Here is a 111803-nt window from a genome sequence, read left to right on the forward strand (position 1 = left end):
GGTTAGAAGTGCTCAGCAAAAAGCTCAAGAAGTTTGCCAGTTGTTTGGACACTCCCTGGGGAAACCTTTGCTAATCAAGGAGGAAGAGGTAAAGGAGTCAGAAGGTCATATTGAGGATCATACAGACAATTCTTCAGATTTATTCAGTTTTCAGCAGAAACTCCAAAGTGCCACCATCCACGTTTCTTCAAGAGTATTTGCTATTTTTGAAATAAAGGGAGAGAAGAAGAGGAAAAAGACTGCTCTTATAAAAGGCAACTAATTAACCCCTGAAGCCATTAATTAGACTTTCTTTATGAAGAAGAATGTACTCAGGAAGCTCTACTTGATTTTCCATAGTCTTACATTTAAAATTACAGTTGAAGTAGAAACTCCTTCTATTGAATGGGGTGAAAAATGTGGAACCCTGCCAGTGTTTTTAAAAAGTCATTGCTATTCGGATGTGTCTAAAATTAAGGGAAAGCTTTATTTCGCGATCATATAGTGCAAGAAAATGCTCATGAGCATGATTTAAATAATTACTGACCCATTCTGTTGCTCGACAAGGCAAACATAGGTAGATGTACCTTACAGTCCCTTTGTCAGGTGGTTCGCCTTTTTAGATTACAACTTCTGGGAAATTGTAATCTAAACTGCACAGAATGTACCTTTATATAGCAGCAAGTTTGTCCTATTATGTACACTTTAAGACTTAAAAATTTATTCTATTATTATGGCGCAGTACATATGTCTGGTTTGGTCCAAAGCAATATGCTTTTTAAATAAAGTATTTGTACAACAGCTCATTGTGGCTTCTTACTGTTAAGTTGGAAATTGTTTATAATTAGGCTTTGTTCAATACAGTATTAGGAGGTTGCTTTTCTTGATGTCTTTATAATACAACCAATTGGTGTAGTACTTTGGACTGGGTCAACCACATTGTGCTTACCACTGAAATAGGGAGAAGAAAAAGGAACACACATTAATAATAATAGATGTTGGCATTATGCTAACACAGTTGGCTCCCCAAGACAATTTATGGATTAATTTGCATACTTTATGGTATTTCCTTAGTCACTTCTTACCCTAATCCAGAAATTAGGTTCTATTTGCAAAATGGGGGAGCGGGGGATTGATGGAATATTGTTGGCTTTCAGAAAGGATTATTTACTATTAGATATGATAGATGATTTGGTTCCATATAAAATATAGGGTCTAAAGTGGATAAAGAAAATACAGTAAATAAAATACACGTGGTAAAAGACTCAACCCTCGATAATACAATATCTTAACAGGATACCCCCGTCTGCTCAAAACTAACAGGTTCTTAGCTCAACTTCCTTAACCAAATTTAGCAATTCTGCTCACAAATGTACACATTTGCCCAGAAGTAGGACTATGCAGTTTAGATCCCAGTGGGATCTTAGGCTTAGATCAAAGCCTAAGAGTAGATATAACGTCAGGATTGTTTTTAATACTTGGATCAGTGTTTCTCAACCTTGGCAACTTGAAGATGTCCGGACTTCAACTCCCAGAATTCCCTAGCCAGCGAATGCTGGCTGGGGAATTCTGGGAGTTGAAGTCCGGACATCTTCAAGTTGCCAAGGTTGAGAAACACTGACTTGGATGAAAATCTTTTGCAGCCATTGACCGAAGTCTGGAACCATAGACAGGACAAATGCTAAGTCTCCTTTGAGATGCTTTGCCATGTCTTTACTGTAGTTGCCTTCAGCTATTGCTTGTTTGTGGGTCTTTTTGCCTTCAGTCTTGTCTTCAGTAATGGACAGCGCCACTATTGAGTTATGATCAGATTACTGACTTGGCCAATGTGGAACATCCCAATTCTTTGCCTTGAGAAACTCTGATTTCTTTTGCTATATGTTTTTTATTATAGCACTTCCTATCAGTTTTGCAGCATTTGGCTGAATCTGAGCACAATATAGCCGGGAATTTATCCTACTACTTTTATCAGCAGTCAGGTCATCAATAACACCAGGATCCAGTTCCATTGGTGGCCATCCATACCTATGCCATAACACTGCCTCCACAGTATATGATTTATGCTTCAGATGAGCTGTTGCTTTCTTTCTCCATAATTTTTTCTTTCTATCATTCTGGTACAAGTTAATCTTGCTATGGTTTCATAAGTCCAAAGAATCTTATTCCAGAACTGGGTAGCCCCTTTTTTGGGTAACCAGATTGGACCCACATTTGTGCCTCCAGAGAATGCTCAGTAGAATTGAGATAAAGCAGAGGAACAGTAATTGACTGTTGGCTTACCTGAACAGTCGTTCTCTGGGCACTGCGGGAGAGTCCAAGCATGGGTTAAATTCAGTCTTCACCCAAGGACTGAGTTGATTTTCTTAGCCACACCTCTCATTGAGGACCAGTTCAAAAATGAAGGCGTTGCTCTGTGATGGACGTGTGCACAGTGTCTCTTCCAGTCTTGTTAAAAGTGTCTTGCGCCACAGTCTGATGCGATCTAGTAAGAGAGGGCATAAACCCAGGGCGGGGTTGGACTCTCCCGCAGCACCCAGAGAACGACCGTTCAGGTAAGCCAACAGTCATTCTCCTGTGTGCTGCTTGGAGAGTCCAAGCATGGGACATACCCAAGCTATGAAGTCTCAGGGAGGGAAACAGAAACGTCCAGGGTCCGCGGAGTCGCTACAACCCATTATAACACCCTCCTCCCAAGGTCTTGTGGAAGGCTTTCTCTGCCTTTTTGTCCTCGGCTTTGAGACCCTCAAGGTGGTCAGCCGGAAGAAACAGAATTAGAAGTAAGGGATATGATTGGGGTATCTACCTGTGAAAGTTGCAACAAATCGTCTAGTTTGCTTTCCACAGAGTAAAGATTTTTATCTACCCCACTGGATTTTGTCAGGAAACCCGGCTGCGCCCACTGCGTTGAATCACATTGACAAACATGTCCGGCGCTGGAACTAGTTCCTGTGCTGGAGTGTTCTAATCAAAAAGTTCCTTCGGATCCTGAGATCCAGAGTGGGGTAGGGGTCCCTTGGGTAGTAATACTCCATTGGGTGGAAGCTTTAACCTTATGCAATATCCACTTAAATATAGAAGGCCGGAATAAGCCAGCGAAGGCAGGTTTATCAAGAGGATTTTCTCATCCTCTTAAAATTCCTGGTCCTCTGCATTGTCCTCTAGGATGGCTTCCTCTGTGCAATAGAGGTGCCTGGAGAAGGAGGACCCTGTACCTCCTTCTGGGCAGTCTTGGCAGAAGTACTTCTGGAGGCCTGGAGCTTCTTTCGAATACCAGCCTCGATGCCTCTCTCAATGACCTGTTCAATGGCCTTTTGCATCTTAGATGACAGGTTGGGACCCTGATCCTCAAGGGGGCTTGATGTCCCTGACCCTTACCTACCAGCCTGTTGAGAGGAAACCAGATCTTCCTCAACAATTGAGCAGGCAAAAGGACATATTCCAGATGGAAGATGACTCTGGGTACCCCAGGGAACCTGCAGGTGAAGAAGCCTAAAATCCCTCTTCAACTACTGGGGAGAATCATCCCCCCTTTGAGAGTCCTGGGGAAAAAACCTCCTGAGGCTGGATTAAGGGACTAGGATCCCTAGATGGCTGTCCAGATGAAAGGGACAGTCTTCATGTCCTTTCACAGGTCTTTCTAAAGCTCTATGCCTGCGGGCGTCAGCCTTGGATAAGTCCTTGCCAACCGTCTGGGTTAGGGGTCCCCTTTGGTGCCCTTCTCCACCTCAGGTGGGTCTGGCCTACTCATTTCGACGAGGGGTCTGGATGGTCCTCTGGTGCCCTCTTGCCTCTCTAGCCATGATGTCTTTAGCTGGAGTCTTCAACGCTGCAAACAGTAGGCCTGGCACCGGCGTGAGTTGACAGGAGCTGCGCACCTCGCAGATGTGTCCTCCAGACATGAGTATGACCCGAGGGCCAAAGCTCTCCTAAGCCATCCGATTTAGGTCTTCTTGGAGGAGGAAGCCTTGCTGGAGCCCCAAACAAAGGCTAAGAACTCCCCGTGGCGATCTGCTGGCTAGGAGGGGAAAGCGCAGCAAGCTGTAACGGCCAGAATTTAAAAGTGCGGCAAAATGGCTTCAAAAATGGCTGCTGCGCTTCTTCGGGCAATAAGGGAGTTTTCAGATGCAATCCGAAGCCCTCCGGTGAGGTCTCTGGGCGAAGAAGAATCAAACTGACAGCCAGGGAGAAGCCTTCCTGCGCTCGCCAGCAGCCGCTGGACAAGCGCCCCAACGAACCTAGGCTCCCTCAGTTATGAAGAGCCGAGAAGCCCCGAAGTTCCTCCCAGCAGTACAACAGCAACAGCAATTAAAAAGGAAACTTTGCTCCTGACTACAACAAATACAAAATAAGAAAATCTCTAACTAGGGAGAGTCCAGTCTATTCACCCAAAAACTGAGGAACTCCCCAAAAACGCATCCAACTGGGCTGGACTGAGTTTTTGAACTGGTCTTCAATGAGGAGGAGGCGTGGCTAAGAAAATCAACTCAGTCCTTGGGCAAATAGACTGAATTTAACCCATGCTTGGACTCTCCAAGCAGCGCACAGGAGAATCATTGTTTTTCTATTCAAACCGAATACTCATATTTCCACTCACATTGTTCTGTGGGAATCTCCCATTCAGGGACTCCATGGGGAGAGGGTAACAAAATCAGATGGTGAATGATCAAACCCCACTTTTAAAAGTGCACTACCGACATGACAGATATTGAAACGTAGTTCAAACGTATTTTCAGAGTTACCATCTTTATAGTTTTAAATCCTCTCTGTGGATGTTGCTCCATTCCATTAAAGTAGATGAGATCTGCAGCTTGAAGGGAATTTTTTTTTAATTGATTCATTATCTGTGCAATTGTATTTGCAAAATTTTGATTGTATTCCTCCTGCAAGGACTTCATTAATGACAGAAATCAACATAACTTAGAAAAAACGAGTTTTCTATTTATTTAAAAATAGGTTTGTTACTACATTGCAGTGACAGTAATTCTTACACTTACATTCTAGTTTGTATAAAAGGATTCCAAGTAGTATTCATCAAAACCAACATAAGTGTTCACATAACAATAAAAGTTTCAATCAATATATACAAAAAGAAAGGGCACTGTTCATCCAGGTGAGAGACTGCACTTATAGTATAATTAAGATTTCTAGGGAAATTAACCTTGAAAAAAAACCTAAAGATATTATAAAACATATTTGGGATTTACATATTGTACAAACAAGTACAGCTTTAAACATGTCAGTTTTAAAAACTAAATGTTCCAAGACAATTTCCATATATTGTCCTATTGTATATATTTCACATTTTAAGTGACAAACTTTTTACTTAAAAATAAAGTCATGTTAACTGATTTATTCAAATTTATTTTTCAGATTTTTTGCAGTGATGGTCCAAAAATGTAACAAATGTGTGACAACTTGTTTTTTTAGATGTATGTCTGATACAAATGTTAAATGCCATCTGTGCAAGTGTACAAACTCTGTGCAATATTTCATAAGTAATTTCTACAGCAAGCACTTTGTCAACAATTTATTTTCTATCACAGCAGTTTCTTGATGTGTTTAACTGATTTAAAAATTGTATTTTCTAAAAACTCAGTATTCCATTATCTATGCAAAATAAGTCATTGCTTAATTTTATTTTGTTAACAGAAGTATTTCCTAAACTTATACATTTAGAACAGACTTGGGCTTGGTTTTTGTAATTCCACAAATAATGCCATTAGTGCAGTGTCTCTCAACCTTGACACTTGAAGTCTGGCTGAGGAATTCTGGAAGTCCACAGGACTTCAAGCTGTCAAGGTTGGAAACCTGCATTAGTGTCTTCACTCCACCCTATTCCTTTTAGATTCTTAAAAATCTATATTGAGTTGAATCCTATCATATCCCTCCAGAAATGTAGACTCTTCTGCTAGTGGGAACTGTTCTGAAACATACATAACAGGCAAATTCAATATCTTAGTTGCCTTTGCACAACATAAACCACTAATAAACCAACATCAGCACTTTCAAAAGTTTACAATAACATTAGATTTTATCTTTCAACCTTTCTGAAATTAAAGTTCTCTCTTCAAGAGCTCTGAGCTGAAAAAAATATTTAAAAAATGTTTTTCTATAGCCAATTGTAACTTAAATACAAATTGTGTAAAGATAACACCTTAAAAATGCAATACCAGTGATTTATATTAGAAATGATATTCAGACTTGGCCATCATATACGAAATGTACATCTTTTTTCAAAATATAAACATATGTACATTATTTACAGTAGAAACTGAGCAGCCCTTTTATCAGATGAATCCTTAGGTCCAATTATATGAAGTGCAAGATTAACAGACATATGAAATGTAGAATAAAAGCCCGATCCAGTCGGTTTCCTGTTACATCTATGCAGGATTCCCACAACTGAACTGTTCACCTGAGGGGGTTTTGCAGATGCCGGGGAGGGGGTCAAAGCATAGTCATCTGTATGCCTCTCGACGCAGAGTGGAAATACAAAGTGGACTTGATTGTGCCCTAAACCTTCATTATATATAGTATATCAAGGGGAAAAGAGTTTATGTCAGAGCAGAGGTGACAATCTTTAGCTCCCTGGACCAACTCTCTTTACAGACAGCAAAATTCAAGACCCTTGGTAAGGGGACTTTGTAAATTTAGTTAAGACTATTAAAGCTTGTGTAACTGAAATCCTAAATTGGTACTTCAAGAACATTTGTATTATAGCATGTGACAGATTTTTGTGTGTACACAAAAGCTGATATGTAATACATATAGAATGTTTGATAAAGATACTTTAAAGTAATATACACTGATAAAATTGACAAAATGGTACAAATCATACTATCAATTGCTCTTAGGCGCAAATGTACCTTAGAGCAATCAATTCAATATAGGAAGACAATTCATTCCACACTTCATTATTTCTCACCAACAAAAATGAACATTGTTTGATATCTACTATTAGGCTGGTGATTATTATAACTGCTGGGAAACAAAACTCAAAGCCTGCTAGATTTTTTTATTAAATTTGGATTTTTTTTCAATTTTTAAAGTGAAAAACTGTTATTTTGATATGAATATGGAATGCTTTTCTATCAGACCACAGCATATTAATCATAGTTAACAATGAAATAATGGAGTAACTAGCATTTTGAAACTAATGGTCCATGCTGTATCAGAATCCTTTTTAAGCTATATTAAACATTTGCTTTTATTACTGTCAAGTTTGTAACATTATAATAATTTGTATGAATATCCATAAGCACCAAGAGATGATATGTACATAAATATTTATGCAAATGTGCCAAGAAATATATTTTCTAAAGATAGCATAATATAATCCATAATACATTTTATTATAGATCATCACAAATTACCGAACCATGAATTATTGCTTATCTAGGTTCTAAATGAAACTTGTTTTTGTTGATACAGCAAGAATCTTGTAAATCGGTATAACCAAATCAGTTAAAAAAACTGAAGTCAAGTCAAGCTTAATCTTATTTAGGGAAAGTAGCATAGCTACAGTGTTATAGACATTATTTTTTGAAGAAAATTCCCAAATAATATTAGAAAAAAGATAAAGTCAGTAGGGCCTCTTAGTACTACAATAAATTCTTCAGGAATAGGAAAGCATTACAAATAAGATTTTTGTCATTTGTAAAAAATTTACTTTTCAGGTCCTGTAATAATAATGTATATTATTCTTTGTCCCAAAATTATACCAACGTAAACATGCCAAGTGAGACATGATAAATGCAGTAGGGTTTCCTATAATTTCCTATTTGGTTTGACCTTTCTATTATACGCCAGTGTGGATAATATCAGAAAATCAGGTAATTTAAACTTCCTATCTTCTGTGACAAAATCTTAAATGTATAAATTATACATCTAAAATGTATAATTTAATGTTTTTCACTGTAAGTTGTAAAATGAGTTTTCTTTGTACATAACTTGTCATGCCTTCATGGGTAATGCCTCCAATGTTACCAAGAATACACATTTTTTTAAAACAGGTAGAAAAGTCCATTCCCCTTAAAAATCAGTATTAAAATATGCTTGTGCGATTCTTTAAAATATTAAAGAAAATAAACATACAGAGACCTCTGCCAGTATAATATGAAGATTGCCCCAAACCTCACAATGTGGAACTATGAAGTGCTATGGAACCTTTTAACAATTCCATATGATGATGACAGTACTTTTTAGGAAAACAAGTTCTTACATGATGCACATTTCTAAATAATTCTTATAAAGATGGTTACGGTAGTTTAAAAGAAAGTGAAAAAAAAATACATTTTAAGTTCTATGGTTAAACTACAAATATACTTCAAAATTGAGTTGCCACATAATTGGCTGAGCTTCAAGATGAATATTAAATATATTTGCATTCCAAGCAAGCAACTTTCCTGCATCTGTGCCGAACTTTATTCTATTGAAATTTCCTTCGCACAGGTGACTGTGCGCTGTGGTGACTAAAACTACCTACAATTCTCCAACTGTGTGTAAGATCAAGTAGCTGATCAATACCACAATCTTTGGTAGTGCCAATAATCTATTTGGAATGAAACACTGAATTCGGTGAAAACATAGAAGCTTAAATTCAGATCCTTACTCTTCAAACTGTACTGTCAAAATTAAGCATACCAAGCATCTTTGGAACAGGCAACACACTGCTGTACATCTGCATTTTTAGATAATGTATTTCTAAATAAAATCAAACAAAATTAAATTGCCATCTTTGCACATGTCCCATTTCCTGCAAGAATGTCAAAGTAAAAGTGTGGTTACATTTTTGTACCATACAACTGTTTTACTCTGTATTTTAAATGGACTATGATTTTAAACAATAAGAATTGTATTAAGGTTTTAAAAGGGATAAAATAAGTAAATGTACCATAAACAAATAAATAACTGTTTTTTTCCATAGCAGTACATACAGCAATACATTCCCCTAAGTCATACAGTCATCATTTACAATAGACAACTTAAGGTTACTAAAGATGCACAAAATAATAGAATACAAGGCACAATCATAAAGTGGGATTTTCCTTTAGGATGGATATATTGACTGATGTCAGCTTGGTTAAGTATACTGTAAAAAGTGCAGAAAAACAATGTGCAATGAGAACACTGTATAAAATATGATTGCATAAAAATTGATTTGGCCTTTTTTATCTTTAATAATGGAAAACAACCAATCTTCCCCTTAAAGTTTGATATTTAAAAATTTTTAATATTCTAAAGTAATCTAAAATTATACCGGGGTAATTTTATGTTTATGTGCTCATGTATATAGTCAATACATACATACACGTCAACTTCCATTGAAAATAATTTTTGTCAGTTTAACACAATTCATAGAAGCAATCGATCTGATTATAACATAAACATCAGAGTCTCACACTTTTCCAGCAGCTTAACTGAACCCTTTAATCAAATTATATTTTATTTCAATATCTGTCAAAAGAGCCTACCAGTGCATTAATTGCTCTTATTACAATGTACCAGTAGAGGTAATATTCCAGAATAATGTATACTTTGAACAGGGAGTGATAAATATAATTGAAAATATCATGTTGCACTCATACTAAAAGTTTTTCTCTATTCTGGTTCTGTCTTTGGCACAATAAACAGATATATATGATTGGTACAAGAATGAAGGTCTGAAAAATTAGACGTATTAGTCAAACTTTTTCCAATGTGGATATATATATATATTTATATATTTATCTCTATATCTATATATGTGATCTCTCTCTCTCTCTCTGGCAGAACTTAGATAAAATGATCTGCCCTGTGTTTGTATAAAACTGTGCCCAATCACTATTGAATTAGTGGTACCTAATTAGCAAATTTGGTAATTTTGTTTTGTTCTCAATGGCATTTAGTGCCATACTCTATCATCTTGCAAATACAATTTCTACAATCTATACAAATGCACTGTACTTTGCTCATTCAAAAATAGGAGTTCTGTTCTCAATCTTTACATTAAAAATTCTACTATTCAAATAGAGGTTTATGTACTGCTCAAAATTACAGTAACATTTCTGGAAATCAAGAATTTCATTTATACCAACTGAACATACTGAATTGAAATGCATAACCTATTTAGAGAACAATAAATAGCAATTGTTTAAAATACATACTTCTTTCAAGAAATTTTCAGTTTGTTTTTGCTATATTTTATCATACTAGAACATATTCTCATCCGTAAATAGCAGCAGAAAGCAGATACCCCTAGGTCTATGAATTCCTCAACTGTACCTATTTATTAGCATTTTTTAAATGCCAAAATTACCAACCAATCAGATTAGCTTTTGCTTTTTCAGTCAACTTTCGGACTCTGCCTCTACTAGATGTTCCAAAAGTCAAAGAAGTGTCCTCAAACAACAGCTGTCTTTGTTCTTCTTCTGAATCATCTTCATTGTAAAAGGCTGTCCTCCTACCTTGGTTTCTAGTTCTCATATGTGGTTCAGAATCTTTAAATTCCTCAGTCTCTTCTTCAACAGGCTCATCTATCTTTTTCCTCCTGCTTCTTGTCTGAATCTTAGGATCGGGAGTAAAAGTAAGTTCAAATTCCGGCTGATCTTCCTGTAGTTTTCTTTTAGGCTTTCTCCCACCACGCCCTTTTCTTTGTAACAAGTCTTCCTTCACATTATTTTCAGAGACAGAATTGCATGCAGTAGAAACAGAGGCTTCTTCTATTGTCAAACCTTTCGTAGTCTGGTTTCTGTGCTCCTCTGAAAGTTTCTGTTCAGCAAGTAACAGGGTTTTTGGTTTTCTCCCTCTTTTCTTGTGCACTACCACTTCACATGTATTATTGGTCTCAATCTTGGGTTTCCGCCCAGGGCCCCTCTTAAATACAGGTTTTGAAGATTGCTCGCCATGTCCATTTACTTGGATGCTTCCAAAGGTCAAAGCCATTGCATTATTCTTGCAATCTGCTATAACAACAAAATAATGTTACTCACAGCAGCCATTTTTAACAGCACAGACAACTTTCAAAGCCTTAATTAAATTTACAGGTTAAAATGTAGAATTGGCGTGATCAACCTACTGAATCTATTGATCTATTTTTCACCATCATATGCCATCACCTAATTACAGCAAATGCAGCCCCTTGAGAGATTTGAGGATTGTGAAAGACCTGTATCTAACAGAAAGGAAAAGAGGGAGGATATTCATAGAGGTAGATAACTGGTTCCTTGAAGTGGAATTGCACCAGGATACAAAAGGCAGTATGACCCCGGGTGGCCTTTAATATTAATGATCATATATGTCCTTCTAGATCATCTGTAAATGTCTAGGAGAAGAAAGCACCATTTTGTAATGTTTCTCCTTTCTGGTTGTTTCTGTTGTTACTATATTTTTAATAGATATTACAAATAAACAATGATCAAACCAATGAAATTCAAACAAACTTACCTTGTGGATTGACCATAGCTGATTTTGGTTTACGTTTAATTTGTTTATCTTTTTCTAAATTTTCTCTTGCAGTATTATTCCTAGTGTTATGGATATAATTGGTTTGATTAGGGACTGGCAAAACATTCTGGTTCTTGGAATGTTTGGTAGAATTTTCTAGTACTATTAGACAAAAAAAGAGGGTAAGTTTTCATTAGAATCTAATACATATCTGCTCACTAATAAAGTAATATTTTAATATGGAATACATATAAAGTACATACAAAGTAAGATGCTGTTCTTTCTCATCCTCTTTTCATAAGTTTTATTAAAACTTTACTATTTACACAATTACATTTTTATATTACTGTATTGTTGTAGAATGCAGTATTTGGATCCAAAATAAGCAAAGGTGCTTCAAATCCAGCATTCTTGCTGAACCTGTCCTGAGCTCATACAGTATATGCAGGTTCAGGAAATTATTTGAGTTCAGGAGATATTAGAGGCAGGATCAGGTTGTTAGTGCTTCCTTAAAGCTCAGGAAAATACCCCCTTTAAGAAACTACAATGGGTTCATGGTAAGGGTGCCCATTAGGAAATAATTAGTAATAACAGCAACAATAGAAGGTCTAGTGTAGGCAAACAAATGTCCCAACCAAAACCATTTTAAAGGTTCCTGATAAACTTCTCTAAGAAAGTTACCATCTCCAAAAACAATCATCCCTTGTAAGTGAACATCATGAATACAACCATACGCTACACATTCTGATTCTATAATAGAAATCTTGATAAAATTATTTTATCAATTAGTTCACCTGTTTTTCCTGGTGTAGCAGCACTGTTAGGTTTCAAAGTTACAGGCTTTGCACCTGAAGAAGTAGAAGGTTGTTCATTGGTAGTTGTTTCAGTTACCGCTCTAGTACTTCTTGTTCGGACCAAACTTGCAGAGTCAACTACTTTCCCATTCATCTGAGCTGCTATGTTTCTCAATAAAGTAGGACGTGCAGGCACAGAAGACGAAGAAGAAGGTGTAGGAGTGAGCTCAGCTTTCAGCTGCGGCTTTATTAATCTTCGTTTCCTATCCGGACTAAAAATAGATGACAAGTCCAATAACTGATGCTATTTTACAGAGCAAAATAAAAACAATATTTATCTATTTATTTATTTATATTAATAATATGCTTTGATCATAAACCAATTTAATCCATGGGAAATTCCAGTGGAGATTTAATTCAGATGTGGTCCACTTTAGAACTTAGAATAATTTTCTCCTTATGTTCTCCCTAGAGTTCAAAATGCTCTCAACTACACAATATCTGGCTTAGAATTATGTTTGTCCCTCACCCTCACCCTAAAAAAACCTATCCTAATTGATTAGTTGGAAGATATTGAAAGACAGCTAACAGCAATTAGAAAGAATCATCTCCACTATCGTTCCCTGTCTCTAGACTGCTCCATCTGAGAAGGGTTCCCAGGAATGTAATTCACAAACTTAAGATGTTAAACTTTCCATTATAAGGCTTTTTATCCTTCCAATGCTGCCGAGATTGAACGTATTTTTTATCACTTGGGACAATTTCAGAACAATTCCATCTTCTCACTGAACTCTGCCACTCAAATATCTTAAAATATATTTACATCGGTGTCTGTATTTTGAGCTTTGGCGAGTCAATGGTCAGAAATGCTAGTTATGATATGAAAGTCTAGTAATTAAGGCATCAGGCTAGAAGTTCTAGTCCCACCTTAGGCATGAAAGCCAGCTGGGTGACTTTGGTCCAGTCACACTCTCTCGGCCCAACTCACCTCACAGGGTTGTTGTGGGGAAAACAGGAGGAAGGAGGTGTATTAGGTGTGTTCATAATATCTTTATATTAGTTTTATAAGTTATTCATAAAAGGATAAAAAAAATCATAGCTAAGGGTGAGGATTCCCTTCTACCCTTCAAAATCTCTACTATTATAGTGGTACCTAAATAAATAGAAAGGGGACTTGACCTGAATCAAGGAAATAAATTGGCATCACACTTTTGAAACATTATATAGGGCTTATAGAAAGTAGCATTAAAATACTGATACAACTCAGATACAATTGAAGGAACTGTATCCTACCTTGATGCAGCACTACTTGAAAGAGAACTGCTTCTACTTCTTTTACTCCTTTTCTTTTGAATTGTACTTCTTTTATGAAAGCGTAAGGCAGATTTGTAGTCAGATAAAATTGAACTAATGTGCTCCTCAAAGAAAGCAGACAGGCGTAGGCTCATACTATAAATCTATTTAAAAAATTAAACAAGAAATGATGACATAAATCTTGAATGGATGCATACAATTTTAATTACTGCCTATAAAATTCACAGTGTGTTTGTGTGTGTATACACACACACATACATATTCTCCAGAGTTCAAGAGATCCCTGTTATCTCTCTCCTGCTCCAAACTTCCATGAACATAGCAAAACAGGCTGATGTTGTTAATATCATGTGACATCCTCAATAGACCATTACAAACATATTTACTATACAATTCAATTCAATACATGGTGTCAGAATGTTTTCAGTGATGAAAATGTGGGAGAGAAATTTCATAAATAAAAAACATACTGAGTGTTGACCTATTTTCTAATTTAACTGGTTATATTTGTCAATGCCACGTTAAACTCTAACACAGTAATATAAATTTAAAATTTACAGTATTCCAGTAAATAGAATAATTCTGTGTAAATGAATTAATATAAAATGATTCATGTAGCTATAATAATTATTTATGTGCAATATGTTTCAAGGTTAAAACATTCTCACCCTTATCAGTCCTACTAAAACCACAAGAAAGTGTTCAAACTTCATTCTGACAGTGCCAGAAGCAGCCAAGAATGACCACTCTACCCTATTTTACAGTTGCAGTAACTCATTTGAGTTTGGATAATTTTTAATAGTTAACTTTTGTTAGGTCCTTAACATTTGTCAGGCCGTTAACATTTCAGTGTGAAACATTTCAGGAAATATTTCAGACTGATCTTGGGTCAACCCAACCACAGTATCTTGGGCAATAAAAATGCTTTTGGCTCTAGAGTTCTTTAATATTTTTTATCATTTGGCCCATATGATGTTTCATGTGATATCATTTTGAGCAGTCACATAACTGTTTTTACTGTATTATGCATTAAGCAGCTGACCCAAACTAATCCGATTTTAATTTTTTATGATGTCTAATTCAGAAGTAACTTCATACTTATTAATTACTCCAATTTAAATGAATTCAACATTGAAGATAAAGATAATGAAGTAATGTAGTTTCAGAAAATAAGTGTATATAAACAGAAAGCTTCTATCTCTGAAAAGAATGTACAAACTCACAAAACAGGCTCAGAAACTTTCACTATCAAATTTAGGACTACCTGAGTAGAACCTTTTCCAGATTCTGGGAAGTTAAAAACTAAATCTTTACAAGAAGGAAAACATTTCCATTTTAATTATTAGAGATGCTTCTTGGATGAAAAGTTGCTTTTCTCTGATTCTATTAATATTATCTCTTGGTTTTTCACAATATTAATACATTTTAGATATAAACTGTGAAGCTATACCCTTGATCTTTTGCATGGTGTATAAACTTTGGAATTACTGAAGATCAGTCTGACATCTTTACATAGCTCCGTTGGCGATTCATAGTTTCCTGCTTCTAAGGTTTCTCGCACTGTTGCAAAATCCATTGGTGTATCAATAATGTCTCGGTAATCCTTTTAAAAAGCACAAATGTCAATAATTAATATCAAAAAATAAGATAGTAAGAATAGTGCAAAACACTGTTATTTAAAATCTTTGTAAAGATCACAAAATCTTTAATCAAACCTTGGAAGTCCAAGAGCAAAATCCACATGTAATATACTTGACAATTCTTAAAATTTAAATATTTGTTGATTGTTTTAAAAATAGGATATTCTTCTACTTCAATTTTTAAGAGGAATGTTTCAGTATAATGCTTTTTTCAATACTCACTGGATACTCAATAAGATCCACTGGTTGGCGAAAAGGTTCAGAATCTTCACACTGAAAAATCAGATTTAACAATTCCTGACACTGCCTCTTCCATGCCTGAATATCATATGACTGAGCTCTGTTACGCAGCCTTCTCTTTGGCTGATGATCCTGTAATGGCAATTTCAAACAGCTTTGTATTACTATTTTTTATTACACATTCCCTTGCTGAGATTCTAATTTATAATTATCCAAGTTATCATATAACAATTAGTTTTATAATTACTAAACACATAAATATGAGATATGAAAAGGCACAGATGTGGAGTAGGAAGGCATGTCATACAGACTCAAGCTATTAGCTGACTCAACCAATTAAATCAAGAGATTTGATTTAGGCTAAAATTAACTCAGCTTTATTTGTAGTTTTACTAAGCCGCTCCATATGATGTGACAGTTAATGGCTCCTTCTGAATTATATAGATTCTTTGGGGATACCATAAAAATATGCCTTTGAGTTCCAGATATTTAGTGTGTGAAAAATCTTTAATACATATTTTTTCTTTAAAGAGAAGGCCTCACCACCTCCTTTGTAGCAGTTCGAAGGATTAAAATCTTGGTTGGTGGAACACTTGATTGAGACATCTTGGTCATTACTACAAAGTACTTTTAAGTAGCTCCATATCAGATGTGGGCAGAGAGCAGAAAGTATTTATTAAATTTATATGACCTGTCTCATTCTGAAAAGTAACTCTGGCCAGCTGTTCTAAGTAATATGCTTTTAAACATGTTATTAAAGGATTAAATGAAAGCATTCAGGGGATAATTATTAAATCCACAGGAGACACAACACTGCAGGGACCAAATTAACACCCTACAATAGAGAGATAACTTTTTTTTTTAAAAAAAACAGCTTGCATATTGGGCTAAAATAGGAAGAAAAGTCTTGCATTTGGGGAGAAAGGAAACCAAAGGCAAAATATAGAAACAGACAAGTAGTACATGTGAAAAAGATCTACATGCTCTGGTAGTTGAACATGAACCAAAAATATGAACCAAACGATTTGCTATGGAAAATGCTATTTTGGATTGTATTAAAGAAGCATGGGGTCCAGATTACAAACTGTCCTAAAGTTCTGCATAAAAGAGACATCAATACACCTGAGCAAGTTTATGGGGAAACTAGAAACCAAATCCTAGGAAGGATGATTAAATGAATAAAGTTCAGTTTAAAGAAGACAGAGAGATGCATGTTATTTTCTGTTGCCCCAGAGAGTAGAATCAGAACTAATGGATTGAAACTAGGAAAATATATTGACTGAAAAACCCAAAGGTATTTTTTTTCAAGAGGCAAATTGACTTTTCGGTGTTTTTTTTTTAAGTTGCCTCTTGAAAAAGCACCTTTGGGACAACCATGACCTGGATGACTGAGAATCTCCATAGACACTTGACTGTAAGAGTTACAAACCAGTGGAATAATTTGTGTTCCTGGGCATCTTTGAAGAAAAATATCAAAAGCAAGGCTGCAACCGCAGAAAACAAGAATCATTTGGATTTCTAAAAATATCTTAAATGCTAGGATAATATAATTTGAAAGCCTATTAAAATAATTCTTCTACACAACCTATAGCAAGTGTAATTAAGACAGAGTTACGTTTGGTCTCTGTTTATTGGGCACCTGACACTGGTTCACACTTCTATTCTTCCCTTGATTCATGAATCTTGTTCTGTAATAACTGTTTACAGCCGTCCCTTAACAGTTATACTGCCTGTTCTATGTTCCCAAACTCTGTTTCACCAGGCAGAAGCTGGATAGCCATCTATTACAATGCCTTTGTGGAAGTCACACTGAGAAAGGATTAACTTCTGAGGTTACTTCTAATACTATTATCTTCTGTGTTCTTGGTACATAAAACTAGTCAAACGCTTGAGATATGAAACGGGTGGGTTATTCATGGTATGCGAGCCCTACCATGTCAAATTTTATTTTATTTATTAAGTTTTTAATGCCAATCTCCCCTACAAGGTGACTTGGGGCAGCTTACAAGACATAAATGGACATCATCAAATCGGAAATACAGATTTAGAACAAAGGTTACCTTCCTCTTTCTAGTGGAAGTTCCTGGCATGTCAGCATCTTTCTCTTCTTCCTTTGGGCAACAAAATATCCATTATATGATGTAGAAAACATCAGCATTTGAAAAATATTTCACTTTGACACATATAAGGTATAGGGTTTCCTGCCTGAGAAGGGGGTTGGACTAGAATGCCTGCAAGATCCCTTCTAACTCTGTTATTCTAAAACAAGGGAATGCCTTCCGAAAGTTTCTCCATGTGGATTCCGGAAACTAGTTTATGGCTAAAAATAACATGAATCTTTGGTACTAATCTAATTTTCTTTACACCACCATAAAGAATAATAAAGCAATAATTCATCTGCAATGATTGACTATGTGAAAATAACATTGTGAATATGCAGGATCATAATAAACATTCAGGTTTCTTAACTCTGGGATTCTATAGAGCCAATTTTTTAAAAATACATGGCAAATTAAAGCCATTTCTGAGTTTACAGTTTCTATGTTTTTTAAAAACTATTTTAAAAATATGTATAAATATGTATTATTTTAAAATTTGAAATTCTTATAAATGCCTGTACTGACTCGTGTGTGTGTGTGTGTGTGTGTGTGTGCACGCGCGTGTGTGTGTCTCTGTGCATGTAATTTGTTTCAAAGTGATGTGGCCTTTGTGAACATTTATACTCTGCAGGTGGAAATGGTGGAATTACAGATCATCTATTTTTTTATTTTACTCTATTCTTATCTCAAAGATAAGATTCTAAGAAATAAAATCAGTTTGCTGATAGAACCCCTAAGGCTCACATACTTGGGGATGTAATACAGATTTTCCCGACTTACCACTTTTTTACTACCTTGTGCAGCAACACTAGTTGCAATAGCTCTGAAAACCATAACTTTGCAACCAAGACACACATTTATAACCTTTGGAACTTTTGTCATATGTTCACCACTGCAGTCAACTAATGCACAATACCCTGTGCCTGACCCATTTTTTTCTTTTCTTCCTATCTTGCATAAATTGTTTAGACAAGTGATCTCCTCCTGAGCTGCTTTTCTCCCCAGCACTTCTCTCAGAGGTGCTAAGTGCAAGTTAACAAGCTCAGCTCTGTAACCTTAATTAGCCACCTCACAGCTACTGCTTGTAAGATTTTAATCATATCACAGCTTTAGCTTTTGTTTGTCTAGTAAAGGTGTGTGTGTGTGTGTGTGTGTGTGTGTGTGTGTGAGAGAGAGAGAGAGAGAGAGAGAGAGAGAGAGAGAGAGAGAGAGGGAGAGAGAGAGAGAGCGCTAGGCAGACAATTTCCTTTCTATATGTATCTTTCATTGTGGCCTATAATCCCTTCCTCTTCGATTAATGTAAATACAAACATTAATTTCCTCCTTATTAATTTTCCAACCCTGGGGTGAGCTTTCCACTCAGCAAGGTAACAGAAGGAAAACTGAAATAAAATCCTTAGCACAGTTGTGGTCATGGGATCTTCTGTCCCAGTTGTAGTCCCTAAACTACCTGTAATCAGATTTGGCACAGCCATACATGTGAATAAGGACTGGACTTAAACTATTAACAGGTATTTATAAATGACAAATAACTGGCATTCTTATCTAAAGTTGTCTTCCCAATACAGATTTTATATTGCATTAAATGTTTGTAGTATAGATTGTTGTATGAGGTATTGTATTTTATTTCTATTGCCAATATTAATTTTAGGTTGCAGTATTGGCTGAAAAGCAGAATAGATTATACAATATTTAAACAAAAACCCCACTTTCTTTAAGAATGTATTGCATGTTGAATTAACTTACCTCTTCTGAATCAGACAAGACTTTTTTCTTCATGGTATTGTAAAGTGGGATTATATCATAACAGGCCTGATCCCTGTTTAAAACAAATACTAGGCATTAATGAACTTATCTGCATCCACTACTTTATATTTTTGTATTCCAGTATACTACAGTTTTTAAAAAATCTATATGTTTCAATAACTGATACATAACTGCTCCAAGTTAATATACTTGCCACAGGGCAGTGTTTGAGTTTTGAACACGATCACCAAAAGACTCAGCCAAAGGAAAGAAATCAAGTCTTCTTGTTTTTTAAAATGTAACCAAGATGTAAGTATTAAGAATTATTACAAATAAGGCACAAAACAGTCATTCCAAGAGATATGATGCAATAATGAATGAAAAAAGACAGTAACAACCAAGTTCTGGCCAAACATGGAAAGTTCCAGTAGCAAGAAACTCTTAATATTGCCAAAGATTCTAGAGTAATCAGGAATAATCTTCAAAAGTATTTGCTTAGCAAATGTGAATAGTAGCAATATTTGTCTCTGACAAACACTAAAAAAAACTAGTCTTTTTTAACAAAAACAAAAACCTGCATGCATTTTAAGAGTAGAGGTCCTATGGAAATATAAACGTTTATCCCTGGATTTAAGAATGAATGGTGGGAAAAAAGCATTTGATTCACATGAAAAATTTTCAAGGAAAAAAACAACATTAGTATATCCTTATGTCCCAAAGTACACTGATCATAATATGCATTACTCAGAGTTGAAGGCTTTGAGGCCTTCAGAAGAAGAGATAAGGGACACAGTTACTCCATCTGAAATTGACCTGCTATTAGCAACTTTTATTTAACCATAAATATTGAAAGCAACTGCAATGCTGAAAGTAAAAGATGAACCAATTCCATTCAGTTGTGGAAAATGTGTGATATTCACTAATTCAAGATGCTCAATAAATGCTTCATTAGGCAGCATCTTCATCCTTTACCAGAGGTGATATATTAAACAAAAGTGCAAAGAGCAATAATCGTATCTGGGAGGAATACAGAGATAGTTTCAGAAAGTTGTACTTTAAGAGAATTAACAGTAATGTAGATACTGTGTGTCTTGATGAGTTAAAGCCCTGTGCTACACCAAAATCTGAATCTGCTGAGCCCAAGAAATTCAATGAACCTATAACATCAAGAAGGCAAAACATACTATTATAGCAATTCACACTAGATTTCTTAGTCTAAAGATGTAATGTAGTCTGTATCCATTCACTGGTGGTAATGGGAGTGGAATAATCTGTATAATAGTCTTTATTGATTCTGTACAAGATCAAATAATTATTTGATTCTACTACTATTAAAGAATTGGGGAGTTTCTGAATAAATAACATCTTATTTTTTTCTCTTTCCTCTAATATTGAAGGAAAGGGGACATTTCTTGAAGCTCTAACTGACTGTGAGAGACAAATCTGGAATAAAGAAGACTTTGATTAAGGCCTGTGTGAATTATCTCAGTTTACCTGTCTGCATGTTGAAAGTGCTAGTATACCCAAGGTATTCATCAGCACAGTTAGTGCATTCTCTCCTTTGTAAACATAAATATTATAAACTAGAAATATGTAAAATATACACCTCCCACAAAAATTAAAAATGTTAAATTAAATTAAAATTTGTTCTTTAAACTTTATTAACTTACTTCATGAAGTGCAACAAAAGATCTGTGACAAATTTGGCAGACTTGACAATAGGACTTCCTGGTTCATTGAATGTCCGTGTATTATATTCTATATACCTAACTTCCCACATAAGGGAAGAAAGCCGCCTTTGAAATTAAACAAAAAACAGTATTACTATACACTTAAAATTCTACATTGTTGGAACTTTAAAAAAAAAACAATTTTAGCGACTCATGATACAAATGTTTAATATGTTATTTTGTGTCCCTTTAATTACTAAAAACTTAGAATATAGCTACAGATTTATTTATATATTTCAAAAACTAGGAAATCTAAGTAAAATGTAGCTATATGTTTTGACTTAAGTGTTTTATATATTGTTCTTATTCCCTGAGATATACATCATCATTCATAGTTCCCAAAACATAAAAAGAATAAAATTTGAAAATAAAGTTTGCAAGAAAAATGTGTACTGGAAATACTATAAAGCTAATATCTGGCAAACTGAGAAAATTTCTCAGCACTCCTTACTAGCACTGGTAATGTTACCTAGTTAAGGTAATGAAATGTCTGCAAGAAAACAACCAAGCTCAGAGAGCATCAAGGACCCCTCATTTCAATCCGGAGCTACAAATGTTCTCCTTTATTGGTGAGAGCACTGCCTATCTGATGTGACAGAACTAAAAGTGTTCTCCTAATAGCCAGAAGAATAAAATATATGTGCAAATATGAACAGCTTCAAGTGTTCTTGAATACTATTTGTTAAAATTCACAAAGTGATTTAAAGGTAGCACTTCAAAAGGGACTTTTGAGATTGTGCAAAGCTGATATAAGAGTTTTCTGAAAATACTGTTAATGAAGTCTCTTAGGTAAATGACATTAGGTTGCTAAATAAAGTTAGAGAACAGAGCTTTTTCACTTAATCATTTTTGTATCAACAGACTTTACAATTTAAAAGCATTGTTTACCATTTAGTAAAACATTATTTACTAAACCTTAACACAAAAACCAGTTTCAGGATAATAAACTGGCAATATAAGTTGGTCTACTTATGACATTTGGGAGGGAAACCAAATTAAAAGCAGATATAAAAATTAAGGTCTTTACCAATTTTGGAAATTCATTAATGAGGAAATGCAACAGGCTTCCATAAGAATGAAATTCTAAAGCTTTAACACAGGGGTGAAAATCTTGCATCGTCATGGCTTGTGACTTTTTCCCCCTTTGAGGAGCTGTGGTGGGTGTGGCCAGCACGTGACACATCCGTCCCGCAGGCCGTGAGTTTGACAATCCTGCTTTAACAGTGTCATTGAAAAAGCCTTCTTCCTATCACCTTTTAAGCAGTTTCAAAACATTGCTTTTAGGATCAATGGATCCTAGCAAAATCACATGGGAAAAAAATTAAACACAAGGTCAAGAATACCCCTACGTGATATTGTGGCAAATATTATAGTTATAAATCTATGCTGTGAACCAGGGGTGTCAAACACATGGCTGGTGGGCCAGATACGGCCTGCACAGGCCATGTCCACCCCAGCTCCACAAGGGCAAAAATAATCCTGAAGCATCACTATACGGCCTGCGATGAGATGGGTTTGACACCTCTGCTGTAGACCAATAATAAATGTTTTAATGCATAAAAAACAAGTGGCATAAATAAAGCTTGAATAAAATGAACTTTAGAACAAACCTGTAAAATCTATTTTCCAATCTCTGCTTAATTGTACTGAGATCAGTGGGGTATGCAACAACAGTGCAGTACATTGGATACGCCTGGAAATCCACTGGTGCCACAAAAGCAGAAGCAATATCTACAATAAAATGTTCTTAGATTTCAGAAAAACAACACTTTGACAAATAAATAAACAAATGATTGTATGTGAAAGCAACAGGAGAATTAAACACAGCCAGATTTGGATTTTATAACTATCTGATATAAGAAAAACAGTCACTTGCCCAGAGGTGGCAGTATTTAGCCAACCTTGGTAATCCACAAAGTTTAGCAGAGTTGGTTGTGTTAGCATTGGATGGGACAAACTTCCAGGGATGAAGGTTAAATTGGGAGATAGTACAGATTTTGGAAAAAGGAATTGCAAACCATTTCTTTCTAATGCCAAAAAAACCTTTATGGATATCTTCATCTAAGTTAGCAGGAGTTAAATTTGATTTGAAAGTGTCTGTACTGAAATATTCATTTAGAGATATGGGGGGGGGGGATGTTTGTTTGTTTGGTGTGTTTGTGTGTGTATTGCTTCTGCCATACTAAAATTATTACCTAAAGTCATCAGTTGATTTATTCCTGAAATTATTCTTTCACATTCATCATCACGAGTTCTGGAACCCCATTCTCCATCCAGAGGTTTGTATATTAAAGATCTGCTTTCAGTATTAGTTAAAGGAACACTATTTCCAAGTTCCTCTGGAAACACAGCTGTAATAAAGCATGAGATGTAATAGTAACTATTAATGCAAAAGTAAACAATAAAAAAATGCAATGTTGTTAATACTGAGCACAGTATTATCTCAATAATAGCAATGTGATAGAAATACTACAAATGCATTCAGCATATAAGTCTGTATTATCCAACCTCTGCCAGTAACATACAATTTAATCAAAACTTTTCATGTTAAAATAAAGGTGGGAGATGACTCTTTAAGAAGGAACTGTTAACACAGTCCATGTATTAAATTGCATTTATTTATTAAATTTACATGACTGCCATCTCGCTGTCCAAGGCAAATTTGAGCAGCTTACAATATAGTAAAAATGGAGATATGAAAACAATTAAAATTGCATGCTTTTCCAGTCAAAATTACAATAAACTGTATTGTTGATATTCCACATCTATGCCATGAAAAATGGTGTTCCTATTAAAAGGAACCTCATACACTGGAAAAGGTTTTTTTTAGGATATATGTAGCCTTGAAGTTAGAAACTGTCCCAACCTGCATTAAAACTAAACTATGCTTTTTTAACTTAAGCAACAACAAAGTTAAAATGATGTAAATCATGATAATCAAATACACTTTTATGTGTATGTGCGCGCGCGCAAGGTATTGCAAGATGAAACATATCCGAACAAATTATCTCAATATGAAACACATATACTGTTAAACATTATTGCCAAAAACTTTCTGATGATAAATACTGAGGACTTTGGATAAAGAGGTTAAAAACCTAGATCCTCCTAGCATAAGAAAGAGGATCTCTACCCTGTCAAGTCAATGGTCTTCCAGATTTTGTCTGTTCTCTGCAGGATCTGATCTGCTTTACCCAAATTCAAAACTTACTTTCCCATGGCTGAAGTAGAGATTGCCCAGTGTGTGGTTCCTGACAATGAACCACACCTGACTGCTTCTGGCTGAGCAGGTTTTGTATGTTTCTCTCTACTTGAAAATGTACTTACTATGAGAAATCTACAGAAGCTTCCTTCTTATTTCTCAATCAAGAATCCTGATGGGCGGGCCTCTAGTTGAAACACTACAGAAAAGGTATACTCTAGGCAAAGCCTGAAGGAACTAACAAGTTAACTAGTGGGGAAAATTTTGGCAGCAACCCTTCCCCACTTGTGTAGAAAGTACACGCAAATCCAATTACTGCCCAGAGAAAATGGGAAGCAATGGCTCCCTGTGTCCTCCCCAGAGAAATGAATATCAAAGTTTGAAATTTAAATAACATGTGAAGTTGTTATCCTACTCCTATGGCCCCACGGGAGTTGGATTTGATCCTTAGGCCAAATTCAGTTTATCATTTCTGACTAAAAGAAATCCCTTAATAGCCTGAAGGATAACAATAGCAGACAAAAAAAGACATAGTTTGGAAAGGTAATAGCAAAATTTCCCAACTTTAAATAATGTAAAGTATTGTTTAGAACTTATAATGAATCACTGTTTCTTTCTAACAGTTCCCACACTTCTACACATGAGATACTGAATTATGGATTATTTCTGTAAAAATGTAGGAATTGTTTTAATTAGAAATCTATCATTGAACAAGTTTCTATGTTTCATTTGCAATTTTTACCAAGGTAGATAGCTAATTTCCCTCATGATTTTGTAACTGAATAGGCTACACCGATAGCAGTATAATAATTCTTTATCATTTTCCAGCAACTAAATTGGGGACGCTAATCAGATGATGTTATAAAGATAAAAACAATACAGGACCAGAATTTTTGGCTTAACCAATAAGCCCAGCATATCTATGTGTAGGTTTTCACACCTTTTAGGTAATTTACGAATCATACTAATCTAAACATACAAAACAGGAGTTTAAACCTACTGCTTCTAAAGAGTTCACAATACTTTGGCCCAATGAACCTCAACAGTCCTGAAAACCAGACATATTAAACAAAATACAATTACTGAACTTTCCTACAATCATTTCACTAACCAAAACTAGTTCTCTTCTTTTAAAGAAAAATCACCTTTCCAAATTATCACATTTGCACACATTAAGTTCTATATCCTCTTTCTGTACATCTAGGAGAAAGTAGGCACATACCATTGTTTGGTATAGGCTCCATATCCCATGGGCTCATTTTCTCAGTATCTCCATTGTCCCAACTTCAAGGGAAAAAAGATAAAAAAGCATTTTGGACAATATCTAAATATTTATCTAGATATTTATTGAGAATACATTTTCCCAATTTAAAAGTAGATATCAAGTATTGCAATTACATTCATTATTTTACAATTAAATGCACTTGAATTTAAAAAATCTGAGAAATTAAATATTACTATATTGGCAACATACTAACCAGACATTGTAGCACTGAAACAAGCTGTCAGGATAATCAGGCTGAAGAGGTTCTTGACTTTCTATTGTTCCAAACCACCATGCATCATCAATTACTGATCTAAATCGATCACCTGGACAGGCATACCAAACTATACAATTAACCATCTTTATATGCATTACTATTTTTAATATAGGTTTGACAACAATTGCATGAATAGGAAGATACAGAATGCCGGCAATCTTTCAAGCAAAGATTCATACAATTAAAAACTCAAATGCACTATAAAGGTAAATCGAGTTGGCCCAGAAACATTATTTCAAAAAACAAGGACAATTTTCTAAGCACAGGAATCTCTGGGACTGAGAGTGATTATGCCTATGCCATGACACCAATCTGCAACATGAATTATACACTAAAGGCTAATTATAGACTAAATACATTTTCTATGTATGTGGCTTTTACCAGGTGCCTATAAATAGAAGATAAGATACTATAAGGTCTCTTTTCATTTGAGAGGAAAAAAATCCATACTTCTTTTTCATACTTTAAAATGAAAAGGAATAGAATAGCTTTACCTCTAAGTAAAAGAGGTAAAACAGATTTTAAAAAACTGACAATAATTTGGGGTATAATTTTAGCAGCAACAAGACAGATGAGCAGCACCACTGGACAAGTCATACTTAATTATTTTGCCATTATACAGCTTTATTTTACAACCATTCAAGCATCTGATACAAATTTTCCCACTGATATTTTGTGCTTATACAGAAAGATAATAATATAGGTCTACTAGTCTGAATTCTGTACACAATTTAAAAAACTATTTTAATTCTGTGTAATATTTTCAAGCCTGGGTACTTCTACTTTTGATTTATTAACTTGGGTTTTCAAAAAGAATTTAAATATCCAAAGTCCTTTATTTTTCTTTGATCCAACAAGGTTAGCATTTTATTTGTTAAAATGTTGTTTATGAAATATAAAGAAAGATAAAACCAATTCAAATTTTAAAAAGTTGTAAAACTAAATTGAACACTGAGAACTATTCATGAAGAAACCACATCAGATTTTTTCCCCAGAAGAACAACAGAAATGGGGCCAACCTCATAGGGTTGATGTTCCAAAGGGTGGGGGCCACAGCAAAAAAGATCCTTCCAGATGGAACTCCTTAGTAGATAGGATATCATCCTGCTCAACCTGATGGAATGGGTAGATGTAATAGGGAAGGGGCAGTTCCTCAAATAACCTATTCTTGTGTTGTGACCGGGTTTAAAGATCAAAACCTTATGGGATTAATTTTTAAAAAGCAGGTTTTTTAACTGGCTGGCTGATATTTCAGTATGAAAGAAATAAGGAAAAAGAAGAAAGCTAAGAGGAGTCTCCAATGACAGTGAAATCTGAATTCTATAAATTTTGTGTCTGAAAATATTACACATTCATACTACTTATTCCAGATACATATGGCAACAGCCTGCTATTTCTAATCTAGGATCTACAACTGGAATCAAAAATATTATTCACTTGGGAATATAATGAAAATTCTTATGGCAAGCATTTCTTAAAATAGCAAAGATTTTTAATCTTATTTTCTAAACTCATAACACATGGAAGTCTGTGAGGTTCCAAAGGGTGTTTATCATACGTTCTATTGAAGTCACGGGGAATTTTGATCATGAAATCATTGAAAAGTATTCTAGAGAACCTACCTATATTCCATCTTCTGTGCTTTGCATCATCAAACTGCTGTCGTAAGACGAGGAAATCTATCACATCTGGCATATCATGATACCTAGATATAATCAAAATGAAATAGTATGAAAAATGTATTACCTATCATAACAAATACTTTGGAGAACTCATCCATTCAAAGACATATAAAGAAATAGTGGAGCAATCTCAACTAATTTTTATTAGAGACTAAAGCATATATTTGATAGTAACGTTCAATGAAAAAGCAGCTAAATTTGTTGTTTTCTTGGGGGTGGGGGATAAAAGGAAATACCATAGCTAACTTTTTACCATCTAATTTCCTATCCAAAATTTGGCTAGCAGCCAGTTTTTTTTCCAACAATAATTCCTTATTTATAGATATAAATTTTAGAATAAGAATAATGGCTTTTTCGTCCTATTATCCTTTCCCTGATCAGTCACAAACCTGAGTTCTCAAGCCAGCTATTATTCTAATTCTATCCTCAGTTATACATTTTCAGCATAAACATGGTCCAATATTAGGGAAAAATTCTGTAGGTAAAATCTTATGTTGTACAAGTAGATATGTCTAGTCATGCAAGAATGGAAAATTCTGTCATTTCAAAGATTTTTCATCCCCCAAAGCAGGACTATTGAGTGCTGCAGGAAGAACAGAAATCTATCCTGCTGAGAGTTCCCTCTGTATTGGGAAAAAGGCATAATAATTACAATCAAATAAAGCTACTTAAAGCACATTTTAGACATTTGCTTTAATAAACAATGCTCTCAAATACATTTCTATTATCAAACAGTAATTGCCTGTATCCAATTCTGTCTATGCTAAACTGAGGGCTGGGCAATATTTTTAGGTGCTGTCTGCTGCTCGCCAAAATGATCCAATCCTGATCCCTTAAAGATTTCAGTAATCTCACCTGAGATTATACAGACTTCAGCATTTTAAATAAAAAATAAAAATATTGTTTATTAAATGTGGGGGTATCTGGAACCATTTAGGACAGGGGTGTCAAACTCAAGGGCCGCGGGCCGAATCCTACTCGCAATGAGGTCAGATCCGGCCAAAGCGGCCATCCTGGAAATTGTAAGGGGCCAGCCCACATTGCTTCCGCCTAGCTCATCCCATACCAGCAGGCGCTTCTTACTCAGCCACTTTCCCTCTTTCTTCTCAATGCTCTTCCTCCTCCTTAAGACAAAAGCTGCACTTTTCATCTGTCCATTGCAGCGCAGCGCCCAGTATTGACTTTGACAGTGGCAGGGCTTGGGAGGATGGTCTTTTATGCAGGGCTTGGGGGGATGGCCCTTTAATGGCACAGTGAAAGTGGAAGGCAATCCCCCCCCCACTAGACACATCAGACAGGTGGGGATGGGGTGGGAAACCAAGCGATGCCAAAAGCAGCTAAAGGCACACTAGCTGTAGCTGTCCTGCCCCCCTGCCTTGCCTCATCTCATCCCATGGGGCAAGCCTCCCACCCTCTGCCCCATCCACTGCAGACCCCTGGATTCCCTTCCCAACCCCACCCAGCTCTCACAGGATGTGGCCAGCTTGACGAGCGACGTCAAGCTGGCCACATCCCCAGGCCACGCCCAGTCATCCCCACCCATCCCTGCCACCACCCCACCGGAGGACAACCACAATGCTGATCCGTCCTCCATGAAATCGAGTTTGACATCCCTGATTTAGGAGTATTTTGGACACCATGCTATTAACTTAAATAGGTAATAAAATGTTTACCCCATTTAACTATCATAGCAAGATCAGATTCTCTTCCCAATCTGTTTCCCAAATCTATCTTGGGGACTTGAAATGCATTGGAGGATGGGGGGGACGAAGCATAGGAATGGAAACTGTGTAATTAGATATTCTTAAATCTCCAAATCTACACCCCAAAATTACTATTTAAGCTCATTAAGTGAGATTAATTTTAGATACACATTTTATTCTGAATATGCATAAAATATGTTTCAAAGGTGATATGTGGGAGAGGGGGTGAAAGAGAAAGACAAAGGTGTTTCAAAGGTGATATGTGGGAGAGGGGGTGAAAGAGAAAGACAGAGAGACACATAAGCAAAATTGTATATATGATCATAGATTTTTCTTACTTCATTGTAAATGATCCTCCGGTCAATTTACCCGTATCAGGGTCAAGAAAAGCAAGTTTAAGGCAGCAAAGTGTAGGCAACCCAACTTCGTATTTTATTCCAACTATTTTCATCAACTCTTGTTCCTTAAACAAAAATAAAAATATTGATAGTAATTTACCATGATTTTCAGGTGGAAAAAAAAAGAAGGGGAGAGAAAAAGAAGAAATTCATCTAACTTACACTTCTGAATCAAACAGAAAAAACTAAACAATTAATAGAGCAAGAGCACCTGGTGAACACTATGTTCTATCCTCCCTTACAAGGAGGCTGCTGATCATTGTGTATGATATCATCACTATAACTTTGCTTGAAACCTAATCAGACATAAAAAGGTACTTAAATATAATAAATATAAATTGAAGCATCCTTTTCATATTATAGCTATTTTTTTTAAAAAAAAATCCTTCACTATGCAACGGTCACTCCATGACCCAAAATCAGCTCTTTTTTACAAAGTTAAAAGTTTTATTACACATAAATCCAGGTAAATAGGAAAGGGTTCTCTTCTAGATAACAGCACGAATTGTCTCTCTTCCCCGCTAATATTCTCATCCACCAAGCAGAAATTGTAGCCTTTGGGGATTTTAGAAACCAGCCAGTTAATATGTTGCCACCCCCCACAAAACAACCCCAACTGTAAATACATCTGTAACAGATGTTGCTGACTGTTTGCAATGCTTCGGTAATATATAGCATGCCAAATTATATTAGCAGTGTGACTGAAATTCATTTTCGATCTGTCTATCTGGCAGCCCTGAAGAGTATAATCAAATAGAACACTAATCTTTTTCTAACATTCTTATTAATTAGTACTTGCATAAGACAAAATATATAAGAAACAAATAGTCTCTATACAGTTTCTAAAGTAACAGTTTTCAAAAATGTTCCTAAAATAATCTGTATTCTCTATTTCTGCAATTTGGCAGACTGCTTGTTGCCATCATTTAATGAGGATCATGCGGGACATTAAGTGAGGACCTCCTTTGACCATAATGCCTAACTTCCTGCTGGCTTCCCCATTGACTTTGTGTGTGGGAAGCCAGCAGGGAAGGTTGCAAATTGTAATCACAATGATCACAGAAAAGTTAAGTACAAAGTTGTTGTAACTGCCACTTGTTCAGTGCTATTGCAAGAGTGGCCATTTAAAGTGGTCAGTAAATGAGGACGACTTGTAATTTTTCTACATCTGTAATAGGTCTATTATCTTACTGTTTTGACTTTTTAAACATGATAAAATAATTACCATTACATGCAGCGGAATGTATGTGAAAGTATACGTATAGCTAGATTTAAATGCTGAAACTATATAGGTCAGGGGTGTCAAACTCAAGGCCCGGGGGCCAGATCCGGCCCACAGGGTGCTTAGATGTGGCCCGCATGGCTGCCCTGGAACAGCGAAGGACTGGCCTGTAGCGCCTCTGCCAGCGAAAATGGAGCTTGGGAGGGCCACAGGCAGCCCTCCAGAGTTCCTTTTTTGCTGGCAGATGGTTGCAGGAGGCCGCCTAGGCCAAAAACGGAGTGGGAGCCCATTTTCACTGGCAGAGTGCTAGGGTCACCACAGGCGCCAACATGAGGTGGGGGGGGGGGGGCTTGGCTACACCCCTCAGCCCCCACCTAAGGTCAAACACAACCCTGATGCAGCCTTCAATGAAATTGAGCTTGACACCCCTGATGTGGGGTATCCATCTGTTAAATATTAGTTCAGTAGAATTTATTCCCAACTAAGAACCTATAAGATCTGAACTTTATATATACAAAGAATGTAAAAAGGAAAGAGCAAGGACACATACCCGTAACTCCATCTTATGCCATGGCTGTTTTTTAGGATTAATGCTGTATATTTTGTTTTTCTTTGCCATTAGAACATAAGCTTCATGACCTTGCCGAAAATAGTAAACCTTCAGAAGTTAAATATCACAATTAATGCATGAAATACCTATAAATCTAAAAGAACTCTAACTGGAAGTATTCACCAAAACCAGTTATTTTTCAATCTTTCAATTAAAAGTAGTAACCTGTTGCCAAGTAACTTTTAGAATGTTATAATCCTCCATAGCATTTTATGAGAATATATTTTAAGATTTGAAGCTTTGTTTAGTTTATAGTAGCATATTTATGGCACATTTTCATTAATAATATAACATAAAGCAGTTACTATAAATTAACCAAGATTCAATTGTCTGAAAATTTTATACTTACATGGTTTTTACAATGCATTCTGTTTATTAGCATACAAAACATCAGAAATAAAATTATCCTAATGTGTGTGACCACTGATTGATCAGAAGGATTGATTGAGAAGAGCACGTAAAGTGAACTGGCACCAACATTGGTAGGGACCCACCCCTGGGGCATATGGATTTACAAATATATCTAATGAAAATGTTTCCAAATTGTAGTATGCACAGGAGTATATATTAGCCATTTCTATAACAGCAAACCTATCTAATCAGAAAAGCCAAAGTGTCATTTTTTTTCCATCACAAACACAAAATCCAGAAGCAATTTCCAAATAAAAACAAAATTAGATATATTCTCTTATTTGGATGAGGCAATCAATTTAACCACCTCTACTTTTGTTTTCTTTGTTGTGGAAAGTAACATTTCTCTTTACACTTATTAATCTTTATAGACTGCCATCATTTATATTAGCAAAATTCACTCTATTTTTTAAAATTCTTTTAACCTTAAAAGAAAAACCACTTTTTAAACATCCATTTTAAAACACTAAACTTTTCTTTAAAAACACTTTTAAACCTCTTGGCTCCCTCTTGTGGTCAAAGAATAGATTTTTTTACAAATCAGTTAATTCTGGCCATAAAAATCGGAAAACTTAAACCACTCAAAACAAAACAATCGAATTTCAATTTCTGTGCTTATATTTCACTATCAAAGATACTTTGAAAGTCATAAAAACAAAGGGAACTCAGTTTCTTCTTAGTAGTTGAAGAACCTTTGGTCTGGAAGAAACTTCAACTGGTCAGTTGGCCATATTCATTGGAAGTCTCGATAGCTGATATAATTGTGTTTAAAACTTGGAACATTGCCATTTCTCAATATTGTTAATGTTATGGCAAGTTTTTAAAAAGGCACTCATTTTTCAAAGGTGCAGAGCAGTAGTGGGTTCCGGATAGTCGTAAACGGTACTCTGCGATGGGGCCGGGCGTCCTCGGTGGACACACATGCTATGCGCACAGCACAAATGGCCTGTTTGCCTCAAAAAGCAGTAAGGAAAGCGGGCAGGCAGGTAGGCCAAACAGCCCACCATTCTGGTACAGTAGCCGCTACTCCCAGCTACCACCGGTACACCCATACCGGGTCGTACCGCCTGGAACCCCATACTGGTGCAGTCTTGCCTAATCAACGTGGAAAGTGAGTTGAGTCTCCCTCAGGTCACCACCTCAACTGAAATTACCAGACTTAGCAATGAATGCCTATGGTTCCCTACTATTTCTTACATTCAATAGAAAGCCAACTCAGATTCTCTTTGGAGGAGTACAAAAAACTGCCACCTCCTTCTTGACAATTCTTCTTATTCATAATTCTTTCTTTAATTTCTAGGCAACTTTTTCACTCAAGAAACTTAAGGTAGTTCATTCTGAGATTTCACTTCATTTTCCCCACAAAAGCAATGCTGTCAGATAGTTCAAGCTTAGAGACTGGAACTGGCCCAAGTCACCCAGCCGAGGGTAGACTTGAACCTAGGTTTCCTTGCTCACAGGTCATGATGCCAACCAAATTATAGTTCTATCATTCTCACTCTCTGTCCAGTATTTGCGGGAAAGATACTCCATGGGATCATCCAACAGACAAAGTTTAAAAAATGATGCAGAATGAAATAAACGAGAGTAAATAAGTAACAGAGGAAGGAAAATGGGGTGGATATAAAAGAAATAGAAAAACCTAAATTAAGTTAAAGAGCAAATACCTAGTTTCCTCTCCAAATGAGAGTACAAAATGAATTAGTGAACAGCTATGTTAACAGTGGCATTAATTCATGACACTTGTGTTTCAAAAATAGGGGGAGATATAACTATAGCACAAACGTTTGCACATTTTATTTTAAAATGACCATCAAATTCTGCCTTATTTCAGGATTTTTTTAAAAAAATATTCTAAAGTATTTGACAAAGAGAGGGGAAGAGATTCTTACTTGGCCATTTAATAAACTGAAGATGAATGTGCAACTAAAGGTGATGCATAAAAATGAAAGAAAAAGTAAATACCTCATCTCCCATTTGTGGTACAAAAGGGCATCGTCGAGGAACAGGATCTGTAATCCACACTGAAGGAAGCCACTCTTCTAATGTTAAGCCATTTTCGGTTAGTACTCCCATAGCCAACCTCTAAAAGAAATATGCACATATATCTACATTAAACTCTATGACTTGTTATGCAATTTTAAGGTTTACTTGAGCTTAGCTGTTCTCAAAAGCATTTGAATTCACAGTTTTAGCAATACAGGAATGAACCTCAGATCTGCTTATTTCTCTTTCCTATTCCAATGAGTAGTTTATCAGCTACTCATGTAATGAGAATGAAATGTTTAATTTTTCATTGCAGCCATACTGGAATAGGAAGATATGCATGAGGCTCATGCATATTAAAGCATCACAATCAATTTTCTATTAGCAAAATAAATAAATATGCCCATCACTTGTGAACAGTATTTGATAGAAAATGTCAGCGTCCTTCATGTTATTTGACTAATACCGTGTTTCCCCGAAAATATGACAAGATCTTTTTTTTTTTGCCCCACGAAATATGGCCTTGGGCTTATTATCAGGGAGGGCTTATTGTTTTGGGGTTGCTGGGCAGCTGCCCCCTTGCGAGCGGGACTCCCAAAGAGCTGGGCACAGCCTCAGGGGCGAAGCAGCCCTGAGGTAACCATGCTCAGGAGCAGCCGCCCAGCAAATCCCCTCTCCAGCCAGGCAGAGTACCATTCACTGACCTAGGGGGTATCACTAAGTCTTGCGAGCGCCCCAAGCCCTTGTGCAGCTCTCCCAGGGCACCGCCACCGCCCCCCCCCCACCACACTCCGAGCATAACTTCCAAACTCCAAAACTCCACTGCTGAGTCTTCCAGCATTGGCCGCTCTAGGAATGCTCTCTATGGTGAGCTGGCTGCCAGACAGAGTGTCTTCCGGACAGAGTCTTCCAGCAGCTGGCCCACCATAGAGAGCACTCCTTGAGTGGCCAATGCTGGAAAACTCGGCAGCAGAGTTTTGGAGTTTGGAAGTTATGCTCGGAGCATGGCAGCAGTGCGGGTGCCCTGGGAGAGCTGCGCAAGGCCTTGGTGAGGCTGGGGGCAGAACAGGCGCTCGTGCAACCCCCATCTCCAGCCGGGCAGAGCTCCATGCACTGATCTAGGGGGTATCCCGAATGTGCCAAGCCGTGGGAGCTGGGGGGCAGGCAGAGCGCCACGTGGCTTGGCGCCTTAGTGATACCTCATAGGTCAGTGAATGGCGCTCTGCCGGGCTGGAGAGGGGATTTGCTGGGTGGCTGCTCGTGAGCGTGGTCACCTCATGGCTGCTTCGCCCCTGAGGCTCTTCGGAAGCCCACTCGCAAGGGAGCAGCCACCCGGCAACTCCCTCCTCCGGCCAAGCAGAACGCCACTCCCCAACCTAGCAGTATCCCGAAGGCACCAAGCAACATGAGCACCTTTCCCTCCCCCTGGCTCCCGCGCCTTGGCGCCTTCAGGATACCGCTAGGTCGGTGCGCGGTGCTCTGCCTGGCCGGAGGGGGGGGGATTGTCCAGGGGGTTTATTTTCGGGGGTGGGCTTATATCTTTGCCTACTCGAAAAATGTGGCAAGGCGTTAAGTTTTGTATTTTCGGGAAAACACGGTAACTAAGCATTTACTATATTCCTTCTTCTATAAAAAGGACAAGAGTTCACCTTGAGAGAACGACATCAGGGTAAGAGATATATGGAGGAATTTTGCTAGTTCATGAACAGAATAAAAGAGCATATTAACAAACTCTACACACTTTTCCTCATAGGCAAACTTTGAATCAAAGATCTTGCAAAATGCATATTCCTTAACTTGTAATTTTAATATATTAGCTATCTGGATAATTAAAAGTATAATCACATGCATTTACAGTAGTGAAGAATAAGCATTACTGAAAAGAAGCATTTTAAATTAGTATTTTATAATTATAGTACAACCTTTTGTTTCCTTTCTTTCGGTTTCCTTTTCTTTGGAGATGATGGACCATCTTTATCTTCAATACCTTTTTTCCTTTCTTTTCTGATTTGTTTTTGTCTCTGTTTTTCAGGACCCTCTTCATCTTCTGAGCTGCTCTCTACTTTCTTGGTCTTAATTTTAGGAACTTTCTTTGGTGGTTGCAAATTAATTCCAGCATCTGCTGTCCAGTCTGAATAATCACTGGAATAATCACTAGAAGTGAAATAATTAATCAGTACATAGATATGCACTAATGTGCAAATTTAATATCTATCAGAAAAAGTATGTTTCAGTGTGTTACTAAAAAACTAGCTAACCAAACTATGATGAAACAAATAATTTTTGCCTTAATTCTTCTGGAATTAGAATGCATTTAGATGAAAAGCACTAAACAAATGTTACTTGCAACTTCATATAGAACCATAAAGTATAAATGTAAGCATAAAACCAGGTGGGCCAGAACTAAAATAATCAAAACAAGAATTACCTAATAATGTTAATTTGATGCTCATAAACTCCTCATATGTTCTAATTATTTATTATCATTATACTCCCAAGAAGGGATTTTTGAAGTCAGTTTTGTCAAAAAGAAAACATTTTTTTCATTCAATCTTTATTATGGTCAAAGACCAGCACAAGAAAGGATTAAATTATATGACATGCTGCTTTTTTTGAAGCAAAGATGAACGTGAAAAAACAGGCTGTAATATAGCAGAGAAGACATTTTTCCCTAAAAAATGTGTTCAAGCCCGCTGTCTGACAAAACAAATGTAAAAAAATTAAAGTAAAAAGAGACACCAGCAAAATTCCACAAACCTTTGTGCAAAGTCCAAATGTTGCTATTTAATAAGTAGTTGCTAGTGTTTCCACCAAAATTAGTTACAGAAGAAACAGGGTGTATATTAAAAAGGGCACCACTTCAATGGTTCTTGAAAACGTTGTGTGGTTTCAGTGCTTCATTTATTCACGAAAGAACGCTGTACACCATTTTTAGTAATGGGCAGTCTGTTTGTATCTCAGGATTGTTTGAAACATTCTTAAGACATTCTTAACCTGGGAACTGCCTGTATTTTTCAATGTGATGAATGAAAATGTAATTACATATCAACACTAAGTCCTAGAGAGAGAGATTTTCAGGAGAGAGTTTAATGGTGGCCCTTTCCTATGTGACAGAAGGTCATTCCAAAGGAGCCTCCGATCTTCAAGGTGGACAGAAACGTGGCTGAAAGATCTCTGTACATGTATGGTTTTTTTATTTTTTACTGGATTCTTTCTTCCATAAAGGTTTCTTAAACGCCTTGTTTTACATTTTTTACTCAAAGTATATTTTATGAATCGGAATAATTAACATATATCTTACCACTTAAATCTCCCATTTAAGTTCAAACAGCATAGTTTCTGATATTCAATCACTTACCTAGAACTACCATCACTATGCCATGCTTTTCTTTCATCTTCTGATGTTCCACCACTGGCGACAACAATTTCTCCTTCCTAAGAACAATATAATATTTAGGTATTTCTTCTGACATGCTAAGATTTTCTTTAAAAGTAATGAAGTACTTCGCATTTCTTTAATAAATAAACTAAGTACTTTTGATTAAGAATGCAGTTATTCAGTGACTTCATTTCACTCAATTTTAATGCTACTTTGGGTGGCTCACCAAAAAAAAAAGAAAGAAAACCAGTAAAATTGACCATTGAAAGTTTATTTTTTTAAAAAGTAACCACTAAACAACTTTCTTGAAAACGAAGATTTAACCAAACACTGTTTCTTTAATTATTACCCACAGACTCACAACAGATAATTAGCTTATATAATTGATTTCCAAATGTAATTAATATAGAAAAGTTGAAGCAGTTTGGAACTAGAGCATCGGAAAGGCTGTCTTCTTTGGTATAAATCAGGGTATAACATACTGTAAACAGCAAGGGTTTGGTTACAACACAAAACACATAAAATGCCCATTTCAGGAGAAATACTTCTACACCAGTGGTTCTCAACCTGTGGGTCGGGACCCCTTTGGGGGTCGAACGACCCTTTCACAGGGGTCGTCTAAGACCATTGGAAAACACATATTTTCAAAAAAATACGGAAAACATAAAATAATTTTATGGTTGGGGGTCACAACATGAGGCAGTGTATTAAAGGGTCGCGGCATTAGGAAGGTTGAGACGCACTGTTCTACACCGTCTTTGAACCTGCAGTAGAAGGTTCCACAGCACTTGAATTTTCATATTATCTATGATTGCTGAGTTCTTTTTTATGTTATTTGATTTTTGCTTCTTTAGTTACAATATTTTTAGTTTAAATCACCATAACTGCCTTGCCACTTACATGATCAATAAATAACTCTCTGCTAAAAGAAGTCAGATTTTCCATGAATGGCATTAGGAAAACAAAGCGTCTCTGAACATTTCCTAAAAAGCTCTTCCTGAAAAAGGCAAGTTGCGTTTAACATGTGTAATATATGAATAGATCTAGGAAAAATACTCATTTTTGTATTTAAGAAAGGAATGTCAAGTAACCTGAGAAATTATGAATGATTTCGCATGCAAACAACCTAGGTGCCTAAACTTTCTGTTAATACACCTCCCTATGACGTAATTTCAATGTGCACACCTTCCCTAAAAGTCCAGACACCAAAATGGGCAATGAAAACAATACAACAAAGCTTAATTTTAATAGAAACATAAAAAATAAAAATCTTCACACTTCCCTGGATTCTTTGCAGCTCTCAAAGAGAGGAACATCTCAGCTTGGAAAAGCCCGATCTACCATATCAGAATTCAATGAATAGTCATGTTCATTTCATTTAAAATGAAACACAATATAACTCTTACCTCTGAGGAACTGCTTCCATTTTCATTGTCTTCATTTGGCCTGACAGTTTCCTCTAAGGCATATCTGGTTCGATAGTTATGTTGGTTGGCCTGTTGCTTTTTCGAATCACCAACATCCAACAAATGATCATGTGAATGGTTCTAGAAACACACAAAATGACCATTAATCAGGACCATGAAAAATCTCTGTGAAACAGTACAGAGGTAGAGCTTATCTGTGGAAATAAAAAAGCTTTAGATAAACTAAGTCTCCTCTTCCTTATACATTCTGACATTAATATTACAATCTGAATGGCTTCTGATTAGAATTCACTAAACAACATCCAAAAGAGTAAAAATGCAAATATAACATAATAAATATCTGCAAAAATATTTTAAAATACTTATGAGATTAATTCCTTGTACAGTTTAAAAAACCACCCTACTAGTCCTTTGGTTGTAGAACATTTTACAACTTTCTATCGTTTCCAATAGTTTGTCCATTTCTTAAACTTTTCAGTATAAATAAAAAGGGAAATGATACTGCAGGTAATTGAAAGGTTTTTTTCTCCAAGCTGACAGCAAAGATGTTTAAATCCTAAAGAGCTATTCAGGATCTTTCATCATTTTTCAGGCTGAAGAACTTGTTAATTAAAAGAAAAGAAAATTCCTGGAACCCCTGATCAAACAGAAAAGTCCTTATGCAAGAAAACTATATTCAACTTTTTCTTCTTTTTGCCCTTGTTCTTTCAGGGAATCTCATCAAGTTCTTACGAACTCTCAGCTCTGTGGATCACAATTTGAAAATCCCCAGCTTCCATTAGTTAACTATAGAGATGCAAACAGTAACACATGAAGAAGGTTTTCATATAGGGCAAGAGGCACCCTCCTACTATAGGTTGTTCTCTCTGAATAACCATTTGTTCAGTCACCTTAATGAATGAACTGATCCAGCAGTGGGATTTTAAAAAAATTATTACAGGTTCTGTGGGTGTGGCATGGCTTGGCAGGCATGGCATGGGAAGGATACTGAAAAATCTCCATTCCCTCCCCACTCCAGGGGAAGGTTACTGCAAAATCCCCATTTCCTCCCGATCAGCTGGGACTCTGGAGGCAGAGAATAGATGGGGGTGGGGCCAGCCAGAGGTGATATTTACCAGTTTTCCGAAATACTCAAAATTTCTGCTACCAGTATTCTAGAATTGGTTAGAACCTGCTGAATACCACCTCTGAACTGATCCTCACAATTACGGCTGTTGTATGCATTTACAAGCAAACCGTGTGCTTCAACTCCCCCCACCCTATCTTCCCGCTATCTCTGCTTTTCGGCTGCGACCTGCGCTGTCTTCCTGCCTTCTCCATGGCTAGGTCAGGCGAGCTCCCTTTGGCAGACAAGGCTCTGTCACCCTGTGAGACTTGCCATGTGCTCTCAGGCCTGGATGTACATGGAGGAGGAAACAGGAGGAAGAAGAAGACAGAAAAGGTCAGTGAGGTGCAGCAGACAGCAGCAATGGAAGAGTGCAGGGCAATCAAAAGGCAGGTGGGAAGAGTTGAAGCAGAGTGAGTGCAGCTGGGCAGTGGAGCCTCATCTGCTAAGTGTTGCTCACTGGGCTCAGCTGGGAAGGTAACAGGACTGAGCAGCAATTTGTGCAGAGCAGAAGTTTGAGGTCAAAGCTAGGCATATCCAGACTGTTTGCTTTCAAGTTTATGATACAGGTAATCCTCAATTTACAACCATTCAGTGATCGTTCAAAGACACAGTAGCACTGAAAAAAGTTCCTTATGACCGTTATTCACACTTACAACCACTGCAGCATCCTTATGATCACATGATCAAAATTCAGATGCTTAGTAACTGACTCGTTTATATGACAGTTGCAGTTGCAGTTCATATGATCATCTTTTGCCTAGCAAATCACCTTCGGACTAGCAAAGTCAATGGGGAAGCCAGATTCTCTAATTAACAACTGCAGTGATTCTCTTAACTGTGGCAAGAAAGATAGTAAAATGGGGCAAAATTCACTTAAAACCTGTCTTGCTTAGCATCAGAAATTTTGGGCTCAATTGTGGTCGTAAGCCAAGGACTACCTGTACTCTACATTCTTGCCAAGAGTACACTGCTTACTTTGGGCAAAGTTGGTATCTTATTTTCTCTAGGAACATGACTTATAATGTGCTTTCTTCTCTCTTCTGCTCTGTATGTTCTTATTTCTTCTTCTCCCTTTGCTGTTCGCCATTCTTCTTGCCTACTGCAGGCCAAAAATTCAAGCAACAAAGTTAATTTAAATGTATTAGAATTAGATGCGTTATTCCAATTTTTGTATCAGGAGCCACACATTTGCATCCCAATCTCTTTGAGAGTACACAGCTTCATAATAATGATATCTACCTAAACCAAACAGCAACAAGGGTTGCTTTACAATTCTAAAATATCATATTTTGTGTAATTCCATCTAAATATAAAAACCTGTACATACCCTAAGTAAAGTGGTTATGTAATCCTATCTATAACATTGTAGCACAAAATACATATTGGAGTCCTAAACTAAACTAATCTTAAAATACCCTTCCTGTTAGTCGAGAGAAAGGGCCTATTAGAAATGAAAATACCAACATGGAAACATAGAAAATATAATCAGGAAAAGAGTAATAGTTACAAGAAAAGATTCAAATACTCAAGATCTAGTATTTGAAGAAAGCTAGAAACAAAATGTGGGTCATGTGATTCTTGCCTTCTTGAGCAAATGAGGTTATTAAGTTTCACCAGAACTATCCTCACACCAAACTGAAAAGAAAAATATATTTGCAGCAATTGCTTTTAACCGAATATATTTGTTATCACTTGTTCGATGAAACTAAGCATAAAGCATACCATGAAATCTAGCATTAATTTTGTGCTTGTTAAACAGAATGCTTATCAAGATTTAAATCTAAGCCCAGAGAGAAAGAAATCAGATGACACAGTTTTCAACATTATGGGAGAATTGGGGAAAGGGGGGGGGGAATCTGCCTGGAAAATTAGAACACTGTGCTGTGTGCCAACATAAATAAAGCATCACTGTTGTTCATAGTGCAAGCTTACAAATACAATACCATTAGATTTATCTATTACCTGGATACTCCTGCTGATAATTCTGGTACCACAACCCTTCGACTCCATGCTACCAGATCCCGTTCTGTTGCCATTTCACTTCTTGGAGCATTGCTATGCATCTGGCGAACTCCTTCAATTTGTCCACTGCGTCTTAATCCTACATTTGGTGGTGAATGTACTTCTGAGGTAGAGTTTACTGAGGATAAATAGAGAGAACAAAACAAAAATGAACATTTTTAAACAATGTATTGAGTAACCAAGAGGAAATTTAAAACTATTACTGAATAAAAATTTTTTGTGAACAAATGTCTTAATAAACACACACATATTTTATTATTGAAAAATAATTTAAATTCTATTAATAGGCTATAATACTATTTCCATGATAAAATCATGTCAATTTAGATCTATGTTTTTCAACCTTGGCAACTTTAAGATATGTGGACTTCAGAATTTCCCAGCATGAATTTGGGAATTGAAGTCTATACATCTTAAAATTGCCATAGTTGAAAAATACTGTATTAAATTATTAAAGTTAATGAAACAAGGATTTTTAATACCTCTGCCAATTCTATTTGTATTACTGTTTCCAGCTTCTCCAGACCGACGCTGATCTTGTTCTTGTTGAAGTCTCTGTATCATGCTATCCAAAGGACTAACTTGTTGACTCAAAACTTGATTCAGTCCTATTAAAAGTAGAATTTGGTTAATTTAAAATATATCTTTTACATTTAAAGTGCATGTAGTCCATTAGAGTGCATAAAGTCTATAAGAGTTCAACTGTTAAAAACATTTATTTGGAATGAATGTTTTTATCATAATTCTCTTAAAATTATACAATCCATATCAATTCAATTCATGCCCACTAAAATTAACAGCACAGATTCAACACCTGAATTTGTATTTTTCTTAAGGTCATGCAAACAATGCAACTTGTTTTGTTACATGCTCATCTATATCAATAAGTAACACATAGATCTTTTTTCTCCTATGTTGGACTAATTCAGTTGAGTTCACGAAGGCACAATAAACTAGATCTGAGTTTCTGATATAATTTGTAGTGTGATTGTTCAGATTTTCCACCTGTGAATTATCACAAATGAATAAATGATATGTAATTTCTAATCCTTTATATCTTACATCCAAATAGGTTGTTGGAACTGTCTGAAACTGAAGTTCTATGAAACCTTGTCTCAGTAAATGGGATACAAGTCTGTAAACAAAATAAACATTCCTTTTCCATCTTTAAGAAATCAGTACCTATTGTACAAATTAAGCTTGTACACATGCTTATATATTTTAACAAAACAATGGTAATTAATCTTTCAATAACATATGCTAATTTATATCATTCAACAGGTCCTGATCTAGTGAAAATTGTGAAAAAATATATAAAATAGTTTTAGATACAAATTCACCCATCCACTACTATGTTCATTTTTTCATATGTCAAAATGTTAATGAATCAAGTACTTGTTATTTACACACTGGAGAAAATGAACACTATTCCTTCAAAACTTCCTCTTTAATACCACTAAAATAATACATTAACATCAATTATATTAATTTTCTCTAAACATGCTACTTCTCTGTTTTTTGCGCATGCGTGAGAACGGGAATGGCTGCCGAGCCTCGTTGCTGCGATTGCTACAAGACAGAAAAAGACCAGTTTTGGAGGCCAGGACCCCTGATATGGTAATTGAGGGGTTCCTGTGGGGTGCCAATGTTCGGGCTGTCCAGGGAGGGGGCTGTTTGAGGAGGGGGCTGCCTCTGGGCGGCTCCGAAACGGCGTTATCTCCTCCGGCGTGGTTTCCCTCGTCGGCCCTTTGGAACAGCTGGGAAGCGGCGGCGGCGGCTCTGTGCGAGAGGCGGCGGCTTCGGCCCCGCTGCTTTGAGAGGCGCCGAACTTTTTCGCTGATTAGGCAGCACCGAGGGGTTGGTTTGCACCCCGAAGAGGGGGTGGGGAGCCCAGGAGAGATGCTTAGACCGGACTGGGAGACAGAGGAACTAGTTTCCTGTCCCCACCGCAGCTTTGCTAACTCCCCCCCCTGCATCCCGGTGCGGCGTTTTTCTTCCACCCCGCCGCTGTTCCTGCGGGGCTTCACATTGCCGGACTATTTGCCTGCTGGGACTGGGACTGGAACTTTAGAAACTCAACGACAGGCCCTCGGTAGCAGCCAGTACCATCAACTGCTACCACTGCCTCAGGAGTGCTGTGCTGACCAGTATTATTGCCTTTTACTGAGTCACCTTACATCAGGCACCATTACCCCGGAGAGGCAGCGTATTAGGAGCATGGACTCCCCCCAGTAGCCACTACTGGTGCCTTTTTTACTTCTTTGTCGTTGCTGTGTCATCCTTACCATCTTCTTAACTGGCACTTATCCACCCAGCCTACAACTGCAGCCTTCAGAGTTCAACATCTACGAACAAACTATACCGGCTCAATCAGCATTACCTCTTGCTGCCCTAGTGACATCACTCCGGCCATCCAGACCCTACGTTCTGCTACACATTTGGCAACCCGGATCCAACATCTTTGGCGATCCTTTTAACCATCTGGACTTTTGGGACTTTTCGACCTTACCAGAGGGGGGGAAACGCCACCCTCCCCCCCTGTATACCCTCAATGGATTGGAGCTGGGCTCTCAACTATTTTATTAACTATTTTATCAACTAACTGCCATAGGAAGGGAGAGGAGCGGAGTACCTCTCCCCCTCCCCCCTTCTCACTTTGTTCCATCTTAGACTGCGCAACTTAGTCTCCGCATTTTATGAGTGAGGTGTGAATGATGTGACTGTCGGTGTATGTGCCCACTTTTAACTCCTATCATTGTTGTATTTCCTCTGTGTTTTTTAAATTGTTAGTGGGGAGTGAATGGTGTTGTGATTGTGTATATCTGAATAGGCTGGGGCCTCACCCAGGCACCCTCTATACTGAGTGCTCTGCAGAGGTACTAGAGGGGCCTGGGTCAATCCCAGCCGCAGAATGCTTGTTTCGGAGGACCTGCCGGAGCACGCAAGAGTTATGGGGGTGGATAGGGGGACCACGGACACGGGAGTGGGCCAGAGCATTACGGTCTTAACAGGGAGGGGCAGATATGGCGGGGACTTTAGGGCAGGCCATTACCGGGGAAGGAGGGCTCGCTACGTCACAGAGATCCCTCCTTCCGGCCCTATGAGTCCCACTCCAAGGCCAGGTGGTGTGAGTAATCAGGACCCTGGCCTCAGGCTGCTGTCGCTAAATGCCAGGTCTGTAGTTCATAAAGCTCCTCTCGTTCGGGACTTAATTTTAGACGAGACGGCAGACCTGGCATGTATTACTGAGACCTGGCTGGGCCCGGAGGGAGGAATCCCCCTCGTAGAGATGTGCCCAGAGGGTTTTCAGGTGCTCCATCAGCCGAGAGCTAAGGGAAGGGGTGGGGGTGTGGCCATTGTTATCCGAGAGTCTCTAGCACCTCGTAGGATCCCTGCTCCGGAGCTTGTCGGGTGTGAGTCCCTGCTGGTGAAGTTGGACCTCAAGGGTCAAGTGGGTCTGCTGCTAACGTACCTGCCTCCTAACTGCGTTGCAGCAGCCCTCCCCTCGCTCCTCGAGTCGATAGCCGAGCTGGCAGTTGAGTTCCCCAGACTTATGGTTCTGGGGGATTTCAATTTGCCTTCACTCGGTGAACACTCTGATGGAGCGCAGGAGTTCATGGCTTCCATGACAACCATGGGCTTGACCCAAGTAATCCGAGGACCAACCCACTCAGCGGGTCACACGCTTGACCTCGTATTCCTCTCGGAGCAGTGGAATTGTGATCTTGGTCTGAGGGGTAGCGAGATCTTGCCCCTGTCATGGTCAGACCACTACCTATTGAGGCTTGACTTTCGGAGACCAAACCCCCACTGTAGGGAGGAGGAACCAACCAGGTGGTTCCGCCCCAGGCGACTTATGGACCCTTTGGGGTTCCAGACGGAGCTTGGGGTTATTCCTGATACTCTAGCCCGCAGTCCGGCGGAGACTCTGGTTGCTGCCTGGAATTTGGCAGCGACGAAGTCTCTTAACCGGATTGCGCCTCTACGGCCGCTCCGAGGCAGTGGATCCCGGAGGGTTCCTTGGTTTACTGAGGAACTCCGGGAGATGAAGCACCAAAGGAGACGCCTAGAGCACTTATGGAGGTCCAGTAAATCCGAATCGAGCCGAGCATTTTTGGCAACCTACACCAGAGATTACGTTTGGGCAATTAGGACGGCTAAGAGAACACATATTGCCTCTCTGGTTGCGTCTGCTGAGTCGCGCCCAGCCACCCTGTTTAGGATAACCCGTTCCCTCCTAAATAGGAGGGATACGGGCGATCCGCTGCAGGGCAGGGTTGAGGACTATGTCCAATTCCTCGCAGACAAGGTTGCTCGGTTCCGAGCGGACCTGGACTCCAATCCTGCAGAACCAGCCGAGGCACTAAGGGATGATCTGGTAAGCCATCGCTGGACTGAGTTTCAAGCTGTTACCCCTGAGGATGTGGACAAGGCGATGAGAGCTGTAGGTGCCTCCACATGTGTGCTGGACCCATGCCCCTCCTGGCTGGTTGTAAACAGCAGTGAGGTGACACGAGGCTGGATCCAGGCGGTTGTTACCGCCTCTCTACGGGAGGGGGTCTTTCCCCCCGCTTTAAAGGCGGCAGTGGTGAGACCCCTCCTGAAGAAACCATCCTTGGATCCAGCTGTTTTAAATAACTATCGTCCAGTCTCCAACCTCCCCTTTGTGGGGAAGGTTGTTGAGAAGGTGGTGGCCTTTCAGCTCCAGCGGTCCTTGGAGGAAGCCAGTTATCTCGATCCATTCCAGTCTGGCTTCATACCTGGCTGCAGCACAGAAACCGCTTTGGTCGCGTTGACCGATGATCTTTGGAGAGCCAGGGATGGAGGCCATGCCTCCATCCTGGTGCTCCTTGACCTCTCGGCGGCTTTCGATACCATCGACCATGGTATCCTTCTGCGACGACTGCGGGAGGTGGGGGTGGGAGGCGCTGTTTTACAGTGGTTCTCCTCTTACCTCTCGGACAGGTCGCAGTCGGTGTTAGTTGGGGAGCAGAGATCGACCCCTAGGCCCCTAACGTATGGGGTGCCGCAGGGTTCGGTCCTGTCCCCCCTTCTTTTCAACATCTACATGAAACCACTGGGTGAGATCATACGACGGCACGGGATAAAATACCATCAATATGTGGACGATACTCAGTTGTATCTGTCCGCCCCGTGCCAACTCAACGAAGCGATGGATGTGATGAGCCAGGGTCTGGAGGCTGTTAAAGACTGGATGGGGGTCAACAAGCTTGTGCTCAATCCAGAAAAGACCGAGTGGCTGCTGTGTTTCCCTCCCAACAATTTGGCTAATGTTCCATCTCTCAGGCTGGGGGGTCAAATTATACGCCCCTCAGACAGGGTTCGCAACTTGGGAGTCCTCCTGGACCCACAGCTGACCTTCGAACATCATTTGTCAGCTGTGACCAGGGGGGCATTTGCCCAGGTTCGCCTGGTACACCAGTTGCGTCCCTACCTGAACCGGGAGGCCCTCACAACAGTCACTCGTGCCCTTGTGACCTCTAGGCTGGAATACTGCAATGTGCTCTACATGGGGCTGCCCTTGAAGAGCATTCGGCGACTTCAGCTAGTCCAGAATGCGGCCGCGTGAGCGATTGTGGGTGCACCTCGCTTCACCCACGTAACACCTATCCTCCGCGAGCTGCACCGGCTACCTGTTGATCTCCGGGTGCGCTTCAAGGTGCTACTTATCACCTATAAAGCCCTTCATGGTAGTGGGCCTGGGTACTTGAGAGACCGCCTACTGCCAATTACCTCCACTAGACCGATACGATCGCATCGATTAGGCCTCCTCCGAATTCCATCTTCCAGCCAGTGCAGACTGGCAACTACCCGGAGGAGAGCCTTCTCGGTGGCTGCTCCTACCCTTTGGAACGAACTCCCCGTGGAGATTCGGACCCTCACCACCCTCCAGTCCTTCCGCGCCGCTTTAAAGATCTGGCTGTCCCGGCTGGCCTGGGGTTAAGATTGTAGCCCCGCCCGAACTGTGTGACTGTTGTGCTCTTTTTTAACATGTTGTATTGTCTACTGTTTGTCTCCCCCCCCTTTTTGAATTGTGAGCTGCCCTGAGTCCCCCCAGGGAAAAGGGCGGCATACAAATAAAGGAAACTAAACTAATAAAGGAAACTCTTTCAAAAACTGTGGAAGAGATTTATGAATAAGAAACTTGTCATTTTTTCAGTGACCCAGTGATAAATACCGTGTTTCCCCAAAAATAAGACATGCCCTGCTAATAAGCCCAATTGGGCTTTTCAGAGCATGCGCCATAATAAGCCCTCCCCTGAAAATAAGCCCTCCCCCAACTATTTGAGCGCATGTGCAACCAGTCCCCGCCATTACCACTGTACCACCTACTAGTACAGCTTGCGGGGCAAAAAGAGGGCCTGCCGCAAAAACAGTGGCAGGCGAAGAAAAGTGCTTCCACCCCCTGCCCTTCCCTCCCGCGCAAAGAGCGCACCGCAAAAAGAGTGTCAGGCCAGCAATCCTATCACCCCCTCCCATCTGTTCCTTCTTATGCAAAAAAACACCACCCACCCCACTCCAATGGTAAAGGCAGCCTGCCTGGTTCCCTTCCCTGCGGTCCATTTAGTGAGGGGTGGCAGGTGGGTGGGGGGGTGGGAAGTGAGGCGCACTTCTTAGTTTGCAACGGACCTGGAAAGGTAAGAGGCGCGCCTTGCTTCTCCCCCCGACCTGCCACCCCTCGCTACAGGAGCTGCAGGAGGGGGTGATCGCATTGCTGGCCTGCAGCTTTTTGCAGCGGGGTTTATGCACAGGAGGGAAGGATGGGGGGTGGAACACGACAGAGCTGGAAAGGTAAAAGGCGTGCCTCTTCTCCTCCCCCTTCGCTAAAGGGACAGCAGGGAAGGGAACTAGGCAGGCTGCCTTTACCATTGGGGCGAGATGGGCAGTGTTGGGCCGCGAGGCACGCCTCTTACCTTTCCAGGTCCATCACAGTTCTTCCCATTGTGTCCATGGAAGCCCCTGGTAAAAAAAATCCTTCTCGCAACTTCAAGTAGTTTGAACTCTTGAGAAGGGGTTTTTTTTTTACCAGCGGCTTCCCTGGACACAATGGCGAGGAGCTGGAAAGGTAAAAGGCGTATCTTGCTTCTCACCTGCCCCAGAAAATAATAAACCCTCCCTTATAATAATCCCAAGGCCATATTTCATGTCTGTCTTATTTTCAGGGAAACACAGTAGGTACCACTTTGGTGGGAAAGTAACAATGTTCCATGCGCCTTGGTATATAGTCATGCGGCCCACATGATACGGAAGTGCCTTCAGACAACTGTGGCTCCCTCGGCTAAGAAACAAAGCTGAGCTAACACACACACACACTCTTAGAATCAGACTGGATAGGGGAAACCTTTACCTTTATTCTTATGCCTTTGGCACTGAAGCTAGTAAGAATGCTAAAAAGCCCCTCTCAAAAATCCTGGAAAATAGTAAGGTACCATACAAAGTTAGAAGTTGTACATACCTGAGGATGTTACCCCCATCTGAGGAATAAGCTGCTCTTCTCTACAGTTTTCACGTCCTGGAACTAATCTCTGAAATCTTGATGGATGAGGGTTACCATCAACATCAACCAAAAATGGAGGTGGCATGAGATGTGGTGCCTGTTGTGTCTGTTCATCCAATACAAAATTATTGGCATCACGAATGAGAGGCCGATAATCACTGTGAAAGAACATCTGATCTGCTATCTGCAAATAAAAATACATATTTAGAATTATACTATATGTAATTGAAAGAAAATTTAATAAAGTACATCTGTGACTCAACATCAAAATACTTATATTGCTAAAGTAACCTTTTATAGATAACTTTCTTTTGTAAAAATCAAATCTAGTTAAGATTTAAGAAATGATTAAATATAGACTGCCATCAGTTCAAAAAACTGCTAATTATAGTATAGCAGCTAAATTAATTACACAATTCTTTTATAAAACAGTTTTTAAATTTGAAATTATACATTTGAGAGCCAAGGTCTTCCAAGACAATGAGAAATAGTTCTGCACAGAACTATTAAATAAATACTTATTAATTCTCCATAAGGATATAAACTTGTATAGTAGCAAAGGATGTAAACTTGTATAGTAGCAAAATTTGTTCTTAGTGAGCTCCTTTTTCACATCTTTGTTAGCATCTTATTTTATAATGGAATAATGATATATCTGTACATTAAAAAACCTTATATTAAAAAAGTATTTCTAGCAAGAAAAATATGGCAAATTGCTATGTGATATAATGGATCTTAGTAACAAGTAATCTTACATCTATTAGTGTAGATGAATTTTAATTACTTATCATTTTTTAAAAGTTTCAATATAGTTACAGGTAAGACTAGCTCCCCCCAAAAAATTGTAACTCAGTTGACATATTTCAATAATGATAATCAAATAAAAGTTTTTAAATTTTGCTTAGTTCTATCATATTACAGGTGCATTAGTTATCCTAGGGAATTAGGAGGGTAGCCAATGAAAGAAATTCAAGCTCTATTACAACCTGTTTTCCATAGTTGCAAACTTTTTGAGCAAAATAGAGTTTCTAAATTATTGTTTTTTTATTTTTAGAGATGTAGACATTTTGAATTAACTATGTCATTAAAAAGAAATCAATAAAAGTTCAGTTTCCAAGATAGGGGGAAATGATATTTCATTTACAAGGATGTGATCTTTTTATAACAAAGGTTAAAAACAGTTTGAAGTTTTTGAAATCCTTGGTATAACACATTCAGGCAATTCTTCTTCATAAACTGAGGGCAGAAGAGAGATCCTGATTAATTCTTGATTCTTTTGGAAGGATTTTGTAATTGGGAATTTATTTCCATGTTTGCATATTTTTCTTCCTTTAGAGAACCTAAGAATCCAGAGTGTCAGTCAGTTTGGATTTAGAATTGGAACCTGATTCTTCCAATCATCTTATTTCTGCATGGAGATCAGTTTGTGTATTTAAAGATCTTTTTTTAAAAAAACTGTTCTAAAATATCATTAGTAATTCCTTTCTTGATGGTTTGAAGGCACTACATTTGAAAGACGTTAAGTTGCCCAACTCCAGCCTAGAACATAAAATTTCCCTAAAGCATTCCTGTAATAGGATGCAGCATTCCTGTAATAGTAAATTAAATCTAATATTTATTATTCAATATTATATAACAAAAGAATTTTGAGATGTCAGGTGGAACTTCAGAAGCATATTTCTGAGCCATTCATTATAAAAACAAAAAAGTAAGATTTAATTTGAACAGAATTTGAATGTAACTTTCATTCATACTGGAAATCTACAGTCATTTGATTAAAACTAGCTTGTATCTCTTATGCAAAAATTACAAATTAAACAGTTTCTTGTATAATACCTTATCATATTTGCTACTGGAACCAAATCCAAATATTAAGAGGTGCCCATGGGAATCTGTACATGCAAAATGCTGGCCATCAGGAGAGCACTTGCAGTCAAAAACAGCTCCGTGTCCTTGTCCTTCAATCTGAAATACAGCAGCACATGCATTAGTACTAAGTACCAAAAATCTATCTCATTTTCAAAATGTGAAGCAACCTATTAAAAAGAAAATCCTATTAAATAGAAACAATCAATATATCATTCATTTTGATTTGTAAATGAAATCGAGTTCCCAGAATCAGGAAAACTATGCTTATATTTGATTATGTATAGTGTAAGAAATCTGAAAATTAATTAACTATTGAGGAGACTCATCAAATTAACTTCTGACCAAACCTATCTCACTAAATTTATTTCAAAGTAAACATGTTTAGAATCAGGTTATTTAATTCATTATTAAAATAAGAAGCTGTAAAAGGTGAGGATTCATCCTTGATTAATATAACTTGGAATGGGACAATTTGCTGTGGCCATCTTGCCACAGTCATCTCACCATGGCCAACTTGCTGCAGGCAACTCGCCATGGCCAACTCACCATGGGACAACTCAACTCAATCTTCCCTTGTTTCTTTGACATTCTTTTTATTTTTTTCAATGGAAATAATGTCAAAAGAATTGTGGTGGACAACAGTTTTCCTTCGTGGAATTATTCCTTGCGAGATGGCTCCAATGAACTGTTACACAGTGAGTAGGCCATAGTAAGGTGGCCACAGCGAGTTGTCCTAGACCTAAAAGAACCATTGCCTATTTCTTATTTTGTTTTTGTATACTTGAATGAAAACTCTAGCCAGAATTCAATTATTAATAGCAATTTGTCTTTCTGGTTAAAAAAACACAACCCATGGAATGCTGTATAATTTACTCCTTCCCAATGTTTCCAGTGAGATGACAAGTACATAGCTGAACTAGTTGTTTTTTCAGTTTAATACAAGTTCTATATTTGACTGCTTGCAACCCATCTAAAGAACTCCAAATATTTTAAAAAGAATTTTACCTGATACCTGATTTTCTGTTTTCCACTTCCATTAATCCAGAACAAATGGGTTTTTGTTTTTCCCTGTAACCTGTCAATCAAGCACAGGTGACCAATCACCACTCTGAACTTTCATACCCTACTAATATTCCTAGCTGCCAATAATTTTGGTAGCAGTAAGCAAGTATCTGTTCTGCCTATCTGTGGAAAGGCTGTGAAATGCAGAAATGCACTTAAAAGGGAGTAAAAATTTCCTTCTAATCAAGTGCGTATTAAAATCCCAGGGGGGGGGGGATGATAAGGAATCCTTTCTCTTACTATAAAGTTAAGGATTTGACAAAATAAACTGTACTAGGTTATATATTATGTCAGATTCAGGTATTCTACTAAAACCTCATGATTTTAATAATGATAGATTATATCTGAATATATAGAAGTTTGCAAGAAAGTTAGGTGTGCTTCAAAGTTAACAATAAATCAAAATAACAAAGAGACCATATCTCTACCTATATCAAATGGAACCTATTTCTAAGTAATACAGTATGGATTTTTAAAAAGTTCCTATTCATTATTCTTTACAAGTCTTGTCCATGTAGTTCCCCAGTTGTGACTCAGACAAAAAAAATCCCTAATAGGAAGAAAGGGGCATATTTTGATTTATTTTTCCCTTGTGTACCAGAAGTTTTTAAAAATCCCTTAAAATTGTAGCATTTTTTGCCTATTAAATGCGCTGTGCATGGTCATATAGGCTTTCCTATGCCGCAGCTTATGTAATGTAATTAATTTCCTATTTTTAAATAATTTGGAGCACATGTATTACTTTATTTTAATATAGCTCCAACAAATCAATAAAATCAAATTATTATCTCTCTATAACAAAACAAGAAGTGATCTGTGTTAGTTTTGTTACAGTACACATATTTGTATAAAAGTTGTATGGCTATTTTTACTTATTTTGGAGTTGCAAAAAAAACCCTAGCAAATCATAGAAAAGTATTTCTGCAAAAAAAAAAGTTGAAAGAGCAGACAGATCACATTATATTACTCTAATCTATAAGATGGGAGTTTAAAAATTGTTCTAAGTACCAAAGATTCAGTCCAATCTGTCATACAATTTTCAACTTTGTATTGAGAACTACAGTGGATATAAAAAGTCTACACACCCTATTAAAATGCCAGTTTTTTTGAGATGTTAAAAAAAATCAAACCAAAATAAATCACTTTAGAATTTTTCAACCTTTAATGTAACATATAGGTTGTATAATTCAACCGAAAAACAAACTGGAATCTTTTAGGGTGGTAAACAGCAATAAAAAACGTACAATAGTGTAGTTGCATAAGTGTTCATACCCTCTTACAATCAGGGACATGGCTATGTTCAGAACCAACCAATCACATTCAAACTGATGGTAAATAGTCAGTATACATCTGCCAACAATTAAAGTGACTCTGATCAAATCCATAAAAGTTCAGCTGTTGTGTCAGGATTTTTCAGACATCTACTCTCAGTTGCATTTTACAGGAAAGCCATGGTGTGCAAACAGTTTACAAATCATCAAAGGGCTCTCATTATTGGAAAGTATCAGTCAGGAGAAGGGTACAACCCCCCCCCCCAATGCATTTGATATATCATGGAACACAATGAAGATGGTCATCAAGAAGTAGAGAAAATATGGCACAACAATGACATTACCAAGAACTGGATGTCCCTCCAAAATTGATGAAGAAAAAGAAAAAACTGGTCCAAGAGGTTATCAAGAGGCCTACAACATTACAGCAGCTGCAGGAATTTCTGGCAAGTACTAGTTATATACTATGTAACAATCTCTGATATTCCTCATATACCCAGGCTGTAGGGTAAGGTGGAAAGATTAAAGTTTTTTTCTTACAAAGAATAAACATCAAAGCTTGGCTACATTTTGCAAAACCCTACCTCAAGTCTGACAAAATCTATGAGAAAATGTGTTATGGTTTGATGAGACCAAGGTTGAACTTTTTGGCGCAAATTCAGTGGTGGGTTCCGGATCAAGTTCCAACCGGTACGGTTGCAACGGGCTCGGCATCACCCACATGGACACGCAAGGTGCGCGCATGCATCGTACTTGCCTGCGATGCCTCCGCAAGCCTCTGCGATACTCCAGCTAAGTGGAGTGGAGCGCTGTACGTGCCATGTGCATGTGCGGAAGCACCGAAGGCGGACAGGTAAGGAGCTCGGGCAGGTGGGCCCTCTGGAGCTCCATACTTGAACGGTACCCGGTGCTCCAGGAAGGCTCTGGTACACCCGTACCGGGGTGTACCGCCTGCAACCCACTGCCCTAATTCCAAAAGTATGTTTGTCATAAAAACCAACACTGCACATCACCAAAAGTACACCATACCCACAGTGAAGCACGATCGTGGCAACATTATACTTGGAGCTGCTTTTCTCAATGGGAATTGGGGCTTTAGGCAAAGTGGAAGGAGTTATGAACAGTTCCAAATATTTGGGCACAAAACATCCAGGTCTGTGCTAAAATGCTGAAGAGGAATTTCAACTTTCAACACAACAGCAACCCAAAGCATACCTCCAAATCAACAAAGAATCAACAAAGAATGGCTTCACCAGAAAAACATCTAATTTTTGGAATGGCTCAGCCAGATCTTGGATTTGAATCCAATTGAAAAACAGCGGGGTGAGCTAAAGAGAGCTGCGTACAGGAGATGTTCTCACTATTTAACATGTAGTGCTTTTGCAAGAAAAAGTGGGGAAAGATTCCAAAGGCAAGATGTGGCATGCTGATAAGGTTCCTACCCCAGAAGATTGAATGTTGTCATAAAACCAAAAGGTGCTTCAATAAAGTATTAGTTTAAGTGTGCACATTCATGCAAATGAGTTATTATATATTGTTATTGTTATCCTTAAAAGATTTCAGTTTTTAAAATTGAAATTGGATTGTAAAGCTTCAATGTTATGTTAAAGAAATAAAAAATTCTGAAGTAATTATTTTTTTTACATCTCAAAAACCTGGTATTTTAATAAGAACGTAGCTTTTTATATCCACTATAACTCGCACATAGAAAATGAAACAAAAGATGCAGAAAAATAAGGCAAGTTTAATGTCCTTCCCTCATCTCTTAAAATTATACATACCCTGAGCTTTCTTAGATGAAAAAAAATAAAAATAACAATGGCTAACTTCTTCCATGATTTTTTAAAAACAAACCCTAAAATGCTCTTCTCAGTATCCTCCAGATTTAAAAAGTTATAATGCAAGAAACTGCCTTCTATCAAATTGCTTCATATCTTCTGTACTGATTGGTGATTAAAGTTCAGAAAGAACAGCTTTTCAATAATAGTACATTGTTTATGGACATACCTTAGAAAGGTTCTTAAAGTCATGAAAATAATTTTTTATTCTTAGAAACTAAAATTGAGATATCAACAAGTTCCTTCTCTTCTCCTACAACATGAACCAAGTAAATGCATATTCACACATAAGGAAAAGAAGTCTACATACAGGAAGCTTATTCATGTCTTAGCTTGTTAAGACTGACTGCATTCCATATACCGTATTTTTCAGTCTATAAGACACACTTTCTCCTCCCCCACCCAAAACTGGATGGAAATGTCTGTGCATCTTATAGATTAAATGTTGTTGAAGCCCCGCCCAACCGCCAGCCCCCAATCTTTGGCCTCTGCCTCCCACCAATTTGTCTCCTTGCAGCAAACAGCCTGGTGAGCTTCAACACAGCCTGATTTAGCACGAGCAGCTGATTGGCAGTTGGATTGGCATCCCGGAATACCGACAATCAGCTGTTCCACGCTGCGGCCAAAAACGGGATTCGGCGGGGTCGAAAATGGGGTGCCAGGGAGGTGGCGGCAATGGGAGGTAGCAATCCCTGCTGCCTGAAACAGCTGGTCAGTGGTATTCTGGGAGGCTGATCCAATCGCCAATCAACTGCTCATGCTAAATCAGGCTGTGCTGAAGCTGACCAGGCTGTTTGCTGCAAGGAGGCCAATTGCTGGGAAGCAGAGACAGATGTTTTTTTCTTGTTTTCCTCCCCAAAAGCTAGATGTGTCACTTCTAGTCCAAAGCAACTTATAGTTGAAAAAATATGGTGCTTGGACCTTAAGCTAATTTTTTTACTTTCTGCTTCTTTTTCTAAATAGTGACTACTGCTACACCAAAATTTAAGAAATTCTTGTTATAATGCAATCTAATGAATTAAGTTTATAAATATAAAAAGTAGTGAAGAACTTAAGAAATGTGCATATTTTTAATATAAAAGCTAGGGCTCATAATTGCAGTAATTTATTTGGAAAGCCATTATTAAAATATAAAGATGTGTTTTAAGTAATATTGGCAGCTTAAACTATTCTATTGCCACCAGCATAAGTAATATGTATGACTAAACATTATAAGGGCAAGATTTTAATGTAGTGGTGTTCTCCAAAACTCAACCTGTTTTGACTCTAACCATCTTGCCATTTCTTAAAATGATTGACTTTTTCAAGAATCCATTTCTAAAGAAATGTTTAAAAAACAAGCAAAGTTGATCTAAACTCAACAGATTCATGACGACATGAATCCAGATGAGTTTATGAAGCATATTTCTCCTCTATGATACATTTATATTCACAGTGCTGAATCCAAGGGAAAAAAACCATTAAGAACTTTTTCTACTTCATATTTCAGAGTTCCTATTTTCAACTGAGGTGGTACTCAGAAGATACATCTGACTGCCCAGTTTAATAAGTTTAACTTCATATGACGTTTGCAATATGAAGATGATGCACATTTATTTGGCACATCTGGCTAACTTTATAGCTTGAAAGATAAAACTAGGTCAGGCCTGGCTAGAGCCAGCGTAATGTAAGCAGTATCACCGGATAAGCTACCTTTCCACTTGTATTGTGTGGAGCTTGCAAAACAGCTTTTGTCGAAAACAGCAAGACCCTATTGACACTACTGATCTAATGGGAGAGACTAACAGAGGATACAGGGGTTGTAAACCAGTTTAGGAAGCAAACAAACATCCTGGAAAGAAAGTACCAGCAAACCACTTCTATACTGTTGCCAAGAAAATCACATGGTCATAACCATTGAGCCACTGGGATACAAGCTACTTAGTACAACATCTTTACCATAAATATTCAATGCAATAGGCCAGTGTTTCTCAACCTTGTCAACTTGAAGATGTCTGGACTTCAACTCCCAGCATGCTGGCTGGGGAATTCTGGGAGTTGAAGTCCAGACATCTTCAAGTTGACAAGGTTGAGAAACACTGCAATAGGCCTTCCCTTTATGTGGAATATAAATAGAGGTACAGAACTAAGGTCAAGTGATGTCTTACAATTATTAATGCGCTAATAGCACTGATTAGCAATCAAAATATTGAATAGTTCATGCCTAAAGCAAATTGTACTGCTACATTTACATCAAATTTATGATAACACCCCCCCCAACTGCAAAAGCAAAATCCTACAATTAAAAACACAATTTTATTTTGCCTATTCATATGTATATATTTCTCAACCAAAAAAAAACAAAAAAGTGAAAAATGCAAACTATTTTGTCAGTAACAATGAGATAAGGAATTACCTTGTGCACCAGAAGCTTCTGCTTGATTTACAAAAACCCATTTGCTCTGAATTAGTAGATAGTGTACAATCCAAGGACAATTTAAAATTATAACATTTCAACACTTTTTTAAATATGGAATTCACCAAGATACCAGATACATATATACAAACTAGAAAGGGGACACATCGTTGTGGTTCTTTACGTGCCTGGATTAAAACCGTTAGAAATAAAATTGTGCTAGACAAATAGAACATGACAATTTTTGTCTATTATATCTCAGCTTAATAAGCCATAGCATGAACTATTTTTTTTTGTGTGTATATTGAGCTAATTTGCTTTATTCTTTGAGTAAGCAATGGTTAATACAGGAAACCTAAACAATTTATAATTTCTTGGCTCCACCTAAACCATGGCTATCAAATAGAGGTGTAAAGTCTTTGGATCTAAAGCAAACAAAAATGCTATTGGTCTGGTGTGGACATGCTCATAACCAGACCCAGTATTTATCTGTCAACAATCCTTTTGAAGAACTGCATCTTTTCCTGAACTTTTAGGCAGCTGCCTGGGCTCAGGAAAATACATGCTTTCACATTCCGAAGACAATTGAAGAGCCTAAATTGTTGTGAAGGGTTAAACTGTACTTTTCCGATTATATATTGAATTGTGGTTGTGTTTATAGTTGGGGTTAATTATAAACATTGCTAATTGATGTGCAACTTAAATGAAGACACTCCGTTCAGGTCTTCACAGAGTGAGCAAAACTATGAAGTTCCTCCTCATCACTTACTGGGCAAGGATGGGGGAGGGCTTCACAACTTTTTCCCCAATTTCTTTCACACACAAAAAGGCCCAAAGTTTACATTGTCCATATTTAATCCAAGCTATAAATTATATCTGAATAGACTGGGGGTTAAATATACATAGCAGGATGCAAAAGTTCAACTAATACTATGACTAAAGCCATTATTCCTCCTTTTGCACATTCCAGATATTCTGGCAATTTTGGGAGAACACAAAATTGGAGCTAGCTATTCTACTGGTATATCTTATTACCCAAATGATAAAGAGGATCTCCCAAGAGGAGTAGCATTAAATTTTATTCTTGGGATTACTATTATTAATAATTTGAACTGTTTAATCGCCTATTCAAAACATTTAAAGTAAAAAAGTTACTTTTTAAATTGCTTACTATGAATGATTAAACATTTACCATACAACTCTGTCATTTTGCATCAGATTAATAACAGCTAGAACAAGCTTTTGTAAGACATTAATACAAATAATATATTTACCATATTGAAGTATGAACGAATTTTTGTTCCCTTTGCCAAATCCCATACTATAACATTTCCATCATGACCAGCAGAGAAGAGAACCCTGGGATCAAAAGGGTGACTTTCAAGTACAAATACTTCATCTTCATGACCCTAGAATAATGTTTTATAAGTTAGAAATAAAATTCAGTTAAAGACATTGAACTATTTTACTAAATCAAAAAATAACCAGCCAGCCAATAAACCAAAGAAGGGATAATGCAGGATAGAAGAATAGAAGAAAAGTATCAATTGTCAATTTTCCCTATTTGCAATATACAAATTTTTATCAACAAAATGCTGTTCAGTTCAGCAAGAACTTCAGCTGTAGGAACTACTAGAATATAATTAAATAGTAGGATTTCTAATAGTGAATGTTCTTTGAACCCTCCACTATAACCTGATGTAAAATGTACAATTACCCCAACTTGGTTCCCCTGCCAGCAGGACTGTCCAAAGAAATAAGAGAAAATCTATAAAATAGTTTAATAATCTCTACCCAGTTTCTCTAGTAAAAGGACAGAATTTGAAACCAGGTCTCCAGCATTAATTCTCATCCATTGCAAGGCTTCTCAATTCATTTAATTATACCTGCTGGCAAGAACAACCAGAAAGAATCAGTGTACACTAATATATTTATTTTATCACAATAAGCTAGAATTCTAAAGAATGCTAGTTTATCATTACATGTAAATTAGTCTTTGCCTCCAATATATACAATATCTAAAAATGTTTATTTTCATGCATAAACATGTAAACTGTTAAGTTTATCGTACTGTACCTCCAAAAAATCATGCAAAAAACTCAAGAATGTGTTGTTTTTTTAAAAAGATTTTACTGTATAATACTTTGAAATTTAAATTCTATACTAAGTGTACAATCAAAACACCTCATTTTAATTGATTATAATTACTGTTTGAAGATAGCTATTTTCAGAAAATAAATCCTCCTATTTTTTCATTACCAGTAAAACATGAGTAAGTTGACCAGTGAAGGAATTCCAAACTTTCAAAGTCATGTTGTTAACTGCAGTAATAACAGAGTTGTCATGACGATCCCATGCCACCATAGTGACTTTCAATTTTGTAATTTTGTCTTCTACTCCTTGTAGGGTTTGTCTACAATGAAGAATTAACAGAAAATAGAAGCATTATAACAATGAGAAAATTTCCAAAATATATCTAAAAATTTAAAAGTTTTAGTTGAGGACTATAACAATATCAATATTAGGAATGAGATACAAAAGATTACTGGACAGAACAATCACCATAACTATGCAAGTCCCATTAGTTGATATGGATCAAAGTAGGGAAGCATTTAGTTCCCTGCTGCTGTGGTTTACAATTTGTACCTTATTTTTCGGCGTATAAGACGCACCTAGCTTTTGGGGAGGAAAACAAGGGAAAAATATCTGTCTCTGTCTCCCAGCAATTTCCCTCCTTGCAACAAACAACAAACAGTATAGACAATATACACTGTTTGTAGTGTTACATTTCAGACTATACTTGTACAGATGCTGTTAAAATTGATGTGCCTTTCTGGAAGTATAGTTATTCTCTGCTATTTAAAAGAAGATACAATAATACTGGGCTTCTGCAGATCAAGCATTTATTTTAAAAAGCTTCTTCATTTTGTTAAGCTGTCTAGAATAATAATAAAGCAGTCTTTAAAAAATAGGTCTAATAATTTGAATATTCTATAGGCATTTATAATTATTGACTTACCTCCTTGCAGCAAACAGCCTGATTAGCACAAGAAAAAATATCTGCCTCTGCCTCCAAGCAATTTGCCTCATGAAGCAAACAGCAAGTTTCACTTTCAATTTCTCCAGATCAGCTGTTTCAAACTGCAGGGATTGCTATAGCCTATTGCAGCCTCCCCAAGCCCCCATTTGCTGCAAGGAGGTAAATTGTTGGGAGGCAGAGGCCAAAGGGTTGGGGCTGGTGGGTGGGTGGGGTTACATTCAGTATATAAGAGGCACCCAAATGTTCACCCTCTTTTAGGGGGGGAAGGTGTGTCTTATACTCCGAAAAATACAGTAATTACTGTGCCCTATTACCCAAGAGATGGCAAATGGAGACTTAAGCAAGACTAGCACTTTTATTCATTCATAAAAGTACTGTAGAAGAGTAGGTTCTTATCTATCTGTTCACACCTGTGCCTATCTATGGCCCTATGTGAGAGGAACTGGAGCACTTGGCAAGTTTGCAATTCAAACTGCTGGGTTTCAGGCCAAACCTGGCTTTGAGAACTGGTCAACTATATCTTCCAGGGCCCCCAATGCATTTGTGTAACAGAACTACTGCCTCCTACCCAGGGGTGGGTTTCTCGCCCCGTTCCAACCGGATCGGTTGGAACGAGGCCGGCGGCGTCCTCGCGCACGCACGCGGCGTCCTCGCGCGCGCACGCGGCGTCCTCGCGCACGCATGCATGCGCGTGGTGCGTGCATGCATACTAGCATCTGCGCGATGCTCCAGCTGCTCCTGGAGGATCGCGCAGGCGTTCTGCGCATGCGTGGAAAGCGCGAAATTTGAAAAAACCGAGTAAGGAGCGGGCGCGGGTGTGCGGGCGCGCGCGGGCGCAGGGGGGGGGCTTCGCCGTTCCCGGAAGTTACTTACTTCCGGGTTCGGCGACCAACTGGATCGCAGGGACCGGTGCGAACCGGTCGAAACCCAGCCCTGCTCCTACCCATCTTTACCCAGCAGCGTATCTAAACAGTCTGTGTTTATTTGTATTTTTTACATCACCATGAAATTGACAGTAAACCCATCTCTGTGTTACTGATAACTAAATCACCCATAACTAAAAGCTGTGTCATATTTGGTCCTTCTTATTTTCTTTCTTCTTGAAATGACAGCAAGGGAATTGTGATTCTAGAAGTAGAACAAAACTGCTAAATTCTGTAAAATCTCATCTACTTATCTCTCCATCTCACCCATCATGCTTTCAACAACCTTGTTTCCTAAGAGTCAGGAATTCACTACACCAACTACAAACTCAAAATTGAAAGAAATCTTGGAAATAGTCCTAGCTTGTTCCCTTATCACAAAATTATTTCTACCTTAACATCAGTAACAGAAAACTATATTATATGTAGGTAAATACAAAAATAGTTTACCCTGAGGGGCGGGTAGCCATATCCAGTAAAATGCTTTTCCATTCCCTTCTCTTGAACATCCAGATACGTGCTGTTCCATCACGACTTCCACTTACAAATCTAAAAAGAGAGAGAAAATATATCCTCATACAGTGTATGTTTTCCCGTGAAAACATTTAGAACTGATCATAGAAATCCAAAATGTAGTTTAGTGATATTAGGCCATATAATTAATTTACAGGTTCCTAAATTTTAGGAATCAAACAAGTAGGATTAAAACACAAGGATATCCAAGTGTTTTCTGGTGAATTGAAACTCCTGGAAGAAAAGTAGGAAATCAAAGAAGGTAATACAGACAAGTACCAGGAAATGAGTCAGTGACTCTGTGTAGAAAAGAATTCAGAAACATAAAAGGCAACAGAGTACAGGTAGTCCTAGACTTACAACAGTCCACTTAGTGACTATTCCAAGTTACAATGGCACTGAAAAAAGTGCCATGACCATTTTTAATCTTATGACTCCTGCAGCATCCCCATGGTCACACGATTTACATTTGCATGCTTAACAATTGAATCACATTTATGACGTTTGCGGTATCCCAAGGTCATGCGATCACCTTCTGCAACCTTCTGACAAGCAAGTCAATGGAAAAACCTGATTCATTAACAACCGGGTTATTAATTTAACAACTGCAGTGATTCACTTCACAAATGTGGCAATAAAAGTCATAATACGGAGAAAAACTCACTTAACAAATTTCTCTTTTAGCAACATAGATTTTGGGCTTAATTGTGGTTGTAAGTTGAGGACTACCTGTATTACAGTTTTTAAAACTGTTATTATTTTTCAATAATTTATGAAATTGATAAGGATATTAAACTACATATGGACTTTGGTAATTACTTAACTGACAGCAGCTACAACTTTTTAAAATTAGTTTATAAATAGTAATTATAAGGAAACTGTTCAGAAAAATTACCAGCAACAAAATTCAAGATCAATTCTGTATCATTATCCCTGGGTTCCATTTCTTTCTATTTCAAAGTGCAGGTGTTGTCCCACAAAGCCCTCAACAGCTTTTCATATCTTCGCTTTGATACTAAGGTTCATGAAAGACTGCCTGTTACAAATAAACCTACACTATTATTAAACACTTCACTAGAAATCATGACCAGTATTATTTTGGTTTTTGAAAATGAGAAAATAACACACTAGATATTTTAAAGCTGTAAAATGCTGATAGGGAAATACTCTTGCCTATTGATTATCCTGTGTTTGGTGACCTTGAAACTATAGTCAAGGGTATTTATTTAAGTATCTAATCAACTCTAGACATTAAAAAGATTTTTAACAGAATATGTTACTATCAATGTTTATATAATACTGCTATTCCTTCTACTTAAAAGAACCAGCAGAAATAAAACATAATAGTTTAATTTAATTTTACATATTCACATGTAGTTAATATGTGTTTCTTGCATAACACCCCCCACACATAGATCATTTCCATTTCCCATTTTTAAAGGATCATAATCCTTCTTAATAGCAGTTTGACTTATATACCGCTTCATAGGGCTTTCAGCCCTCTCTAAGCGGTTTACAGAGTCAGCATATCGCCCCCAACAATCTGGGTCCTCATTTTACCCACCTCGGAAGGATGGAAGGCTGAGTCAACCCTGAGCCGGTGAGATTTGAACCGCCGAACTGCAGTCAGCTGAAGTAGCCTGCAGTGCTGCATTTAACCACTGCGCCACCTTGGCTCTTAAAGTGTGTGTGTGCGCACATGCACGTGTAAAACAACACAAACTACAGCATGCATGAACCACTTGAAAAATTCTTACTCACAAAATACATAATTTTCCCTATATGGAGAGAAATGTTCATAGGTCCATGTAAATGGGACCTGATTAACTATAAATTCAAGATATGAAAAGGGCATGTTTTGATTCCTGTTTTGATTCCTGTTTTGAAGGCAAACTTATTCAATTCAAATTGCTTGAACATTCAATTTGGAAAAAAAATATTCACTGGAAAGATATATTGAGGAAACAGTAAAACACATTTAGTTGCCTTATACTTTGGCAAAATAGGATGAAAAAAGTACCAAATAAGCTTGCTATATTCCAGGTTTCCTGGAATAGATTTTGAAAACATTCCCTAACATCTTCTAAGATAAATTGTCTGGAAATTGACCAGCAAATTAAAATTGTGCAGAAACGATGCAGAAAATTCCAAATTAAAAGCAAATGTTTTCAAAACCAATGTGAAAAATTATTTTCCACTTGATTTGTAACAGTAGCGTTTATTTCCCACCTTTTTATTTTAAAAAATAATTGAATGTGGTGAGCACATACAATACTCTTTCCTCCTAGTTTTGTCACAATAACAACTGTCAGGTGAATTGGGCTGAGAGAAAGTGACCATTAGGCATGAGAGTGAATAGTTACCTTGCTTTTCTAGAATAGTGTTCAATAATTTAGAAACGTGACACCATTGGATAAAAAGCTAGACTATTAAGGTTGTCCCTGACTTACAACAGTCCACTTAGTGATCATTAAAGTTACAACAGTACTGAAAAAAGTGATTTATGTCCATTTTTCAAATTTACGACCACTGCAGCATCCCATAATCATGTGATCAAAATTCAGACACTCAGCAACTAGCTCATATTTATGACGGTTGTGGTGTCCTGGGGTCATGTGATCACCTTTTGAAAACTTCTGACAAGCAAAGTCAATGGGGAAACTAGATTCACTTGACAACTGTGTTACTAACTTAACACTTGCAGTGATTCACTTAACAACCATGGTAAGAAAGGTTGCAAAATGGAACAAAACTCACTTAACAAATATCTCACTTATCAATAGAAATTTTTGGCTCAATTGTGGTCATATGTCAAGGACTACCTGTATTACAAACTTGGGGTAGTTGGCTTGGCAAATACTTTCTTGGGAGAAAATCCCTTCATCACTATTATACTTCAAATATGCAATCATAACTCAATGGTAATATTTTAATAGAATGGCATCATGAAAATATCTCACAAATATAGGTAATCCAAAGAAGGTGGAACAGAGAAAGTAGATTTCACAACCTTGTTACCCCTAATCTTAAAAAAATATTTTAAAAAACAAACAGCCATAAGAAATAAACCTTGCCTAATCATAGTTTAATTTACTTTATTGTCATTGCATCTCGTACAATGAAATTAAATGCCATCTTTAGTGTACATTATAACTATAAAAATAACAACACAAATACACATCCTTCACATTCTATATAATTGAATTGAAAACCCGATATTGCATTAATATTGCACTATACGGTAGAATTCAATATAGTTACTGCCTTGGGATAGAAGCTGTTTTTCAGCATATTTGTCCTTGTTTTTATTATCCTGTACCGTCTGCCAAATGGTAATAGTTCAAAAAAAGGTGACCAGGGTGAGAGGGATATTTAAGAATGTTTTGAACTTTCTTAAGGCAGCGGGATCTATATAAAGCTCTCCCAAAGAGGGGAGACGGCAACCAATGATCATCTGGACAATAATGTTAACCCTCTGGAGTGCTGTCCTATCTGCCACTGTGCAACTGGCAAACCATACACAGGTGCAGTAAGTTAAAATATATAAAATATATTTATATATAATATAAACTATGGTACAGTGGTAGAAGGTCAAACATAATCATGCCAAATGAGGCTTCATCCAATAGCATGGACTAGGTTTAACAGCCTTCAACCCATATTCAGAGTGAGGGTTAAATTAAATTCCCAGTTGTGTAATATTCCATTAGCACAAGAGAGAGCAAAATTAGGATTTGTAACAGGCTGCCGAAAAGAAGTTGTAAGCTGAAAAATTGAATGAAGACCAAAGCAGGATTTAACAAGGTGATAAAACTGATCAAATCATTCAAATCCCCTTGGCATCCTTTAAATAAAGAAATGATGTTACAATGTTTTTTGTGCCTACTGCAAATCCTGGTGTACTGAAGATCTCAAATCTTCATAGCATTTTATAGCTACCCGATTTGATGTATGACTTCAAAACAGGTTTCTGCTTTAACAGTATGCTTTTATTGAAGCTTTTTCAAATCAAAGCACCTTTTCAAGCTTGGCACAATCCTACCTATCCATGCAAGAATACAAAGAAAGTATCAATAAAATTAATGAAGGCTTTCTTACAAGACCTTTCAGAAACAAAGTTTGTTGTGAAATATGTATCTATAAGTATCTTTCTCATAAACAAACCTTAGGCTACTTCAGTAATTCAGCCAAAACCAGACACTGAATCTATCAATTATTAAGTAAAGCACAATATCACGTACATTTAATGGGAAATAACTTCCATACTATATAAACTATGTTGCAGTATGCAAAATTTAAAAAATGCTCAAAGTATGTCTAATTATATAATTTGATAATTAAATGTTGAATGTTAACAATTATGTAACAGCACAGTTTTCATAAAGGTAGTTCAAGAGAACATGAGATTCATATATAAATAATTTGCTTACCGATTACTGGTATTAGAAAACTGAATGCTGTCCACTTTGTCCTGTGTGAACAAGAAAAAAATTAACAACATAACTATAGGTTATTAATTTACTTCAAACAAAGAGCTAAACAATTTAGAGAAGGTATTTACAGTATGAAACTCCAACTCTGATATCTTCTCTGGCTGACCTGATCCAAAGAAATAAACCCTAATGATATGATCTGTACTTCCGGTGGCCAGAAACATTCCACCTAAAGAAAAGCAAACATAAAAGAAATATCACTATATCAATTTGCCAAGGAGATTTACTATAATACTATAATCTTATACCATGTTCTTTTATAATATTAATATTAGTTCCATTCAACTGCAAACATGCAGTATATCAAACTGACTCTCTACTACAATCATACATCTGTTTCCTCTAATTTATTCCAGGGTGCTTCTCCCATGAAGAAACAAAACATGACTAAAATTATTTTTACTACACAATGGGTTTTCAGCTAAGTATTACAATTCAAGATAGCAAGATAGATTCAGATACTATTACATAATTATTTCTAAACTTTCATAGGCACCAGCTAATTGAGAACCAGCAGAAGGTTAAGTGAAAACTCAATGGGTGGGCCTTTCTCTTGGTCAAACAACCTACCAAAACCTACCAAATAGGATTGTTGTGAAAAAACTGTGGAAGGACTATATGTATGTCACCTTCAGCTGTCCAAAGAAAAGCAGGATAGAAATGCAGGTAAAGCGCTTATGCATCAGTTAAGAATATTGCCATTTGGGGATTAACAGGAATAAGATCATAGTGGGAATTTTTGAATTATAAATATTATATATTATAAATAATTATAATTTTTCATTATATTCAGGTAATACAATTAATTTGGGGGAGAATAATTGTGCAATTTACCAGCGCTAAATGAAGAGCAGATCATTTGGACTCCAGGTCTTGGCCGTTCTGTAAACTTTGTTGGCCTTGGACTGCAAAGATTTAAATATATATAATTAAATATATTAAAGTGATTTAAAATAACTGAATTAAACAGTAATTATTACAAGAGTAAACTAATTATGAGCAAACATTTCTGAGAGAAAGTGAATGAGAACCTCTTTCAAAGTTTCTGTTTTAGATTTGTTTATCATTTATAATAGGATTTATTATAGATAAAAATGTGATAGATAGATAGATAGATAGATAGATAGATAGATAGATAGATAGATAGATAGATAGATAGATATAGACAGACAGACAGAGTTTCCCTGAAAATCAGACCTACCCCCAAAATAAACCCTAGTAAAGGGGTGGGTGTGGTCAACATAGCAGGCGATAAGCAGGCGTGGGCCAATAGTGTCTGGCAGCAACTGTAGCCTACGCAACACAAGTGAGTTGAGTACCTATAAAGCAGTAGACAGAAGTAGAGGCGCAGGAGATCCAAACATACTGTGTGGGTAAGAAAGCCAAGTGTGGTTGGCCAGAGCGGCAGGCAGACACAAGCTCATCTTCGTATCTCTTAGCTTGCCTGCAACCTGCACAGTGCGTTGGGACTGCCTGTCTTCCACTCCATGCCCTCCGCTCTGTGCAGTCCTAGAGTGCGCCAACCAAGGGACCGGTAGGCTGCTGTAGCTGCTGCCAGATACCGTCAATCCCTGTGTGCTTGCTGGCTATTGTGTGTGTTCCAGGGAGTGAGGCACTCAGCTGGGCTGATCACCCTGAAAGCATGTTTCCCCAAAAATAAGACCTAGTGCTTTGGGATCAGGCAAAAGAAAATAAGATTGAGCCTTATTTTGGGGGAAGCACGGTAGACAGACAGACAGCAAAAGCCAGTGTATTTTATAGTCAAAATAGCTTGGATTTAATTACATTACATGCCTCATTATAGCTATTACATATGCTAAAAACTAAGGAAGAGCAACACTGTTAATTCCAAATACTGCATTAATTGTCAGAAACTTTGTCCAAGAAGGACTAGAAATATTTTTATACTCAAAATAGCTTAGATTTAAAGATATTTTATGACTGGAGGAAACTTCAATATCCCCAACTGGCATTAACATTTTGATTTATTCCCATTGAATTAAACTAAAACCCCATGGACCTCTGCAGGATATAAAAACTATTGAACTATATACACTGCACACCCACAAAGGATTTCAGCCTTTTTATATTCTCTGATATGTCTATCTATTGTATATCTCTGAATATCTGTTGACATATATCTAAACCCCACCTTTTCAGTGCTCTATCATAGGAAAACTAAAGTCTACTCATTTAAATATATTTAAATCATTAATTTAAATTATGTTCAACTTAGTCTATTTCATAATTAGTATACAACCTGAGCAGGAATGCATACTATAACTGTATTGTTTTGCAATTAAGATATTTCTAAAGTATGAGTGTAAACTAAACTCTATGGTCATGCAGTTGACATTCTGTTTAAACTGCACAGCTGCACCATTTTCAAGAAACTGAAAAGCGTTTAAGCTAAAAAAAGCTAATGGCTCTCCACTTAGAGTTAAGATAAATTAATGATTTCATGCACACATCCACAGATTTCTTGGCAACATAATGGAAGTTTTTTCTAGAATATATGACTTCCCTTTCTAGTCAACAGACTTATGTTTTTTTCTGACAATCTTCTTTTACAAGTATTAATCAGATCCAATTCTGATTTCATTTTCAAGAGCAAACAAGGTTAGCTAGGTGTTGCCACTTAGCAATATTGAATGGTTGGCTGAGCATCAAAAAGTTTTCAGGAGAAAGAATAGGCTATAAAATGCTTAGCATTTAATCTGCAACAGATCTATTTGATCATGCAAAGGCAGCTGATTTAAGGTGCTACATCCATACTCGACATCCTTCAAAAGTATATTTTGGATGCCGTACCTGAAGTGCTCCACAGCCCTTCAGATAATTAAGTTGCATTTGTGTTTTCCAAGGCACAGAAGTAACCAATATGACACAATAATTGATATAATATCAACTACTAATATCAGTGCATGGTCTACTGCATTTATAAATCCTAACCTTGTAATTCAGAAATTTCCCCCATTTTTCTACAGAAAAAAAGCCAATTTTGCTCTTTTTGATAAAATATTTTATCAATATTTATTGATAAAAACTTCCAGGTTTTGAACAGTTTTTTCAAAATACTACATGTAATCGTACAGGAATAGAAGATATAAACTAACTTGATTTTAAGTGTGCCAGCATCCCACAACCAAAAACATATTGTGCCATCTGCACCAGTTGAAGACAAGTATCGCTTTGAGCCGCTGCACAGGGGAGAAAACTGCAAAAAAAAAAAAAGCTGTTAGGTAATTTTTTTTACTTATAATAAGCAAGGAAATGAATAATCAAGTGATTTGGAATATACTAAAGTGTCATTACCACCACTTCTATAAAAATTTAGCAGTAACCAAATGCAATGCTCTCTCCAAAAACTCTTTGCAATAGTTCTCTCTCCCATGGATAATATTTTAATGTATGACCACACATACGCTTTTCCTTCTTTCCTAGTTTCATTTTTTTCACAATAGTGGAAAAAAGTAATTCAATTATAAATTTGTCTAGACAATGCATAATACTTAATTACACTACTGTACATGAAAAAGAATACGAATTAGGTAGCCTAAACTGTTTTACTTCCTTACTGGTTATCTTGCCTCCAAAAATTTAAATCTTCTATTCATCTATTTCATCGATTTTACCTGTAGAGATGTTATAGATGCACTGTGTCCTTGTAGAACAGCCAAAGGAGCACATGTTCGTAGACACCATACTCTGATCATCTTGTCACAGCTCCCTGAAGCAATCATGGTATTCTCATAATTAACAGCCATGTCTGATATTTCGGCTGCATGCCCTCTTAAAGTAGCAAGCAAACGTCCATCATCTGTTGCCCAGATTTTCACAAGACAGTCATCAGAACCCTATAAAGAGATTAATCACCAAAATTTATTTATTTATAAGGTTAGCTAGACTATGAGATCTTCCGTTAGATCCAAGGAATCCTTTAGATAAGAAAGATTACTTGAAATCCTCCCACATGTATACTGTATAGCATAATTTTAACCTCCCCAATATACTAGACTCCTTTCTCTCACTTTTGAGTGTTCAAAAGAGCACACAGATAAAGGTCTGTTTGAATTTAAGTACTTTAAATGCCTTGAAGTATTATGATTTTCTTAAATCTAATTACATGGAAATAAAAGAAAAAGTTATTTATATAACACTGACCTGCCTCATTACAGCTATTACACATGCTAAAAACTAAGGAAGAAAAATACTGTTAATTCCAAATACTGCATTGTCAGAAACTCTGTCCAAGAAGGGCTGCAAATATTTTTTTCTCATTATATTAAGGCAAAGATTTCCCATCACTACTATTATTTATACATTCTTAACAGATAAGTAGAAAGTAGCTCAGCAAAGAATAACACAAATGTTTTTTTCAGACAGACAGTACATTTTAATTCTTTCACTGGAAAGCAGTACAATGTTCAATAAGAGTGTTATGTTTGTTCTTTTTTGAAATGTTGTTTACCTATCTTAATGATACCTAGTAAAAATTACAATAAAATCATCTCAAGCATTGCTCTCATTTACTGCAGAAGAAAATGCTGGCTGGAAGCATCATCAGCTGCTACTATAATCACCATCATTTACTTCAACTATCCAAAGCAAATGGTTCAAGCTTATTATATCTCTCTCCAGACAGGTATGGGAAAGAAGGATATAATATTAGTTAAGAAAAGTAAAGGAGACCCAAAGGATGCATTGAGTTTCAGAACATATTGTTTGTAAGTTCAAATTGTCAATAAAAATATTGTAATGTCTATTTCAGCCCTTTTGTTCTCAATTCCACTAATTCTCATCAATTACATTCTCCCTCTTTCTGGTGGTTTGTCAAACAAAACATTTATTTTTCTTTCATTTTCTTTCTTAATTCGTACTCATCACTCTACTCCTCTTACACTGCAGAAATACATTTTTAAATATTTTAATGAATCTGCACTTACTGTGAATATCCGTCTACCAGTCCGATCAAAAGTTACACAATACACTGAAGACAAATGTCCCAGGATTCGCTTATGCATTTTCATATGCTGATACACAGCAGTTGGAATAAGGTGTTCCAGTCTGTATTTTCCATTAAGTTTTCTTGAAAAGATAGTTTCAGCTATAAAAAATATGTATATTTAGATATACGTTCAAAAAGAGATATATTTATTAAGTAATAAAGATTTCAGCTGTTATTTGTATGCATAATTCATGTAAATAAATTATGTTTGTAATGAACAATTACAATAAGCACTGCAGTAGATTACGAATAAAATCTATCATAACTTCATTCTAGGAAGGCATCTTATCTCCCCAAAATCTCTCAGTCATTAAACATATTGTTACACAGTAATTTGTCAGAATGTAACAAATACAGGTAGTCCTCAACTTACCACCACAATTGAGCCCAAAATTTATGTTGTTAAGTGAGACATTTAAGTGAGTTTTGCCTCATTTTACAACCTTTCTTGCCACAATTGTTAAGTGAATCACTGCTAGTTGATAAGTTAGTAACCTGGTTGTTAAGTTAATCTCTGCCTCCCCATTGACTTTGCTTGTCAGAAGATTGCAAAAGGTGATTACAACGGTCATAACTATGAGTCAGTTGCTAAGCATCTGAACTTCGATCACATGATGATCATGGGGATGCTTCAAAGGTCATAATTGTAACAATTGGTCTTAAGTCACTTTTTTCAGTGCTGTTGTAACTTTGAACGATCACTAAATGAACTGTTGTAAGTCGAGGACTACCTATGCATACCACTTCATAGGTCTCAACAATGGAAATAAACAGAAAAACTATTGCACTTCAAAAAATCACAGATCTGACCAATATATTTCCCTTAGAGTGAAAGATGCTCAGTTATTAGCAGTCATCTGTGTAAGGAGAACTTGGGACTAGAAACAATTATCAACTTCTAAATAGACTGCAATAATGTGAAAATACCTTTGAGTATAATTCAATGAATAATGCATGTAACTAAAATGTAACAATTAAATTCTTGTTCTATTTGATCAAGTCCAAGACAACTTAAGGAAGTACTTTTGCCTATATAGATGCCTATGCTCTTTTAGACTTGAGGTTTGCAAGTAAAACCACAGCTTAATTTGGCCTGGATATGTGTGCAATTATTTCAATACAGATTGTCTGATTAAAATCTTGATTACCAGACAAGCACATAGGTAGTTTGGGGGAGGGGGGGGAATGGAAGAGGAGGCAAGGGATGCAGTCCCTACTTTACCAAGGCTCGGGGCAGGAAGCAACCAAGCCTGGAATGACTAATATAATGGCGTGTCCTCACTTAATGACTGGTGGGATTTGGTTAACAAGGAAAAGGGAGTGGATGGGATTGCCATTGCTTAGTAATTCAGTCATGTGCATCACTTAGTGGTCCCAATTAGAATTGTAATTTAAGGCCTACCTGTATGGCACTTTGATTTGTCAAATCACTAAATATTTAGTGATTATTACCAGTTTTTTCTCCTACTACTTATGATGCCATTATAATTACTGTAACTGATTGAATTTGCTCAATGAAGATAAAAAGGTTTTTTATTTATATACTTGCATGCCATATCAAGCCAAAACTCCTTGTTTAATAAACAAGCACATGTGGGCTATAGAGCCTTTACCTTAAGCATTCCTGGTTAAAGCACCAAAAACAATGTTTTATATTATATCTAAGCTTATATTAAGATCATAATCTAATTTTTCTGATGGCTTCTGTAATTCTGCTTCTTTAAACATACTTCACATAATCCTGGGATAAAACAAATGAAACTATTTCTTCCGGCTTTCTTTAATTACTTATGCAAAGTTAGAAACAATTTTTCAAATACTGCCATCTGCTAATTCATATATTTTAAATCATGAATCCCAGGTTATTTCATAGTGATATATTATGATTTTTCTATATGACCAATGATAGATAGATAGATATCAACAATAATGCATAATTACTAGCAAATCAAAATATTTTATTAATTATATAAGCTTTAATGTAACTCAATATATTCTTGATTGTATTAGCAAATCATCATAATCATACTTAGTTGATATCTTATCAGGACAAAGAGCAAATTCACAGCTTTTGTATTTACCAAATAAAAACTACCAAAACCAGAAAAATAAAGCATTTCCTAGTTTTAAGCAAAGAATAACTATTTGAAGACAAACTATTCTGATAATTTCATGAAATTATTCTTTAAAATGGTTGCGACAATTTATTATTTTGGTTGTTCAGTAGAAATAATCAGCGTGCCTTTGACATGTCCCATTTGCAAAATGATCTTTTACATTTCCACTTTTCCAAACAATAGTGTCATAGATCAATGTTTATATGTTACATTATCAAATATTCTACAATTAACGTATTTGACTTCATAACTGTAATGTATTCTGTACATATCCCATATTGACATACAATATAAACTGTTGCTATATGTTACAAAAAAGCCAAATGCAGTCCAAGATTGCATTAATAGAGGAATAGAATCAAGATCACATGGAATGTTAGCAGCACTTTATAAAGCCTAGTAAAACCAGATTTATACTGGAGCTTTTTAAGAAGGGATTGGACAACCCTTTGTCTGAAATCAGTGGTGGGTTCCGGGCAGTATGATGTACCAGTGGCCGCTGGGAGCAGCGGCCACCATACCGGAACAATGTTTCGGTGGGCCCATCCACTCACCTGCGTTCGTTACCTCTTTTTTAGGGAAAAAGCGTATGGCACCTGCACAACCTCGCCAAGCCGCTGGGGCTTCGCAGGGCAGTCACGTGCGCATACGTGTGCAGTGTGCGTGCCCAAGGTGGACATCTGGCCCGATCACAGCATACAGGAACCCAACACTGTCTGAAATGTTAGGGTCTCCTGCTTGAGCAGGGGTTTGAACCAGAAGATCTTCAAGGTTCCTTCCAACAATGTTATTCTGTTAATTTATTGTTAATTTCTAAAAAAATCTTAAAATATTTTTGTTCAAAATTGATTAAAATAGAATGCTCCAGTGGCACATTTATATGTTAAGAAATTTATGTCAACTATCTCAGCTAGTAATTTTAATTTTTTAAGAGCAAATTTTAATTAATCCTCTATAACTCAAATTGTATAGCAAATTCTAATGTAATTAATATGCCTATTCAATGTTATTAAAACCACAAATAAATGCAGCAACAATAGCAACCAACTGTTTTTTTTACTCAAGAGACTATTCAGATATAATTTAAAGTATAATTCAGAAGTCACAAACCATTATGAAGATACAATACTTTTCCCCAACTTTTCTGCCATGTGCAAAGATAAAAAAAATCAAAATATTATAATTTTTTACAAAATGAAGTTCTGAATATCTAAGCTTAATAAACTGTGATTAGTTAAACATAGTTTAACTTCAGTTCAGCCAAGGCAGGAATACCAGTCATTGGAAGTCATTTCTGTATTAAGTAATTCTTGCAATAAACATGAATTCTGGTGTTTTTTTTAAACCAGGAGTGAACAATCTGCTCTAATGCATATCAAGGAAGGTTTCTCTGCAGTGTAAGAAAGCATTCTAAAGGCACAATCCTCTTTTTACCTCCCCAGTTAAAATGTGGAAGGAAATTATTAACTTGTCATATCTTTCCTGATCCTTTATGGAACAGAAAAATCTTGGGATCATGAACACCAGATCTGTAAAGTTACATGAAACCATGCTCTTATATCATTAGGACATTTACTTTATTTTACTACTAGTATTTTTGCCCCCCGAGTCTTTTTTTAAATTCAATTTATATAGTTGCCCATTGGCCAATCAGTAGAAACAATCAGCTGATTAGCCCCTTGATTTGCATCCAGAAGCACAATGAAAGCCAATGTATCGCATAAAGCAGATGGATAGCCCAAGCACACTGAGGTTTACCCACAACTGTCCATGCCACTGCAGCTTTTGCATGTTCTTCAAGTACAGCCCCATGTGCAACACTTTTGACAAATCTACTTGGGATCAAGGCATAAGTAATCATGACAATACCTCCTCGTCCAGGAAAAAGTCCTCCTGGCCATGGTTGCCACCTACTACTCAAGCAGGAGCTATGAATCCAGGAGGCCCTCCATGTTGTGCACTGGTTCCGTTTGGATCAGTGCAACCTCATCCAGAACTATGGATGGAATATACTCAGATCTAGTGAGCCCTGAAATCTAAAATTAAATCTAAAATCTTGCTAACACAGGTTAGACACCCAACTGAAATGTTCTAGGTACAGATAGTCCTTGTTTACTAATAGTAATTGGGACCAGAAACCAAGTTAAACTACATAGTTGTAAAGGGTGACATCACATCATTGCATCAACTTCTGATAGTTCCAGCAGTTTCAGTAGCTGTTAGACAAATCATGTGTAATCCCAGCATCCCAAAGTGCCATGATTGCCAATTGCAACCTATTGCCAATTTCCTTATTGACTTTGCTTGTTGGAAGCTGGCAGTGAAGGGTGTAAATGGCAATCGTGTGATAATAGGATGCTGCATGTTGTAATTGTGAGCAAGATGCCAATAGCCAAATACCCAATCACAGGACATGTGATAATGCTGCAATGGATGCAACTACAAAAACAATTATAAGTGCCCCTTGTTCAACAACATCATAACTTCAAAAGATTGCTGAATGAGTGGTAGTGAAATATAACCCAATTCTTATAGAGTTTGGGGAACTTCAGAATCAAGGCCTGATCCTTCCAAAACAAGAGGAAAAAATTGGTATAAACTTCATTTCAACAATCCTTCAAAAACTTTTAGCAATAATATGACAACAAAAAAACAAGAATGTTATAAAAGGCTCCTGATACCAAAATGTTTTTTTGGGGAGAGGTGTCAGAATTCTATACTGCCCAGATAGGCTTCCTAAATACATACAGAAATATCCAGTCAGTTTTGGTTGCTTAAGACTGTTTCTTAAAACCTAAAATCAGATTTAACATACACAAGTTTTTAAAGAAACCTACTATACATAGGAGAAAGTACATGCTAAAAACTATCATCACAGATACAGTATTACATTGCCAACATTCTACAATTATGTAATAGCATTCTTACCTGTACTGGGAGGACTGCCATAATTTATTGGTGACTCTGGAGGTCTCCCACAATGCAATGCGGCAAGAGCAGAACCCTTCCACACAACATGTTTGCAGCCTATTTAAATATTAAAAAAAACAAATATAAGCATAAAAACATATAGTGAAAAAGATGATCAAGCCATTTTTTTTTTGCATACTCATACTTTTATTTGTGCGGAGCAAAGACTGTCTTCCAGCTCCTAATAGTGTTTGAACTCCTGGGACACTTTGAGGAATTTCTTGCTCTAGAAGAGGTCCAAGTCGATGGCATATTTGCAGGAGATGATCAGGTGCCAAGTGTCTATAATATTTTACCTGTTAATAAACCAAAAATTATTTGTACAATGTTTTACTCTCACTTTTTAAAGTGAAAAAACCAAATATTTTGAAAATGAATATGTGTATTTGGTACTTAAGACTTTGTTTTTACATCTTGCAGAGAGAACAATTTAAAACATCCATTTTTAAACAAACTATATACTCTCTCAGTGATTTAATCAACCCACTTTGCAGGATTGTTGTTGGGAAAATAGGAGGAGTTGTATTGAATATATTCACTGCCTTGAGTTATTTGTAAAAATAATAAAGTCAGGATACATATTAAATAAATAATTTGCTAAAAACCATTATTTTAACAGTTCAGAAATCATAACATCATTTTCATTTTAATCATTACAAAAGTAGTAACAAATATAGGATAACATTAATTGACAATATTTGTATCATTAAAAGAATGTGCATAATCTTTATAAAATGATGCACATTCATTAGCAGTCCCATTGCTTTATTACATAACAACAACTGGAGTTAAGATAGTTACTAATAATCTAATAAATTCATGGAAATTCATGAATTTTAACTACGAAGTTCCTAGTTTTTACTACACATTCCAAGTAATTACACTATATTAATGACAATCCTACATAATAAAAGGATGCTTGCGTTTCTCTAATATTTTATAAATTGTTTTCTTGAAAATAAAACTCCTTTTTCAAGATTCAGTTTAAATCCTTTTGACAATGTTCACAAGAAATATTAAAGTGTAAGCTATAAAGGTAAATAAATTCTTATAAGACATTTTGCATGATATAATACCATAACATATTCTAATAGTTACTATTATAAGTGAATTTTCTCTTATATGAAGACATACAAATTCTATGGTTAAAACTTTGTGTTGACTAGGTAATTTCAATCAGACCCAATGTGAATAAGCAGAATTTTACTCAAACTAAATTGCAAGTTACTTCCTTTGACTCAGGAGCCCATTTGAGATTAGATTTTTGCCCTTTATAATCTAGAATAGGAAAACACTGTTGTTGTTTTTTTAGAAAAACCTTTTATCTGAAGAAGTAAAGTACCAATAAAATTGTGGGGGATTTTCAGCAGAATGAAGTTACATTTGCTGGCTAAACTACTTCTCTACAGATTAACTATATTAAATTTCTGACAGGCAAGATTTTTTAAGGAAGTCTTCATGGCTGAACAAGGTCTGTAAATCCTGCCTGATTCTGGATGCGTAACACTTATAAAAGTTTTATATATTATAAACGTGCCATATGAACAAAATTTTACATAACTAATTACAAAGGAACCAGAATTTAGACTCACTTTTATTTAAGTTCTAAACATTATTAGCTGTTAACATTTGTATTAATTGCATACTTTTTAAGATAGAATTAGACAATATCTGCTGGCATATCTACCTCTTCTGTAGAGACATATCTTCCCAAATTTCAGAAGAAAAGGAGGTAGATGATTACACTAAGGAGGTTACTAACTTGGGGTATATATATATAAGACTCAACAGCAATTAAAATGGCAGAAACGAATTTATTTAAATGTATCTATTTGAGTTGTACAATTTCCTACATAAGTGAAAGTTTAATTTACATCCATTACATTCATTCACAGTCTAGAATTCTGTGAACTGTAATGGTAGATATTATCCATTTATTCAAGGCATTACAGCAAGTCAAGGAATTGTTAAAGTAAAAAAGAAATGTGCATTGTGACCTCACAAACCATGCACTACCCCTTTATGTACATGTTATGCTACAATGTAATAACAAAAAGGGTGAAATTTGTATCAATACTGGGTTCTATAGAAATACTTTTTCTCTCGTTCCCTTTGGCATCATACCAGTCGTATACATTGAGCAATAGTTGGTTTGATATTCTTTTAAAAAATGGCTTCCCTGAGTGAACAATTATATAAAAAAACAAATATTAAAAAATGTGTGCACATCTGCATGTCTCTTTTCCCAACAGCATTTTAGTTCTAAGGTTAATGTATTTTGAATCCAAGAAAATGCAACACTTCTTTCCAGATAAAAAAATGTTCATTATTATTTTAATTGTCACATGGAAATGTAATTATCCAAGTGGATCAGATATCTAGTGAAGTCAGTTTACATTATAATCAGAAACTCTCTTCTCCAGAAGTGTTATGCCTTTTCTTTAAGGGCTTTTCCCTCCCAAGGGTTTGGCTGTGTTAAGCTCTCTCACACTGCAGAATGGAAGCAAAAGGGAATATCTAACAGATTATTATTATTTTTTATTGCTTTTGTAATCCAATTTTCTTTAAATTTATCATTGAATTGTATGCCCAAATGACCCAATTTGATCAAACCAAATGAATATTAAGAGCAAAATAAGTAAAGCTCATTCAAAATAGCTACTTCTTTAAAACATGTTGGCTATGTTTCTATTGAAGTCTGTGCAAACTACCACAAACTCATGTGCATATCAATCACATGACATTCAGCATGTAAAATAGCTTCTTTTTAGAATGCTGTACAATGAATGAAATGTAAAGAATTTGTACATTTTAAAAAAAATACAAAAATATTGATCATATGACCCATGACAATTGGGATTAGCACCATCAGATGAAGAAGAGATCGTCAAAAGACAAGCAGGCCTGGCAGCTGAAAATTTAAATTGCTGTACACAGAGGTTAACTTTGCTTATCTCAATCCAATAAAATCAAGTAAGATTTTATTACAAGTTTTCTTTACATTTTAAAAATGTAGATACAGATGTCCAAAACATAAATTAGAGATGTCTTTTGAACAGAATTTCATACTCCCAAAAATACAGCATGGAGGAAGAGTTATTCCAGCTCTTGTGGTAAAAAGCACGAAAACTGGAAAGCGAACAGATTCAACCACAAGAAAAATGGAAATCAAGATTTGTCTGCTATGAAAACACTGGGAAAGGGAATTATTTTCTTTGGTATTCTCTATATTTTTTCCACAAAAAAGCAAATTTAGGAAAATAGTACTTTCTATTAAGTGATACATAAAATATATAAAATGTTTATATAGTACATAACCAAAATGATATAACTAGAATTTTAACAGTACGACATCAAAAAATTCCCATACATGTTGTCAAACATTTTGGAAAAACCTCTGAATGCAAGGGCAATCGTACTAACTATTCACAAGGGGAGGAAGACCCCAATCTTTTAAGTTTGTTCGTAGGCTTCTCTTCCCAAATGCAACCAAGCCTCAAAGCACAAGACTATGGAAAATCTCTGAAGATGCATTTGTATCTTTACAATTGTGTATACTTTCTGTTCCACATTGTTTTGTTTTTCCTGAATTCCCCTCCTTGAAGGATTTTTTCCCACAACTCAGAGTTTAAAGCAATCTACCTCTTTACTTTAAAATGTTCCCTTTTCCATGTCTGAAACCAATATGAATATGCCAACTGACCCCTAGAAGATAAATTTGGTCTAATACCAACGTTCAAAAACATTGGAATCCACCATGATGCTTAAATTTCAACTCATTTCAGAAACCTTAAGCAAAACCAGGAGTGATCTCAACAAAGTAGAAAATTCACTGACAAAAGTAAAGACAAGAAACCTGATAGGAGTGTAAGTAGGAGCATGATGTAGGCAGCATTAGCTGATGCACACTGATGAAAAAAAATGCTAGGTAGAAATACTTGGGCTCAACAAACACTACTAGCACACTGATAACTTTGCATGAATGAAAACAACTTTTCATCACTCTGAAAAGGCTCAATTTCCCACAGGCCAAAATACCGACTGACTTTCCAACAGAGCCAAGTTTTGTAACTCTCTACTGAACATCCTGCCATTATTCCAACACCAAAAGACCTCTGATATGGGATACAGCTTCCTGGTTGATGCTAAGTAAAATCAGGTATAGAATGAAAAATAATATTTGACCATAGACTTTAAAGTATCATTGGCGCACATCTGTACATCTAAGCAATTATAATCATAGCATCCATTTAGGATGGCAAAGATGGTGAGCCACCTCTCTGAAGGCAGAACCATCTGAAGCAATGGTAGTTTTTGAACTAAATATCGATGGAAAAGTAACAACAGATATAGATAGCTATTCTCAACTCATCTCAGGTCTCTTTTACACATATCAATCAAAGAGTTAATTTTTTTTCACTTATTCACTTTTTTAAGTCAGACTGCCAAGTGGGAAGAGATAGGAATGACCCTTATTGATGTGGTATATAAAAGTATAGAAGGAAATACTACAAATCCTCCAAAATGCTGCCATGAGGAGGAGGGTTAAAAAGCACACATACAGGCGCACATTCCACTGACTCTTTACTGAAAGGTAGTTTTTGCTCTGCCATACATGAAAATCCAATCTTTGCTATTATGACTTCAAACCCAAAACAAGCCTTCAATTATTTCTTTTGCTAGTTTAGATGTCAAGAATACTGCAGGATTCTAACCATCTGTAACACATTGAATTTTTCAAGAATATGAAACATCAACTTTTCTTCTTATCATGTAAACTACAAAACAAACTGCTTTCAAAACTTTTAAAATATAGCACATTTACTTGTTTTCTCTCTTTCCCTTATCTTTTCTCTTCTACCATGTCATTTGGAGTAAATATTTTCTTTAGAACAGGAATACCATAAATTAGACAAATTCAAATAAATCACTTAGGCATTTCTGCATCCTCTTCTTGAACTTCAAAAGAGTGACTAAAAAGAAAATCTGTGTTAACCTAATACACTCCCAACATAAAAGCAGCTGGACTTATTAATCTCAATGAGACTTATTGTAGAGCATGCACATATAAATTTGTTTCTGTATAGACAAAATTAATTGTCCCATGAGGAGTCAGTTAATTTTCTTAAAGGGATTTCTCACTGACTATTTTAATCTATATCCATACATTCAATAAATATTATTTTTATTTCAGATACATATTGGTGCTATACATGTATACACACACACACACACACACACGTGATAAGCTGGTAGGCAAGCCATACTCACATATTAGAATTAACTTTGAAGACAAATGGACGGGGGGGGGGGGGGAGTAAAATTGGGACTGCTATATAGTACAGGAATAATGTACACTATCTGCTTAGTAATAAATTGCTTAATAAGGCTGAATTTCAGTATAGTACTCTTTGATTTACAACAGTTCATTTAGTGGACCAGTCGAAGTTACAACAGCATTGAAAAAAGTTATTTATGACCATTTTACACTTAAACCATTGCAGCATCTTCATGGTCATTTGATCAAATTTCAGATGCCAATTGGCAATTGATTCATATTTATATGACAGTTGCAGTATCCTGGGATCATGTGATCACCTTTTATGATCTTCTGACAAGCAGATAATATGGAAGCTATGTTCACTTAACCACCTCATTACTAATTTAGCAACAGCAATGATTCACTTAATAATTGTGGCAGGAAAGGTCATAAAATTGGGTAAAATTCTCTTAGCAATAGAAATTTGGGCTCAACAGCAGTCGTAAGACAAGTTGTACTACCTGTACTGTAATAAGAAACACATCTACCTATGTGTTTCTTCAGGTCAAGATAATGAAAACTATTATCAATATTCAAAATATGCAATTTAACAGTCATCTGTTGACCATTGGCATTTTCTATTGAGCCATACTTTTCTTAGAACATGCCATAAGTTTTCACTAGACAAATATTTTTGTTTTCTACACTAATTCTTTCTTCCCAAACATAATCATGTAACAAGAGAGGCCAGAAAAAAAAAGTTAGTGCCAGGCCAGCAGAAATTTGAGTTAATTCTACATACTTTTTTCACACAGTCACATCTATTCCCATCTTTCTCTGGCTCTAGTCTCCATTCCTGATATATATGTATATGTGTATGTGTATGTATATGTATACACACAAACCCAGACACATATACATTTATTATTTACATACATTAACTCTAATATGTATTTTATATGCCTTATTTAATTCCTCTTCACTCATTGCGGCCCAGGCATGCCAAAAGGCTGTCCTAAAGTGGGATTTTTTTTAAAAAAAAGGGGGGGGGCTTTTAAAATAATGCAACCATCCATGACCATAGCACACTATGACTGTACTAACAGAACTTCTGTTGTACATGGGAGAAGGGTGCTGCTCCTTTCAATCATCCCTGCTCAACTCTCCTAGATGAAGCACAATTGTAACTTCTAGGCCTCAGTAGTGATTATGGAGCTTCATTACACCCCACCTCACCCATTACCCTGCTGGATATTTTTCCAAAGTCAAGCTAATGACTGTTCTGTTAGACATTGAGAAAAAGTGGGTTGAGCTCCTACCAGACTCACAAAGAAGTAAAATTAAAGGGTGTCCATCCATGATTTAAAGATAATCAAATATTTTAATGTATATCTGAAATTTTAACACACATCTCCAAGGAATAAAAAAGGACTAGATTACTTAAATAAACCACTATTGCACAAATTTAAATATACAAATTTACAAACCATGGTAGCTGGTTTCATACACTCAAATAAATGTCAGAATTAGTGTCAAATCCTACAGTTGTCACGACCAAAATAGCAGGAACTACTGTGTCAATATAGGGTAAAATAGAATTTTAGAAACTGAAAAAGGAATTTCACACTTGCATTCATAACGAGTTATGTTTATTCCAGACTTCTTTCTACCTGGGCTACATAGTTTATGAAATAAGCTGCCAATGACCATCTCTTTATTTTTGACCAATTCCTTCCCTGACTTCCCCCAATCTCTCATAGTTACTATGATTTGTGAGTTACTGAATTAATTATCCCTTAGGTTTTAGCTATTGGACATTCCATGGTAAAGCAAAATACTATGTCGGAGAAGGTTCCCATCATTTTCTCAAGATGGTTTCTGCCATATTGAGGGTCCTTCCAAGCATATGAAAGGATTTTTAAAATCTTCTATTATGACAATAATACTTTTTTATTTTTTAGATTTTTTTAATCTTCTACCAAGATTCAGGGAAGCTTAATAATAAAATCAGATAAGGGCCCTTTAAACAATCCAGCCACATCCTCCAGAGGAAGTGGAAGGATAAACTGCAGATTATGGCCCAACATATAATCCAACTGAGATTATTTTTGCATTGAAACAATGTCTCATTATGTGACAGAAATTCAGTGAACTACAAGTTTTGCCCTTAGTTGTATTTTCAGCTATCCTCAGCTTAGCGTGCCAGTCTTAATTTTTTTTCTTGCCCAGGTCCTATCTATTTAGCATTTCACCTAATTAGGGTCTCTACTAGGATCAGATTTTCCCTACATAAATCCAAGTTGTCAGATGCTATTGGATTTCCTTGCAAAGCAGGATTGTGAATATGTAAATAGCTAGCTGATCTGAAGAAATGCTATGGATATGCCATTTGTTCATATTTTGTTCACAATAAGGGGGACATAATGAAACGTTCTAGTGCGAATTTGGTCCAATATGTTCTTTCTATTGCACAAACTCCAGACCAAAGGATTAAGTTTTCCTTTCTGGCCAGCTCAACTACCTGTTGTCCATGTCTATTCCCAAAATTTGGCAACTAATATACAAGATCTGAGATGCACTCTGAAAACTTTTTTTTCCTCAGGAAACATAATCAAGAGGTCCAAATTATAAATGTAAGCTGATGGTTTGGATTTCATTTATCAATTGCTGTTATAATAAGCAAGAATAGTTGTAGACTGTGAATCATTTAAGAAAAATGAAATCATGATGCATGCATAGTATTAAATCACATTTTACAAGAAATTGGCTCTAAATAATGTGAGCATGTGCAAGATTGTACTTATTCTATATTTACCTTTTAAGTTGTAAAAAAGTTGCTAGCTATTCAAAAAGTTCTAAGTCAAGAATTGAAGCTAAATATCTGTAAAGCTAAATCTACTCACAGAACCAAACAGAATAATTATTTCTTCCTTACATACACTCTCAAAATATGGTGAAAATGATCTCTTGAAACCTCAAACTTCAAGTGTCCAGGGAGTTACATTTAAATTAATATTGTACTTCCACTGACTGGCAGACAAAAAGTATTCTTAGCAATATTTCACAGTAGCAGTATTTTATTCATTTAGAATAAGTAAATTACTCTTCATATCACAATTTCCTTTTATTACAATGTAACATATCTGTAAAGAATTTAACAGCAGTGAACACTACATAAAAAGTAACAAGCCTCCAATTCACAAACATACAGACCTAATCTGGTGTCTATGGGCAATACAGCATCTCTGTACTTCCCCCTAGGTTCTAATAGAGTTCCTGAACCATTTCTTTTTTCTTGAAATTAAAATAACTAGGCAGTAATTGGAATACATCAAAGTGAAGCTCAAATCTAAAGCTGTTTACTTCCAACCATGCTACCAGATCCCACATGGAGCCTCAAACTATTTTAGAATATAAAAAAGGTAGGTGAATATGAACAAGCCTTTTGCTTTAAAATGCACATAGACAACAAAACACACTGGGAAATACTAGGAAATATTTTGAAAGGTTAAAAATGCTGCATAGGGGGAGACCATGTCTATGCAGTCATGTTTGGTTTTAATGGTAGTACGTATTTTGCCTCACTGTGTTTTTCAGATTATCAACAATGTACTTTCTGTAAAATGGATTTTCCACTAGGCTTTATATACTCTGATTTTTAGCTTTCACACCTAAGCTCTCTTCATACTTTTTGTCTTTATTAACTTTGATAACAGTTCCTAAAAGCTTATTTTACATTAGTTTCATTTTCACCACTTTAAAGTACCCGGTCTTAAGAAAGAATACATATTTCCTGCCTACAGAAGAAAACTATCAATATTTAATGTAGATGTTGCATTAAAACCATGCAATTGTTTATCTAACACTTCAAGACAAGTACTTCAGTGCATGTGGAATTTTTCCAACGCTTCAAAAAGAAAGAAAGAAAAAAAGAATGGACTGTTTTGAATTGGTATGTTATATAATCCCTTCTGAATTTCAGCCTCTACAATGGTGACATACGAAGACCTGTAGAACTATGGAAAGTATGTATGTCACCTTGAACTTTTGGAAAAAGGTGGAATGCACACACACACATTGCTGCTTTTAAAAAAAAATAACATGTCCTGGAGGGGGTGATCATACCAAGTTTGAAAGACAGAGAAGAGAAAAATGGGTGTCCAAATCCTCTAAAAAATTAGAATACTTTCAGCATTTGAATAATTTTAAGGGACAAAACTACTACATAACATAAAATCACTATACCATGATCTACAAATTATAGTGGCTGAATTCGACAACATATCAACCCAGATAACTCATATTATTGCTCAGCAGGTCATGTGAACTAGATCACTAAGCTAAAAAATTAAGTAAAACATTCAGATCTATGAGAAGATGAACATCTATTAACAATGTATACTTTAATTCTGCAGATTTCTATAATTTTGGAGCTATAATAATAAAAACAGCTGTCCTCATATTCTAAACTTTCCACTGACTTAACTTGGAACTGATAACTGGTTCTTATCAATATTTTAAGTAGCATGCTAAGATTTATGGTTTTCTGCAACATGATTCCTTTGTAATATGATCAATAAAATACTTATAAATGTGAAAAGAAATTAATAGATGTAACACAGCACTATTCTTTTAACTTTTCTAAAGTTTGCTAGTAAAGCTGAGTATTACTGCCCAAGAATACATTAATTCATTTGAGACAATCCAAACACCAATTAAGATGTTGGCTAAACTGAAATAATCTGTTTAAAAAGCAATATATGCTCTTTCGTTTGATTTTTTTAGTCAGAACTATGCTATTTATATAAGAAAGATCATAATACCGCTGTTCAACTGAAATAAACTTTTAACATGAACTGCACAATTTAGCACTAAGTTAAATCAATGATAAATTATAACATTTATATAAGAATAGAGATTAATGTCTCAAAAACGCATAAAAATGTTCAATGATTAAAACCACTTTTAGTAGCATTTATTTATAAGATGCATTTTTTAAAAAATCAAAAGATAAATCTTGTATGTACAACTTCTGACCTAAATATATTACTTTAAGTTACAGATTTTGTTCTAACAATTCTTAATAAATTAAGTTTTAAATAACCATTAAAATATGCTCTGCAATCAGCTTGGCTAAGCGAACTAGACTGAAGTGATACAATTCCTAAATAAAATTAAAATGTATCTTTTACTAAATAAGCACCCTTATTGATCACTGATTTCTGAAATTGAAGCAGGTAACCAGCAACGAAATATTGCTTTAAAAATGTAAGCAGCTGTACATAAATTTTACCTTGCATTTATCTTCTCGCTTTCCTTTTTACAGTACTTATGTACTCTATTCAAGTCGTATTATCACTAGGCAATATATTTCAAAAACTACCTCTTCTAAATGTGTGAAATTGTACAACCCTTAAAATTAGACCAATATATGAAAAGTCATGTAGTTTAACTTCTTACTTAAGTTTAGATGTAATATAAAATAAACCCAATCCCTTAATCTTTACCAATTTTTAGCAAGCAGTTCATGTTCTACAAATATTTTCTACCAACAATGCCCAAACTTAGTTCATAGGAAACTACTTTGTCACAAACAATAAATTAAAAGCTTTTGTGAGAAGGATGTCCAATTGGAAAGAAGGCCCTTTAAACTATAATTTTCTGCTTTGCCATATATTCTACAATCAGCCTTTACTACCACAAAATTAATGTGAATATTATTAAATTACCTAAAGGTATTGGCTTCAGAAACATTGTATCTGTCTTCAAAAGTGCCAGATCATTATATCTCTCTGTGAGCTTATACTCAGGTGACTTTCTTCCAATTGTCAGACAAGGACATTATAATGAATCAGAGGGAGGATGGAGGAAGAAGCTGAATCTAGTCAGGCTAGTGGCTTTTAACAGTATGTCCCATGAGAGAATTCTTCCACAATTCGCTGTCCAACATATACCAAAAAAACTAAAGGCATTGGTATACTCATATGAAAAAGAATCAAGCAAAATTTGTCTCTTTCTTGATTCTTGAAAGAAGTCTAGATCCAATCCATTGCTTGTCTATATATGATAAAATAAAATTTATTTGGCTAAAAATGTGACATATGACTAATTATAATTCAAGGGGGAAAGTGCTAAGAAATCCATAATCAGATTTCCCTGCCTGCTCTACAAGTGAGTGAGATATTTTGCTTTTATCCTTTTGCTTTTCCCCTTCATTTAAAATCAAACTCCTGACATTTCTGCTGCACAGGGGGTAAAGAGAAATGCATTCTGTATGCCAGTAAAAACTTCCTTGAAGTACCCAAAAAATCCCCCTCAAAACTATCCCAAACAATAGTCTATCACAGATCCATAAGTTTTCTAGTTTAATTCCATAGATATTCCTTCCTGAATGTGGAACAAAAAAAAATGTCTCTAATCAAAACCGGACAAATAGAACCATAAACCGACCAATTGTACATACTGAAAGCTAAACAACACAACATACTGTGCCTCAAAACAACACAACAGTTCACGTGTTTGTTTTTGTCAAACCGATATCAGTTTAAGAACAACATTCTGCCCCCCACCAAATTCAGACAGAAAGTGTTAGCTGTGCGATGGTAATTTAAACACTATCCGCCAGGGTTAGACAAGCAGTTTTTCTTCCAGCTTGTTTTGCTTTGTTTCTCAGCGAAATAAGAAATGGAAAACAGAGATTTCCTCTATAAAGACTGCTTATAGTTCCTCAATAATTGCACAGCCCTATTGTGTTATGTGGAATAGGACTGCATACAAGAGAGCGCTCCTACAGGCCCAGTTGGCTCACACAAGCTCTGCCTCGTTCGCTCCTCCCCTCCCGCCTCCTGCTCTCCCTGCACAACATCCATGACGTACCTTTATTTCTAGCATAGTGACTCTACGGCTCTCTCGCATTAGTAGGATTATTATTATTTACCCTAACTGCAGGACCCCAGACAGATGACTCCAGAGACAACACCTGCCCGACTTAACAAAACAAACTCGCCTGTTCTCGGGCAGAAAGCAGGAGTTTTTAAAAAAAATTGCCCTTATTTTTTTTTTAAAGTTGTTAAAAAAAAAATTGCGGGAAATTCAATTTTTAAAGGGCTGCTTGCAAACTTTCCCTAGCACATCACACCGAAACACGCCGCCTGGCCGCTTCTCTTACTAGGCTCTCGTAGCTCCTGGGATGCTCCTTTCCAGTCCAGTCCGTGCGCTTGGGCAGCAGCTGGGGAGGGGGAAAAAAGATATCGCCGGTCACTAAAAGGGACCCCCCTTCCTTCCTCCTCCCCCCCCCCGCCCAGAAAGCAGCCCCCGGAGCGCTCGCCCGCCCCCCGGCGAGGGGGGGAGGAGGCGAGGCCGCCGCAGCCGCTGGCACTCCGTTGCAAGCGGGCGGGCAAGGGAAGCAGCGCGGGGAAGGCGCCGCACCACTTACCTCCTTCTCGGCGACTTCTCGGATCAGGACCTGGAGGAGCAACAAAAAAGAAGGGAAGAGGGTCAGGGGGCAGCGCGGGGGAAAGGAGCCATATTCCCAGGCCCGGCCCCGGAGGCGATTCCTTACCTGCGCGGCTTGCTGGCAGGGTCCGTCCTCGAGAAAGCGAGCGATGAGGAAATAGAGCTCTGCAGAGGGGAGGGGGAGAAGGGGGGGAAAACACACACACAGCGTGAAAGCCCGGGCGAGGCGAGGCGGCCTGTAAGGCGGCAGTCCCGGCCCGGCTACCCCACTTACCCGCTCGCAGCTCCGCCGAGTGCCTACCGCCGCCGCTGCTGGAGCCGCCGTCCCCGGACATGGCGAGCGGAGGAGCCCGGCTCGCTCAGGCCGAGCTCCTCGGCGATGGGGCCCTGCAGCTGAAAAGCACGCTCCCCCAGTGGCTGTCACGGTTTCTTCAGCAGCAACGAGAGTCGGAGCTCCACCATTCGAGCCCTGGGCAGGAGGAGGAGGAAACAACAACTCGCAGCAAAACCCGCCGCCGCCGCTGCTGCTGCTGCTCCTGACCGTTTGCCTCAGCGCCAGCGAGCGCGATCCTTCCGCCGCGACAAAGAGTCCCGACCCCCTCCCTCAGGGCGCGCACACCCCCTTGGCCGCGAACCCCTGGCCCGCCTCGCCTTCCACCTCCCAGCCGCCCTCCCAAGGGGCTCGGCGTGCCGGTCCTCGGCGTGCTGGGGCAGGCGGGAAGGACGAGGGGGGGGGGTGCCGGCTCCAAAAACCGGAGGGAAGAAGAAGATGTCGGAGCAGCAGAGGCGGGGTGGAGGGTGGGCGGGTAAAGCTCGCTCGGCAGAAAGCGCTTTCTCTGTGAAGGGCTGGGAGGCCTCGGCGGAGGGATACCTCGCGCGAGAGGGGGAGGGGAAGAGGCCCGTTGGCGGCGGTGGCGCTGGAAGTTGCTTAGTTTCAATGTAGCCGAAATAGGAACCAAATGAGGCAAAAATGCCCCCAGGGATCGTAGGCCTCGCTGGGTGAGGCGGGCATGAGGAGCTCCACTTAGCCCTCGTTATCAGGGGCCTTTTGAAAAGAGGGAGGGAGGAAGGTTGAGCAGAGTCCTGCCAGGCGCTCTTGCTTTCATGGCCCTCCTTGCCGCCTTTATATGGTACAGCTTTCCATCTGCTTGTAAGTTAACCATGTCATGTATAAATATATACATATATATGTATATAGTTATATGTATATATTCCTGTGTGAGTGTTCCTCAGTATGAATGGGAGAATCGGGGTGAGTGACAAAATAAAATGTCTAGTTTTGCTAAGCGTTTTCTCTGTAAATTGTCCTTTGTTGTTGTTGTTTTTTTCCCTCTCTGGTTGAGATGATGAATAAATATCCTGTTGTTATCAATTGTGCTTAATTTTAGCTTCAATATTCTTCCTAGTCGCTGCCAGTTTAGTAATGGGAGATGGTGGGCTCTCTCTCTCCCCCCCCCCCCCCCCATTTTGTACAAACAATACAGTTTTATGAAAATGAATACATTGAGAAGAATGGAATGAGATGGAAGTATGGTTGGATTTGAGGTGAGGTAATTTACAGCTGGATCAATAACAAACAGAAGCGTTAGGCAAGCTTAATAGTCACATTTCCTTTTTGTCTTTCATGCTGCATGTAGGCAATGAATGGACTTAAAATCTGCCAAAAATGACCCGTTCTGTTTCATTGTAAAGAGCAGGTTTATCTTCTGCCAAAACCATACCGGTACCTATTGATTGTGTGAAGAATCAATGACTGGAGATTGAAAATAATATATATTTGTGTATGTATTCTGCCTCCAATAAGAATGATACGTAGCCATTGGAATAATTGGGTTGCATTAGTTATAGGCCAATTACACATACATTTTGATACTTAACAGTAAAACTAAGCTAAAATGTTCTTTTTTCCTTACTAGAAAAGTGTTTAACTGATGCAAGCCAAATAGCATTTAATTAATAACCAGTTACAGTGTTGCAGCCTGTTTGCGATGATTTAAAATGAAGTTCTAGATCAAGTTACTCAGAACTGGGCCCACAAAAGGAAACAGTTACTACATAAATGCTTGTTTTAGCATAAAACTGTTGCTTTAAGAGGAATTATAGCAATAATGTTTCAGCTTCATTTTACACTAGAAAATATGTACAGGAAAATTAAATAAACTATTGCATGTAGCTAGTCCAACACAATTTAGGTTACATTGCATTCATGGTACTTTGATCAATATGATAATATAAACTAAAGTTACATGCATTTTGATTGTTACTTTTGTAACATTTTAACTAGTTTTGGTAGTATAATAAACCTATTATATCAATCATTTTTGTACTACCGTTTTATGGATTCCATTTGATTCTAGGTTCTAATATCTGCCTATAATGTTCAAATGAATACAAATGTTACTTCCACTGCTCTTTTTCCATAAAGATTTACTTTTAATAAAGTATTCTGTAACTCTTTTGTTTATGATACAGAATATAAAAAGCAATTCTCAGAAATTGTGGATAGATTTAAAAAAATGGTCATACCTGCTTTTTTAATTGCTTTTGGATGCAAAATAAGCTTGTTCTAACAAACTATGTCAGATTGAGGGTATATTTCATTATTTAATATGGATTTTTTTTACTCTGAAATTACTATTTTAGTATTGCATGTTGCATAATAATTCTATTTGAATTCATATTGCATAATCTGAATTTATATACAAAAATGATTCTGTATCAAAAATACTAATCATATAAGTGAAGAGTTACAGACAAGTTGAACTTTTATTCTTTATTATTCTTGTATGCAAGCTTCTTTTTTCTTTCATAGAAGGTCAAGTATTATTTTGGTATTGTAAGAAACTAAGATTACTAGTGATATCATTCAGTTCTGAAATTACAACTATATTATATTAATTCAGTTTTCAATGTAATTTAGTAGTGTAAAGTACTTAATCTCAGTAAGATTTTCCAGCTTTCCGTACAAAGTATTGCTTTTGAATTTTCATTTCTATCATCATTGTTTTAGTTGTACTGGTTCATTGTGATGAGATGATTCTTTGTGAGCCAATTCTGTTATAAATGAGCCTTGCTTTATATGAAGAACATTGTCTCTTTTAAATTAAAATGGCTGCTCAAAATATAGTATGTTGTAATTGTGATTTTATAATTTTCTACAAAATCATGTTGTAATTAATGGGAATCTATTGTTGACATGTGATTTTGTTTTAACTTTGCTAAATATGAGCATCTCATTTTTGGAGTCATTAATATACTCAGGAAATTTATCATCTCCCAATCCATGATAGTACTGCTAGAGGATAACAGCTTACTTTATAAAGAAAATGACTTATTTTTAGTAAGAAATTAGAAATATTAATCATAAAATAGCATTTACTATTTTTTATTTCTCCTAACTATTCATGGTGAATAATTGATTTCGGATATTTTCTGAAGAATATTAGGATAAAGTTCATGAATGAACTTGCATTCACTTAATTAGGACCATTATATGAACTCTTTTGTTAATATCCGATCTGTCATGCAAAACATATTATCTAAACTATAGCATAGTATCTAAATATGATGTATTTAATCATATGATAGTTCTGTAGGGCCACATATAGGAATAAATGTTGGTTTAAATACTTTGTCTATTGTAGAAGTCTTACAGAAAATTAGGGATTTATGCAATTTTGCATTGCATGATTTGCTTTCCAGTGCAGAAGTAATTATATCACAGTTTTTATGGCTTGCTTTGTAATAAGGAACTTGCAGGACCTAATTTATTTGGATTTGCTTTACAAATATGAATAGGATATTAGCAGTGAACTATTAAATATATGGGATAAAAAGTCTTTTTGTGAAGGGAAGAATTTTGATACATTAGCAAATCCTGAAGGGACAATGAAGAGAGATATTTGTTGCCAATTCCACCTCCCTCCAACATTTTTGCTCTATATCCCATGCTGTTTTAGAAAATGTCTAACTTTCTCTACCAGATGTTTGCCTAGTCCAGAGAGAATCAATTATGCTTCCCTGTTCTGTGTGTAGCAACTGCTTGTCCTTTTCAATTCAGCCTCTAGGACATTTGATTTAATCTAGAGAAATTACAGTAGTTAAAAATTGCAAATGGCTGTACAGTATATACTTTAAACAGTTGTTCAAGACTTGAACTGTCAAAATCACTTCTAATACTTCTGAGAAAATATTTCTACATAATTATGAACTTTAATAAGTAAAATGGATATTTTGAGGATAAGGTTTTTGTAAGAAAGAATCCTTTATAAAACTGAAATGAAGATTCTTGCAATAAATGCTTTAAAATTGTTTAAAATATTTTTGCAAAAAAAATATCTTTTACCTGAAATGAATTACATTTTTTAAATTTCTACATTTTATAATGAAGAACAAGTGATAATCAATCTGCAAAGTTCAAACTGTTGTTAGGTATTAAAACAATCAAACTGAGGATACCTGGAAGTATTATTTTAGAGATATGATTTTATTTTCAAGAAATAAATTATGCAATCAGGTATGATACCAATTGCTTTTATTTTCTCAATTATCTTTTATATTATTTTTCTCTTTGCAAGGTGATGCATTTGAATGCAATATGTAAACCAGGTGATCTACATTTTACATTTTGATGCATCTGTGAAGAGTGATTGTGATTCATGCTATTTTTTGCCTCTTGCAATTGCCTACCATATTTCACTGTGTTTACCAAAAAAAGCAGAAGGAACAAAAACTTCATGACAATTTAAGAAACAGCAGTGTATTATAGCTTACAGTAAACCAATATTATGAAACATTGTAATGATAAAGACTTAAGTGTATAATAAAATGTTCCTGATGTTTCCTGATTCAGCATGTCTGCTTTTAAAATCAAGACTAAGTTTCTATTTTATTTTTATTTTTTTTAGAAGAGGGGAATTTTCTTTACTAACACAAGATTCTGAGGGGAATCCCAAATTAAAACTATTATGGTAGTTTCAATAATAGTCATAAAATGTTACTCATAGCAATACAATTTAAAATTTTGGTCCTTTTATTTATTTGTTTATTGTGTAATTCCATTAAGTTTTCTCTGGGCAAATGAAATCATACACTTCTATCCAATAAATACAATGAACAAAACAAGTGAAATTTATCTAGTTCTTAGCTTATAAAACTTAAGTTAATGAGCCATAGCACATCATTTGAAAAATTATTGCATAGCTTTTGAGTTATTGAGAATCACTTTGGAATCATTTTTAAAATATTCCAATGGGTCCAGAAAGCATTTTCAAAAAACGTAACCTTATCTAAGAAGTGAAACTTATTTATCTTTCACAAAAGGATGATAATTTTAAATATTTTAAAATAATCATCACATTTATGTAGCATTTAAGGGTTGAAAAATGGCCTGCCCAATAATGCAATCATTTAGCTGTAGTATCATGCAATAGAACATTATGATATTTTATGCTGCTATTACATATATCAATAGTTTCTATTGTATGCCATTAGCAAATAACAGTTATGCACTATTATTGTGATTTAAGTTTGTTCACACAATTAGTCATATAATCTGTTTATTGCTTCAACTTCTGTTATCTCTTTCAACATCATAAATTGCCTATATGAAATATTAAGCCAGAATTTCTTGGTTATCAATTTTGGTTAACATATGTTCAGACTGAAGCCTCTGAGCTAATATACAAGTGGAGGTAGGAAGAAGGAGGAAACAATCATTATAACCCCGATTAATTTAGGAAGACTTAACTATCTGATCTATCTTTCAAGTGTGTTTTATTCCTTCATTCTGTAAATGGTTAGACTTTCTATATCAAGATTCATACATATAGATAGCTTTTTGGAAAGATAATTATAGTGTATAGAACAGAGACAATCATTTTCAGATAGAAGTTGCCAGTTACATTTTAGTGAAGCGTACACTGCATTCCAGAAAGGTGAGGACCATGCAAGCATTGTCTTAAATATAATTAAATACAATTAATATGATTATTATATTTTTACTACATTTGAAATTGTCTTCCTGTGGAAACTCTGGGAGAAGGGTACAACAACATCAAAAACTTTGGGAGGGCCCCAGAATGGGCACTAGTGTGCTTATAAGATCCCAAAACTCCTCTTAATAGTCTTAATCTATTCAAAAATAAAGATTATAAACATTGGTGGTTCACTTTTCTGATTCTGCATTAAACTTTCAAATGTTGAGATTTAGGGCACACAGTCTAATTAACTATCTTCTTTTTTTCATCTTGAACTGTTTGTTATTTTTTTAAATTTTACTTTTAAACTGCCTGGATTTGAGGAGAGGAACAGAAAATTGAAATAATAAATAAATGTAGCATTTTCTATAGACATGGTGAGGTATTTCTTGAGAAGAAATGTTTCCACAGTTTTACATACTTAGGAGATGCTTGTAAGCATTAATAGAAGGATTATTTCTTGCAGATTTCACCATCAAATTATATATCAACCTTCACATTTTCAAGACCAGTCAAATGTTTGAAGAAGCCTGGTTTCATTTTTTTCCCATTAGTAACATTAGTGTAATCAAATAATTACTCTAGTTTATATCTTATTCCAAAGTAAGTTTTTTTATATGTATGTATGCATATATGTATGTATGTATGTATGTATGTGTGTGTGTATATATATATATATATATATATATATATATATATATATATATATATATATATATATATATATATATATTTGTTATATTTATGCTGATAAATAAATAAAGGCAACAGTAAAAAATATTGGGTTTCTGTCTGGATGGTCTCTTGTGACGAGCCGAAGACAGAGAGTGGAAGTGTGACCTTCCTCCCATATTTGGGCATACCAGGGGTTGTGACTTTAAATATATACCTCTCACCCTGGCTGGCTGATAAGGAGTCGAGCCTTGTAGCTCAATGGTTAACACATCTGCCTGAGAGGCAATAGAGCACAGGTTCGATTCCCAACATAGGGTATGGCTAGCTGATGAGAGCTAAATAGCTTGAAATAGATCTATACTAGTCTCCCTTTATTTATTTATCAGCATAAATATTACATACATACATACATACATACATACATATATATACATACATACATACACATACATACATACATACATACATATATATAACAAATTGATTCTATCTAACCAAACTTCTTACAAGTCACCTATTCTAAGATATATGCCAGAAGACTTGAAGTCCATTTTAATTATTTTAGAATTCATTAAAACACTAAAAGATTAGTGTATCTTTAAATATGAAGCTTATGTGTTTGTTAAATAAAAGCAAAAATAAATATAAAATATATATCACAAATAATAAAGCAAGAGTACTTTATTATAAGATTTACAAAATATTTGTAGAAAAAAAATCAATTGCTATTGGATCTATTGTTTACATTTGCTGTCTTTGGAGATTTAACTCCTACAGTCATTGTGAAATCAATTATATATGGGGTTATCTACCCATTAAAGCTTGTTAGACAATCATCTGACCTAAATAATTTTTCAAAAACATTATATTTATATATCTTTAAAGTTGCCCTAGAATATTGAAGAAATTCTGAGAACATTTAGTTTGATCTCAATGATGACTTGTCCTAATAACTATTTTAGTATTTTTGTTTTATACTTATTGTGTAATAGGCATACTAAACAAAATGTTTCTAAAGGACTGTGCTTTTAATATTTAGTGCATGTTACAGGTTAAATATTAGAGATAAATTTTCAGTGCAAAAATATTGTAAAACTAGTGATATATTTCACATATGAACAAAATACAGTAATATATGTGTTATCCCTATTGGCCACTTCAAACATAGTATTTTAAATGTGTGTGTGTAATCAATGTGCGAAGGTTGTCCTTGTCTTAACAACATACGTCCATGCACTAATAAGGAGGAGCAGCCTCTCAACTGCTCCTTTATCTATATTGGAAGTTTCCATGATAGTCTTAATTGCTGCATTTATATTCAAAGCTTATTTCTTCACTTGTTCAGTGTATTTACATAAATGAACTAATAACAGAGAATATCTGTATTATGCAACTGCAAACATAGTTTTAAAATTGCAATCTGCTGCTTCTGCCTCTTTTTTTAATTTCAGTTGTATTTTTTATCCAAAAAGTGAAGCATTTTACCTATATATAAATTTATTATTTGCAGAGTAAATGATCATACTATTTTTTTAAGTTATTAAGCCAATGCCACTGTAATGCATCATATGTTCACAGTGCCATCAGAGGGTTGGGTGGATAAGTACTTCTTGTCCTGAATTCTGAACTGAAAGAGACACCAAGTCCTCAAATGTTAGGTGAGATGAATTAGAATTTTAAAAAAGCAATAAAAGTTTTTAGCTTTTGTTCAAGGCCTCCATCACTTTTTGAGCATTTAACTACAGAAATTATGTTAAAATCAATGACTTTTACTTAAGTTTTCATAATTTGGAACAATTTTCCAGTTTGAAATTTTTTCTAGGTAGAAAATTACCTGATGAACCTAGAATAAAATGAAATCTTAATGTGAATAATTTATCAAGCAATATATCATAAACATAATCATTCAGAAGCAAACCCATTAATTTCAAAAGGAATTCCCATTCAAAACTGATGGAAATATGAATAATTTGTTGTGCTTAATTTAAAGATAGAGACAACTTCGGATCAAAGTCAACTCTTGATGACTGTATAAATATGTCCATGTTGTTTTCTTGGCAGCAGCATAGTTGTGGTTTGCTATTAGCTTCTTTTAGAATATTTTTTCAACTTCTTAGTCTATCCTATGGTCCTGAAATCCCTGAGGTTCTCCCATACAAAAATACTTAATAGGTCCAACGCAGTTTAGCATTATGCAGAGTAGCATTATTTATTGGTAAATATGGATTTTAATACTTTTTCACAATCATCATTAATTGAAAATAAACTGTTTAATAAACATACATTTATCAGTATTAAATCTAGGTGATTCTCACTTAATGATCACTTGTTTAGCAACCATTTGAACTTACAACAGCACTGAACAAGTGGCACTTCTGACCAATATTCGTAGATGTTAGCAACATACAGTCACATGATTGTTATTTGGGTGCTTTGCAACCCACTCACAATTAAGATGTTTCACTGTCCCATGGTCATGTGATCACCCTTTGCAACAAGCAGTGTCACTGGGGAAACTTGCTGGGAAGCTGTTGTTAAGCATGATGTCATTTGGTTGCAGGAAGTTGCAACCACAGAACAACAGGTTTATCAACAGCTGTTGAACTCCCATTACTAAGCAGCATGGCCATGTGACTTCACACTTTATGGCAACATTGCTTAGCAATAGAAATTTCAATCCCAGCTGCCATTGTTAACTCAGGATTCCCTATAATTGTCAATGTAAAGCAGAACCTCTTTATACTCTTCAAATGAGTCCAGCTGAAATATATATATGTATTGCTACATTGCAAATCAGTTGAAGTATAAAGAAAGGGAAGTTAGGGATAAAGTTCAAATAGCTCCTTTTTTAATTTCCTTTCCCCCACCATATTTTGCCCAACAATAAATATTAACATAGCAGAGACTTGGTATTAAGTTTAAACATCTAATATAACACATTTTGCAACTTTTGATCAATCACATGTAACATTAATACAATTAAACTTATGTTAATCAATGTCCTAGAAGCCATATTAATGCTGATCTAATTTCTGACTCATTTTTTAATATTTAATTGATAGAAATAATCACAGAGCTAATGCTTCCAGTTTCTTTTGTATAAACACTATATTTAGTTACTATTTGTATTCTATAATGTATTATTCATATTTTGTAATGTATTAAAACAACTAACTTGGAAAAAAATAAAAACAGCATGTAAAAAAGTATAAATGAATTATTCATATTAAAAAGTAGAACAAAAGTTAAGTTTGATATAATATCTTGCATTTCTTTTATCAAAGTCTAAAGAGAGGAACTATAGTTAATATCCTGTTTGTTTTCTTTGTATTTTATATAAGCTATTTAATTTCCCTTTAAAATCCTGGCACTTCTAACAGCAGTCATTGATTGTGATTAGTTGCAAAAGTTTCTTTTAAAAAACCATCAAATCTCAGTAAATTAAAAGATTAATCAGAAATTCAGACTTTTTTAAGAAATTGCATTTTATTTGTTGGTCTATGATCAAATAAAGATTTGATCTGGTTTGATCTTTACAAATTCTGTGCATCTTGTAATACTTTACTTGTTATAGAGCTACATCTAACATCCATGAGGACTTCACCTCCTACAGCTGGAATTCCATTACTCTCCCTATGTGCATCTCAAATCTTCTGAAATTCCCCAACTTTTCAGCGCATACTTCAAAGTATGGATCGGAAATAGAAACCAATACCCCAGAGGGTTTACTTTTTTTGTTTGAATTCCTTCTAGCCAATATAATCAAGAAAAAAGCACGTCGTCTTACTGATAACGGATAACTTAACCTTGACTGTGCAGGAAGTTTTAATTAACCAACTGTCATAACTCAGAATTTGAAAAAGCAGGAGGCAAAGAGAAATTTCTGGCTGATTACAAGTTTGCTATAACTGATTTATGTTGAGCAGTTATTAAAGGAAAGAATAAACATTGGATTCAACCTGGGAAATATGAAGGGTTTTTTTTTCCTTCTCCTCTCTCTTCTTTTTTCTCCCTTCTCTTCTGCAAAAGTTTAAGATGGCATCAGCTTCTCTTCCGGTTTCAAAGTAGTTGGATTTACTAAATTTAAGATGGACTAGAACTTTGAAATAAGATTTGTATAACTAACTGCAATCTTAGAACTGGATAATAAGGAAGAACAACGCTCCCATTGCTTTTCTTCACAGCAGGTAAATTAGATAAACCTAAGGTGGATTAGAACTCTGAAACAAGAATTGTATAACTAACTATAACTTTGGAATTGGACATCATGGAAAACGGGGAATTAGAACTATGTGAAATTATAAAAAATATGCATAAATGATTAAAATCAAGCCTAAACAGAATTCTGAACCCAGGGAAGCAGAGATCTAAAGAAGAATTTAAAGAAGAATGGGGGGCAAGACAACAAAGGGGGAGAAACGGAGAGAAATTTTCACTTTTATACATGATAATTCAACTGAGTTGCGAATTGACTGAAAATGATAACAGAAGGATAACTAAACATGGGGATAAAATCCTGTTTCCAAAGACTCTTAAAATGATTGCAGGCTGGGACTCTTATAGTACAGAAAAGTGTAGAGTCTGATAGGAGACATTGGTTGAAAGAATCCGGAATGCATCCACTCTGCCTAATCTTATGTGTAGAAATTTTTGAAAGTGGGAAATCTCTCAAATAAGAGGCGTATGCAATGAAGGGCTTTGAAAGTGATAACCCAAACTTTGAAATGCACCTGGAAGCCAAATGGTAACCAGCTTATTTTACAAAGCAGTGCTGGCTCACGGGAATATTTTGGCATGTCACTGATGTTTTGCTGTATTCTGAATCAGTAATTTTCAAGGGCAGCTCAACATAGAGACCATTGCAGGAGTCTGGATGTAAGTAACTAAATATGCTCCTACTCTAGGAATGGGTGCAATTGGCATGTTAGATGGGTCAAGACCCTCTTGGCCACAACAGAGTTCAAAATCCACTATGGTCCTTGGATTTTCAAGTGATAAATGATTTGCTGGTGAATGAAGTCACCTTAACCTTGCCTTAAGCATTCGTAGTTCAACAACAGACTTTTCTAAAATCCTAATATTCCAAATTTATTTTCAAGTTTCATTCATGCATGACAAGCTACCTTGTCATTTTCAATCATGTTCTCCTTGTCACTTCTACTAGGTTTCTTTAGATTTTGCTAGAAAAATATTTTATGTACCACTGTACAGATGTATAGGATTAATCGTTCGATTTCCTAAACACTTGCCCAAAGAAAGATGAGAGTTGAACAGCTAACTTCAATGCTTCCGACATGTATAAATCATAATAAAAGAAGTCTAAGCAAACTATTTTACATAGTATACTTTTGAAGTCATCTAATTTAGTTTTAAATTCTTAATCAGCAGATAGATTGATAGATAGTGTCAGGGTTCCAAATAACATCCAAAATTAAATCAGGGTCCAAGGCAAAGTATGCTCAAAGTTCCAATTTATTAAGAGTCATGTTGGCACATTGGGAAAACCCGAATCTGAAAGCTTCCCAGTTTTCCCCACCCAGTTGAACGTTCAAGATCTTGCCCCCACACTCACAAGTCCATCACATGGTCCAATCTTCTACTGCCATGCTGGCAGTTCCACCCATCCATTTCTGGTCAGGTGCAGAGACAAAGGATGACCTTGGATTCTAGAAAGGAATTTTATTTTGGCAACATCACATTCTACTCCTTACTATTCCCCCTCCCAATTCCCCACTAATGAAACAGCATAGTAGAATAGAAATGTGGCAGGCCAAAGATCCCAAAAGGAACCAGCTGCAGGCCTGACAGGCGGCCTCTCCCCAGAAGAAAAACATTTCCTGAAAAGAGAATAATGTAGGGGTTAACATAACAGAATTAACCACCTCCCCGCCCCAGGGAGACCCTTTGGCTTATTGGGAAACTTCTCATGGAATTGTTTTACTAACTTATCCACTCTTAAGTTCCAGCTTTTCACCCAAGTAGCTTCGGACAAAGGGTACCCCTTCCATTGCACTAAATACTGTAAGCGACCCCTACACAGCCTGGAGTCTAAGATTTTTTTCACCTCATAATGTGTTTCCCCTTCTATCACTACAGGAGGAGGGGGAGCTTGGGTGGACGGGAGCTATGCTGGACCCAATTACTGGCTTCAACAAGCTACAATGAAATACTGAGTAAATTTTCCCTAGAATTCTGGGTAGACTGAGTTGAAATGTAACTGGGTTAATTATCTTCACTATTGGGAATGAATCTAGAAATTTTGGGCCAAATTTCTTGCTAGGCATTCTTAGTCTTATGTATTTGGTAGATACGAAAACTTTGTCCCCCACATGAAAGGGAGATTGGAGCGAGCAGTGTTTATCAGCTTGCTTCTTGTAGGCTTCTGCCACTTCTGCTAGAGCTTTTTTCATATTTTCCCATCCTTTCTTTAGCATGTCCATCCATTCAGTCAGAGACATGGAGGAGGGAGGTTCTCTAGACAGCTCAGGCATGGGAACGAATTCCATGCCACTGGTAATTTTGAAATGAGTTAATCCAGTGCTACCATGGACCATGTTGTTGTATGCCACTTCGGCAAAGGGTAGCAAGTCTGACTAGTTGTCTTGCTGATAATCCACATAACACGGGATGTATTGTTCCACCATCGCATTGACCCCCTCTGCTGCGCCGTTTGTGCCGGGATGTATTGTTCCACCATTGCATTGACCCCCTCTGCTGCGCCGTTCGTGCTGGGATGAAATGCTGAACTCAGTCCTTGTGTGGACCCAATGGACCTCAGGAACTCTCTCCAGAACTTGGCGGTGAACTGGACTCCATGGTCTGAAATGATCCTCCTGGGCACTCCGTGCAGGCGATAAATATTTTTCATAAACATTTTCGGTAATTTATTTGCTGACAGCAACACTGAGCAAGCGATGAAATGCGCCTGCTTGGAAAACAAATCAATAACTGTCCAGATTACTCTATTCCCGCTGCTGTCTGGGATCTTGATGATGAAGTCCTTTGCGATCTCTTCCCATGGTCGGCTAGAGCTGGCCGCTCATTGTAGTACTATGACCAGGGAACCCCAGGGGGCATCCTCAGCTGTATTTTCATTGTTGCACAAGTAGCACAGCTTTTTACATAATCTTCCACTTCCGATTTCATCTTTGGCCACCAAAATTGGCGCCTGGCGAGGTGGAGTGTTTTTAGGAATCCAAAGTGGCCTCCTAGTTTCACATCATTCTTCGTTGTAGAACTTCCAGCCTCAACCCCGCGGGGACATAAAGTTTGGACCCCTTCCAGGCTAAGCCATCTTTCATCATTAGGATGTCCTTGTTATTATTGAGCCATGGGTCTGCCGGGAGCACCGATTTCATCACTGTCATCAGCTTATCCTGGCTTCAGGTGGTAACTTGGACTGCCTTTTGGTGGGAGGAAGAAAGGATGGGGTGATCAACTTTTTCCTTCTTACTGTTGTACTGCAGTTTTCTTGACAAGGCATCCACCAACAAGTTCTTCCCTTCAGGGATGTGTTTCAGTTCGAACTGAAACATTTGGAGGTATTATGCCCAGGGAACTTGTTTTGGGGATAGTCTTTGATGGGCTTTGAGGTTTTTATGGTCAGTCCAGACCTCGAACGGCACATTCCCCACTTCCAGGAAATGTCTCCAAGTGAGCAGGGACCACCAGATCGCATACGCCTCTTTCTCCCAAATGGCCCACCTCCTTTCAGTAGTGGTGAGTTTTTTGGAGACGTAAGCACACGGCAAGAGGTGGCCTTTATTCTTTTGCAATAGCACTGCCACTACTGCTATATCACTGGCATCCATCTGGATTATGAATTGTCACTCTGGGTCAAGGTGTTGCAGTATGGGCTCTTGGGCAAAGAGCCGTTTTAATTTCTCAAAGGCTTTTTGACAGTCCATTGTCCACTTTAGGGGTTGGTTTGCTTTTGGCTTTGTCGGGGAAGGTCCCGTTTTTAATAGTTCAGTAAATGGGAGGGCAATCTCTGCGAAAGCCAGAATGAACTGCCTGTAGAAATTTGCAAATCCAAGAAAGCTCTGTAGTTGTCTGCGAGTCCTTTGAGGTTTCCAGTGTAACACAGCTTTCACTTTTCCTGGATCCATTTCTATCACCTCATTGGAGATAACCCAGGTAATCTAGTGAGGTTTTGTGGATCTCGCACTTCGATAACTTTGTGTATAGTTTGATGGCTAGAAGTTTTTCCAGGACTTGCCGTATTGGCTTCACGTGTTGTTCCAGAATTTTAGAGATCAAGATGTCATCGAGATAAATGAGCACTCCGCAGTACAGGTGCTCATGTAGCACCTCATTTATGTACTGCATGAAGACTGTGGGTGCTCCTTGTAGCCCAAATGGTAAGACTTTGAATTAAAAGCTGCCGAGGGGGCAGTTAAAAGCAGTCTTCCACTCATCTCCCTCTCTGATTCATATGCAGTAATACGCCTCTCTCAAGTCCAACTTGGTGAACACATTGCCTTTAGCCAAGTGGTTCAATATATCTGTCATGAGAGCGAGGGGGTACTTTCAACTTCGCTGGTTCAATAAAGCTCCGCTTCAAATTGGTGTTGATGTACTTCCTCAATTCAACCATCTCCTTAGGAGTTATGGAGTACATTTTCGGCTTTGGTAGGGTAGCCCCAGGTTTGAATTTTATTGTGCAATCTGTGGGCTGGTGAAGGGGAAGATAGTTGCAATCTTCCTCACTGAACACCTCCACCAAGTTCCAATAGTCTTTTGGGAACTTGTTGGATCCCTGGGGGTTTTGTCTCTGCTGCAGGTGCTGCAGGTTCTGGGCTATTGGATTCAATCGTCCCTGCGTGGCCCTTTGGTTTTACTGGTGATAGCGGCCCAAATACAATAATCAATTTCCTAATGGCATGCTGATTAAGTAACAGGTGCAGACAGTGTCCACAACTGCTTCAACTTCCCCTTCCACCCCCGCTTTGGGTACTTGGAGCTTGGCTTGGATGGCAAAGGGACGGATGGGTGCACTCACCATCGGGTCATCTACACTATTATCTTCCTCCAAGATGGAAGGGGTTTCACCATTGGTTGGCTTTTCATCACCTTAGGTTGGGGATCAGCTTTCTGAGGTGGTTGACCCAGATGACTCTTTTCCGGTGGCTTCTGGGGCCTTCTCTTTACCGTGCTGGCGGTTGGTGTGCGAGTTTGTGAGATTGGGACTGGAGCCAGGCACTCTGACGCTCTGTGGCCAGATTGACAGCAACAGTAGCATTTTATTGCCCCCCACCCCCCGAAGGAAGGAACCCGGTTGCATCTCTATATTTATGAGCCTCATCGCAATGCTCCACTATCCATCCTGTACCTTCCCCTCATTCATCCCTTCTGCCACTGTTGATATTATTTCTCTGTCGGAAGGTGGGGTAAGAGCCTGTTGGGGCATTGCCAACTGCGGAGGGAAGGCAGGCGCCCACTGGCACCTCTCCCATCCATGATCTGGGAAGAAGGCCCACCCCGGTGGTGCTTGATTCACAGGCTGCAACCCAAACATCGGTGGCTGGCTAGGGAGAGATGTGGCCCAAGCCTCTTTCTGCTGACTGGATTGATTTCCCCATGTTGGTGGCCAAGCAGGCAGCCACCGGTATCTCTCCCATCCATGATCTGGGAAGAAAGCCCACCCCGGTGGTGCTTGATTCACAGGCTGCAGCCCAAACATTGGTGACTGGCTAGGGAGAGATGTGGCCCAAGCCTCTTTCTGCTGACTGGATTGATTTCCCCATGTTGGTGGCCAAGCAGGCAGCCACCGGTATCTCTCCCATCCATGATCTGGGAAGAAAGCCCACCCCGGTGGTGCTTGATTCACAGGCTGCAACCCAAACATCGGTGGCTGGCTAGGGAGAGATATGGCCCAAGCCTCTTTCTGCTGACTGGATTGATTTCCCCATGTTGGTGGCCAAGCAGGCAGCCACCGGTATCTCTCCCATCCATGATCTGGGAAGAAAGCCCACCCCGGTGGTGCTTGATTCACAGGCTGCAGCCCAAACATTGGTGACTGGCTAGGGAGAGATGTGGCCCAAGCCTCTTTCTGCTGACTGGATTGATTTCCCCATGTTGGTGGCCAAGCAGGCAGCCACCGGTATCTCTCCCATCCATGATCTGGGAAGAAAGCCCACCCCGGTGGTGCTTGATTCACAGGCTGCAACCCAAACATCGGTGGCTGGCTAGGGAGAGATGTGGCCCAAGCCTCTTTCTGCTGACTGGATTGATTTCCCCATGTTGGTGGCCAAGCAGGCAGCCACCGGTATCTCTTCCATCCATGATCTGGGAAGAAAGCCCACCCCGGTGGTGCTTGATTCACAGGCTGCAGCCCAAACATCGATGGCTGGCTAGGGGAAGTTGTGACCCAAGCCCCTTTCTGCTGGCTGGATTGATTTCCCCATGTTGATGGGGGATCCATCTGCAGCTCAGCTGCAGGGTAATGGGTCATTTCACTTGTCGCTGTGTGGAAGGAGTAAAAATCTCCACTCCATTGTGTTGCAGAGCCTCTGCTAGGGAAGGAGAATGTAGGTTGAGCCAGGGCCCAATTAGGTGGTCCTGAGCTAAAGCAAGGATTTATTTCAGTCATGTTTAGCTACACAAGTTGGTCTGGGAGGCTCCAATCATAGCAATAGCAATAGCAGTTAGACTTATATACTGCTTCATAGGGCTTTCAGCCCTCTCTAAGCGGTTTACAGAGTCAGCATATTGCCCCCAACAATCGGGGTCCTCTCATCTGGTTGGCACTGGGGTGGTTGCTTTGGTATTCTCCAGCCGTGTGTCGAAACAACCCTTTTAACTCCCTTTGGCTCCAACAGTATTTCCCCAGATGCCATAAATGTCCAGGCATCCTCCTCTGCAGCCCCCCTTCCAGCTTTGGAATGTTTACAGATTGTCTCCATGCAGATGGTCTGTCTGTCTGTCTGTCCGTGTGTGTGTGTGTCTCTGTCTCTCTCTCTCTCTCTCTCTCTCACACACACACACACACACACACACATTTTGCATAGTAATCTGGTCAGTGGAATAAAACTTGAACTCTAAACGAGTGTATATATACCATCCTTTTCTAGTTTTATTTATTTATTTAAAAGATCCGCATGGCTGCCGTATTATAATACAACCCTGTGTGACTCTCACCAGCAATACAACTAAAACAGCAAAATCATAAAAACAAGAATCCAGTGCCTTTCCTAGCCACAATTGACTTTTTGTTTTCTAATATGTCAGAAATTAAGAACTGCATATTTCTAACTATTTACTCTTAAACAGAAAGCATTGGTAGCTGAAAATCCATGCTAAAAATATTAATATTCACCTTCAATATAGCATATGAGGATTATTTTCACATTCAGCATTTACAGTTAAGGCTAAATTAGTGACACTAGTCCTGTGATGGCAAACTTAATGGCATGCGTTCTAGAGGTGGCACCCAGAGCCCTCTCTGTGGGCATGTGCATCATCGCCAGCTGCTCTTCCGGGTTCTGATGCTCCGGCACACGGACAGTCCAGTTTCAGCACTCAGTGCCGAAAAGATTAACCATCACTGCACTACACCTTGGTAATAATGATGGATTTTTCAACTACATTTTGTGAGTGAACAAGAAATAAAATCAGAGATAGCCAGGATGGCCGCCTCCAAATTGCTATCTTCTAAATGTTAATTAATATGCCGAATTGAAGATTATGGAAGGTGAAATCCCAGGCATCTGGAATGTGGTAGGCTAGGAATTACTAGCCTTAGTGATAAATGCTATCTTTTCATGAATGCTTATTTGGATAATCATGTTTTCAGGAGACTTTTACTTTCTGTGTGTGCATGGGTATGATAATAAAACAAAATTCTTTTAGTTGACAACAATTATAGTACATTCAAGCATTTGAATCATTAAAAGTTATCAGGTTCAAAAATAAAAAATGACCAAAGTTTATGTTTGGTACATTGTGCTAGTGATGTCTGCTTAAAGGAATACTAACTATATAGAAACGTAACATGGAAATGTAATGGATAAATTAATCACTGTGATCTAAATAACTTTGCTAAAATAGTAGACTCCCTGCTTAACTGAAAAGACATCGACATTCGAGGGCTTGTTATAGAAAAAGAAACTATTACATATTATTAGAAATTTAATTTATATGGAGAAATTTGTTTTTTTATCAATGTTTTAAAAATGTAACAAAATATGTATATATGTTCTAGTACAACTCCATGAAGCTGCCCAGTTATGCCCATTTTAATGATGTGCAACTGTTTATATTTTACCTATGTAAGTGTAATAGGAAATATTATTGTATTAAAGAAGACCATAAGGGTTTCTTAAATAGAGTCACTTGTAGAGTGCTTAATAATTTTCATTTTCTCTTTATAATAGGGTCCTAAAATATCAGCATTCTAGATGATACAAAAACCCATCATGAGAATTAAGTCTGCTACATGCAACATACTTGCAACAAAATGAATAAAGTGAATTAACTACTTAAAAGAGAAATGTCATAACAAAGGAGATGCGGAAACTGCAAGAATGCATTAGCTGAGGACCAAAATACAGTAATTGATACAAATTGGATACAAATTTGTGAAGGTTGACTAGTAATCTTGCCAGGAAGTAAAGCATAATCTTATGAACAAGACCAGCTTTTGCAATCTTTAGTCTTTCACATACTTATTGAAAGATACTAACCATTTACCTTGAAAGCAATTATTTAAGTTTATCTAAACAAATCTTGATGGTAAGCAAAGTAATAGTTGGCACTGAGCATAAGGAGTTGAATTTATGTTTGCTTCATATATCTGGATTGCAAATAAAGCAAAAGATAATGATGGACATCCCTATTGACATAGCAGTTACACTCAAACTTCCGTTCTGTAGCGGTTCCCAGGGTGAAAGCATTAATGCATCTGGCTAGAGACTTATTTCAAGCAGAAAAGCAGAGATGCAAAGCTGAAGCAGATAAACAGCACCTGCTCCCTTATTAGAAAGACAGATGATAAAGTGGAGTCTGGTGTCTTCCTGTTCCCTTAATGCCACAGCAAGGGATTTCGGAAGCAGAGTAGGACAGTGGAGTGCTCCTGTTTTCCTCGTCCTCCGTACAGTAAAATACTTTGGTAACAATGGATGCATACTTTGGCAAATTCAGGATTAGTTTCTTCACCTTCAAATGAGAAATTTCAATAATGCCTTACCTCTCACATTTTGTAAAATTCTTTTATGGATTATTAAAGCCGTGGATATTTAATAATTCTTATTTACAGTTATGCCAAATTTCTTACAGCATACATTTCACGCCAGCATGTTTTTAAATCTCAAAATGAGATGGATAATTATATTTATAGTATCTTTAATACTGCTAAAAATTCTCTAGCTACCGATCAATTTCAGTTTTAATTAAAAATACAGGTGTTTTAAACCCTATATAATTCAGGACTAATGTTACCTGAATATTTTCTGCTACAGAAAACTGCATATTAACAGTAAATGATCCAGGTATCCCTGCTATCCAAGGTCTGAAAGCTATAGTAATTTTAGATAATTTTGACTGTGATATGACACAAATGGAATTTTTTGTCCAGAGAAATTAATCTGAGGCAAACAATGCTATTGAGTTGCCATCAACAGAAAATACTTGTCTACCCTGCTTCTAGTCAGATGTTCCCTGCTATGCAAGTAATGTCTCTTTTCTAGAAAAAAAAACTTCAAGGGTTCCTAGTATCAGGGAATGCATTAGTACTTAGTATCAGGGAGAAAATTATTCCAGGTCTATTTTTATGAACACTGATTTCAACTAGTTCTAATACTGTTTCTCTTAATTGTGAGGTTTTGTGGTTATCTTTGTAATTTTGATTTATAGATTAAACTTCCCTTAATATTCAAAGTTCATTCAGTTCCTTTTAATCTCACTAATTGTAGAGTTTTCCTATTTTCTTAATTTGCAACTTTTTCTGATCTTTTCTCGATCTCGATCTTATAAAAATAAGGTCTATACATTTTCTCCTTTTGACTTTCTCATCAGTGAGGCCCACCTACATTAGTTGCTGTTTGGATCTTTGCTTCTTAGAACTGAATTTTCTAATAACTATTGTACAAAGTAATTATGCAATCACATATTTCTCACATAATTTTCCTTTTTTTAAATTTAGCTTTTTGTAATTATTTCAAACTGTAGAAATGTCAAATGCTATGAGAAAAAATATTCTTCACTATGAACCAAATATTCTACCTAGTCATCTATAATTATGTTCTTAATGGTTTGAAAAAGGATATTGCCAACAATTCTGATGTACTGTATTTTTCACAGTATAAGACGCACTGGAGTATAAGAAGCACCAAGGTTTTGAAGAGGCAATTTTTTTTTAAAAGTAGGTAGGTAGATAGAGGGGGAGAGAGGGATAGAGAAATACAGTAGGGAGGGAGGGTAGGTAGGTAGAGGTATGGAGAGAGAAATATGGGAGGGAGGGAGGGAGGGAGGGAGGGAGAGAGTAGGTAGGTAGATAGAGGGATAGAAAGAAAAATATAGTAGGTAGGTAGGTAGATGTTTCCAGGTGTATTTATCCATGTGCTGGAGAAGGAAATCACTGACAACCTACAGAACCGAAGACTTGTTTTTGCTGGCACAGCACTTGATCAATGTAATTCTCATCAATCACTCTAACTAAAGAGTTTTCTGAAAGGGAAAAAAAGTTTTTGCACTCTGCAAACCTCCCAAAAACGGACCGTTTTTCATGAAAATGGGTTTTTTTTTTCAAATAAAAGGCATGAATAGCACGGGGGGGGGGGCAAAAACAAGCAGAAAACGGGTCCCTTTTTGTGAAAAAAAAATTGCATGCATAGCCTTATGGAGGCTTATAGAGTGCTGCTAGAGGCTGTGGGGGGGCAAAAAATGGCCCATTTTTTGCTCATTTCTGTCCTCCCCAGCCCCCAGGAGTACACTGAAAGCCTCCATAAGAGTAGGAACGGCCATTTTTGTGAAGGGGCGGGGCTTCGGGAGGCAAAAAAATGCTGTATTCGATGTATAAGACGCACCCAGATTTTCAGCTTTTTTTTTTTTTTGGAGGAAAAAATGTGCGTCTTATACTCTGAAAAATACGTTATGTTTCAATGGTGCAAAGAATCAAAAATTGAAGAGGAAGAGCAAATGTAAAGGTGATAGTTCTATTCCATTCACCATCTCCCCCTTACCTTTGCTGAGCTTGTGTTCCATTACAGGCTTTAGGCTTATAAAATCTAGAACCTTGATTTTAGCATCTGCATACAAGTGAGGTTTCTTCTTAGTTGTTTGTCCTATATCGGAGTCCACATTGATGGGAAATGATATTTGGAAGGAGCAATGCTTGCCATTACATATGTACCCCATATCTCCTCTATTACCTTGTGAATAAAAACGTCCAAGTAGATGCTAATTTGTGTTTTCTTAGCAAAGGATAGATAGTTCCATCATAGTACTATTCTGTATGTTCTAAGTAAACTGAGACATTAACCAACATAGGCTTATCTCCTGTCATCTGCCATTTCTTAAATGTAGGTTGTTAACTGCTATGGAAAATAAATCTACACTAAATAGGATTTGAATATACTTTTAAAAAGGGCTTTTGAAGAACATTTAACATTTCATATATGGAATGCTATTTTTGATCAATAATAATCCAGCTTTACAGATTTTTCCTACAATTGTGCCTGCATTACATAAAATGTATGACCCAATATATTTTTTCAGATACATCAAGCAAACTAAAATAACATTTTGTATAATTTGAAATGTG

At 36.9% G+C, this 111803-nt stretch overlaps 2 protein-coding genes across 6 annotated transcripts in view; one reads left to right on the plus strand and one right to left on the minus strand.

The window, feature by feature from the left end:
* The window catches only part of IRAK1BP1 (interleukin 1 receptor associated kinase 1 binding protein 1), a 12690-nt gene extending 11907 nt beyond the window's left edge, over positions 1-783 (plus strand). Inside the window, exon 4 of the mRNA XM_032214864.1 lies at positions 1-783. This exon is cut by the window's left edge and continues 21 nt beyond it. Within this exon, the coding sequence (XP_032070755.1) occupies positions 1-262 (262 nt within the window). The 3' untranslated portion in view covers positions 263-783.
* Positions 784-5519: 4736 nt separating this feature from the next.
* Positions 5520-89939, minus strand: PHIP (pleckstrin homology domain interacting protein). Of its 5 annotated transcripts, none has more exons than XM_032216871.1 (40): positions 89665-89933; positions 89497-89555; positions 89371-89400; positions 89104-89163; positions 76821-76971; positions 76634-76732; positions 71527-71687; positions 70216-70437; positions 69697-69797; positions 67415-67485; positions 66649-66749; positions 66518-66558; positions 62025-62123; positions 59871-60024; positions 58886-59020; positions 51013-51141; positions 49135-49360; positions 42140-42265; positions 41598-41775; positions 40611-40734; positions 38507-38647; positions 37080-37156; positions 35644-35875; positions 33701-33820; positions 31265-31372; positions 29433-29557; positions 27332-27414; positions 25647-25758; positions 25391-25452; positions 23162-23317; positions 22577-22697; positions 20907-21032; positions 19237-19309; positions 17452-17502; positions 15374-15523; positions 14962-15114; positions 13491-13654; positions 12198-12469; positions 11404-11565; positions 5520-10922 (listed from the first exon to the last, which is right to left on the minus strand). In XM_032216871.1, exons 1-40 carry the CDS (start codon positions 89723-89725, stop codon positions 10273-10275), a joined length of 5466 nt encoding a protein of 1821 aa, XP_032072762.1. In that variant the 5' UTR covers positions 89726-89933; the 3' UTR covers positions 5520-10272. The 5 variants fall into 5 exon arrangements, 4 of the variants coding, with proteins under 4 accessions (XP_032072762.1, XP_032072761.1, XP_032072760.1 ...); XM_032216870.1 differs by having other exon boundaries at positions 5520-10919; positions 25647-25776; XM_032216869.1 differs by having other exon boundaries at positions 25647-25776.
* Positions 89940-111803: the final 21864 nt, after the last annotated feature.

This window comes from Thamnophis elegans, chromosome 4 (genome assembly GCF_009769535.1).
Source record: "Thamnophis elegans isolate rThaEle1 chromosome 4, rThaEle1.pri, whole genome shotgun sequence".
NCBI lineage: Eukaryota > Metazoa > Chordata > Lepidosauria > Squamata > Colubridae > Thamnophis > Thamnophis elegans.

Coding starts and splice junctions, on each gene's coding strand:
- PHIP (XM_032216869.1), bottom strand. CDS start 89,725: ATGTCCGGGGACGGCGGCTCCAGCAGCGGCGGCGGTAGGCACTCGGCG. Junction 66,750..67,414: donor CTGCTCTTCATTTAGCGCTG/GTAAATTGCACA, acceptor GCTTTTCTTTAG/GTGGAATGTTTCTGGCCACC. Junction 10,923..11,403: donor AGCTATGGTCAATCCACAAG/GTAAGTTTGTTT, acceptor TTGTTGTTATAG/CAGATTGCAAGAATAATGCA.